At 41.2% G+C, this 144179-nt stretch overlaps 1 protein-coding gene and 2 long non-coding RNA genes across 41 annotated transcripts in view; 2 read left to right on the forward strand and 1 right to left on the reverse strand.

Annotated features, from left to right (window-relative positions):
* Positions 1-35636: 35636 nt before the first annotated feature.
* On the reverse strand, positions 35637-100456 carry LOC138744031 (uncharacterized). Its single transcript, XR_011345214.1, has 3 exons — positions 100362-100456; positions 98931-99033; positions 35637-36220 (listed from the first exon to the last, which is right to left on the reverse strand). It is a non-coding gene; the product is annotated as an uncharacterized lncRNA (long non-coding RNA).
* Positions 100457-100533: 77 nt separating this feature from the next.
* On the forward strand, positions 100534-101446 carry LOC138744032 (uncharacterized). Its single transcript, XR_011345215.1, has 2 exons — positions 100534-100714; positions 101211-101446. It is a non-coding gene; the product is annotated as an uncharacterized lncRNA (long non-coding RNA).
* Positions 101447-138433: 36987 nt separating this feature from the next.
* Positions 138434-144179, forward strand: part of LOC138745038 (transcription factor Maf-like) — a 374863-nt gene continuing 369117 nt past the window's right edge. For 26 of the 39 annotated variants that reach the window (XR_011345926.1, XR_011345943.1, XR_011345929.1 and 23 more), the window contains exon 1: positions 138434-139973. Coding sequence is in view for 1 of the 39 variants with exons in the window: in XM_069902099.1 (XP_069758200.1) it covers positions 139024-139973 (950 nt within the window). In the remaining 38 variants the exon portion in view is untranslated. The remainder of the gene's footprint in view (positions 139974-144179) is intronic. The other 13 variants (XR_011345933.1, XR_011345936.1, XR_011345924.1 and 10 more) reach the window with 2 other exon arrangements.

The raw sequence follows: 144179 nt of genomic DNA on the forward strand, positions 1-144179 counted from the left end.
CCCTTTTTCGTCTTTATATCCATTTTATGCATTAAAGGCTTAAGTTGCTAAGATTTGCGTTTGTAGCAGCATCAGTCCAGATCTTAATGGGCAAGCGCTTAAAATTCCAAATTATTCACTGGGACTCTATATTAGTTTCAACCCATCCCTATTTCATGACTACTTCAGACAGCAATCAGGAGCCAAGGACAACACTGTCTTATGAATGCGAGGCTCATGGCATTTAATCACTGGCTAAACTAATTGTTACAATGAATAACTTTTTCCGTGACTTTCTCTTACCTCGTCAAAGGTGCAGTTGGGAGCTCAATATGCCAGATCGCCTACTCATGGTGTTATTTCTTAGTGAAACTCCTCTTCAGTTGAGGTCAGCATAGATCAGCCATACAGAGGGACAGAGTGGCCCTATCCTGCTCCAATTTTCTTGTGTTCTTGTGAGGAGGAGTCATTGAAACAGAAATGCTGCCTGACGTACTGAACATTTCCAAATCCTGCTTTATTTTCAAGACTCACCAGGACGGCTGCATTGGCCTCGCAAAAATAATTAGAGGAATCTGAACAACACCTGCTGTTTGCTTTAACACGATGGAGGAGCTGCAGCTTCATTATATAAAGTCCATAATGATATTCTTACAGATGGTAAACGCAAGCTGAGCACACGCATATTCATCCAAGGTCAAGCATCAGTAAATCAAAACACCGGTGAACATTCAATAATTTACTCTATTCCTTCCCTTCAATAATGGATGAAGCCCTTTTTCTATCTTCATTCATTAGTGACAAAGGACCACCTGGAAATATTTACTCCAATACAGCTAAAAATCAATAGAAGGTCAAGGTTCAATTGCCAAAATGTTGGCAGGATGGCTCAATATGGAGAATGTTATGACTCATTTGCTTTGGTGCTGTCTGTGTCCTGCAATGCCATGGCACAGCGAACCACTTGTGGCTCTTTCTCCTCCTTGTATAAGCAATTTGCCACTGTTTTTCATTGTCCCCGTGCATACCTTAGTGTTACCAATCATTCGGACATGAGCTAAATATTAATAGTCTTGAAGGTTCAAGTTCATTATCATCTGCGCACACACACACACCCACCCACACACACACACCCACACACACACACATACACACCCACCCACCCACACACACCCACCCACACACACCCACCCACCCACCCACCCACACACACACACACACACACACACACACACACACACACACACATACACACCCACCCACCCACACACACACACACACACACACACACACCCACACACACACACACACACACACACACACACCCACCCACCCACACACACACACACACACACACACACACACACACCCACACACACACACACACACACACACACACACACATACACACCCACCCACCCACACACACACACACACACACACACACACCCACACACACACACACACACACACACACACCCACCCACCCACACACACACACACACACACACACACACCCACACACACCCACACACACACACACACACACCCACACACACACACACATACACACCCACCCACCCACACACACACACACACACACACACACACCCACACACACACACACACACACACACACACACACACACACCACCCACCCACACACACACACACACACACACACACACCCACACACACCCACACACACACACACACACACACACACACACACACATACACACCCACCCACCCACACACACACACACACACACACACACACCCACACACACACACACACACACACACACACACCCACCCACCCACACACACACACACACACACATACACACCCACCCACCCACACACACACACACACACACACACACACCCACACACACACACACACACACACACACACACCCACCCACCCACACACACACACACACACACACACACACACCCACACACACCCACACACACCCACACACACCCACACACACACACACACACACCCACACACACACACACACACACACACACATAATAATCACATACATACATAAATTAATACATAATTTAATATAGTTTATATACATATTTTGGAATGATTTACTTGGTCACAGGACACAGTTCATCAATCTCCCAATCTGCAGGAAGAAGCTATTTCCCAACCTGGCAGTCCTGGTTTAGATCATCCTGCAGCTCCTTCCTGATGGTAGTGGGTCAAAGATATTGTGTGCTGGATGGAAAGGGTCCTGAATAATCTTTGAGCCTTATTTAAGCATACCCCTGGTAAATGTCATTAATACAGGAAAGTGAGACCCCAATGATCTTCTCAGCCATTTTGATGATCCTCTGTATTGCAGGTAATATACCTTAAATGATGCCACCAGTTCTTGTATATCATGTCTTAAAAAGTCAGTGGGTTAAGAGCTTGGTGACTGGCATGAAGGAGGCAATGAAGATGAGGCAGTTTATTCACTATCCTATTGAATAGTCGGGCAGGCTCAAGTGCCCAGATGGCCTACTCATGCTGCTGCTTGTGTGCACTTGCGATTTCCTTTAATACATGCAATAGATCCTCTGATGTTTGAATTGGTAGAGGCCACACTGATTCAAATAGCACGGGAAAGTCTTAGACTCTATTCTTTCTGTGACAACTGATCCTTGGCAAAGCTGACAGGAGTTGCTGCTATTGGGTTAAAATAGCTTGAAGCAAGATGAAGGATAAAAAAATCCTTCCCACCCCACAGAGGGAATCTTGATAGAACTATGTATGTATTATCAGAATCTACAAGGCTGTTGTTCATTGTTAATTAGGTCATTCGTACCCACATATGGATTTTCCATTGGGATATCTTCTTGTGAGTTGTTGGATTTGCATGTCCGACATCACTTATACAGTCCCAATGATTCTCCCTGTGGCCAGCTCTAGATATTGTGGAGATTCTCAATAGTGTGAGTCAAACAAGAGTCATGGACTCACAGCATAGAAATAGCCCCTTCGGCCCAACTGGTCCATGCTCACCAAATTGATACCTCAGCCTGTCTCATTTGCTCAGGTTTACCCCATATCCTCTAAATAGTTCCTAAACAAGAACCTATCTAAAAAATGTTTTTAACATTGCAAGTTTACCCACAGCACCCTCTGTGAGAAAGGTGCCCTGCAGATCCCTTTAAATCTTTCACCTCTCCCTTTAGATCTATGACCTCTAGTTTTAGACTGCTCTGCCCTGAGGAAAGAAATATGATGACTATAACCTTATCTATGCCCTTCATGATTTTATATGCTTCCAACAGCAACCCCAACCCTCCACCTTCATACTCTGATGTTTCAGGGAGAAAGGTCGCAGCTCATCAAGCCCTCCAGACCTGGCAGTATCCTTGTGAAACTTTTCTGCACCCTTTCCAGGTCATTGACATCTTTCCTAAATGGTGTACTCAGAACTACACTCAATATTCTAAATGTGGTTTCACCAACCACTTGTACTGCTGTAACATCATGCCCCTTCTCCTTCACTCAATGTCAAATGCTTTATTCATTGTCCTGTTTATCTGTATGGTCACGTTCAGAGAAAGTTATGCCTGTAGGCCTGTCTCTCTCTGTTCCACAATACTCTCCTGAGCCATTTATTGAGTCCTGCACTGGTTAACTTAACAAAATATAATGGTTAACACAATGCTATTAGAGCACCAGTGACACAGGTTTGGATCCAGCGTTGTCTGTAAGGAGTGTATACATTCTCCTCGTGTCTACCTGGGTTTCCTCTGGGTGCTTTGGTTTCCTCCCACCTTCCAAAATCTTGCAGGGTTTGTCGATTAATCGGTGCATTTGGGGTGACGTGGCTCGTAGGTGAGAAGGACCTGTTACCGTGCTGATCTCTAAATTAAATTAGACACATCACCTCACACTTATCCAAGTTAACTTCCATCTGCCATTGCTTGGCCCATTTCCCCAGTTTATCAAGATCCTGTTGCAAACAGCATAAACAGAGGTGAAAACCTCCTTTGAAAATGAACAAACTGTGGCCTTCAATGGAAATGTGAACAGGGAGCGAGAAAGAAGGTGTGTAAGGTAAAAGAGCCCCGCCCCCACCCCCCCAACCCCTTCATGTTTGACTGCTCTTTGCAGTAAAGTCCCCTGGTCCATTGGAGACTTTTCTGGTCAATTGGAATAAACATTAATGCTTACTTCAAAATTAAAATGATGCTAGGAACCCAAAGTAAAGCAAGCATTGTTGTATCTGGAGAGTCACCGAACTGAAAATGTAACTCTCCTTTCAAATATCCTAGCTGACTTGCTGTGTATTTCAGGAATTTTCTCTTTCATTTGCATTGTTTATTTTGCACTTATTCATTGACAGGAAATGAACAAATGCCAGCATTTATTGTCCAACCCAGGCTGCCGCTCAATTAAGGGCACTGTTAAGAAAGTCAACCACATTGCTGAGTCAGGAATCGCAAATAGACCAGGCCATGTAAGTACACTAATGAACCAAAGAGGATTTTAATGCCAACAAGAAATATTATGGTCAATATTATATCCTGTTTCTCCTATCTTTATTTTAAATTCCAGATTATTAATTGAATTTACATGTGAACTTCACTCTTAGATTTTTTGTCATAAATCTGGTCCTCCCTCCCTACCCAATGGAAAAATGAATAGTATATAGATTGATATTCAATCAGGAGGGTGATTCAAGATTATTAATATTGAAGGGAGTCAGGTGAGGTTACCACTTTCTGTCCTGAATTCCCTTATGTTCCTTGGCTGCTTGATTTATATATATGCAGACATGAAGTAAATCACTCAAAATTGCAAGTTATCCTTTAATATACACTAAATGGTCATAATTGAGTAAAATGGGCAGTATTTGAGCATATGTCCTGCAGACGTATTATGCACAAATGCATCCTTCAGCTTGTCATCTCCCCAGTCTGGAAGTCACCATTATTTTTCAGCCATAGTTTCTGGCACTTATTGCACTGTGATTTGCTTCATTGGCTGGAAAAGCCCTATCTCAGACCACAGCGGATATTCCCATTGCTATTGGCATCCAGAGAGACACATATTTTTGCAATGCAATTTGAGCTATGTTGGTATGCTGGTAAGCTTCAACTTCAATCATAACTGCAGAAAGCTAGCACCTTCAAAGCACGGTGTGTGTCATTGTAATCTTACTACAAAGCACAGCAATGCATGGAGATGTCATGATGTTCTCTACAACATGAATTGCTTACATTCTCTGGAAGTGCAGCGACCTCAATTCCAGAGCGAGGCATTGAAGGTTGAAAATTTCCCATTTATTCTGTGGATTGTCCCTGCTATAGTGGGAGAATGGTTGAAGGGTTACAGTAAGAAAGGCAAAGAGGAAGGTTGTAGCAATGGCACACCTTTTCTTGGTCAGTCTGTGGTGAAACTGTTGGTTGGAATCACAGTTAAAACATCGTCATGCTAAAGATACAGAATAACACTGAAGGCTTCCTGATCATATCGGAGGTTTGGATCTTGTCCTCTGGCTGCCAAATCTGCCTGATCAGTATATAACAATTATTCTGGCATTGCAACTGAAAACGACCTCTTTTCATCTCCATTGAAGTCTTTTTATAAGTTCACTTTAAATCCATGGCATTTGATTACTAATCCACTGCAATGAGCATTCAGAAACATTCAAAAGTCTGGCAACAGCCATATGTAGCTATAATGGCTCCATGAATACACTGAGACACAATAAGTACACATCACAAAGAAGCAGCACTTTATTTCCAACAGAACACACTTACTGTTTACATCTTCTCTTACTACAGACTGGATTTTAATGCAATCTTGTAAAAAAGTCCTTTGATGGGCACCTCATCATGGGCTAATTTAAAACAATTCATCAAAGATTTTTGTTTTTGCCCAGATTATTAATGGTCTGGCACAAGTGATGACAGAGGAAGAAACCCTCACCATATTTAAACAAGACATGGAGACTTGAAGAGACATCATCTGCAGGTTTGCTGGAAGGTGGAATTGGCTGATGTGATAGTGTGGGATCCTATCACCACTGTATATATTTGTATATATTTGCATATAGTGATTGGCTGAGAGCCGTGGTCACACCTACTAGCAGGTCATAAAGGGCTGCACCTAACCAGATCCAGGTCAGTCTGGACTGGTTGAACTCGATGTACTACGCTCCAGTCTTTTGTTAATAAAAGCCTTGGTTTGAGTCAACAAGTCTTTGAGTCATTTGATGCGCTTCAGCTGAGAAACTCTTTTCTGACAGAGCAGACACTGTTATTCTCTAAAGTTCTGCTTGCTGCTTGCTGAGACAAAATGTAGGAAAGAGGTACAGGAGAAGGCCATATGACCCTCTAAGCTTGCTCAGCCATTCAGTGAGATCAACAACTGATCTGACCTTTTCCCAAGCTTCATTTTCCTGTGCCTGTTCCCCATAACCTTTGACTTCACTATTGACTAAAAATTTGTTCACTTCAGCCATGAGAATAGTCAATGGCTCAACCTCCATAGCTCTCTAGAGAAGTATTTCCTCCATGATTTAATAGAACATAAAACATTAACACACAGGACAGGTCCTTCGGCCCATGATAATGTGCCGACTGATAGAAACCTAATCAACGAAACCTTTCCCATCTTATACCCATAGCCTTCTGCTTTTCTCATATCCATATGCCTGTCTAAGGGTCTTTTAAATGCCTCTATTGTATCAGCCTCCATCACCATCCCTGGCAATACATTCTAAACACCACTACTCTCCATGTAAGAAGGTTGCCCTGATATCTCTCCTAAATTTTCTACCTCTCACCTTGTACAAATATCCTCTGGTGATTGTTACTCTGGTCCTGGGAAAAAAATCCTTGCTGCCTCTTATAACCTTGTCGTTTTCTCATCCTTCTTCAAAGAGAAAGAAATATCTGAGCTCCCTTCTCTTCTTCTTCTGGCTATCCATCCCATAGAATATTGATGGTTCCTTTCAGTCAGTTTGTGGGGTTTGATATGAGGATATCCCACTCCTTAGTGTGCGTGAATGGATTTAGGTGAGTAGGGGTTGAGCCGGTCCAGATCCACTCTCTTGACGTCCCCTCCCGGATCCAGTTGCATGGTAAGGTCCAAGACTGCTGGGGGCTTTATTAACCTTGCCTCATAAGTCACCTTCACTAATCCAGGCATTATCCTCATAAATTTCCTCTGCACCCTCTCCATAGCTTCCACATCCTCTAATGAAGTGACTAGATCTGAGCACAATATTCCAAGTGCAGTCTAACCAGTGTTTTATAGAGCTGCAACATTACATCACAACTCTTGAACTTAATCCCCTAACTAATGAAAGCCAGCATATGATAAGCCTTTTTAACTATCTTATCAACCTGCCCAACAACATTGAGAGAGCTAAAAATTGGGACCCGAAGGTTCTGTATTCACTGTTAAGAATCCTGCCATTAACCATGTACCAAAATGCATCACTTCACTCTGATCCAGACTGTACTCCTGTCACTTTTCCATCCAACTCTGCAATCCTGTCTATATTCTCTTGTAACCCACTATTCACAACACTTCCAACCTTCATGTCATCTGAAAACTTACTGACCCATTCATCCACTTTTTCATCCCAGGTCATTCATAAAAACCACAAGGACCAGGCCCCCAGAAAAGATTCCTTCACAATATTAGTCACTGACTTCCAGGCTGAATATGTTCCATCTACTACTACCCTCTGTTTTCTGCAGGTAAGCCAATTTTGAATCTGAATCTAATGCAATCTGAATTCTAATCGAAAGTGTGTCACTGTAATCCTGAGACAATTACTTCCCCCGGCAGGGAAACATCCATGAAATATCAATCCTGAAAAATCATTGAAAATGTCAATGTTTTCAATTAAATTGCATCTTGTTCCTGAGCAAAGGTCTAATTCCTTCCAGTATTTCTTCATAAAACAAAGCCCTCGTCCCAAGAATCAATACAGTGAACCTCCATCTCCAAAGCAAATACATGGTCTCAAAAATGCCTCAAAACTAAAATTGCATCAAAACTTTCTGACTTTTGCTTTCCAAATCTTAGACACAAAAAAAAACTTTACTGAAAGGGAAACAAAATATTCTCCATGTTTCAGAGCATGCTGCTCGGTGTGTCATGGGAGTGAGAGTCGCATTATCCTTGCAAAACATGACTAAAATTGAAAGCAATTGAAAGATTGAGAACACTGCTGGAAGAGTAGATTAGTGGAATCGAACAAGGACAACAGAACAGCTTTAAGCATCTTTGCAATATCTCTAAGAGGAGCTAGAATTCTGGGTAATCCAAGAACACCAGCCAACTGCTGACAGGTACGTCTTCATTTTCATTGTGATGTTTGGGTGAATTAATAAATAATATATTTGTGTGTGTCGTTCTACTTTAATGGTGCCAGTAATATCAAGGTCCTGTTGAGATAATGAGTTTTGCGCCATGTTAATGTGTTATCAGTGTAATTGGATATAAAGTAAAATTCCAGTGGTCCAGAATTCAAGCAATCAGCAACCTCAAGCAACAGGCACAAAAAAAATTGTGGAAAACAAATGGGCAAAATTGGCACAGCTCACCTCCATTCATGCAACACATAGTCTCAAGCAACCAGAAAACTCGTTTATCCAGCATCTCAATCCCGTTAGGTGCTGGATACAGGGAGTTTTTACTGTATATGGAAAGGGAGGGCAAAGACACAAAATTCAAGCACAATTTCACTCATGGTCATCCTACAGAAAAAGGAATCACCTTCAATGCAGCAAATCTCATGTTAAACCCTGAGTTATACGAACTTATTTCAACGTATGCAGTACAATTGAAACGGCCAACGCTAGTCATCAAAATAAAAGACAGGTAAAAATAGTGTTGATCGTTTCAATTGAATCCACCAGCATTGAAGCTGCAAGCAGTCCCACCCTATCAAACACAGGAGGGAAAATGTAAATCACTTACCTCCAAAGCTGGATTCCTGGAACCCAGTCGTAATAAGTTTCCCAACCATCACAATGTGAAAACTGCCTGTGAAAGATCAAGCCTTTGATTTCAATGGGAAATATAGAGCAAACCATTAAGAGGAAAAAGATTAGAACATAAAAACAGTACAACACAGAAAAAGACCCTTCCTCTCATGACATATATACAATGAACATCAAGATTTATTTATTGTCATTTAATAAAAAATGTAATATTGTGATATTGTGCGAAAGTAACAACTTGGGTCTCAACGTGGACAAGACAAAATGTAAAAAATATAATATTACAAGGAATTTGCTGTCGCTAGGTAGGTGGATTCTCCATCAGCAGGAACTGACATGATAAACTAAATCCCTGCTCTTGCACATGATCCATGTCTCCTCATCCACCCATGCAGAAGGCTCTTCGATGCCACGATTGGATCTATTTCTTGTTGTTGTTATTCTGTTTGTGTTTTATATATTTAATTATTACTAGATCTATTATATGTTTATTATAGCATTAAATTTTGACAGTTTAATTCATTTTAAATTCTTTGAATTTTTTATTGCTGTGTTAATAGATTTTAACTTTCTCTTTTGATATTGATTCTTTAAAAAAATTAAAAATTGAATGTCAGTCACCATTAGTTCTTCAGGAGCAAGAACCATTGCTCCTCACAATCCACAAAGTTGGGCTCAGAGGCATGAGTGGGCCAAGTCACATGAGAATTCCCTCTTGAGCCACTGAATATAGAAGCCTCAAGCCAGAGGATCGATCGAGTGTAGTGCTATCATGGGTTCCATGGACATCTCATTCATGCGATCGGGTTCCAGTGTCTGGAATATGGGTGTACCAAAACTGACTAAACCCAGGCAAACATCTAATGATCCACCTAAACCCGTTTGAGTAACATTCCTCTGTCCGTGACTTTGGTAGAGACATAAGATGATTTGGAATAAGTAATTTCATTGGTCGGCAGAGAATTGTCAAGCTAACCCAAAAAGAATTCACACTCAAGAATAATTTCTCATTATGCTTACTGCAGGCTTGCTGAGCGAAATTCCACCACGAGTTACCAGAAACTCATGCATTTGATATAATTCTAATGAAGCACCTCAAGCACAATGTGTTGAAACAGCTGATGGAAAGCACCAGCACCCAAGCCACAAAAAAATGAACATGAAACTAGGTCATCAAGGTTAACGATAGTAAGAAGGGAGGAACTGACAAATGTTGACATGCAAAAAAACAACTGGGATGCAAAATAGGTTTCCACATAAATAAGTGTTGGGCTTGGTTAGTGTCGGGCCACATTGCAAATTTCCCTTTATATTACTAAAATGGCAAACATCTGACTGGAGGGTAAGTTGCCCAACCTGTGAGAAGAAAAGTTCTTCACTAAACATCCATGACAATCATGTGATACAAGATGATTTGACAAAGGTGGAAATGAGAGAAAATGTTCAAAAGAAAATGTATTTATCTACAGATAAGGGTAGGAATTGACTTTCAGGTCTTCTTGATCCAAGCCCCATCCTGAGGGTGCTTCAGCCACCACCCACAACCCTCTTGCTGATCAGGGCACAATCCACATCAAGCAGCCATTTTCTCGTCCCCATTCCCCGAACCTGCCTTGGCCCATTGTGGAAAAACCGAAGGGACATTTCAGCGGTCTTGGGGCAGTAGAATTTCAAGCAAGTGTCTCAGTAGTGCAGAATGTATTATTCAACCACTATAATTCAATCAGCCATTAGAAACAAGAGAACATTTATTTACATTCGTGAAACACAAGCATTAATATTAGAAAGAAAGTGTGAGCTTGATTGGTGAAAAGCACTTCGATTGATCGATCGGATTGGCAATTAAGGAGATTAGTGGATCTCAAGAAGCAATGGGCCCTGCAGAAGTTGAAATATTAGAACACAAGAATTTTTTGTTAAATTGTCATCTTTGATTTTATTGCCAACTAATGAAGGAAACAGAAATGATATTGATTCATCATCACTTTGATTGTTCTATCAAAGTCTTATCAGTTCATAATTCAATATTATATTAATTATACCTGAATATTTACCCATTATCCATGACTCACATTGCTTTCTAAATAATATTATTTTTGTTCCTCGTGATTTAAATTTAATTTTGATACCATTCCTGTGGCAGCAAGCCCTAAAATATCCAGTTGGCAAACCCAAACCTCCAAAGATTAAAATAGTGTTGTTACTTAAAACGCCTCTGTCCACATTTGGTTTGAAACTGAAATGTTCCTTTTTTGTGGGTGAGAGCCAAAGACAACAAAACATGAAGAAACTAATAGACTGACCAGTATGAACTCAGCCCCATAATAGTCTTCAAAGCAAAAGAAAATTAAAGCTATAAAATCACTATCACCAACTGAATTACATGGAGTGACAATAATAGTGGCCTTAAAATTGCATTGTGTTTCCATTGATAAGATGAACAGGAGTTGCAGTCCGAACATGATTTTTTTTTAAGTTGTGCTACTCTTTTGGCAAAGAATCTCCTGTTTCATAAATGTATTTTTATCGGTGAAAATGACAAAGGCAGTAAGAAGAGCAAAGATACTAATGAAATCAAAAGAAGTTTAAGCAATAACAGGCCTCAATAGCCACCACCGGGAGCTCACAGGAGCACCGTTCTGGCACCTCCTTATTACCGTTTTTGGTGAACACTGCCCTGTGGCACTGATCACCACCATTACAAGATGCTTCAATCATCTGGTGATGGAATACTTAAAAGCACACCTCCCAGAAATGCTGGACCCATTTCAATTTGCCTATAGAAGAAACTGTTCCACTGATGATGCCATAGCCTTGCCCCTTCACTGTGCTCTGACCAACCTGGAGAACAATGCCTCATCAACTTCAGCTTGCCGTTTAATATGTTCATTCCCCAGAGGTGGTGGAGAAGCTGTCCTTGCTGGGACTCAACAACCACAATGGAGAGACTGGAATCTGGCTGGGCAGCAGAAGGATGAGCACTGCTCAGCCCACTGCTGTTCACGCTACTGACCCACGACTGCATTAACAGATCCAGCTCCAAGAGTCGTTTGAGTCATCAACGACACCAATGAGTCGCACTATAGAGAAGAGATGAAAACTCTTGTGATATGGTGCGAAAGTAACAACTTGGGTCTCAACGTGGACAAGACAAAAGAGATGATCGGGGATTTCAGAAAGATCAGGAATGAACATCCTCCCCTATACATCAAAAACCCTGTAGTGGAGAGAGTCGAGAGCATCAAGTAAATTGGTCTCCACTTAACTAGGAACCTATTGTGGACGCACAACACCTCATTTGTCAGGAAGGCAGAACAACTGCACGTCCGGAGAAGACTGAAGCAGGCAAGACTACCGGCCATCTGTCAACCTCCTACAGGAGCTCTATCAAGAGCGTCCTGGCCAGTTGCATCACAGTGTGGTACGGTTACTGCAGAGAAATGGATCAGAGGTCAATCCACAGGACCATGAGTGTGGCAGAGAGGATCACTGGTATCTACCTTCCATCCATCGACATGTCCTACCAGGATCATTGTCTGAGGAGGGCGTGCAAAATCATTGAGGACCCCTACCACACTGCACACACCATCTTTCAATTGCTCCTGTCAGGAAAGAAATACAATAATATCAGAGTCAGTACCACCAGGCTGAGATACAGCTTCTTCCCATGGACAGTGAGAATGTTGAACAACCAAAGGAACTGCTCACACTAACCATCCGAGACTCGCATATTCATGAAACAATATTTATTTATATACATGAATATTCGCACGTGCACATAATGTTACCTCACGAACGATAACTAAGAGCTGTAAGTGCCTGTTCCACCTTACATACAAATTCAGCTTGTGGACAGAACTCATTTGTAACTTTGGGACTGCCTGAACGTGAATATGTGTTGTCTACATGTTTGTTATGTCTGGTTGTGTGTCGGCATGTTTTGCCACCAAGGACTGGAGAACGCTATTTCATCATATAACCATATAACCACTTACAGCACAGAACAGACCAGTTCGGCCCTACTAGTCCATGCTGTAACAGATCCCCACCCTCCTAGTCCCACTGACCAGCACCGGTCCATACCCCTCCAGTCCTCTCCTATCGATGAAACTATTCAGTCTTTCCTTAAATGTAACCAATGATCCCGCCTCAACCACATCTGCCGGAAGCTCATTCCACATCCCTACCACCCTTTGCGTAAAGAAATTACCCCTCATGTTCCCCTTATAATTTTCCCCCTTCAATCTTAAACCATGTCCTCTAGTTTGAATCTCCCCCTTTCTTAATTGAAAAAGCCTATCCACATTTACTCTGTCTGTCCCTTTTAAAATCTTAACCACCTCGATCAATTCCCCCCTCAATCTTCTACGCTCCAGAGAAAAAAGCCCTAGTCTGCACAACCTTTCCCTGTAACTCAAACCTTGAAATCCTGTCAACATTCTCGTGAACCTTCTCTGCACTCTCTCTATTTTGTTTATATCTTTCCTATAATTTGGTGACCAAAACTGTACACAGTACTCCAAATTTGCCCTCACCAATGCCTTGTACAATTTCATCATAACCTCCCTGCTCTTGAATTCAATACTCCAATTTATGAAGGCCAACATTCCAAATGCATGTTGTACCTGTGCAATCAGATGACAATAAACTTGGCTTGACTTTCTGCATTAACAGCCAAAGAAGCCCTCTGTTGAAATGCACTCAAATATAACGTGGTAAAATGAACAGCCTAATTGCACTTAACAGGCTCCGTCAGTCAACCACGAGAGTGTGCCCAGATCCTTGTCTAATTCAGTGACAGATGGGTAAGTTTTGACTGGAGCATTGGGGAAACTTGCTGCTTTGCTTCAGAATGGGGAGCAGGTATTATCTGCTTGTCTGGGAGAAAAGAGATAGATCCTCATAATAAATTGCAACACAAAAGGTAGCATTTTCAAAACCACAACATTGCAATGAAGCGTCAGTGTGGATTTTAAACCGGTTCAGTGCATCATCCTGGAGTTGAGGATACTTCAGCGTGGTGTATGGACTGACCTGGCAATCAAGTTCACATTTATTGTTGTCTGACCGTACATATACTACCCAATGAAACAGCATTTTTCCGAATCTCTCTCTGATGAGCCCATGTTCACCTCTTAGGCAGAAATTAAATAAACAATCGGAAGATTAAACTTTCCTGCAAATTTATCTTAAGGGCAGCAAAATTCTGCCAAGCGAATGTGCCCTATATTTAAACAGCACAGTGTAATACATTGAAAAGAATACATTTGTTCTATAGAAGAATGTGAGAGTGGTTTAGAACACAGAAGTAATATTGAGGTGGAAGTTGTTCTGGGATTAAGTGCTCTGTGAGACGGTTGGACTGCCCATCCCCCTTTAAGATGTATTTTACTATCATTAGTTGCTATCTTGAATTGACAGTCGAGTAATTTGAACCCTGGTTCCCAAGGGCCTACTCCTTTACTTCCTGCTCTAGGAATAAGCTGTGTATTGATTAGATATCAGGCTGTAATTGGGCCCCAATCTCCTTGCTTGGAGATATATGATGGAACTGACAGGAAATGGAAGCTGGTCGCTACATGTAAACAGTGTAGCTAAAGCTGCTTTCCTTTAATATTGTTCTACTAAGAAGAAACCAATACTCCAGAAAAAGAAATTTCAAATTTGGAAGGAGAAAAGTGTATATCTGTGGACAGATAAAGATTGGGTGTTGTGGACACAAGAGCAGAAATATGATGCTTTGGTAGCTACATCGAGGAAAGAGCTACATGGCAGGATATCTATTTACAAAGCTGATTAATGCATTTAAAAATTCCTCCGTACTGTAAGAATCTTCTTCCAAACCACAGCTGATGCATATCTCATTTCTTCCGCCATTAACACCACCATCTAAATCGTCAAGAGAAAAAAAAATCCCAAGCAGCAAGTTCCTTTAATCTTCAATCCTTTATGTCACCCCTTAGCATACTTCGAATTTTTTATTGAGTCTTGCTCGATCTGATTTTCTGAGAATAAATATTCTGTAGGAAATGCACAATAAATTCTCACACCATCTTCTATTCCCCTCAGGTTAATGACATCCTGGGTTATAGATAATGCGAGTCAGTGCAGTCTGAAGAAGAAGACTTGCTGTGTAACATTCAACATTCAACAGCATCAAATGAGTCTTTCACACTGTGTGTGGATTCAGGATTTCTGTACAGAATAAAGGAATGTAAGAACAAGTGGAGTCCATTCAGTTTCCTGAGCCCGTTCTGTCATTCTTCAAGATCATGACAAATTTGTGACTTAGCTCCAACTCCTGATTCAGATTAATATATGAAGATATTTCCAAGGTGACAGTCTCCTTGTTCACATCTCTCCCAGCAGAGGAAGCACCTCAACATCTACCCTGTGAAGCCATCTTAGAACTCCTCTTTCCCTTAAAACTCTAAGAACCACAAAGGAAAACATTCTAAAGTTCTCTCTGCTCACTAATGTTCTGAATGGTCAGCATTGCTAAGAAGCCTATTCTTTTCCAAATGCAAGGATATTACTGGCCCACGTTCTTTTGTTCACTCACAACAAAATAGACAAGTTGGCCCAACGTGTCGATATATGCTCCCAGAGGAAATCCATCAATCACATTACCACACACCTCTCCCTCTCACCATTGCCGCCCCTCTAATTTTCAATCATCCACCTAGACCAGGGATAATTTACGGTGACCAATTCATATCTTTGAGATGTGGGAGGAAAACAAAGTACGTAGAAGAGGTCCACGCGGTCACCGGGTGAAATTCCATATAGACAGAGCCAGCGGTCAGGATTGAACACAGGTCGCACTGAAGCTGTGAAATGGTTGCACCACCTGCTGTGTGAGAGTGCCATTCTCCTACGGCCACTTACCTGTTCATTGGTCCAAGCTGTTGTGAGGCCTAAGACAACCTTTGACTCCAGCCTTTGACTCATCCCCAGGCTCAGCTATGATCCAGGAACCACATTTTAAATCACAGGCATGTCTAAAGCAACAAGCCAACAACCAATTCAGTTGTTAGGCCAACACTCTTGCAACTCCCTCTTGTTGCCAATAGAACACACAAGAATTTCTGATAGTAATTCCTGCAAGTGCAGGAACATACAAAGTCATCTGATGAGAAGAAGGGAACTTAGATGAGTGAATTAAGATTCTTGCTCATTTATTGTGGTACCCACCTTGGTGAGTATTCCCTTTTCCCTGTGGGATCAAGATATTCTAACCACTCTGCAGGCTCCAATGCCACACATTAGACCAGTTTGGCTTCTGATTCAGAAATGGGATCGTTTTTCCAGGATCACCCCTTCATTCAGTTCCAAACCAATCAGTCTGACCTGCCTCAGCAATAGCAGTCAGTCTCTGCAAAACATTAGGCCTCATTAATGGGCCCTGCGACTCAGCACCAAAACAATGACTCATAGCTAAGAAGTGATCATTTCTCCCAGATGATGTCTGAGCTGCACTTAAACTCAAGACAACCCTGCTCCTGGGCACAGGAGGTGAGGATTTTGGGGAGTTTATAGAAGGTGTTTGGTGAGGGAGTCTGTATGTATGATTCTTTCCTAATCTCATGACGTCTGCCATACATGGAGGAGCATTGCAGGAAACAAGGAAGACTAATGTCTGGCACAGTGGAAGCTCTTCTGATAAGTGTTAAAAATCATTGTGGTGCCAAACAGGGTCTTATAACATAGTGCATCGCGTCACAGCTAGGTTGTATGTGACAGGAGTTACATTAGGCCATTTAAATGCAGCAGTCTTTCAGGCATACCATATCTTCCCCAAGTGGTGTATTTATTCCACAAAGTAGCACGTGAAAATATGACATTCTCCACACATCAGCTGGCTGAGTCTCACAAAAGAATTTGAGTGTGTGTGTGTGTGTGTGTGTGTGTGGGTGTGTGTGGGTGTGTGTGTGTGTGTGTGTGTGTGTGTGTGTGTGTGTGTGTGGGTGTGTGTGTGTGGGTGTGTGTGTGTGTGAGTGTGTGTGTGAGTGTGTGTGTGTGTGTGAGTGCGTGTGTGCGTGTGCGTGCCTGTGTGTTTGCTTTTTTACATCTGTTTGTGTGCATGGTTTTATACATGTGTATATTCCAATATTAGTATGAGAGTTAGTGTGAGAGCAAGAGAGTGGAGTTCAAAGCATGGGAGCTTGGGAATGAGTCTTACTATTTGTCAAGGTGAACATTGCCGTGATTTAGGGGTAAAACGTATCCTTTCATTGCGTTTGCTCTTGTATTAGGGGATAAGCAAATGACACAGAGTGTTCACAATAATTCACCTCTGGGGTTCTGCTGACGTTCGTAAACCATTTGAGCTTTAGCCTCATATTTTATGACATAATCAGCACTGCACAGTTTTAAGGCTTGTAACTCACTGCAGCCATCTACTGTCTTGCATTTTCTGTAATTCACACTGATAATTTCACCAGGAGCTTCAAATTGTTGTTTCATTATGCATCATTCTCTGTTTATTAATATAACTTTACAAGTAGATTTTAATACCAGCTGTGCTTTTAAGAGACGAAAAGGATCCATGACCCCAGGTGCCAGAAATTTGACAGCTGGACATATGAAGAGATAAGAAGGTAAAGGCCCAAAGGGATTATCAAAGAGGTGGCTTTTAAGGAGTGTCTTAAAGGAGGAAAAGAACACGGAAATTCCAGTGCCTGTGCAATTAAAATCACAGCCATAAATAGTGGTTTAAATAAAGTCATACTTCTGTTTCTGTTGGCTTTGTGAAGAAGTGTGGGCTGAGCCTGGGTTTTGACAGTACCCACTGCTTAACTTTCCTGCCCTATTCCCTTTTCGCTGCTGGGACGAGGTCTTAAATGGAACCTAGGCTGACAGGAGGAAAGTGTCCTCAATCAGCTGGTTATTGGCTCTCTGGATTGGCCCATTTTCGTCATGACCACCAGAATCATGAGCGAAGCAATCCTCAATATGTGTGGGTTGTTTCCTGATAGCTGATGTGAGAAATGGGAAAATATGACATCCAATAACAAGGAATTAAAATAGGGACATTTTTGTTTGTATTGTCTCTAAAAGTACTCAGTCCCCAGGGAAGCTACTCAGTTATATTTCAATTATCACAAGGAAATTGAGCTTGAGCTCAAACTTGATCAGTTTATTTCTTAGACAGAATAGTGAGAAGACCAAAGAATCTTTCATTTAATTTCTTTTTCCATTTCTGCTTTTCTCTCTATTTTTCTTTTATCTTCACCCCTCACTCTCTTTCTTTGTCCCTTTTTCTTTCTCTGCTTCCCGTTCAGTGTCTCTCTCTACTATTCTTTCTCTCTCACTGTTCTTTCTCTCTCCATTTATTTAATTCTCTTTCTTTTTGTACCTCTTTCTGAGTTTTTCCCCTCCTCTCTTTCCTTATTTTCCTTTCACTTTTTCTTTCCCTTTGTATTTCATTCTTTTTTTCTTGCTTTCTTTCTATTTCTGACTCTCTTTCCCTTTCTTTCTATTTTCTTTCTCTTTTACCTGTTTACTTCATTCACTCTTTCCCTAATTTATTCTTTGTCTTTGTCTTCCCCCCTTTAAATATCCTCTTTTTCCCTCTCATTAATGTTGAAAAAGATCTGTGAAACATTTTACATAAATTTACCTTATTACTCACCTTGTGGTCATTAAGTTCCTGTCCACGTTAGTTAGTCCCAATGCTTTTACATGGAGCAACGTGGCCTGAGTCATCAGCTGGATGTCGAATTCATGAGGTGAGTTTTGCGGTAGGGGTCCTGCAGGATAAATTGCAGTGCAGGAATTGACTCAAAATTCCTTCACTTTCCTTTTCAGACTGCCCGTGTAACGGTAAATTTCGTTGTTTGTGCCATTACATGCTCACAGTCTAAAAACCATGATTGATTTTGAAACATAAATGTCAAACAGGACCTTTGAGTCTGTGCCAATCATCCTACTTTTTCTCACTTTAATTTTCTCTCTCTCTCAATTTCCTTTTCTCTTTCAGACTCACATTTTTTCAATCTTTTGTTTCTCTTTTGACGTTAATACGCAAGAGAAAGATCTGGGTGTATGCACTGATGGAAGTGTTATGCTGGTACACTCTACTTAGGACCCACACCATGTCGGTGGTGCTGGTGGCTCACAGTAAACTATTGGCTGTTGGTCCTATTAAAGGTATCAGGAGTACAGATTAAGTGGGCATGTTATATCTAAGATCGTGCTGAACTACCGGTGACGTACTCCACAATATGAACTATGTTAAAGTTTAGTTTTGAGATTATTTGTCACATTATCCTGGATGGATTGAAATGGGTTCTTCTGCAAGCAGTCTAACAGGTCAAGTTTAACCCACATGCAGCCATACACAATGCATGTGGGTGCTGGAGAAACTCAGCAGATTGCGCAGCACCTTCCGCCCTCATCTCCTCTACTCCCCCCACCTTTTTATTCAAGCACCTCCCTGCTTTTTTTACATACCTTCTCAGGCCCGAAATGTTGGTTACCCTTTACTTGTTGTAGATGTTGCGTGACCTGCTGAGTTTCTCCAGCACTTCTGTTCATTGCGCTACCATCATGGCATCTGCAGACTTTCCTTGCATACAGCCATATTAGGGAGAGACTGTGAAGGCTGAGGAAGGTTCACCTCCTACCCTCCATCCTCACTACATTCCACAGAGGATGTATCATGAGCATCCTGTGCAACTGCATCACCACCTGGTTTGGAAGCTGTGCCACCTCGGACCACAAGACTGTGTAGAGGATAGTGAAGTCAGCGGAAAAGATCATTGGGGCTCTCCTCCTACCACGAAGGACATCTACAATACTTGATGCAGGCAAAGGGTAATAAACATTGTGAAGGACTCCACACACCCCTCACGTAAACTGTTCTCCTTTCTGACATCTGGTAGGAGGTACCATAGCATTTGGGCAACGTTTTTTTTCCCCCTCAAGCCATCAGACTCATGAATTCCAAGAACATATGTGGATAGTGTACCAAGAACTTTTATTGTATACATCTTAATATTTTAACGTTTAACTTCTATCTTAATTATTTTTATGTAAATATGCTCCATGGTCCTGGAGAAATGCTATCTTGTCTTTACCATGTGAGCATCGTATGAACGATAAATAAAAGTGACTTAACTTGACTTGAGGAACAAAATTACACAGTAGAGTTACATTGAAAAATAGTATCAGTTAGTTCCAAGCAAGGGCAGTATGATAGCTCAGTTGCGGGGTTCATTCAGGAGCCTAATGGCTGTGAGGAAGAAACTACCTTTAAACCTATTGGTGTACGATTTAATGCATTCCAGCCTTCTTGCCAATGGAAGGAGGGAGAAGAGAGTGTTTTCAGTGTGAAATGGGTCTCTCAGTAAGGTGGCCGTATCTATGAGGCATCAGGAGATGTCGATGGAGTCCACGGAGGGGAGGAAAGTTTGAATATAGTAGTGTTCATTACTTTCTGCTGCTTCCTCCGAAGCAGGACAACATCGTTCAAAACTTCCTGAGGGAATGTCTGAATGAAATGCGGTGTCAAGTGGTGGGGTGTGAAGGAGGAAGTTAGCTCTCATAAATTCTGCTACTGTACACTGTGTAAGGTCACAAAGAGAAAATAAAAATCACAGGCATTTATTCTTCTGTTGAAATATGCGGGAAACTTAAAATCTGTAATACAAATAGAAAACATGACAGAGAATCAATACACTCTGAAAAATAAACCACTCAATCAATTCTTTTTATTTATACACAGTATCTTAGCTACATGATCTGTGTTAGAGGTCATGGGAAGATGGGAACTCGCTTTTTGGGACCACTTATGGTGTAAGACAAGAAGGGAATAAATATAAGGATCTGAGTGAAAAAAAGCAGGCATATCATTGTTAATCTGGTTTTTTTTTCAATTGTATATTTACACTTCATGGTCAGTAGCAGAGTCCTCTCTGTTTTGCAGAAGCTGGAATCCACGCTTCAGTATTGAAGCTGCATTAACACTGGATCAGCAACAGAAAAGAAATGAAACCACTTTTCCTATGTTCTAAAGAATGAGGGTAAAAGAAAAAAAAAACAACTACTGTATATCTAAGGGTAGCATAATTGACCAGAATGTTGAGCTGCTGACTTACAGTTCCTGTGTTCAATCCTGACCTCCGCTGTGAAGTTTACACCTTCTCCCTGTTTGCCGCCTAGGTTTCCTCCTGGATTTCTAGATTCCTCCCCCATCCCAAAAACTTGTTGGTTTCTGGGCTGTAAATTTCCCTAGTTATGGATTCATAAAGTTATACGCAGCAGGGGAACAGGCCCTTCAGCCCAACTCATCTACCTGTCCATATATCTTTTAAACATTGCAGAAACTGTCTTCAGTGATACACTTTTTATTGGCATGGTAGTGCAGGAAGATTATAAATGAACAGACTCTGAACAGCCAAGCATGAACAGAGTGGAGCAGGACAAATGGACTGTTTCATTGCAAACAAATAGATCAAATCATTCTTTCAAACTGGACACAGGGGCAAAGGTCAATTTGATATATGAATCAGGGCAATGAAGATTGCTTGTATTGAAATATATGGACTTTAGAACATTTCCACCATGTTCAACCCGTTCACTTCTAACTATACGTTTGGTCTGAGGATGCCATAGCCTATAGTATCAACCCCTCCCTAATATGCAATCGGTCAAATGTTTCATTAAAGTGCATATCCTCAAAACCTATTGTGAGTTCCCTACCAGTGATTTCATGAGAAAGTAGATCATGGAAATGCCATTACCAAGTCGCACGGTATCTGACCTTTCGCATAAATAATTACTCCTTCGTTGCTATACGTCAAAGGTCCAAAAAGAAAATGCCTCAGAGCACTGGGAGAGGCAGTTGAAAATAAAGGTACAAAATCTTTTTAACTAACTGCCGTTCACCAATGGTTACAAAGAGGGATTTTTGCTCTACTGAATGGGTGGCCCGGTTAACCTAGTGGTTAGCGTAACACTGTTACAGAGCTAGTGACTGGAATTCCAATCCAGTGCTAACTGTAAGGAGTTTTGTATGTTCTCCCCATGTCGGCATGAGTTTCCTGTGGGTGCTCTGCTTTCCTCCCACCGTTCAAAATGTATCAGGATTGTAGGTCATTTGGGTATAATCGAGTGTCATGGCTTGTAGGCCAATAGGGCCTGTAACTGTGCTGAATGACTAAATTTAAAATTTTCAAAAGTCATTTGTACCTCAGATATGATCTATCTGATTTCCCTTGTGCATTGCAAGTATAAAATGCATGTCTCTAGAGAGTGGGATATTTTTAGCCCATTTGAAAGGATTCAGGTCTCTGCCTTCCCTTCTCCCCTCAGACTGTTGAACTATTTGAACTAAGCCGTGGGAAAGTTTGTGATAATTTCCTTCTATTCTCAATGGTGTTTGATTTTCTTTGGCTCTGTTTTTCTACATGGTCTGGATCTGCAGAAAGACCTTAAAAATTAGCATGAAGATCTCCTTTATGTACAGCAGCATTTTTAAAATATCCTCATTCTTAAAATGCCACACTCTTGTCCAAGCCTCCGTGTTTTCTCAATCCTGCATTTGTTTGTTTTCTGAAAGATGTATTGTGGTGGCCTACACTTCATGAAAAAACTGTGCCCTGATTCAATTCCTCGACTGGAACATGCAGTGTTCTCGCTCCCCACCCATCCACCCCCACTTCCCTCACATTGTCTGCTCTTTACTGTAATACTGTTCTCTTGTGGTGATAAATTCTGGAAAATTTGAAAAAGATAGGTTAGTCATAGAAATGATTTATCGTTAGTGCTTTGCCAGCTGCAAAGTTCGAATCTAAGCATAAATATGTTTTATTTTATTTTCTCCTTTTAATGGTGCTCTGTGGGTCAATGTGGGGATATCTATGAACTTCTGTCAATCAGACACTTGTATCCGCAACCCATCCCATCAAGACACCAACTCATTTCTTTATCCTTGCATTGATTCCTTCGAAAGACATTAACTCCGCTGAAGTAATAGTGAATAAAAATACAATCAGAAGTATCACAGTTTGCATTTACAGACATGTCTCATTTTGTCTCTCTGGAGTTTCTTAAAGTTCTTTTGGAACAATGATGCAATGTGAAATGTACTGAAGTGGGCAATCGAGTTCAACAATTGAAGACAAAGGGTAGAAAAGGAAAGACTCAGCTGATTGGGCAATCTCAGTTCACAGCATTCTCAGGAGGGAGAGTGAGCAGCCTGATGTTATAGAGTTCAGGGAGTTAGGCGCTAGGTAGGACAGGTTTGTGATCTCATTATCCACATGCCAATGAGGTTAGAAATAGGAGGATAATGCAGCTTAAAGTGTGGCTAAAGGGCTGGACAGAGGGCTTCAGGTCTCTGCATCACTGGGTTCTTTTCCAGGGAAGGTGGGAATTGTTCTGACGGGATGGTTGGGCATCTGAACTGGAGGGGGACTAATATCCATGGGGGAAGGTCTGCTGGTGCTGCTCTGGAAGGGGGTGGAAGTTAAACTACATTTCCTGGAAGATGGGATCCAGAGATGGAGGAGGGAATAGATTACGTGAAAATTGCACGTATAGTGAGAAGTGAACGGGTTGAACATGGTGGAAATGTTCTAAAGTCCATATATTTCAATACAAGGAATATTGTACAAAAGGCAGACAAGCTTATAGCATGGATTGGCATATGGAATTATGACATTGTGGCCATTAATAAAAATCAGCAGACAATGTGAAAATCCTAAGGGTTTCTAAAGGTATATTAAGAGTAAAAAGATAGTAACGAACAAAAATTGGCTTCCTTGAAGATCAGAGTGGTCAGCTTTGTATGGAGTTAAAAGAGATAGGGAGATCTTAAATGGTGTTTTTGAATCAGTATTCATTCAGAAAACTGGCATAGAGTTGAGGGAAGTAAGGAAAACAAGCACGCAATCTAATATCTTTCCTGTAATTCCATGGACTCTCATCTTATTAAGCAGCCTCTTCTGCGGCACCATATCAAGGGCCTTTTGAACATCCAAATAAACAACATCCACAGCTTCTCCCTTGTCCATCGTATTTGAGATTTCCTCAAAAAATTCCAATAAGTTGGTCAGGCAGGATCTTCCCTTCATGAACCCATGGTGGCTTGGACCTATCATGTCATCATGTACCTCAAGGTATTTCATAACCTCATCCTTGAGGATCAACTCCAATAACTTTCCAGCTACTGACTTCAGACTAATAGGCCTATAATTTCCTTTTTTCTGCCTCCTTCCTTTCTTAAACAGTGGAACTACATTTGCAACCTTTCAATCCTCCAGAACCATGCCAGAGTCTATCGGTTTCAAGAAAATAATTTCCAATGCCTCCACAATCTTCAAAGCCACCTCCTTCACAATCTATGAGTCACCTCATCCGGTCCAGGAGACTTATCCATCTTTAGTCCATTCAGCTTACTAAGCACTATCTCTCTAGTAATCCTGACTGTCCTTAATTCTATTCCCTGAGACCTCTGACTCTCAATTATATTACTGTTGACTTCCTCAGTGAAGACTTATACAAAATATTCATTTAGTTCCTCTTCCATCTCTTTATAATTTCTCCAGCATCATTTTCAGTCGGTCCTATATCTATCCATGTCTCTCTTTTACTCTTCATATATTTAAAAAAAACACTTAGTATCCTTTTGTATGTTATTTGCCAACTTCCACTGAAATATTAACACCTGCTATCATCTTTTCCCTTTCAAATTTGAAACTGAACTCAATCATATTATGATCACTACTCCCTAAGGTTGGATATACAAGTATTCAGTTAGCCAAGGACTGATTAGGGATAGTCAACATGGCTTTGTATGTGGTAGGTCATGTTTAACCAATCGTTGAGAGTTTTTTGAGGAAGTTACCAGGAATGTTGATCAAGGAAAGGCAGTGGAAGTTGTCTAAATCTACTTTACTAAGGCTTTTAACAAGGTCCCACATGGGAGGTTAGTCAGGAAGATTAAGACGCTCATTATTCATGACGAGGTAGTAAACTAAATTTGACATTGGCTGGACAGGAGAAGCCAGAGAGTAGTGGTGGATGATTGCTTCTCAGACTGGAGGCCTGTGATTGTTGGTATGTCTCAGGATCAGTGCTGGGATCATTGTTGTTTGTCATGTATATCAATGATCTGGATGGTATTGTGGTAAATTGGATCAGCAAGTTTGCAGGACTTATTTTCAAGGACTTGAAGCATTCTGCAAAGAAAAGAAGGTTTTCAAAGCATGCAGAGGGATCTGGACCAGCTGGAATAATGGGCTGAAAAATGCAGATAGAATTCAATGCAGACAAGTGTGAGGTGTTGCATTTTAGAAGGACAAATCAAGAAAGGATGTACACAGTGATAGGTAAGGCACTGAGGAGTGCGGTAGAACGGAGGGATATGAGAATACAGTTTCATGGTTCCCTGAAAGTTTTGTCACAGTTAGATAGGGTTGTAAAGAGAGCTTTGGGCATATTAACTTTCATAAATCAAAGTACTGAGTATAGGAATTGGGATGTAATGTTAAAGTTGTATAACACATTTGGTGAGGTCAAATTTGGAATATTTTGTGCAGTTTAGGTCACCTAACTATAGGAAAGATATCAATAAGATAGAAAGGGTGCAGATAAGATTTACTAGGATGTTGCTGGGATTTCAGGAAATGAGTTACAGGGAAAGGTTCAACAGGTTAGATCTTTATTCCCCGATGGTAGAAGATTGAGGGGAGACTTGATTGGGGGGGGGGGGGGAATAGACAGAGTAAATGTAGATAGGCTTTTTCCACTGCAGGTAGCTGAGATATAAACCAAAGGACAAGGGTTAAGGGTGAAAGGGAAAAAGTTTAGGGGGAACATAAGGGAACTTCTTCATACAGAGAGTGGTGGGAATGTGGAATGAGCTGCCAGCTGAAGTGGTGAATGCAGACTCAATTTTAACATTTAAGAAATATTTGGACAGGTACATTGATGGGAGGGGTATGGAGGGCTATGAACTGGGTTCAGGTCAGTTGGACGAGGCAGAAAAATGGCTTAGCACAGATGAGAAGTGCCAAACAGCCAATTTCCGTGCTCTAATGTTCTATGGTTCTATGGAATATTGCAATGTTGATTTTGACATTGCAAAATCCCACAAGTGGCAAAAAAAATTGATATCAGCTGGTTTAACTCACACCAGATTAACAAAGAATTATGGTTGGTTCACCATGGGGAATTACACTATCCTGGCCTTTAAAACTCCACATCCTCTGTGGAGAATAGCACTCTAAGTGATGTGTAATTTCTTGTGGGGACTCCTGGCCCAGCTTGTGCTCAGATCCTGAGATTGGGCACAAGCCAACAACTTAATGTTGATGATGCAAACTCGGTCATGAGTTCAAGCTCCTCCATGGAAAGCTGTCTAATAATTCACAATTTATTATCAGGAAGGAAATTTACCATATTAGTGGTAGGATCTTGCTGAATCCAGTTGACATAATGCAATTGTGAGTAGCTTGGTGGATTACTGAAGAATAATACAGTACACTCTTGCAGATGGATTATGTTCCTTAAAACCTTCAATATCACAATTTTCTGCAATGCAAACCCTTGGCAAAATGACAAAATTTGCTGATTCTTTTATATTTTTGGCTTATTTCAGGGTTCTTTTCTCAGGCACATATCATAAATATGAATTTTGATTCTTTTTCTCAATTTTTTTTGGTTATGGTATGTGAATCCGTAAGAGTGAATTTCCATTGCCATAAAAATTAGATTAACTATATCTCTGTTATAAAACAGAATAAACATTGACCCTCATCCAAGGGCCACAGTGATTTTTGAAGATTTACCAAACCACATCTCAACACCAGGTAAACAGAGGATATGATCATTTAAAATCATATACATATATCATATTTAAGGCTGAAAAGGCTAAGATGAGGGGGAATAGATTTAAGGTGCTGGGGGACATAAAACTTAAGTTTTTCACACAGAGAAAGATGGGTGCATGGAATGAGCAGCCACCAGTGGTGGGGTCGGCAGATACAATAGAGACTATTAGATAGGTACATGGAACTTTGAAAAATGGAGGGAAATTCTAGGCAGTTGTTAGAGTAGAATATGGGTCAAAGATCTTCTGTGCTGTAGATTTCCATGTTCTATGTTCTTTGTTCGACATCTCCAGAACAATACTCAGAAACATTCTGTTCCCAATTCATTGTGGTGAAAAATGAAATTTGTTCATTAGAAGAAGGATAAGAATGGAACTAGGAAAAAAAGTGAGTTGTTGGGGGTGGGGGGTCCAATTCTGAAAAGGCAGGGGAAGCAAGAAGTAACAGGGTGAGCACTTGGCAAGCCAGTTGCTGCAGAGCTACGGATCATGGTCTGTTTAACCAAAGATCCAATTTAGCCCACATGGGCAGAATGGCCTCCGACGCAGAAAAAGCTGCAGGTCTATGATCCTGGCGGAATATCCCAATAGGATTTGCCAGCAGTCTAACACTTACCCTGGAAATTGTCTGCGAAAGAGTGCTTCAGTTTTGAGGAGAGTCGGGATAGTCTTAATTAGTTGTCCTTAGGGGCTAGGAGCTTGCTGAGATGAACTGAACAGAATAGATCAGATGGAAGACAGAGGTCCAAGATGAAAAGGCATCCATTTAGAGCAGTGGTTTTCAAACTTCCCCCCCCCCCCCCACCAAACTCACATTCCACCTTAAGCAATCCCTGTGCCATAAGTGCTCTCTGATTAGTAAAGGGATTGTTTAAGGTGGAATCTGAGTGGGATGGGAAGGTTAAGAAACCTCGCTCCGGACCCAATTGTTTCTGAAATATTTTGCTTGAGAAAAATTGTCCTTGGCCCATTTCCTTTGGAGTCATGAAACCGTGCGCAGAACGAGTTAATTAGGGACAATTAAAACAGTGGTTTTCAACTGCTGGCAAATCCTATTGGGATATTCAACTTTCCCTTCCCACTCACCTGCCACCTTAAGCAATCCCTTACCAATCACAGAGCACCTATGCCATAGGAATTGCTTAAGGTGGAATGTGAATTTAGGGGGGCAGTTTGAAAACCTCTGATTTAGAGTGAGTGGTCAGAGAAGATTTATGAACTTTTTTCACCTAACGCACAGTTAGAATTTGGACGACTATGCTTAGTTGGAGGCAGGATCTTTCATAACATTTAGGTTTTGAAATGATCACTGGAATAGCCTCAGCAGATAAACAAGCTTAACTTTTAGGGTACTTGATAGTTAACATAGACATGGTGGGTCAAAGTTCCTTCCTTCGCAATGCTCTTGAATTATATCTCAAAAGAGGTGATGTGTTGGTGAGGTTCTTCTTTGGCTTGGCTTCACGGACGAAGATTTATGGAGGGGGTAAAAAGTCCACGTCAGCTGCAGGCTCGTTTGTGGCTGACAAGTCCGATGCGGGACAGGCAGACACGATTGCAGCGGTTGCAGGGGAAAATTGGTGGGTTGGGGTTGGGTGTGTGAGGCTAATATAAGGGGTGAACGTTTCACATCAAGAGTGGTAGGCGTCTGGAAGGTAATGGTGGAAGCAGATACAAAAGTAACGTTTATGAGGCTTCTAAATGGACACACAAATATGCAGGGCAAAGAGGGGGGGGGTAAAGATCATACACATACAGCAGAGTTTTAGTTTAATTTGGGCATCACGATCAGTGGAGACCACGTGATCTGAAGGCCCTCCTCCTACTGCACTGCTCCATGTTTGAATTAAAGCTTTCCTCTGACCAAAACAAAACAGTTCTCTGAACTTTGACCTGAACACAACCAAAGTATCCACTGAAAGTTTTACCTAAAATGGTTACTGAGGTTACATAAACAGAGGGTGCATATTGCAGAACAATGTAAGAGATAATTTTGCAAGTGGAAAGCATCTTATCCGCAGATTGAGATACTAGCTCTGATAAACTGCAGATTCCATTGTTACCCATCATATGGTTGGTTGTTGCAATAGGCATATTTTGTTTTTGTTTGGCAATGGGATTTCATCGTAAGTTTCATTCACCACCATTACAACTTGTTCTATTGAATTTGAGTCCCTCACAGCGTATTCCTGTGTCCTGTAGCACAACTGTATTTCATAGTATTCATAAGTGGATTAAATGATCCCTCTGCAACTCAGTCTCATCTTACACTCCATTAAATATTATATTTGGGTAGCACAGTCGTGCTCCACAGCACCAGAGACCCAGGTCCAATCCTGACCTGGGGTGCAGTGCACGTGCATGGAATTTGCACCTACCCGTGGTGCTTGCACATTTTCACTATGACTGCACAAATTTCCTCCAGGTGATCTGGATTCCTTCCTGGTCCTAAATATTTGTGGCTTGGTAAGGTTAATTACCCATTGTAAATTGTCCCATGTGCGAGTCAGATTTATTGTCAGGCTACATACATGACATCACATACAACCCTGAGATTCTTTTTCCTGTGGGCAAGGCAGAAATACCACTTACCAGTAGTTTAAGAAAACTGATTCAATGTACACATGTAAACAAATAAACAAAATGTAAACAAACTGACTGAAATACAGAGAGAGAAAAACAAATCAATAAATAGTCCTTAAATAAGTTCCTGATTTGAGTTTGTTGTTGAGGACTCGATGGTGGAGGGGCAGCAGCTGTTCCTGAAACTCAAGATATGGGTCTTCTAGCACCTATAACTCCTTCCTCATGATAGCAGCAAGAACAGAACGTGTGCTGGATGGTGTGTGGATCCTTGATGATTGCTGACGACAGAGTTCCCTGTGGATATTCTCAACGTGGGGAGGGTCTTACCTGTGACATCCTCGGCTGTGCCCACTACCTTCTGCAGGGCTCTACACTCAGGGATATTGGTGTCCCCATACCAGCCATGGTGCATGCCCCATATAGCTGTCAAAGTTTGCTGGAGTTCCCGATGTCATACAAAACCTCCGCAAATTGCAGAAGAAGTAGAGACTCTGACATGCATTCTTCACAATGGATCCAGGAAACAACCTCCAAGATAGTGACACCCAAGAACTTAAATTGCTCACCCTCTCCACCCCTGATCCCCCAACGATCACTGGATCGTACACCTTTGGTTTCCCTTCCAGAAGTCAACAATCAGCATCTTGGTTTTGGTGACATAGACTGCGAGGTTGTTGTTGGTGCACCTTTCAGCCAAGTGTTCAATCTCCCTCCTGTATATTGATTCATCACCAATTTTTATGCAACGTGGTATCATCAGCGAATTTGTAGATGGTATTCTTGATATACGTGGATGAAAAGTAGATGAAAAGTAAGCAGAGCAGTGGATTAGGAACACAGCCCCGTGGTGCTCCAGTAGTGGAGATTGTGGAGATACTTTTACCAATTCTCACTGATTGTGCTCTGGAGATGAGGAAATCATCTGGTGGGTGTTGAGTTTCACATCTTAGAGTATACTGAGCAGTTTTGAGGGGATGATGGTGTTAAATGCTGAACTGTAGTCAATAAAGAGCATCCTGATGAATGTATATTTGCTGTCCAGGTGTTCCAGGGCTTTGTGTAGAAACAGTGAGATGGCATCCACTGTCGACCTGTGGCTATGATATGTGAATGATAATGGATCCATGTCGCTGCTTAGACAGGAGCTGATATGCTTCAACACCATCCTTTCAAAACAATGTTTCAATGTTGATGTGAGTGCCACTAGTCGATAGTCATTTAGGTAGGTTACCACAAATTTCCTGGGCACTGGTGTGATTGATGCCTGTTTGAAACAGTTGGGAACCATGCCCTGCTGGAGTGAGATATCTGTGAATACATTGGCTTGCTGGTCAGCACAGATTTTTAATACTAGGCCGGGTACTCCATCTGGACAAGATACTTTACTCAGATTCATTCTCCTGAAGACAGCCCGCATGTCATCCTTAGATACAGACGGGAGAGGATCACCGGAGGACATGGAAGTGCACAGTTGTGGTTCTTTCCCATTTTTATGGTCAAATTGGGTGGAGAAGGAAGTCCAGAATCCAAGTCCAGAATTGAATGAAAGTTTGAGAAGGAGGCAGGTAAATTGTCTTGGTGAATGGCAATGGAGACTCAAAGGCCTACTTATATTCTTAACTTCATGGCCATTTCACAGGTGGGAAGGACTCACCTTATATAGTAAAACCCCTATTTGTGGAATTAAAGCAACCGGCAAAAATTCAAGGAAAATAAACAAATAAAATTAATAAGAATAAATAAAAATGTCAATAAAATTTGAAAATTGTAAAAGTAAATGTTCATTGAAGTAATACATAAACCTTTGGTAAAGGTGGGAGGAGATATTCAGCCAGCGGAGGGCCTTGGTCGTGCTTTGTTTGAATAAAGCTGTGTGAAACACTAGTGGCATCACTCAGGATGAAGAGCTGGTTGATGCCGCTCACCATTGACTGTCTTAAAGTGTTTCCTTATCCCTGCTTAATAAGTCTTTGTCTTTATTCATCGTTGTGCCTCTCCCTCAACATTGAGGATGATGGCCTTCATTCCATTGACCCACAAAGTGAAGACTCCTGTGCATGTGCTTGTTTAACGTGTACTTGATGTTGCACTCCAAGAACCCCATGATACTTCACAAATCAATCAACCAATTCCAAAGAGATGAAAACCACAACAATTGGAGCTGACGGATTTGTGGCAGCCTTCATCCGCCTTCACAACCGTTGAGTTCAGACTAACTTCTTCTGCCAGTTCCACCTTTGAGGACTTGGTTGGATTGTTCTTTGTCAGGGACCTCACCCTGAGGTGCCTATGGAAGGCAGAGAGGGAACATTTTCCCCTCTCCTCCCCTTTCTGCCATCCATCAGAACCGCTCCCTCCTTGATTCCCTCATGCACTCATACCTCCCAACAAATCACACCCACCCCCCCCCCCACAACCCCTGGCTCCTTCTCCTTTAGCCACAGGAGGTGCCACACTTGTGCCCACTCCTCCTCCCTCACCACAGACCCAAACAGGCCTTTCAAGTGAAGCAACGCTTCAATTGTTTATCTTCAGGATTGATTTACTGCATCCAGTACTGCCTTTGTGGCCTTTTCTATATCGAGAGACTGGGCACAGACTGGCAGATCGCTTCGCTGAGCACCTTCACTCCGTCTGCACCAGTGACAGAGCCTCCCAGTAGCCAACCATTTCAGTGGCCTTATGTACTATCCCACCAAAACCACCCGCAGATTGGAGGAATAACACCTGATTTTCTGTCTGGGCACTCGCCGGCCAGATGGCATTAACATCAACTTTTCTGGTTTCTGCTAACCTGTTCTCCTCTTCCCTCTCCTTCCCAGTTCTCCCTCCCTTCCCCCTCCCTTCACCCAGTCATCCTCTTGATCATTGCTGTCCCCTCCCTCCCTTCTCCACCTATCACCTCCTGCCTTTGCAACCACTCCTCCCCCCTACTTTTTTGTTCGGACGCCTGCCGACATTTTTTCAATACTTTGATGAAGGGCTCAAGCCCAAAAAGTCAGTTATGTATTTTTATCTTTGTTAAATAAAAGACACTGTTTGACCAGCTGAGTTTCTCCAGCATTTTGTGTTTTTACTGCAACCACAGTGATTTTTGTGTTTTATCAGTAAGCAATTAAGATGGACAATAAATCCCTGTCTTGCGAATGGCATCATGAATGAATCAATGAATAACAAAAAAATTCCTTGGTGAAGGTTAAGAAAATGGAATGCATTGCCACATTGAGGGGGGTGAACAAAAGTTGTAGAATCAGTTGAGGGAAAATGAGGTATGTGGTTGAGGGAGAAAAGGACATGCTAAAATGATTGATTTAATGAGTGGGGGGGGGAGGAGTGAGTAGCTGGAAAGCATTAAAGCTGGTGTAGTTCATTAGGGACTTTCCACGTGGTAAAATTCTATGTGTTGATCAGTGAATGGCCATCCCCACTCGTATCACTGCCTGAGGGCAATTAGGAAATGGGCAATAAACATAGATCTAGTAATTGATGCCAAGATCTAAAAAAATGATTGGTTTGGATCACGCAAAATGAAAAAGAGGTCTGACTACATTGTTTGATGTGTTATCATTAAAAATTGAACATTGAAAATTAATAGTTTAAATATTAAATTTGCACATCATAGAATATGGTGCAAAATAATGCTCTTTTTTTGCAGTCAAAAGTGGATTATTTCCTCACCCCACATTCCTCATCTAGCTTCATTAAAGGAATACCTAGTCTCTGGAATGGCCTGTGTTGAGGAATTTAAATCTGTGTATTTCCTTCATTATAACAAAAATACTTTTTATGTCCCTTTGAAAACTTCATAATGTTGGTTGTGGGCCAAAGAGTCATATTGCACAGAACCAGAGCGTTTGGGCCATAACATCCACGTTGACATTTTTAACATCTACCGTTCTCATGAAGTCGACATCTTTCTCTGAATGTCACTTAATCATAGAAATTGCATCTGATTCCACCATCTCCTCTGGCAGCATGTTCCAAACATCAAGCATGCTATGTGCACAAATTCTTTCCCCTTCAGAACTCTTTCCTCTCACCTTAGACCTATTCTTTAGAGTCAATTAAGTAATTTTGAAATATGGGCATTCTTGTAGTGTACTAAATATAGCAATTAGTGCAAAACAAGCTCCCACAACCAACAATGTGATAAGGACCACCATCTACTTTTAGTCATTTCCTTTGTGTTTCTGATTGTGTAAGCAAATACAGAGAGGTAGAGCTATAAATGAACACCCTTTATTGTAGGGAGTAAATTGCAGCAATGTTTGGACACAATAAAGCATTGTGAATCATGCCATGAGGTGCAAACACATTCTTAAAAGCAAACAATGAGCTGCTGGAGAAACTCAGCAGTCTCGCAACATCTGTGATAGATACAGTCAGTCAATTATGCTTTTTACACAGAATTCCCACGATATTGCTGTCAGGAAGACACGGCATTAAAGCCGGCTTTGACCTGAACAATTCCAGGTCAGTGTGTCTTTTTACACAGTGAGCCAGGATTCCGGGACATATAACTCAACAGCATTGGCATCTAATGTGATGTATAACATACACATCGGACATATCTTTCTAGGCAAGGTAGATCTTGATATGCCAATCCTACTAGCTCTGAACATGTATGCCACTCTTTGAATGAAAGCACATATCCTGCGCATCGTACACAACTTTATGATGCCTAGATGGATGGATTCGTTTGAGCAAAGTGTTTGTGCGATCAGAAACAGATGGAGGAGGAATTGAAGAGAAACAGAAAGATGTTTGAGGCAGAAAGGCACGTGGACTTACATGCCATACATGGATCTTGTGAGTCAATTCGCGCTATCTCAGATAGAATGATGTGGAGGAGATCATTTTGTTGAAGATGAATGGCAGAGTCATTTTCGTATGTCTCGGAACCCTTTTGACTTTGTCTTGGAACTCATTGAGGCACACCTGAGATACAAGGCAACAAAATGGCAACAGCCTCTGGAACCTCAGATTAGACTAGCCATTGCTTTGTGGTGGTATGCTACCCCATGTGAGTATCAATCCATCATTTGTATATTTGGAGCAGGTGTCGCCACTGTGTGTGTGTGTGTTGGTGCACCAGGTTACTGGAGCATTGAAGAGGGTCCTTTTTAAATGTTTTGTTGACCTGCCAAGTGGTGCACGTCTTCAGGATGGATTGGCAGAATGGGGGTATCCAATGTGTGCTGGTGCCATCGATGGCACACACATTCCTATCAGAGCCCTTCATGAGGATGTATCAGCCTACTAAAATTTGAACGGGTGGCACTCCATTATCTTCAAGCTGTTGTAGACCACGATTGGTAACAATCCAGCTCTGTGTTACAATTATTTGTCTTCATCAATTAATATGTTTCATATGTCGATCTAAACACAGATATTTTGTTGTTCCAGCTTCTCAGATGGGTATGTGGGTTGGCCTCGTTGCACGCATGATCCTCGAGTTTTAGCCAACTCGTCCGTCTACAAAAATGCCAAAGATCAAGACAGGTACCTCTTCCCACGCTTATATACCCCACTAAACAGTAATGTATGTGTGGATCAATCAATCAATTGTGTTTATTTGTCACATGTAAACATATAGGACACAATATGTGTGTAAACTGAAGTAATGGCTGATTGACTCTCCTTCAAATGAAACTTATGACCTGCAAAAGGATTCAGGTTCTATCCTGTTATTGTAAAATAGCCACTAGAAAACATTAGGGAACTGATTGTGATCTGAGGTTGTGTAAAGTACTTATACATCTACCTTGCTCTCCCCACAGAAATCCAAAACTGTTAATGGAGTGGAAATCCCCATGCATCTAATTGGAGACCCAGCTTACCCCCTCAGGAAATGGCTGATGAAGAGGTTTACTAACCACCACATACTCGATCAACGGCAGCAAGGCTTTAAACACTGTTTGAGCTCAGCAAGGATGGTGGTAGAAAATGCTTTTGGATGTCGCTGGGCAAGCAACTTGATATTTGCCCCACTTTTGCATCAGACGTTATTGTTGCCTGATGTGTTCTACACAATCTATGTGAACTCAACAAGGAACACTTCTTGCCAGAGTGGAACACTGAGTTACTCGATGTCCCTGAGGAGCCTGATTGAGTTGCGTATCAGGGTGCACAAACACAGTCACCAGGCGATCTGAGGCGATTATGTCCCTTCTGTGAGCAATTAACAACTTTTAGTTAATGTGCATTGCACTTGTCAGAGAATTGTAGTGAACAGGAAACATGTAAGCAATAATAAAATGGTTTAATTTAATGGCATATAATGACTTACAACTGTGCAAATCAACAAAACACTAATAACCATGTGCAAAAGTATTGACTGTAACATGACTCCAGCAGCTGGAGGAAAGAGGAGGAAGAAGGTGGTTGCAATGACTTGTATGCTTCATCTGATGTTGCATGCAGTTATTCTGCTGTGGTGGCGGAGAATAATACTGGCTATGGGGTGCAGAAAGCACAGTGCTCTCGTGCAGGAGTTTGTTGCCATTCAGTGGGGGGAGGATGCTGTCGTGCAGAAGCTGCCATGAGTCCAATCATTTCCCGCACAACTGAGGCCTGGTTCTGCATCTTATGCTGAAAGACCTTAAACATGTTGCCCCACCCATTCATTTCTCCTGACCACTCACGTCTATAGCGCCCCCCCCCCCCAGCCCATGCTCTGTGCCTCTCTCCTCGGCTGCTCCTCATAGGCCATCTGCGCCTCCTGCCAAAGATGCTCCCTCTCCACATCCATTGCCAGTAACATGTCTTTCCTCTCCTTTGTAACCACCTGGGCTTTGGTTGGTCTCTGCTTTCTCTGCAGCGGCAGGCATCCTAAAGAACAATAGAGAACGTGGCATCAGCGAGACCACTCTTTATGGGCTAACACACTCACAAAAACACATGACAAAAAAAATGTTAATCACGATAAAAAGGTAAGTTTGTACCTGGTCGATCGTGAGATACCGATTCTTTATTGCTGGCCTCTGTGACAATGTCACTAGGGACTCAGGCATCAGAACCTGCTGCTGAAGGAGGGAAACTCAGCTGGAACAGTTTCAGGGGAAGATGGATGATCAGAAGAACAAATGTGTTTTCAGAATGACTTGTGCCTCAAGGAATTGCACAGATCAATATATGGCCAGCCCAAATGCTCTCTACCACTCCTGCCATTGCGGTCATTCACCTAATGGTATTTTTTATGCAGGCTTTTCAATGAGCAAAGTGCCTGCGGTCACTAAGTTTTTGTCCAATATCAGGCCATCCTTTACCGTTCCTGTAATGTGTCGCCTAATTTCATCCTCAGCTCGGAGGGTAAGGAGCTTGCAGGTCTCTTTATTCCCCCCTCCCCAATCCGCAGACATCGTGACTGTTAGATACTGACTCCTGCCTGTTGGTTTAAAATTTTTAAATTTCCCACTGAAGTTGCCACGTATTACGTGTCATCGCAACACCATATTTCTTGCCAGCGTTTGTCCCAGAATGCCAAATTGCTCTTTTACACAGACTGCATTCTGGCTCTGTTACTACCTCCACTGCTGGAAAAAAGCCAGGACTGGAATGACACCCTCCCCCCCATTCCGTGTTGGTCCTTTTTACACAGCAGGGGTAGCGTTAAAAAGGATCAAATATCCCAGAATGCTGTGTAAAAAGCACTCTAGTTTCGATCAGGACCCTTCATGTAGATTAAAGTTGGAAGAGATTATTTGGGTGGGGAATGGAGGGAAGAAGCTGGGGAGGGGCTGAGAGGTGAGAGGACATTGGTCAGAAGGTGGGAGAGATGGAAAGATAGGGAGAGGGGGTGACCACGCAAGGGGGGTTGAAATTAGGGAGAAATTAGGCAGAGAAGAGATGAAAACAGTGGAACTAGTCAGAGTTGAGGATTACATAAATTTTAAAAATTGAAGTTTGTGCCCTTGGGTTTAAGGCTGTTCAGAAAAAAATATATAATGTTTTTCCTCTAGTCTATGTTTATCCTCACCCTGGCGATGTATGAGGCCAAAGACTGACATATCCATGGGATCAGTGAAAGGAATTGAAATATTTGGCTATAAGGAGTTTAGGTCCACAGACAGTATTGAGATCTTACAACTACATTGCACTTTTGTAACAACAATTGGTCAAGGCTCTGGGCATTCTTTCCATTCCTGTCTTCAAAGTGAATACATAGGATCTTTTAGCTCCATTTATTGTGGCTTGAAAGCTCACCTGAAAGGTGATTTGATCCTTAGCTGTGGCAATTATATCATTAAAATAAGTTAAATGTCTTCCAAAGTAACATTTGGTCCAAGAGGCTACTTGGATTAATTTTGATCATTAAAATTCTGTGCATTTTCTTTTGGCCTTTGTGGAAGGGAGAGGGAAGGGGTAGTTGTGGAGGGGACTAGTGTTTGCACATGACAATCAGCCATCATCTATCCCTCCTGGCTGCTAAATCTGAAAGCTTCAGGCATTCCCAATTTACACATGAACTTCTCATCGGAAGAACAGTAAAACAGATGTCAAAATCAGCAAAGATTCAAGGAGACATTCAAAACAAGTTTGAAGCCTGTGAATATATTGTCCATTTCCTGCTTTTCTTGGAGAAAGAGAGAACAGGGTGGTGCCATTTCTAACGAGCTGGTGTGCAGACACTTCTACCAACAATTTATTTTACCTTCATGACCCTGGAGGACAGTCGGTTGTGTTTCGGACACAAGTTATCTGGATAACCTCTTATTGTGAAGAAAGGGACAACTTACCTATCCATGAAGGCACAAGAGAGTGTGAATCAATTGAAACCACTGCCTAATGAAGCAGTAGAGGCTGCCTCATTGAATATATTTAAGCGACAGATGTATAGATTTTAGAATAAAGAAATTAAGGTTTTTGCAGAATGGACAAGTGGAGCCAAGTCCACGGCCAGATCAACCATTACCTCCTTGAATGGCAGAGCAGGCTCCATTGGACAAATGGCCTCCCCCACTCCAAGTTTTTATGTTGTTACGTTCTTTATATCTGCAGATGTTGGATTCAGGCACAAAAAATATAAACCTCAAAAGGAATTCAAAGGATCAATTGGCATTGGTGGAGGGCATGAGACAGTCAAAGTTTCAGGTTGAGTGCTTTCATTTAAACTGTGAAAATTTCTATTCAGAATGTTTGTTCAGTTCGCTTGATAGGTTGCCACAAACTGCTACATATTAGCAATGTGCTCACAATTCACATTGGCCTTTTCCTGCGTTGGATGATTTCTGAGCATTTGGAGTCTGGAGTCTGATTTTTGAGATTTACAACCTGCGTATTGGATGCTGTATCTGATTTGTCTCCTGATTGTGATCCGTTGAGCCAAATTTGCCTGAGCGACTACCCTCCACTACACATCAATAACTGTGTAGTGGAGACCACCACATTCCTTGGAGTTAAGAACATAAGAAGCAGGAGCAGGAGTTGACCATCTGGCCCATCAAGCCTGCTCTGCCGTTAATTCATGGCTGATCTGATGATGGGCTCATCTCCACCTACAGTTCCTGTCTTTCCCCCATATTCCTTAATTCCCCTTTTTATAAAAATCTATCTAACCCTGTCTTAAATATATTAGCTGAGGTAGGCTTCATGGCTTCTATGGGCAGCAAATTCCATAGATCGAGCACCTTCTGGGACAAGCAGTTCCTGCTCATCTCCATCCTAAATCTACTGCCCTGGATCTTGAGGCCATGTCCCCTAGTTCTAGTTTCCACCCCCCCCCCTCCAATTGGAGCAACTTATCTACCACTATTTTATTTATGCCTTTCATAATTTTAAATCTTTATATGTTTCTATAAGATCCTCTCTCATTCTTCTCATTTCAAGCCTCCTCTTGACTGCCGCCAAAACCTCCATGCTTCCTCAAGTCAGGGGACTAGAACAGCATGTAGTACTCCAGTACTCCCATCAGGAAAGAGATACAGGAGTATCAGAGCCAGCTGTGAAACAGCTTCTTCCTATGGAGAATAAGAATGCTGAACAACCAGATGTGGCCTCACCAGTACCACACACAGTTGCAGCATGATCTCCCTGCTCCTCAATTCAATCCCTCTTACAATGAAGGCCAGCATTTCATTTGCCTTCTTGACAGCCTGCTACACCAGCAAACCAACCTTTGGTGATTCATGCAGAAGCACTCCCAAGTCCTTCTACACAGCAGCATGCTCCAATCACTTGCCATTTAAATACCTTCCATTTTTCATTCCAAAGTGGATAACTTCACATTTACCAACATTGACTCCATCTGCCACACTCTTGCCCACTCATTTAACCTATCTATATCTCTTTGCAAACTCTCCATATCCCCTGTACTTTTTTTTCCCATTTAATTTAGTGTCATCAAACTTAGATACACAACACAGTCCACTCTCCAGATCTTGAATGTATATCGTGAACAGTTGCAGGCCCAGCACCAACTTTGCTCACCACTGATTGCCAAACAAATAAAGCACCCCAACTCTTTGCTTCACTTAACTGGTAACCTATCATAGACACACGGCATCTCCTCACTTGTCAGGAAGAAGCATCAGTGATTTCTTGAGAAGACTGAAACGGGCTACCATTATCTCAACCTTCTACATAAGCTCCATTGAGAGCGTCCTGGCCAGCTGCATCACAATGTGGCATGGTTACTGCAGAGAAATGAATTGGAGGTCAATCCATAGGACCATAAGAGTAGCAAGGAGGATCACTGGAGTCACCCTCCACCCCCTCCCACCCCCCCCCCTCCCCACATTCGACGTGATCTCCAAGGATCATTGTCTGAAGAGGGCATGCAAAATCATTGAGGTCCCCGACAAATGCGCACACAGCATCTTTCAGCTGCTCCCATTAGGAAATAGATACAGGAGGATCAGAGCCAGCACCACCAGGCTGTGAAACAGCTTCTTCCCACGGTCAGTGAGAATGCTGAATGACCAAAGGAACTGCTTGCACTAACAATCCGAGACTCACATACTTATGAAACTACATATATTAAATCATTTGTACATATTTGTCCTGCACAAGCATTGCCTGTCTCTATTTGTGTGTTGTCAGTTGTGTTTTGCACTAAGCATTGGAGAACGCTGTGTACTTGTGCAATCAGATAACAATAAACTTGACTTGACCAAATGCTTCATTCATCTTGGCCCAGATGCTGCCTCCTTCTCATTTGGTGCCATGCCCTGTTTCTTGGGCACTGCTTTGCATTTCTTGGCTTCATGAATGTGGTGTAATGCTCCATTGTTGGATGGAGAGCCTTCTCTTGTGGGAGCTGTGCCCAGTACATTAGGAATGTTTCATTTGGTGCCAGGCATTGAATGTTGGATGTGCCCAGTATTTTGGGTGGTATGCTCATTTTATTGGCTACTTTTGTTTGGTTTCTATGCACTTTTTTTGAGATGCTGTGCCCTTTTCTGTTGAAAGCAATTCATTTTTAATTCTGCAGAGATAAGAGATGCCAGATGCTGGAATCTGGAGCTAAAATCAACCTGCTGAAAGCATCTATGAAAGGAAATGGATGGGATATGTACTGAAGGAGTTGAGGGGAGATAGCCAGTGTGAAGGGGTGAGGGGGAAAGATGAGACAGGAGCAAGCAGGTGGATCCGAGTGAGGAGGGGAGGTCGTCAAGCCATGGGTGGGAGGGGAGAGAGGAGTAGGATGGGGGTAGTGGCAGAGGCTTGTTCATTAAGTACTGGACCCTGTATGCTCAATTAGTCGGGTACTATGCTTGGGGTACATTGGATTTGTTCACTCAGTTGCTGTGCATTTTTTTTTCAGATGCTGTGCTCTGTATGGTGAAAGCAGTGCCTTGTTAATTATGCGTCGTGCCCCTTTTGTCAGGTGTTTCTCCCTGTTTGATTAGTGCAGGCCTCTGATCCATGCTGTTCTCTGTTCACATCACCACCATTCACAGTAGCTCAGGTGTAACTCGGCGACTGAAATCTGAGATGTGAAAATTTCGCATGTTTGTGAAATGTAAGACAGACGGAATCTGTAAAACATTCACAGTTCTGCTAAAAACAATAAACCCAACAAATCACGTCAGTGTGCCAATTTTTCAACTGCTGTCAACTTTTCAAGGTATTGTGTTGTTCTGAATTGCAGTAACTATTGAAATGAAACAGTAGCGTAGAGTGTACTTACACTGCCAAGGTGTCTGAATAATTCAAATTCCACTTCGAGTAATTCAAAGTATGTGTGGCAGTGTAGATGGAATAAGGCTGTTTCCATTTGTAAAAGAGTTGAAAATAAGGTTCCACAAAAGTGTGATTAACTGTATAAAATTTAGAACAAAGAGAAAGTTGAATGTCTACAAAGGAAAGAATTTTGAGCCCATGGAAATGATTTCCAGGGTTAGGGGTTGAAACATTAATTATCCTAGTGGATAAAGTGGATAAAGAGAGGAGAGGCGGTGGGAAGACAAAAATGTGGGCAAATCTGAATGGAGCTATTGACTCAAAACAAGGGTGAATGCCAATTCAGAACAGTTGGTTGAATCATCTAATTCTGTGTTGTGGCTAATTCGTGGCTCCAGAACGTAGCCCGTTTAATTTGCTACACTCAACAAGGTATTACGTTGAGTGATAAGAATGTCAGCAGTAAAACTGAGTATGGTGCATTATCCTAATTGCAGGTTTGTCACTAAAAGGCACTCATTTAGTTCCTCAGTCTTAAGGTAATGGGGAAACACAGACCGAGGAAAATAAAATCCTACCTGGAGGAGCTGGAGGATTAGATTTTGTTTGCTCAACCTTTTAAATCAGTTGGGGTAAAACAGATGCAGTGATTAAAGTGAAAAAACAATGCTGGAGAAACTCAGCAGGTCAAATAGTATCCAAATGCTGTTCAACCTGCTGACTTTCTCCAGTATTGTGTTCCTACTTAGATGCCCATTTATACAGGTTAGAGTTACACTGATTCGTGTTAGCGTGTTTTACATTCTATGAATTAGGTTTCAACCTCCAAGGCACTCTTTACGTGGAACATTATTGATTTGCTTCGCGCTCAGTTGACGTTTCATGCCTTCTTCAGGAATGTTAAAAATAGCTGGATGCTTGAATAAAAAGGTGGGGTGATAGGGTGGGGAAGGGGTTAACAGAAATTGGACCATGATATTAATGCCATCTAGTTGGAAACTACAGGGACAAATATAATGTATTGATTCTCCAATTTACAGGTGGCCTCAACTTGGCAGTACGAGGCCATGGGCGGACATTTCAGTGTGGTACAGTAATAAGGTCTGGAATTGAAGTGGTTTCCCCCTGATACATCCTTGCTGTTGCAATGGACAGAGAAAAGTTTCTGATCAAAATGAGCTCCAAGACCCTGTCCAGTCTCACTGATATAGAAGAGGCCATAATAAAGGGAGCACCAAATGCAGTTAGTGACCTCGACAGATTCACAAGTGAGGTGTTACTTCACTTAGAAGGACCGTTTGGAACTTTGAATGGCTGTGAGGGAGGAGGTATAAATCCAAGGATAAAATTTTTTTTGTGATCCCAGAGGGACCTGGGAGGCAATTGGTGCATAGGGATGAATGGACAAAAGAGTTGTGAAGGAAGTGATCATGACGGAAAGAGGGGAGGGGAAGATGTAGCTGGTGGTGAGATCCCAATGTAGGTGGAAAAATTTATAGAAAATGCAGAAATATGTTAGCTGCAGAGGCTGGTGGAAGGGAACCTGAGGATGAGGGAACTTTGTCCTTGTTACATCTCAGGAGGGGAAAGAAAAAGGCCTGGGAAGATATGAAGGAAATGAAGGAGATGCAGGTGAGGGCTGAGTTACTGGCAGCAGAGGGAAAGCCATGTTTACTGAAGAAATAAGACAGTGCAGATGCCCTGAAATGGAGACCCTCTTCCAGAGAGCAGATGTGAGCAGAGAGGGAGGAATTGAAAAAAAACAAAACTTGAATCTTCTCAGGAGACTGGAAGGGAATAGATGTAGGCAAGATGGGAGTTAGTTAGTTTTCAAAGATGTCTGTAAGTAGCACGCCACCCAAAACAGAGACAGGTCAAGAAAGGGGAGAGAGTTACCAGAAATGGACCAAGTGAATCTGAGGGCAGGGTGAAAGTTGACAGCAAGATTGTTAAAGTTGACAAGTTCATCATGGGTGCAGGGAAGCAGCATCAAAGTTAGAAACTTCTTATACAAGACTCCAATCCATAAATTCTTTGTTAACTTTTAATGCCTTCAAGTTGTGCAATTTCAATAAACAGTGCTTTTCAGGAACATTTCCCTTGTCTAACTTGGGAGTCAATCATATTTATTGGGTTGATGCATCTGCTAATGAGGTATACCTGACCATAAATGTGACATTCTTTCTCCATCAGTACCATTCCTCTGGGCAATCCACTCGTCAATCAAATCACGCAAGCAGATCGGTGATCCATCTATCCATCACTGTGGTAACTTTCATCCATTAGAACATAACCTACTTCGGTCACTTACCTCATCTACTCCACCTGACCATCTCAAAGAATGTCCTGAAGAATCATTCATAATTTTATCATTGCTGGTCAGTGTGCCATTCAACTGAATCAGAGCTAATCTTCATTGCAGATACTGAGGCTGAGTGCTATATACAAACATGCTGGAGAAGCTAAGCAGGTCAAATAAACGTTTTGGAGACTGGGCCCTTTGTCAGGTATAAGCAAAAACAGGTAATCCCCTGAATATAAAGGATGGGGGCAGGGGGAGGAGGAGAGGAGGGAGGAAAGGTCAGGGGGAAAAGCACAGGCCAAAAGGTAAGAGTTCAGAGGTGGATACAGGTGGAAGGGTAGAAGAGAAAAATAAAACAGATGGGGAGAAGGCAGCTCTCTGACAGGAGAGGGAAATTGTGGGGAGCTGGAGGAAAAGAGACAGAGGGATTAGGGAAGAGAGAGACTTGAGATGAGGTTTCATGGAAAGTAAAGATGTTGATGTTAATATTGTCTGGTTGGAGAATGCCCAAATGGAATATTTGGTGTTGTTCCTTTAGTGTGAGAGTGATCTAGTTTTGGCATTACATGAGGCCATGGACAGACATGTCAGTGTGGGAAAGGGGTGTGGAATTAAATGTTTGGCCACTAGTAGGTCCTTGCTGTTGCAGCAGGCAGAGCAAAAGTGCTCAATGAAATGATCTCCCAGTCTGTATCCAACCTCACCGATGTAGAGGAGATCACAACCAGTGCACTAGATGAGCCCTGCAGCTTTTGGGAAAGAAATTCACCAACACCTCTTCTTGCAGCAAAGTTTCTTCTGCTATCTCTCTTTGTTCTTGATTGTCCCACCAGAGGAGTTTTGTTACCTCCATCCAGAATACCAAATCCATCAACCATATCAAACACCTGGTGTAAAATTCACCTCATTTACATGACATCAGCACCTACTGTACCTCAGTTCTCCAACACATTCCCAAATGTACGTAAAATTCCTTTTAGTTGAAAAAATACAGGAGATGAAGTGTGAAGGGTTTCGTTTCTTGGATTAAAGTGAGTTCATTTGTTTTCCACTTGTGTCACATGGAGAAAGAATAATTCACCAAACATCTTCAAATAATCTCTCCACATGAAAAGAACAGATTGCTTCTGACCATCAGTTGTTCACCATATTATCTTCACATCCTAGTTCTCAAGTAATCTGTTTTCATACTTGATATGTCTTTGATATCTTTATATCTCAGTCTATCTTCACAACTTCCTGTGGCAGGAACATTGCAAAGTCAATCCACTGGTTAACATGACACGTTTACAAGATGATTATCATCTGGATTCAAGCCTGTTCATACCAAGAAAACTAAATAGTTTCCATGCACTATTGGTCACTTGCAAAGCTTTGTCAGACAAAGTGACAATGAGATCAGATTAGGTCCATATTCATTTATGGGATGTGATGTTCACTGGGAAGGCCAGAACTTACTGCCCATTCCTAATAACATTGGGCAAGATTTTGAACAGTTGCAGTGTGTGAGGGTGCTTCCCTGACGTAGCAACCTCCAGCAATGAGACCCAGCAATAATTCCATCTGTGAGTATAGCATCATGTGTAACACAAGTGTACTAGGATATCTGTATATCAGATAATACAGTGATGGAGATTGTGATTGAAAGTCTGGTTGTGTGGTGCCAGAACATCAGCAAGACCAAGGAGCTTCCTAAAGCCTTGGGGAAAGCCAGGTCAAGGGACCATACACATGTTTTTATTGACAGGATGGCCTTGGTCAGGGTTAATTCCTTTAAGTTCCTGAGAGCCCAAAAATTAAATGACCTCTCCTGGAGCCAGCACATGAGAAACCAATGCTTCTACTTTCTCAGAAGTCTGAGGAGCTTCGGCATGTCATCAAGTACTTTATCAAACTTCCACAGGGTGTACTGTGGAAAGTACACTGACTTGTTGCATCACAATCTGGTTTGGAAATTTATGTGCCCAGGAACAATGAAGGCTGCAGAATGTGGTAAACCCAGCTAAGTCCATCACGGGCACTGATATCCCACCCATTAAAGACATTTGCAAGACACTGCCTCAAGAAGGCAGCCAACGTCATAAAGAACCCCCATATCCCTAGTCACAACCTTTTCATACAGCTAGCTTAGGCAGAAGGTACAGAAGAATGAGGTCCAGCACCTCCAGGAGAACAATTTGTAGCCAATGGCTACAAACAGGTTTTTGAATCTCCCTGTACTACTCAAACCATAAACTATACTGGGACTACCAAAAGATCTTTCTACACGATTGAAATTATTTTTTTTGCATTAATTTCAACTGTGAATATTTAATCTATCCTTTTATATTCATAATTTCATTTTCTGTTGTAGTTCATTATGGTAACTTAATGTATGCAATTGTAGTTAATGTATTCATGTACCTGTTTGGCTGAAGCAGGAAAGAATTTTGAGGTATCTGTACATTGTACAGACAATAAACTGTCATTGCTCGCTCATTATTTACCTGAACCCTCAAACCAATTTATAGTGGCTAATTAACCAACCAATTCCCCCATCTTCAGGATGTGTGAGGAAATGGATGCCATCATATGGAGAACAGGTAGGTTTTGTTTTTCACAGAAGTACCTGTTTGGCTGCAGCAAGTAAGAATTTCAGTGCATCTGTACATTGTACTTATATGTCAATAAACTCATTATCGTTATAACAAGAGTGTGAAAACTCCGAGCAGACAGAACCTGATTCAACCCCAGGCTCCGGCACTGCAGAGCCACCCTGAAAGGCCTCTATTCCATTCTCCCAGCTGTTATAAGCATTTGATCCAATATCCTTCTGAACCATTCCTATCCATATATCTGTCCAAATGTCTTTTGAACATTATAATGGCATCTGTTTACAATTTCCACAACCTTTGACATGATGCTGCCATGAGATGTATCCTTCCATCCCCCTCCTCATTTAGCATTCCAAAGTGTCTGTTCATCCAAGAGTCCTTCATTTACCACTCCATCTCTGCCTCCAATGCTACAACAGCTTTTTTTTATGGTAAGTGGAACAAAACAGTATTCAATGTTCCATGTGTGGACTCAGCAGGAACAACATCTCCCTATTCTTAAATTCTAGCTCCTTTTCAATAAATGCCATCGTGACATTTGCTTCTTGTTGAACCTGCCTGCTAACTTTTTTGTGATGTATGCATAACCCCCAGACTCTTCTGAACTTTACTTGTTTGCAATCTATCTTCTTTCATAAAATAATCTGCATTTTGATATCTCCTTCTAAAGTGCACAGACGCTCACCTCCACATATTAAAAAAGCATTTGCCAAATTTGCACTCAATCTATTATTATCCTGTTGCAGAATCACATTATCCTCATCACAACATGCCCTTCCAAATATTTCATATAATCCGTCCTTGAGGTTTCAAAGTTTGCCAGTGATACTCAATTTTTCTCTCTCCACAGCTACTTTCCAACTTGAAAAGTGTTTCAATCGATTTGTTTTAATTTCTGATTGCCAGCATTTTGTAAAGAAATGTATCTTTAACCACCTATGGTAGGTGTTCACTTCCATTCTGAGACGGGGCAAGTGTAACCCAAGGCAGATATAATTAATACCAGGGTCCAAAATAAGCTTCTCCTCCTTAACATCTCAATTTGGGGCCAGTAGGAGGAACTTATCAACCTTGTGGAGAGCCTAGTGTTGGGAAATTACAGGACAAGGAGTAATTGTGGAGAAACTGGCACAGTAGTGTATCTGGTGGAGCCAGTGTCTCAATCAGTGATTCAGGTTCATTCCGGACCTCTGATATGGTTTGCATGGAATTTACACTCTTCCTATAATTACTTGAGTTTTCTCCAGATGCACCTGTTTCCAAAATCATGTGAGTTACTAGGCTAATTGCTGCTTTAACTCACCTCTATTGTATAAGTGTGTGGTTAAAATCTGCATGAAATTGAGAAGTGGAAAAACATTTAAGAATAAGATTCCTGGACTACATCCTGGTGCGAGAAAGTGACAAACAAGATGTGCTCCACACCAGGGTCATGCCTAGCGCGGAATGCCACACTGACCACCGGCTGGTTCGCTGCAAGCTCAACCTTCACTTCAAGCCAAAGCCCAGGAACAATAAAGCCCCCAGAAAGAGGTTCAATGTTGGAAAACTGCAGTCAGACGAAGCGAGAGGAAATTTCCAGGCAAACCTCAAAGCAAAGCTCGACGTTGCAACCCGCCTCACGGACCCGTCCCCTGAAACCCTCTGGGATCAGTTGAAGACTACCATACTGCAATCCACTGAAGAGGTACTGGGCTTCTCCTCCAGGAAAAACAAGGACTGGTTTGACGAAAACAGCCAGGAAATCCAGGAGCTGCTGGCAAAGAAGCGAGCTGCCCACCAGGCTCACCTTACAAAGCCGTCCTGTCCAGAGAAGAAACAAGCCTTCCGTCGCGCATGCAGCCATCTTCAGCGCAAACTCCGGGAGATCCAAAATGAGTGGTGGACTAGCCTCGCCAAACGAACACAGCTCAGCGCGGACATTGGCGACTTCAGGGGTTTCTACGAGGCTCTAAAGGCTGTGTACGGCCCCTCACCCCAAGTCCAAAGCCCGCTGCGCAGCTCAGACGGCAAAGTCCTCCTCAGCGACAAGATCTCCATCCTCAACCGATGGTCAGAACACTTCCAATCTCTTTTCAGTACCAACCGCTCAGTCCAAGATTCCGCCCTGCTCCAGCTCCCTCAACAGCCCCTAAGGCTAGAGCTGGATGAGGTTCCCACCCTGGATGAGACATATAAGGCAATCGAACAACTGAAAAGTGGCAAAGCAGCAGGTATGGATGGAATCCCCCCAGAAGTCTGGAAGGCTGGCGGCAAAACTCTGCATGCCAAACTGCATGAGTTTTTCAAGCTTTGTTGGGACCAAGGTAAACTGCCTCAGGATCTTCGTGATGCCACCATCATCACCCTGTGCAAAAACAAAGGCGAGAAATCAGGCTGCTCAAACTACAGGGGAATCACGTTGCTCTCCATTGCAGGCAAAATCTTCGCTAGGATTCTACTAAATAGAATAATACCTAGTGTCGCTGAGAATATTCTCCCAGAATCACAGTGCGGCTTTCGCGCAAACAGAGGAACCACTGACATGGTCTTTGCCCTCAGACAGCTCCAAGAAAAGTGCAGAGAACAAAACAAAGGACTCTACATCACCTTTGTTGACCTCACCAAAGCCTTCGACACCGTGAGCAGGAAAGGGCTTTGGCAAATACTAGAGCGCATCGGATGTCCCCCAAAGTTCCTCAACATGATTATCCAACTGCACGAAAACCAACAAGGTCGGGTCAGATACAGCAATGAGCTCTCTGAACCCTTCTCCATTAACAATGGCGTGAAGCAAGGCTGTGTTCTCGCACCAACCCTCTTTTCAATCTTCTTCAGCATGATGCTGAACCAAGCCATGAAAGACCCCAACAATGAAGACGCTGTTTACATCCGGTACCGCACGGATGGCAGTCTCTTCAATCTGAGGCGCCTGCAAGCTCACACCAAGACACAAGAGAAACTTGTCCGTGAACTACTCTTTGCAGATGATGCCGCTTTAGTTGCCCATTCAGAGCCAGCTCTTCAGCGCTTGACGTCCTGCTTTGCGGAAACTGCCAAAATGTTTGGCCTGGAAGTCAGCCTGAAGAAAACTGAGGTCCTCCATCAGCCAGCTCCCCACCATGACTACCATCCCCCCCACATCTCCATCGGGCACACAAAACTCAAAACGGTCAACCAGTTTACCTATCTCGGCTGCACCATTTCATCAGATGCAAGGATCGACAATGAGATAGACAACAGACTCGCCAAGGCAAATAGCGCCTTTGGAAGACTACACAAAAGAGTCTGGAAAAACAACCAACTGAAAAACCTCACAAAGATAAGCGTATACAGAGCCGTTGTCATACCCACACTCCTGTTCGGCTCCGAATCATGGGTCCTCTACCGGCACCACCTACGGCTCCTAGAACGCTTCCACCAGCGTTGTCTCCGCTCCATCCTCAACATCCATTGGAGCGCTCACACCCCTAACGTTGAGGTACTCGAGATGGCAGAGGTCGACAGCATCGAGTCCACGCTGCTGAAGATCCAGCTGCGCTGGATGGGTCACGTCTCCAGAATGGAGGACCATCGCCTTCCCAAGATCGTATTATATGGCGAGCTCTCCACTGGCCACCGTGACAGAGGTGCACCAAAGAAAAGGTACAAGGACTGCCTAAAGAAATCTCTTGGTGCCTGCCACATTGACCACCGCCAGTGGGCTGATAACGCCTCAAACCGTGCATCTTGGCGCCTCACAGTTTGGCGGGCAGCAGCCTCCTTTGAAGAAGACCGCAGAGCCCACCTCACTGACAAAAGGCAAAGGAGGAAAAACCCAACACCCAACCCCAACCAACCAATTTTCCCTTGCAACCGCTGCAATCGTGTCTGCCTGTCCCGCATCGGACTGGTCAGCCACAAACGAGCCTGCAGCTGACGTGGACTTTTTACCCCCTCCATAAATCTTCGTCCGCGAAGCCAAGCCAAAGTGTAAGTGCTGCTTTAACTCACCTCTATTGTATAAGTGTGTGGTTAAAATCTGCATGAAATTGAGAAGTGGAAAAACATTTAAGAATAAGATTAAGATCACACTAATATAATGGAGTGAAAACTCCATGATCTGAAGCAATTGTTTCTGTATTGAGAATCCCTATGTCTCTAAATCAGGGATGTGGTCCCTACAAATCAGAAAGAAAGATAAAGGGAGATTTCATTGAAGTTTCTCAATGAGAACTAATAGGATTGATTGAGGAAAATTAGAACCAATTATTTCTGGAGGGGTGAAGAAAAACAGAAAGTTCTAGAAATGTATAATGTCCTCCCACAACAAGAAATGATAATGAGTCAATTGTTAATTTTAAATTTCTTTAATTGATTATTGATCATGGTAATGAGGGATGTCGTTAAAAACTGGTATCTGCAATTAGTCATGGCTGCATTGAATGGGAAAGCTTGCTTGAGGGCAGAAAGTCTTTGTTTGACCCTTTGTAAGAAGTTCATGTGTAAATATGGTTTGGATGTTTCTGAAATATGTAGAGTTTTTCTTTCTAACCTAACTAAGTAAAGTCTTGCAACCTCTTACAAATACAAGTGGAGCTTCCAAACTATTAAGATCAGGAGGAACCCAGGTTTGTTTCTTTTTCTTTCATTCAATTGTGTTTTGGATAATGATTCAATGCAAAAAAAGAATTTTCAGTTGCTTGCTGGTGTGATGTCAGTACAATAGCTTAAGATGTCACTGTGAACTGTCTCAGCAAGAACAAAGTTCTATGCAAATAGTTAATTTGATGGTTGTTTTTCATCCACTTTGGGTGAATGCATCATTCCATTTAAGCCAGACTTGATCTGTTGTGGATTTCTAGAGTTAACTGTTGGCCACAGAATAGGCATGGAGTGAGTTTAATGGATTAAATGTGTTGTTGTGTTCTTCTGCTGTCTCAGTTTCTCCTTCAAGGTGAAACACCTAGCTCATTAGTATGTTCAATCTGAGTGACTATCCTTTGGAAAAGAATTGAGAGGGACCTGTTCCCCCACACCCCATGAAGATTAGTGCATTGCTGGGGTTATAGGCCTCAGTTAAATAGACAATGCATGAATGATTCATTGTTTAGCACAAAAATAAATTGTTCCAGCTCCATGGTTTTAACTGACCATTGTTCAGTTTCACATGTGCTTTCCTATCTCAACTTGCCATTGTCTATCCCTCAACTCGTCCTCTTTCTTGGAAAGAAAGACTTGTATTTCTTTAGCACCTTTCGTGTTCTTTGGAGGAACTGAAAGAGGAGTTCATAGCCAATAATTTTTATCTTGCATGGAGTCACTGTCTTAGCATTTTTAATTTAGAAATACAGAACAGTAACAAGCCCTGCCGGACATGCCTGCGCCACCCAAATACACTCGTGTGACCAATAAATGTTCTAACCTGCACATCTTTGGAATATGGGAGGAAACTGGGGCACCCCATGGGGTCACAGGGAGAATGTACAAACTCAGTACAGACAACAGCGGATTCATACCCAGGCCACTGGCGCTAGAATACCAATGTGCTAACTGTGACACCCAATACATGATGGTTACTTTTGGAAACCAGATAGCTACTTTGCGCATATGAATAGCAACACTATGAAAATATCTTGTTTTATGTTTTATACGAGCTGAGTTAATTGAGGGATAAACATTGGTCCATGTCAAGAACCCTTAGTGCCCTTGGCACCTCCTTGCATCCAGGTTCTGAAACCTGGTACCCCTCCAGCCAGTTCAAGCTTGTCTGCAGCCTAGAGCGAGGCTCCTGACAGCAGTCTCCAACAGCCCACAGTTTCTGCTGTTTCCTTGCCTTGAGCTTCCAGCAGCCCGCCACATGCACTCGTCCATCAGCTGCAGAGCCCCCTTACTAGTCCGCCACCTTAGTCACCGTTCCTGCGAGTCATCTTCTCCACTTCTCCCTCTCAGACGGTGTGTACTTCCTGTCCTCTGGTGCCCTGCTTCCTCAGAGTCTGAAGCCCCTCATGGCTGCTGCCGATTACTAGGCACCGCCATCTTTGGCGTAGAACCATGGTTGTGGGAATTCAACTTGAACCACCAGTAGGCAGATCAAAGGGCGTGTGGAGCTAACGGCAGTCAACTGGGTGGCTGGACCCCTTGCTCCCCAGAGGTCCACACCAGTGCTGCTGCTACAGCCACTCTGGCAGCTCTGCCATCTTGTCACCATTATGGTACCATTCTGTAAAAATAAGCATACTGTTTACACTTGCAAATATTGACCAGGGCATGGCTGGAGCAAAGACCTTGAACATTTTTTGGAGCTGGAAAGCCTTGTGTACTCTAATCCCAAAATAGATGTTATTACTATTTTACTAAGGAAAACCAAGATTGCAACACAAACAGTATTCTGGTGCATGATGTGCAGAAGCTTGTTTGTTGATAGACCCTGGAGGGGAGATGGACTCAACTATCAGAACTGAAATGTGTTTCTTACTTGTTGAAGTGTGGCCTGTTCGTGAGGCTGAATGTCTATTTTCTTCTCATCCCTCTTTCTGTGGGTAAAGCAAATTTTGTATATGGTGACAATGTTACTGCAAAAATAATCATCCAGGGACAGGAGTTCAAATTCCACCAGGAACTGCAGAATTAAATAAATAAACAAACTTGAACTAAAAGGAGACAGATGAGAGACTGAGATTCAGGAGGAGATCAACAGATCAAGCAACACGAGTGGGAGAAAAAAGAATTGTTGACTTCTTTTAGGTGTTTATCATAAGTATTAACTGCTGAACCCTTCATCAACCCTGGGAGTGCAGAGGAGAGATGTGATGTGTAGAAGGTGAGTGGGGTGAGACAGGGTGCAAAAAGATTGGTGAACGAGGAAGAGCTGAAAGATGACACAGAGGTAGTTCATTGGCAGATGTTGAAGGGGAAAAAGGTGTGAGGGGACTCGGAGGATCAGGATGAGCTGGACAGGGCAGAGTGGAGTGATACATGGAGACAAAGGCTGTCGGTGATTAAATCTGACAAGTAATAATAGAGAACTGTTAGAAAGGACTATACAGGGTAAATGTGAAATGAACTGGTGTTGGTAAAAAGCAAACATGGATATGCCTCATTTGAGGACAACTTCCTCATTAATACCCTCAGGAAATAACCTTGTAGTTTTGCCTATACGTGACTTCAGACCCACTCTGAGCTATTCTTTGAAATGTTCAATTCATGACATGGGTAGTTTGAACTTGTTTTCCCCCAACCCCCTGCTGGGACCCCAATCATAAACTTTAGTTCCAAGATCAGTGATTAAACACTAAATAAAATTAAATCATTATGTAATCTCCTGTTTACATTAACCAGTTTAGTGCTTATCAGAGGGAAATACATACCATTTCCTTGAAAGGAAGATGAAGTTATTCGTAAAATGGATATGATTATACAATAAGAATAATGTAACATAACATCACAGCCATGATCCACTTTAATAAAGAGGTGGGAGTTACACTATGCAAATCTCTGGGGTTATCAAAGATCCCATCCTACGGCTTCAGAATTCCCCACCCATCAGGACTTCAGGAAGTCTGAGCTAAATATTTGGACATGGGGTAAAGTCTCTTTTTTTTTATTTGAATCTTGCACCTCCTAAGTTATTTATGATGCCTTCCCAATAAACCGAGGCATAACAGTAACTAAAATCCAAACTGGACATGCCGAAGGAAAAAACACAGACAACAGATGGTGGATAACTGGAGCAACATGCAAAATTCTGGAAGAACTCGGTGAGTCAGGCAGCATCCATGGAAGGCAAAGGATGGTCAACATTTTGGGCCAAAGGCCCTTCATCGGGACTAGAAAGATGTTAAAAGTGCATGTGATGGAGAGGCAGAGTTCAAGGTCCATGTGGATGGTCCTTCGTCTGTAAACTACTTTTAAGCAAAGACTGAGTCAGGGAGTTGAGAGAGAAGGATCAAAGTGGATATTTCTGATTGGGTGAAAGACAAGAGGGATAAACAAGCTTGAGGGACTACAGTATTGGGTTTTTTAACAAAAAAGTGAGAAAAAGAATGCTAGAGAATAGCTATGAATGACAACAAAAGGATGATTGGCAACAGCAATGTCTAATAAATTGGGAACTGTAGTTGTGGTAGTGTCTCAGAAGAATCTGTGCCAACCAATTCTGCCATGAAGAATAACTTGGGAGGGCTTGTGCATAAATCACAAAAGGTTAGTCTGCAGGTGCAGCGGGCTATCAAGGCGGCAAATGGAATGTTGGCCTTCATTGCGAGAGGGATTGAATTTGACAGCAGGCAGGTTATGCTGCAACTGTACAAGCTTCTGGTGAGGCCTCGTCTGGAGTATTGCATTCAGTTCTTGCGTCCTTACTTGAGGAAGGGTGTACTGACTTTGGAGGCAGTTCAGAAGAGGTTCACCAGGTTGATTCCAGAGATGAGGGGGTTAGCCTATGAGGAGAGAGTGAGTCATCTTGGACTGTATTCGCTGGAATTTAGAAGAGATAAAAGACATAGATCAAATAGAGGTATGTAAGTTGTTTCCATTAGTGGGACCTAGAACAAGGGGACATAGACTTAAGATTCAGGGAATATTGAAGATGAGGAGGAACTGCTTTTGCCCAGAGGGTGGTGAATCTATGCCCATTGAACCAGAGGAAGCTCCCTCTGTAAACCTGTTTAAAACAAGGTTAGATAAATATTTATCTAGTAGGGGAGTTGAGACAAAAGGCAGGTAGGTGGAGATGACCCTATCATCAGATCAGCCATGTTCTCATTGAATGATGGAGCAAGCTCGACAGGCCGGATGCCCTGCTCTTGTTTCTTGAGCTTTTAACCCAAAGGCATCCTTTAAATGTTGAGGTCACAGGAAAGTTGGGAATATTTAGTCCCAAGTGAGCTCTCATCCCATCTTGTCCTCACCATGCTCCCACCATAAGGAGCAGGTGTGGTATCTGCTTCCATGACACCATCCCAGAAATGCTGGAGGAAGTTAGCAGGTGTCGTAGAATCCCTAGGAGGTAACCATATATAACTGACATTTCGGACCTGAACCCTTCCTCAAGGTATCCCAATCCCAGAAAGGTCAAGGCTCCAAGGTCCAATCAAAAGCTTGCAGCTACTGCAGCAATTTCTTTATGGAAATGACAGCAGGTGCCCTTCATATGATGTAAATCTGCTAGTTCACCATGAATAGGTGTTGGCAATACAGCTACTTCCTGACTTGCGATGAATGTGACATTTTCACATGTAAAGAAAAATATAAAATTTACACAATTTATGTTGTATTTGACAAACTATAAACAGGGATACAGGGCATGAAAGAGCCAAAATGTGGATACTTATCTTGTTAGTCAGCATCCTAGGGTCCATAGGTTTTCATATTGGAGTTCGGTTGGTGCATGAGTGAGAGTTAAGGGCACAAATTCAATATCGTCAGGGCACTTGACTCTCTCCCGTGCCAACCAAACTTCAATATGCAAACCCACTGCACATGCACCAACCAAAGACTCGCTCACGTGCACAGGAATCAAGATGTCCGCGCCCAGCCTACAGTCCATGGGGGCGCCGACTAACAAGGTAAGCATGGACCAGAATGTGGAAAGATTCAGGAAGCTTTAAGTTGTTGTCGTTAAATCTACCGTGAAAAACAATTTGATTTAAAAGTTTGCTTTAAGACTTCAGTATCTACACGCGCAAGTAAATTCTGACTTGCGTCCATTTCGAGATACGATCGATCCTTCGGTCCCAATTACAGCTGTAAGTCAGGGAGTACCTGTATATTCAAACTTCACTAAATGTTGTATCAATTTGGCATCTGATTCAACTTGAACTTCAATGTTCTTTTATTGTCATGTAAACAAAATAAACAAAATTTGTTTCCCTTTGTCCTGTAAAGGTGGTGTCACTAGTCCAGCACCACTGACAAGGCAGAAACAAGAGTGCCTTCAGAAATATTAAGTGTCTGTGTTGCTGCTCTTTTCAACAAATCAATGTGAGTAGCCCAATGCCTCCCATCTTTTCCACAGCTCAAGGCATTCAATTTGCCCTCTTTGGCACTCAGACAAAATCTGGTCCTGATTACCAGAAGCTGATTGAAAACATGCAAGGCCTAGCGTGAGGCCTTCTCCCAGCATGATCCATGCTAGTCAGTTGTTGTATAGTCAGGATAATGTGAATGATTTTGTAATTCTTATTTAAAGAGCCTCCCAAGTACCCCAACTTCTCCCAGGCCTCCTCATCTTTTGGTGGGGGGGGGGGGGGGCGCGGGGCAGGGGTTGTTCTCCAACTCTGGTGCTCTGCATTGATCTGCTGCTCACCTGTAGCCCACAAACATGAGGCCTGAGCTGCCAAATATGGGCACCCCCATCTTGGATGGTGGACTCCCATGGTTCTTCGATGTTTTTTTTAAAAAAAAATTAAAAAATAACATCGCCAGCCCCATTCTGCAGGCAATTTAAATCCACACAGGTCTGTCAATTAGGCAGCAGTAGGACCCTCTGGAGGAGCACTGGAAAACCATAAGTTAGTAGATGCATGGTTTTTTCCCCATGTTCCCATCAGCACCATTATTGTTGACTTCATCTTCCATGATGATAAAGCCAAAAGTCACTTTCAAAGATGTCTCATCCTTGTTTCCCAGTTGAAACATAGAACATTACATCACAGAACAGGCCCTTCAGCCCAAGATTTTGTGCCAGCCTTTGTAAACCCAATGGAGGGAAGTTTGCACTTTGTTCTAAATTGCATTCACCATCTTTGGTAGCTTCTTCTGATCTTGAATAGTGCAATTACTATGTCATGCTGTGATGCATTCAGCTTTCGATGGTGCACCTGTAGACCTTCAAGAGGGAGAAGGGGAACAGGTCAAATTTCCTTAGACTTCTAAGGAAGTAGAGACCATGTTCTGATTGAAGGTCATTGGCGAAGGAAGGAGGAGGGATGAGAAAAATGTTCACACAGCAATGCAATAATCACTTGAAATTAACGGATTGTCAGAAGGCAGATAAAATAGCATCCCTCAAAATGCAGTCGGTGTCTATTCAAAAGGGACTGCAGGACAGAAAAAGGTTTGTGCTGTGACTATCAATAGTGAGAGTTTCTTCAAGCACTGCCACAGTGGTCAATATAATAATGGCACTACGTATAGCCTCTGATGGGAATTATGCATGATTTTGTAGATCAAACCAGCACATTTTTCCATCATGAGAAGGATTTGGAGGTTTAGAAGAAAGTTCAGAAGAGGTTCATCTAGATGTTGAGATTGGAGAGTCTTAACCACTAGAAGAACTTGGACAAATGTGGGTGGTCTCTCTAGATCATGAGAGGCTGAGTTTCTAAAGTGCTGAGAGGCATTGACGGTGTCAGTCTTTTTCCTAGTAGAAATGTCAATCACTAGAGGTAGATGTTTAAAGGAAATTTTCAAGGCAGGTTTTTTTTCCCCCACAGGTACCTGGAATGCAGGGGAAGTGGTAGAACATTTAAGAAGTTTTTGGAACCAGCAATGGACAGGGGGATATATACCATGCGCAGGCAGATGAGATTGGTTAAATTGATGCAGACATGGTGGGCTGAATGGTCTGTTACTGTGCTATATGTTTGCTGTTGCATGTCCAAGCTCCAAGACACTTTGTGATTTGTATGTGGGGCCAGTAGTACAATATGCAGCCCTTGTTTTAGTGAACCGAAAGAATGAGATGCAACATCTAGGCATAAATGCCAATTTATATAATCATTTACACTGCAATAATCAAATTAAGTTTATTTAATGCACAAAATAGTTTATCTTCCTGTCTTGTGTGTGAATAAGGGAAGAACAATTTAGTTTAATATCAGTATTTCTGTAATGTATCACCACACTTCAGATTGCATAGGTTGAATTACAAAAGAGATTTAACTGATTAGATAAAATACCTCAATTCACTAAGTGACTTTTGATCACTTTCGTAATACCTGTACTATAAAGTAGGTTTGAATGGCGAAGTCCATTGTCTGTTTCCATAGAACAATATAATCGGTGTGACACACAAGGATGGCTTTTTGCACTCATGCCAGCTCCTTGAAGGACAATTAAATTATTTCCATTTGCCTCTCCCTTTACTCATGGCCTCAAAAGCCATTTTCCCTTAAGGGACCATGTAATTCCCTTTACAAAATCCTGATTGACCCTGTTTTACTCTTTATTACTCTTCAGTTATTTGCAGATCACAGTCATTTACTGCATCAAGGAGACTTTTTACAAAATATTTTTCTTTTGACTTGGAGGAGGCCACTCAGCCCATTAAATTTATGCTGGCTTTCTGAAAAATCCTATCAGTCCATTCCCTTACATTCACATGACACCACACCCCCATGCATCTTTTACCCATTGCCTTGAATCTGCGGCTCCTGGTTCTCAAACCATCTACAAATGAGGAGAACTTCCTTCTGATTACCCTGTGAAAACACAGAAATGCTAGAGGAACTCAGCAGGTCCTGCAGCATCCATAGATTGCTTGTTTATTTTTTCACTACATTCACAGCATCTGCAGACTTTTGTGTTGCACTTTTGCTTACACCACCCAACTACCTCTTCATGTCCTTTCCTCCATAAAGGACAACCCAGGCTCCTCCAAGGGAAGTCTTTCTTCCACTGAAATCTTTCACTGTAACATTCTAGAAATTCTCTGCTGTCCCTTCCTTGCACAAAAATACACATTATATTGACCTCAACTTGCAAGAATACTAGAACTCAATTACTCATTGCAGTATTTTTTAAACATCCACTTGACAAAGATATGCCTAGAAGCTTGCTTTCACACTCCTTTTGTACATTCAACATTTGCCACATATATCACTGACACCCAAGTGAATCTCAAAAATTTACATGAAGAAGGAAAATGTGTATTTAAGAAATGACTGTTTTGAATTCAAGCTAATGCAATAAATAGCACCAGTGTTCTCCTCCTCGAGACCATCGTGCAGACCTCACAACCGCTTATTATTGTTCCACTGATCAGCAAGACATGGAACCAGCAATGGACAGGGGGATATGTACCATGCACAGGCAGTTGAGATTGGTTAAGACACTTTGTGATTTGTATGTGTGGCCAGTAGTACAATATGCAGCACTTGTTTCAGTGAACCAAAAGAGTGAGATGCAACATCTAGTGCTTGGAAGACTCGCCCCACAGCACAATGGCAGAAAATGCTGGTGAGGAAAATACAGGGAAGACTAAGTCATGAGGATGTGCCAATGTGCCTTTGTGCCTGCAGACGTATCATCCAGTTGAAAGCCAGGGTATGTGGTCCTGAACCACAGGTGAGATCTAGCTCACTGCATACAATTCAAAAGAGACCATAATTTGTGAAGATGTCTGGCAGATATCAATGTGGCATGCAGACTCTTCCCTTGCTCTCTCATTTCTTTATTGCAAAGTGAAAATGTGTGCATTGAACACAAACTCCAAAATACTGTCAAATGTAGAGGAATTGTGTGCATAATTATGTGTTGCCAACTCTGGGAAAACATCCACAGAAGTGCCCAGGCTATTTTCCAATTAGCATAATTTTACCCAAATATGATCCATGCTGGGTAAAATGACTTGTCCATTCATAAAATATCTGCATGTGGGTCCAACATTGGCCATGGGACTTTAAGTATAAATGTCATCAAAAGTTAGTATCCAATTATCAGTAAGCAAGAAAGATGTAGATTCAAGATCCACATCAAGGACTTGGTTGTGTTATTTAGACGTGGAAGTATAAGGGAGCCATTCTGCCATTAGTCCTGTAGAAGCCCTTCAGCCCATGTTGATCTCTACTTCAGTGAGAGCCTGGCAACCACAAGCTATGTGTAGTACCCAGAGAATGCACCATTGCCTATCAATCAGGATGCCAACGGGAATCTCTTCTCTCTCCTCATTATTACAGCAATTAGTAAATTTCTAACCACTGAAGAAAATATTTTTTTAAGTCTTTTGGGACAACTGCAGCACTAAATTAGAAACATTCTTGGCCACTGCAAGAAAATATTGTACACGTATAAATATTTTTGAAAAACAGGCATCCTGTAATGTAACTATTGTGGCCACTAGAAAATAGACATTTGGCAAAGTCAAACTGAAATTTGTCTGTTTCTGATGCAAACCACAAGTGGTTTAGGAAAACTGTAAAAAAAAAACTGTTCTTAAACATACAAAATCCATCTTCTGAGCTAACAACTCCTGTGTTTCTTTAACTTTTTTTTAATCAGATTCTTCCAATTCCCTTTTTAAGTCGTCCACTTCCATTTCTATGGCTATTTCTCGTTCTTCCACCTTGTCTACTCTTTTCCCTATTTCTGTCATTACCATCTCTAATCTACTCACTTTTTCTTCTGTACCTTTTATTTTTATTTCATTAAATTCTCGTGTTGGCCATTCTTTTACTGCTTCCATATATTTAAAAAAAAATTCCTATCTATGTACAGTCCATTCCCTTTATCTTTTTCTCTGTGCAGAGCTTGATGTTCTCCCTCCTCTTCCCCTGAGTCCACTCCAGGACCTGTGTCCTCTACCTCTCTTCCTTGTATCTGTGTCCCTTCTGACTTTCTTGTTGGGCTGTTTGTCTCAGTTTTCTGGGTATTTTTTTTTAAAATTCACCAGTACTACACCACCTGATCAACATTTGGAAGAAGATTCACGTAGAAAGGAATAAAACAAATTATCAACTACCAAAATTAATATTGACGCAAAATCAACTAATCCCTTTCACAATAGATAACCTTTCCTTTAGAGAATGGGAGAGAAAAGGGATCAAAAGAATAGAAAATTGTTTTTTTGGGAAATAAATTATTATCTTTTGAACAAATGAAGGACAAATATGGTATAACTCACGGTACAATGTTTGCATATCACCAACTGAAAACCTACTTGAAGGACAAATTGGGAAGCAGGCTGAGGTTACCAGAAGGAAGCAGCTTTGAATATGTGATTACAGACACAATGATAATTAAAAGATTTATAACAAACATGTACATCAAACTTCAAGAGAAAGAGAATGAGGAAACAAGCTGTAAACCCAAACAAAAATGGGAACAAGATCTAAACATAAAGATAAAGAATGAAACATGGGAAAAGCTATGCTCCGCAACTATGAGAAATACAATAAACACGAGGTTACACATGATACAATATAATTGGTTACACAGGCTATACACCATGCCCCAAAAGTTAAATAAATGGGACCCAACAGTATCAGATAGATGTTTTTGCTGTAAGAAGGAAACTGGAACAACAGTACATGTAATTTGGGCTTGTGAGAAAGTGGAAAAGTTTTGGGAAGATCTAAACCAGGTATTAAATAAAATCACAAAAAGCAACATACCAAAAAATCCAGAGATCTTTCTTCTAAGTAATACAAGAAGTAAAGAACTTGGACTCGATTTGGATGGAGCACAAAAAATATTTATTATGATATCCTTAGCTGTAGCAAAAAAAATGTATTATGTCAACCTGGAAATTAAAAGATAGCCTGAGAATACAGCAATGGTACATAGAAATGAATAAATGTATTCCATTGGAAAAAATAACATATAATTTAAGAAATAGCATCACAGTATTCAAACAAATTTGGGAACCGTACATGGAACACAATAGAGAAGTCCTAGCGTGAACCTCCACCACCTCAAATGACAGAAGGAGAAGAAGACGAAATGAACTGACCCAGTGTGTAAAAGTTGAAGACCCAAATTTCTTGTTTGTTTTCTTTGTGTGATGACATTGTTTAATGGGTTTAATGTATCATATGTTGAGTGAGTGGGGAGGGGGGGGGGGTGGTGAAGGAAGGAAGGAGGGAGGGAAGGGAGGGGGTGGGGGAAAGGGGAGAAAATGACACTGTGTATATCCAAGAGGGAAATGTCTGTGTGTATTTTGGTCAGTATGGTTCATAGTGTGAAAAATAACAAATTAAATTAAAAAAAAAATAACATACAAAATAACAGCATGTCAGCTTGTTTAATTACAATGGTTAAAAATGATTTGGAAGCCATTGAAGGTATTGGCCACTTTGGATTTTAAACATAAAGAGCAATTAACCCTAGTTTATTGGTGGCTGAACATTTTTATTGGGGCATGGTTGATCTTGAAATCCTACTTTTTAATTGTTGGATCAATAGTAAGAATGGCTGCTTGGAGGTGAGTTTCTGTAAAAGCATTCACTGACCAAGATTTGGCTCTTGAATGAAACGTGCAAGTCTGCAGACACTGTGGTTGTAGTGAAAACAAAAATGTTGGAGGAACTCAGCAAGTCTCGCAGCGTCCATAGGAGGTAAAGATCAAAGAGTTTTGGATCTGAGCCGTTCGTCAAGGTATTGCTCTTGTCTTTTGCCATATTCTGGAGGGTGGAAAATCAGTTACTGCTGTGAATGGGTAGCTTTATTTTGGTAGGCAGGGGCTTGATTGGGTTGAGTGATCTTTCATTATCAAATGTTTTGAAATTTTCCATGGTTTGTACAAACTAACCATATCAGATGTGTATGAAACATTGAAATTTTGGAATAAAGAAGGTGGTATACTGTAGATTCTTGGGCCTCTATCATTCAAAAGGATAAATTCTTGCTTTCTCCCTATTTTTGATTCCAGTGATGTGATATGTGTGATTGCAGAAATGTGGTATTGAATGTGTGCTCAAGAGAAACACAACTTGTGGAGTTTCAGACAGCACGGAAAAGGCTCTCCAGACTGTCATTAGGGCAACAATGCCTATCCATGCTAATCCAATTTCCCTCTAGCCTTTTCCATCTATGAAACTGTCCATGTATCTTTTCAACTTTGCAAAATAACACACCTCTAAATTCAAGATCTGTTCCTTTCGCACCACTACCAGATGACTGAATGAAATAATGTTACCCTTACTCCATTCAAACTTCTTTCTCGCTCTAATCCTTTGTTCGATACTATGGATTACTGGGTAGCACATAAAACTATCTTTTTCAATCCATCTCGGTACATGTGGCAATAAACAAAACCTTGAAAGTTGAAATAAACAATAGTATTGTTATGAATTGCATGGTGATTGTTCAATAAATATTTGTTGCATGGCTTTTGGAAGGGGTTAGGAACATCACTGACTTGAGAGAACAAATGGTTTCCTTCTCTGATGTGGTATGTTGTGATTAGATGGTTTGAAAGGTGAAATTTTGAGAGTACAGAGCTTGTATGTTCCTGTTTGGATCAAAGGCAAGGTTAGAAGGCATAGTGAACCTTGGTTTTGAGGGATATTTGAGATTTGGTTCAGAAGAGAGGTGTATAACTGGTATAGGCAATATGGAGGGAATGAGGTACTCGAGGAGCATTTATATTTTTTAAAAAAAGCAAGAAAGAAATTGTGAAGGAAAATCCTAAGGGTTTCTAAAGGTATATTGAGTGAAAAGATAGTAAGGGACGAAATTGGTCCCCTTCAAGATCAGATTGGTCAGCTTTTCATGGAGCCAAAGGGATAGGAGAGGTTTTAAATGGTTTGTTTTCATCTGTATTCTCTCAGGAAAAGGGTACAGAGTTGTGGGATGTAAAGAAAACAAGCCGTGAGGTCATGGAAACTATACAGATTAGAGGAGGAAGTGCATGCTTCTTAAACCAAATAAGAGTGAATAAATCCCCAGGGCCTGACAAGAAAATACATTGGACTTTGGGTGGGGTGCTGGTGTAGAAATTTTAAGGACTCTGACAGAAATATTTAAAATGTCCTTAGCCACAGGTACGGTGCCAAAGGATTGGAGGGTAGCTCACATTGTTTAAAAAGGCTCCAAAAGTAACCTTGGAAATTGTAGGCCAGTGGGTCTGATGTCAATAGTAGGTAAATTACTGGGAGGTGTTCTAAGAGATTAGATAAACAAATATTTGGATAGCCAGGGATAATCAACATGGCTTTGTGCATGGTAGGTCATGTTTATCTAATCTTGTAGATCTTTGAATAATTTACCAGGAAACTTGATGGAAAGACTGTGGATGCTGTCTACATGGACTTTGACAAGATCCTGCATGGGAGGTTAGTCAGGAAGGTTCATACCCTAGATATTCATGGTGAAGTAGTAAAATGGATTTGACAATGGCTGGATGGGAGAAGCGAGAGGGTAGTGCTGAATGATTGATTCTCAGACTGGCAGCCTGTGACTAGTGGTGTGCCTCGGGGATCACTGCTAGGATTATCGTTCTTTATGTCATCTATATCGATGTGGCGAATTGGATTAGCATATTTAAAGATGACACTGAGATTGGGAGATGTTGTGAAGAGCAAAGAAAGTTTTCATAGCTTGCAGAGGGATCTAGACCAGCTGGAAAAATGGGCTGAAAAATGGCAGATTGAATTTAATGCAGACAATTGTGAGATGTTGGATTTTGGAAGGACAAACCAAAAGACCTACATGGTAAATGGTCGGGCACTGAAGAGTGCAGAAGAACAGGGGGATCTGGGAATACAGATACATAATCCTCTTAAAGGGGTGTCACATGTGGATAGGGTTGTATAAGGAGCTTTTGGCAAATTGGCCTTCAGAAATCAAAGTATTGAATACAGGAATTGGGATGTAATGACAGAAAAGATGTCAATAAAATAGAGTACAGAAAAGATTTACTAGGATATTGCCTAGGTTTCAGGAACTGGGTTATAAGGGAGGGTTAAACAGGTTAGGACTTTATTCCCTGGAGCATTAAAGAATGAGGGGAGATTTGATAGAGGTATTTAAAATTGAGGAAGATAGAATAAATGTAAATGGGCTTTTTCCATTGACAGTAGGTGAAATGCAAACAAGAGAACATGGGTGAAAGGGGAAAAGTTTAAGGGGAATATGAGGGGGAACTTCTTTACACAGTGGTAGGGGTACGGAATGAGCTGCAAGGTGAAATGGTGAATGTAGGCTCAATTTTAATATTTAAGAACAATTTGGGCCGGTACATGGGTGGAAGAGGTATGAAGGGCTATGAAGAGGGTGCAGATCAGTGAGACTAGGCAAAAGAAATGGTTCAGCATAGACAAGAAGGCCCAAAGAGGTCTGTTTCTGTGCTGTAATGTTCTATGGAGTGGTGGAAGAGCCTGGTACAACCAGGGCACTCCAAGGATTCTTAAAGACCAGGATATAAGACAAATAGATGGTTATGGGTGTGAGGTAGGGAAGAGTTAGATTGAATGTGGAGTAAATTTCCATAGGTCAGCACAACATCATGGGCTGAAGGGCCTCTACTCAATTGTAATGTTTCTTCTTTGGCTTGGCTTCACGGACGAAGATTTATGGAGGGGATAAATGTTTAATGTACTATGAAACCACAATTGTTCTATTTCCTTAGTAACATTTGAGTAGGAAGTAATATTGGAGGACGTGTGCTATTCACTTATTATCTTCACTGATGTACATTTTGAGAGATGAGATATCAGGAAGGAGGGGCTCTATTTCCTGGCTTTGTGACATTTAGCACTTCCCTCTACTTGAGGCATGGTCTATCTGCCTGCAATTCGTGATGACTGTTTTCTCAAATCATAACTAGATGAGTTGATTGCCTTTGTGATGAAATGGCAACAAAACTGAGCTGACAAGCATTTCCAGTAGAACAGTCATTCGTGCAAGTGGAAACCAGTGTACTCGGGGGCTTCACACTGTGGTCCCACCACGTTACTTCTGAGATGAGCTGCTGCATAGTCTTTGTACTGACATAAAATTGGAAGGGAACTCAACATTGTTTATTTACTGATTCAACCTTCACCTCCAATTTGCAAACCTCAAGATTCATTGATGAAAAGAAATTCTGTAGAATGGATAATAAAGGTGGACTGGTCAATTAGTTAATTTCTGCATGTGGGAGAAAGACTACTGCAATTGTTATCAATTGTATGAAACTCGGTGGTGGTGGAAGGTGAGATGGGATAGAAACATAGAAGATAGGAACAGGAGTAGGTTATTCGGCCCTTCGAGCCTGCTCCACCATTCAGTGAGATCATGGCTGATCTTAAAGTTCAGTACCCTGTCCCCACTTTCTCTCCCCCTAATTCCCTTGTATTGAAGAAATATATCTAATTCCCTCTTAAATATATTCAATGAACCTGCCTCTACTGCTCTCTGTGGCAATGAATTCCACAAATTCACCACCCTCTGGGTCAAGAAATTCCTCCTCATCTCGGTTCTAAATGGTTTGCCTATTATCCTCGAACCATGGCCCCGGGTTTTGGACTCCCCCACCATTGGAAACATCCCTTCCATGTGGTGGGAATAGGCCAGGATTTCTCCTTTATTTTATTTCAATGCTTCTAATGGGGATGGAACTAGACTGAGTCTTTCCAAAGATCACTCTAATAGTCAGTTGATCGTTGACCATATCTCTGCCACCAAGGAGAATAAGCCATCAGAAAATCACCCATCTGCAAGTCCTCTAATATGCATGGCATTCTTATTTGGAAGTGTATCATTGTTCTTTAATTATACCAGGTCTACTGGTGCTTCCAGCCAACCACGTTGAGGAAATATCTACAGAAGTAGTACTGGCAAGTTGAATGCCCAACATCTCAATAGCAATTAGGGGTAGATTGTAAATGCTGCCCTTGCCATTTATGATTTTTTTTTTAAAAAGTGAGCATAGAGTGAAAAGAGAAATGTACTCAAAGCTCCTTCTGGGAGCCAAGTATCCTGTCACTTCTCAAGCACAAAGACAATTAAATTAATTGAGACGGGATAAAGGCAAGTAGGTGACTATTGTCTCGTAACTATTTAATTTTGATACAGCACAATGTAAGAAAAACATGACTAGAGAATGTGGTTGGATTTAAAGATAAATTAAGGAGAAAATGTGTAGAAAATATCAATTTCTTTCCAATAGATCACTGGTCAATAAAGCAGGCATCCCTCGAACCCTAAGAAAGATACTTTTGTAATGATTGTATGAAAAATGCATCCAATCTTCTGTAGGTTAAATGCTTGCAAATTAAAAACAATATCCAAGAACAGAAAATCAAAATAGAAGCAAAAGTGCTGGAAATATTAACAGGTCAGGTAACATCTATGAAGGTCTGATGAACACTCAATGGTCTGAAACATTAGCACTGTTTCTCTACCTTTAGGTTCGACCTCGCCTGCTGCTTATTTACAACTCTTTCTGTTTTTACTTCATTGGCTCTGTTTTCCCAGTGCTATCTCTGGCATAAAGGCTTTTGTAAACCTATTAATTTTGATTGTTTAAATGTTCCAAAGACTTCTGACTGTTAGTTTTGGGCAATCATTGCAACATCCATGTTTGTTTGGGCTCCCTCCCCTTTAATTTCAGACACACTTGTAACTGCTCATTGTGTAAGCTGACATACAATTTAGTTTATTAAATGGATGAAAAATTGGTATTGGGTTTCATCTTGTCTCTCCGACCTAATCAAAGCAGCAATTGCTGTATGAACTATCCCATATCAACTTCTGAGCTGATGAAAGATGAGAGTCGCTAATAACAATGAAAGTTTTAACCTTGGTGCCAAGTTAAAATTCTCCAGTTATGTTTGACCAGAGAAAGTTCACTGGATCCGGATCCCCAAACATTTGTGCACATCATGCTTGATAACCCTCACCAAAAGTTAGCATCTTAATAAATCTCAGACATCTTGCCTTATTGAATTTGTTTTCAGGCCTTGAGGAATAGAATTGATTTTTTTTAAGATCAACCCTGTCCATCTCCCCACCATTGAGAACATCTATCAGAAACTATGCCTGGGCAGGGCAAAAAGCATTATCAATGATGCATCTCACCCTAATTATGGACTGTTTGCTCTCTTTCCATCCAATAGGTGTGACCGGAGACTCTGCTCCCAAGCCAGCAGGCTCAGGGCTGTGACCCTGCTGAACCTTGCATCACAGGGCTGAGCAGTATTGCCCCCATATTGTACTGTCAGTACTTTTATACTTGTTTATTTGCTGGAGCGCTGGCTTTTATTCAATGTGGCTTGTAAATAGCACTATTCTTTGCATTTCTGTCAGTGGTTCTCAAACTTTTTCTTTCCACTCACATCCCACTTTAAGTAATCCCTATGCCATCAGTGCTGTGATTAGTAAGGGATTGCTTAATGTGGGATACAAGTGGAAAGGGAAGGTTCAGAATCACTGCTCTAGACCCAAATGACACTGAAATATTTTGCTTGAGAAAATTTGTCATTGGCCCATTTCCTTTTGGAGTTATGAAACCGTGCACATAATGAGTCAAAGGTTAGATGCTCAATTGTATTTTATTGGCTTTGTATCTGTACTTGGCACAATGACAATAAAGTTGAATCTAATCACTAGGTCATTGCTATTACTCCAAACTCAGACTGGCCATTACCCTGCACTAACACTACACTCTGCATTTTTGTTTTAATTGTTGCATTGCCTGCTGGGTTAATATGGGTTGTCTAGCATGGAGAGCATAAAATAGTTTTCCACTGTGTATACACGACAATAAACAATTTAATTTCATGTTTCTGCTGCTGTCCTGACTAAAACAGGGAATATAAAATGAAAATAAAATCCTGCTACTCTTCTATCACACTCATTAAAACAAAAAAACAGACTGGAAGCACACAGAATTACAAATGCACTTCTCATTCTATGAGAAGCAAAAGCCTAGGAAGAGGTGTCAACCACTTAGGAACATAACAATTAGGATGGGAAGTACACCATGTAAGCCCTAGTTACTGCTCCTCCTTTCAATGATCTTGACCTCAATCCCATTTTTTTTTTGCTGATTCCTCTAACTTCTATGGGCTATAATCCTGCTGTCTCACTCTGGAATATATTCAACGATTTGGCATCCAGAGTTAGCTAGAACAGGGATTTCTGAAGTTCCACAACACTCTGAAAGAAGAGATTCCAACTATTTTATGTTTTACGACTAGTACTAGATCCTTTCACCAGGAGAAGCATTGTCATTGTTTCTGATATATTTCCAATTTTTTTGTTCTAAGCCCTTGCTATCTTGGGGCAGGGTCCAGATAATCATAGACCTCAGAGTTGCAGATGGATCCAAAATAAAAGGATTATAAGGCCATTTGAGGCCTGCCTTGTATTACTCCTGAAAGGTGTGGCTTGTGAGCGGTATTTGAGATATTAACATTCCTTGAGGTCTGAAGCCACAAATGGGTCAAAATTGAGGAAGGATGCATGAACCAGCAATCCAGTTCAAATGTTACTGATACTAAATTTAATTCCAGATAGTCAGTAGAATTTGAAGTATACCTCATATTATCAAGACAATTGTCCAAGCCTTTGCTAGCTAGTCCAATAACCTAACCACTATGCTCAAGTTAAGAATAATTGCATTACCAAAATGAATGGTTGAAATTTAAACCATCACCAGAAGAAGTTATTAAGAGGAAACCTGATAAATGATGACAGACCATGGAATGAAAGGATACATTGTTGGGGTTATTGGATTCAAGAATGTGGAGGTTTGTGTGCAATCTAAACTCTGGGGTGAACTAGTTATATTGAATAACCTGTTTCCATGTTAAATTAATCTCACTGACTATCTACCAGAGGAGTGAAGGGAGCCTGTCATCCTATTAGTCTTGGCTAAGATTTGGTCTGACATCATGGAAGCAGCAGAGCACAGTGTTTATCATCTCCATGGGAAAACCATGGTTCTTTACTGTGGAATCTACTGAAGTTTAAAGAGAAAAATTCTGTTTTTTGTAAGAAACCTTTTCCAAGTCTTTGAGGTTTCTTAGTGTGAAAGCTGGATAAATCCATGCTTTCTCACTGGAATATTTTTGCAATTGCTGTTTGCATGACCTATCTGTGGGTTGCGAGTTCAAAATTCAGCCATGAATGCAAATGGAAGACATTTGTACTCACTGTATGACATTCAAACTTGCACAGCCAGGCTAGTGTGTCATTGCCCAAGTATCAGCTCAGCCTTTACAGTGTGTGGCATGGATGGAGGACAATAAGCTCATCATATCTGGGCTACTCTCTCAAAGAGCTATTGTTACAAGCGCAGAGGACTCCAAAAACCAGCAGTAACAGAAATTCACTAAGAAAATGGTTACCTAAACAAAAATGTTTTTAATTTTCTTCACATAATAATGAGATCAATATTTAACTTGTTACTATTAACTTTACATTCATGTGCGCTTCAAATTAGGTTATGCTTCAGGCAAGTTCTTTGTTTCACTATTCAGTTGTTCACTTTACACTTCTCCAAGTTCAATGGTATCAGGAAATTTTTATACTGCTTTTATGATCTTCACCAGGCTCTGGTGCTTTAACTTGTTACTGTTCAGGAAGATCTTTGTGGTTTCAGAGAGAGTTGTTGGACACAGACAAACTGATCTCCTTCAATCAGCCACTTCAGTGTCTTGCCAAAGAAACTTATTCCCTCATGGGTTTTTCAAAAAGTTATCTATCCTTCCATGTTACCACAGTTATTTTTTCCCTCTTTAAGGAGAAATACAATAACCAGCTGAAGTCTCTGTAAATGACTACAGATTTATAATAGGCTGAACTCAAAAGACTGTCTTGAAATAGGGTCTTGCAGCAAACTTGCAGTCTTCAACACCAACTGCTGCAGTAAAATGATTGTGTGTGTCTCTCTCTCTCTTTCCCCAAAGAATGGTGCATCTTTTTCTCACTGTTTGCAAAACCACATGACCTCTCTTAGAACAGCAGACTTCAACCAAAAATTTGGATCGCTGGCACCAATTTAGCAATAAAAGATTAATCAATTTCTGACCCTGGACATCTGTTTAAACATGCTATTCCTTTAAAGACCATAGTTCATTTCAATTTTACAGCATTAGTCCAATTAACACCTACTTGTGAAATCTTCACAAGCACTCTTCATGGTTTCTGGACCACTCTTCATGGTCTACACTTGGGCATAGCTCTTGCATTTCAAATCCGATGTCTTTTGTGAAATGTTAATGTCTCTTGTGGAATGTAAACTACTACCTAAATCCTGACAATCTAACCTTGCCCCTCAAGATGTACCTTGTTCCATGATTTTATTAACTTGTTCCGCAACATTATTCCATCAGTTCTCTGGTTCTTTCCTCATTGATCTATTTCTATATAGAAAGATAATTCCCCACTGAAAGTTACAATTGAATGTCCCATAATAATCCTGCATTCAATTTGATGAGTAAAAATAAATTCCCCTTCATATAAAAAAAAATTGTTAATTAAATCATATCAGTCATAGAAGTGTGCCTTTCCTTGTGGATAAGGCGTAGCTTTTATAGAATATGAAGTTCTGTGTCAAGCTGGTGAAAATTACTTCAAAAAGTTGTAAAAACTGTGCAGAAATTTCTAATTCCACTTGAGATGCTCATTCTGTGCAAGACCCTGAATTGAGTTTTAATATCACCTTGGCTTTCACAGTCACAATCTCAATGCGGAAGTCAGAAATGTTATTTCCATGCTTTATTCCATTGGTTTGGGTCTGGACTGAAACAGCATGACAATGCTTCATTGAGTGAGATGCCTCCTTGTCAATGAGATGATGAATGGCTCCATTTGTCAGGGTGTCAAAATTAAAGGGTCAAGGACTGCAGATAATCTTGAACAAATCCACTGCAGAATTCAAGAGCACATTATTGCCCCAAGCAATGATTAAAAAGTGGGGGTGTTTATGGGGAGAATGCTGGGATGATTTTATCCATGCCAATGGGTGGAAAGATATTTTATCTATGCCAATTGGGATCAAAAATTCTGCAAAAACAGAATTGGAGTTTGAGTCTTTTATTGACCTTTCATGTACTGTAACTGTACATTGTAATTATATTCTGAGAATGTAAAGTTATGAACTAAGATTACATAATCACACAAGACATATATTGTTACCATACCCTTTTTAGTTTATTTTGATGTTTCAGACATAAACATTGATACCTTCTTGAATGGATGATTATCATTTTCAGGTTGTTTTAGAAATTTGACCAGGCACTTCAGATGGAAACATTGAGCTAATGCTCAAATTTTCCCATCAGAAATGCACTGGATGATGCTATGTAAGTCCAGTCACCTTTGTTTATCGTTCATACCATGCTCACACAGTAAAGACAAGATGGTGTTTCTCCAGGACCATGGAGCATATTTACATAAATAACACCTTGAAATGTTAAAATATTTAGATCTATACAGTAAATGTCCATGGTACCCTATCCACATATGTTCTGGGAATTCAGGAGCCTGATGGCTTGGGGGGGGGGGGGGGAGGGTGGAAACTGGTCCTTAATCTGGACATAAGGGCCCAGGTTCTACCAGATGGCAGATGGAGAACATTTTTATGTTTATTTCCTTTTTCCTGCATCGTGTTGTAGATGTCCCTTCATGGAAGGAAGAGAGACCCCAATGATCTTTTACGTTGACTTCCTCATCCTCTGCAGCGTCTTGCGATCCAAAGTGGTACAGCTTTCAAACCAGGCGGTGATGCAGTTTCACAGGATGCTCTCAATGCATCTTCTGTGGAATGTAGTGAAGATGGAGCATGGGAGATGTACTTTCCTCTGCTTTCACAGAATATAGAGGAGTTTAGGGACCAGGTGAAATTCTCCACCAAGTGCACTCCAAGGAACTTGATACTCTTGATGACCTCAATGGTCGAGCCATCAATGGTCAGTGGAGCATAGTCCCCCAGGCTGTCTTGGAGCCAACAACCATCTTTCATTTTATTAATGTGCAGATACAGGTTGTTGGCTCTGCACCAGTCTGTTAATGACTTCCCCGCATCTCTGTGTGCGGACTCCTCTTCCTTACTAATAAGGCCCACCACAGTTGTGTCATCAACGAACTTGATGATGTGGTTCGAGCTGTGCTTACATGATAAAGGAATTGGGGGATATGGGGAGAAGGCAGGTAGGTGGAGTTAGGTCATAAATTAGATCAGCCATGATCTTATTGAATGGCGGACCAGGCTCGATAGGCCATTTTTGGCCTACTCCTGTTCCTACTTCCTATGTTCCTATGGAGCCACACAGTTGTGGGTCAACAGAGTGAACAGCAGAGGACAATGTTTATTTAGAACTTTGTCAAGTGGAAATAGATCTCCATTCTAATCTTACTTTTTCAATGTATAGACTTGATTTTTCATGTGGGTTATGGTCAATACTAAACTGAAACCACAAAAGCCGCAGCAGGTGTGGATAAAAAAATATAAGTTGAAGGATCATGAAGAAGACTCACCAGCGGCTATTCCTTGTGTGGATTTTGAGGAGATTCAATATGTCACTGAAGACTTTTTTATTTAAAAAAAAAACTTGCTTGCTGGTTGCATCACTGTCTGGTATGGAGGTGCCAATGCTCAGGACATGAAAAACTCGTGTGTTCTTAACAGCCTGCAACATCACAGGCACCATCCTTAACTCGATCGAGGACCTCTACAAGAGGTGGTGTCTTTTAAAAAGCAGCCTCTATCCTCAAGGACTCCCACAACCCAGGCCCTGCCCTCTTCACTCTGGTACCATCAGGGAAAAGGTACAGGAGCCTAAAGACGAGCACTCAGTGGCACAAGGACAGCTTCTTCCCCACTGTCATCGGATTCCTGAATGATCAATGAACCAAAGACACTGCCTTACTTTTTGTGCACTTTTTATTTATTGTTGTAAGGTGATTATAATATTAATATTGGTTTGTGGCAGCATCACAGTACAAGCCAATGTCGTGACTTGTTCATGACAATAAATTCTGATTCTTAAAAGCTCAGTAGTGGAATTGATTTACTTGTTGGGCGGAGTCCAGATGGTAAAATTGTTAAGGATCTTAAGTCGTATAGACAATACCATCCTAGTATGGCAGATTTTCTTCCATGAATGATATTAGTCAATAAGTTGGGGGGGGGGGTTTATTATGTGGTTTCATGATTGCCATTAGTGTGACCACTGTTTAATTAATTTAAATTGGCATTTGGGATCTGAAAGCATGTTTCTGGATCATTACCAAGCTTATAATCTTTGGTAATACCATGCTTTGTTTTTGTATATTTCAATTTTTGCCCATGTAATTATTAAACAATTAATATAAAACCAAGAATTTAAGAGAATTTTAATCATTACATGATGGTTATAACCTTTCCCTCCCATACCCTCCCTCCCTAAACCCCCCCCCCCACCCCCAAATAAATGTGTACATATAAAAAGGATATATAGAAATATGGAATAAAGAAAAGGAAAATGAAAAATAGCTTCACGGATTGCTCAGAGGATAGCTTCCCAACAGACGACTCCAGCAAGGTTCATATGATTAATTCAGAGAAGATTAACACAGGTCTCAAGAGGTTTGAAGAACACAACTATATATTTATACCTAAAATTTGCATATGGGCACCAAATTTGAGAAATATTCCATATTTATTTCTCCAATTGTGTAATTTTCTCCAAGGGGATGATGATTCCATATTGTCATATTATGAAGATTCTTTTCACTGAAGATGCCAATCAATATATTGGTGAAAGAGCTCAAAAGAATCATAGTGAAAACATGAAAATGCTAGAGGAACTCAGCAGGTCTTGCTGACTCCATATGAGGAGTTACAATGAAAGAAAGGAGCTGATTGTTGACTTCAGGAACGGAAAACCAGAGGGAGGATCAGAAGTGGTCACTGAGCAAATTTAAGTTCTTGGGAATCACTATCTCAGAGGATCTTTCCTGGATCCAACACACTAATGGCATCGTGAAGAAAGCACTTCAGTGCCTCTACTTCCTCAGGATTTGTTGAGGTTTGGCATGTCATCAAAAACCCTGGCAAATTTCTCCAGATGTGTAGTGGAAAGTGCATTGACCAGCTGCATCACAGTCTGGTCCGGGGACATCAAATCCCCAGAGTGAAAAGCAAGCAAAAGGTATCAGATACAACCAAGAATGTAAGAGTAAAACGCTCCCCAACATCAAGAATTTCCACTGGGAACACCGCCATCAGAGAGCAGGAGCAATCATAAAGTATCCACACCACCCAACACATACTGTTTTTGATGCTACCATCAGAAAAGGGTACGATAGGACTCGCACCTTCAGAATCAGCTGCTACGCCTCTACCATCAGGATCCCCAACCACAAACTCAATCGGGGACTTATTTACAGATTCTTTTGAACTATATTTTTCTCTGTATTTCACAATCATTTTTATGTTTCTTATTTGTTTGCATGTGTACATTGAGTCAGTTTTATTGAACTACCAATAAGTGGTCATTCTTCCTCGCCCACAGGAAAAAGAATCTCAGGGTTGTATATGATATCATGTATGTACTCTGACAATAAACCTGAAGTCAAAATTCAGAAACCTATTTTTCCTTTCCTGGAGTCAACAATCAGCTCCTCGGTTTTGGTGACGTTGAGTGCGAGGTTGTTGTTAGTGCACCATTCGGCCAAGTTTTCAATCCCCCCCTCCTGTATGCTAGCTCATCGCCCCCTTATACAACTCGCTACCATGGTGTCCCCAGCAAATTTGTAGATTGTGTTGTCCTACACGGACATGAGTGTAAAGTGAGCATTTCACCTCATTACAGGCTTCCCCTTCGCCTCATCTCTCCAGTTTGAGCATAATTCATCAGTCTCTTTCAGAATCATTCTCCCTCCAATGGGATCCAAGCCTTGCTTTTCATAACTTGAGCGAATTTAGCCCAGCCTTGCTTCACCTCCCCTACTTTTCTCATGAATGAGTGCAGAGAATTTACACTGCAGAACCTCCAGAACAGGTATATCATTCCAATGGACATGAGACTTAACCACATGTTATTCTTGGCTTAACTTTCATTTTACAAATCTTGTGCAGATGTACAGCAAGGTGATATTTTGTATTAAAGATTACTTCAAAATATATTCCTTTAGTGGAGCAAGATATTTCCATGTTAATAATTCTTTTATTGAAAGATTTGATTACATGAAATTGAATACTCTTGCGCCAAACATGTAGTCTACATACAGCTTTGCGAATCTTTGATTTCAAGTTGGGATTTCAGGCTGCACCTCACACAAATTAGATTGGTAGTCCTTAAACTCTATTCCCTTTTAAGAAGAATGTCTGTTTCCATCTCTATTAATAACCAGCCTTTGTACTCTGACCCCCATTCTGAAACTTTTAAGTTTCCTCTCAAGTCTTACAATTCCCAATGAGACTCTGAAATAATATCTATCACAATTAACTTAACAGCATTTTATTACAAGTCAGTTAGTTGCTGGAAATGGTTGCAAGGCAATTGTGCAAAAACATTGTAAACCTAAGGAAAAAAAAACCTTGGCTCCAACTTTGAAAAATGTCTGATGCTTTTTAGATTCAGCTGATGAATATAGAAACCTTTATTTACTTCCTAGTTGCAGTTATTATGTTTCTGGCCTCTGAGAGTTCTCAATGGATGTGCACGGAATTGTGATCATGTTTTATTGTATGGACGTGATCGTTAATTTCACTACCCAAAAGATCAATAATTCACATGAATGGAAATTGAAAATGATAATCACTTAATGCTTAGCAGCCATGCAGAGCAAGCCATTTAACACTCTTTGTTGTAATTGGACCAGAGCTGGCCAAAATGCTCCATTCATTTCAATGGTTAAGCAAATCATACTGAGAATAAATAAACATCTTTAAACATGTCTAGATTGTAAATGTCCAAATACATTAGTGTAATGCTGAATGGTTGTAGAACTTCATTTATTTTGGTTAGTGGATGACGGTCAACAAAAAACATTAACTTATCATTCATGGTTTCACTGAGTGCATTAAGAATATTTGCATTGTATACAACTGAAGTCTAGCACCGTGTGGATAAAGACACCATCTCCCTTGTGCCCATGGACAATAGTGAACCAGTAATGTCAACCAATGCTTTCAATTTTTAAATTCTTGCCTTTTGTCTTTCAAGCTCTTTCTGATCACATTCCCCTCTATCTATACAACCTCCTTTAGTGTAACACCCACTGAGAATTCCCTGACTCTATTTCTGGCATACTATGCTTCACTGAGTCCTTTTTATAATTCTACCTTTGGCAGCTACGACTTCAGATACCTAGCCCCTAAAATACACTCTTCTGTGGAAGGAGAAACCAGGAGACTGTGAAAATACTGAGGAAGTATCATTATTGCAAAATGTTAACTCGTTTTTAACGATACAGCAGTGTAGAAGCCCCTTCCAACCCACAAAGGGCATGTTGCCCAATTATACCCAATTAACCCTCCTCATTTTCCACAGATGCTGAGCTCTAGTAACATATCCATTTTAATTTCCGATTCCAGCATCAGTGAGAAAACCATCTCTTTCTGTTGGCTTTTCCACACTACTCCGATTGCGCATTAACCAATAGTTTTTATGGTAAACCATGAAAGAAATTCAGAATGTTCATAATTAACATGATTTGGGTCCTTTAGCATCTGTATTACATTGGGTGTATGTCTAATACAAAACATGGAAAAGGAGTTTATTTCTTGTTGAGGCCTGTGTGTTGCTGGCTGGTAACTTGCAGCTCAATGTCTTTCTACAGTTCTGAGCTTCCTCTCAACTAATGATTCAATATGAACTACAATCACTAAGATCTATCAACCATTCTTGGTTCCTCTGGAGAACAGAATGGTGAGCTGCCCCTTGCACCTACTGTAGTATGAGAGGTGAAGCAACACCCACACTTGCATATAAAAGTTGCATCATCTGGAGCATGTGACAGTATCTGAAGAGAAAAGGTGATCACATAATGTCTGATTGTGCAGAGATGTCATTATTCCTGTATTTTCAGACAGAAATGGAATGGGAAGAAGAATATGGGGTGAAGTGAATGATATTTTAAATTAGATTGGCGGTACATCACAGTAACAGACCTTTCTAGACCATGAGCCCGCACTACTCAAAAACACCCATGGGACCAATTAACCCAGTACATCTTTGGAACGTGGGAAGAAACTGGAGCACCTGGAGGAAACCCATGTGGTCACAGAGAAGGAACAAACTCCATGGAGACGGTGCTGGATTTGAACCCAGGTCAGTGGCTCTCTAATAGCATTGTGCTATTTTTAGATTGCATACAATGCAAAAATGATGGAGGGAGTTATCATGGAAGGTGCTGGATAGGTTGCTAACCAAGCAGCTTGCTTTGTTCTGGTTGACCTTCACGAGTGTTAAATTCATCAAAACATAGAGAGATGCAACAGAGAAAGAGGATCTTCAGTCCACTGCCAACCACTGTATCATACTAATTGAGGATTAAAAAGGTGAATAATTAATACGCAATCTCATTCACTGCCCCCAGATTCCAGCACTTGCTTCCACATGAAGGATAACTTACAATGGCCAATAAACCACCTATCATCCTGAAGGGATTTGGGTAGAAAGCAGAGCACTCCGGGTTGGGGGTTGGGGGGAGGCGGGGGGGGAAATCTCAATCAAATAGGAACTCCATGCAAACTGCACAGGCTCAGAATTGAACCCAAGTTACTGGCACTGTAAGACAATAGCCCTGTTAGTCTTACAAATACACTGTCCTTAAAGAGAAATGGAGAACGTGGGCTCAGTTCAACTACATCTCACAAAAAAAGCCAGTGCTCTGTCCTTTCGGATAATTCTCATAGTTGGAATGAACAAACTTGTATTGAACAGATAACATAGAACAGTATAGCATGGGAACAGATCATTTGGCCCACGTGTCTGAGCTGATCATGATGTCCAAATCAAAACTCCACCTCCTATGAAAAGATATCCTTCCATTCCCTTCATTTTTATGTACAGTATCTATCAAGAAACCTCTTAAATGCTACAGCTTGATCTGCTTTCACTATTACATGTGGCAGCCCATTGCAGGTACCCACCACTCTCTAAAAATTAAGCCCAGACAACTCCCATAAACTTCCTCCCCTTCACCTTAAACACTCCTTAAATTGAATTATTTATTGTCATATGCATTAAGATACCAATTTTTTTTAAAGACTTTGCATGCTATCCAGGCAAATAAACCTATACTGGAGTCCAGCAGGTGGTTCAACAATAAAGCAAAAGTGTAGGGTGCAGTGTGACAGTAAGACGGAGTGTAGGATTTCCTGATACAAATGCAAAAGGTAAGATATTGAGAAAGGGACAGTTAAAAGAGTGAAACACAAGGTCCGTTTAAGAATGTGATAACAGAAGGAAGGAAACTGTCCTTGAATAGAACTATAGAACCCAGGGTTGGTGTAATGGGGGGCATTTGCAGACCATGGCCCTCCATATTAGTTATTGTGCCCCCACCTGCCCAGTCCAACACCGACGCTCCAGTCGGTCGCTGATGAAAATTTAGTGCCTCCAAAGTGGTCACCATAATGCCCCTCGATTAGCATCTGATACTGACTCAGATAGAACCATAGAATGTTACAGCACCGAAATCAACCCTTTCGCCCCATCTGGTCAGTGCCAAATCTAAATATCTGTCCTTTTATCCATCCTCTGCCCAGTGGAAGAGGGGAGGAAGGTAAAGGTTCCATTTGTGTCACATAAAGCTACATTATTTTTTAAAATATAAATGCATGAAATTCTAACTTTTGTCCACCATAACACGGTCAGAGTCACTATTTTGTCCAGCGTCCCTCACAGAAACCTACAGCACCTGGTGTCCGTAGGCAGTCTCCCCTCCAAGTACTGAAAAGTCCTGAGCTATCTTAGCTTCTGAGATCAAACAATCTTGTGTATTCAGGCTACTAGGCTAAGAGTGTGAACAGGGAGGGGTGGGTCCTTCAATATATTAGTCACTTTCTATAGACGGTGGAAGGTCTGATCTTGCCCTATCCAAATCAATAGAGCACATTTCATCCCATGCATCTTTTAATTATGGTGGAGAAGCTTCTTAAAGAATCAAATACATTTTGAATATTTTGGTAGGCTTCAAACCCACACAAATGTTTTCTTGTCTGAGATTTGGGTCAGAGGAAAGAGGAAACCTTCCTTTTATGTATTGTGGGTTCCTCTGAACTGGTCTCCAGAGCAGAGAATCATCAATTTTCACTCACTAAGACGTGGAGCTTCAAGTAAATGCTGTCTTATTTGTGGCAGTTTGTCGCCAATTGAAATGCAAGAATTTTTTTTTAATTTAAATGTTAATTTTTTAAAAATTTGGACAACTACACCCAATTGACCTACATCCCAGGTATGTTTTGAAGGGTGGGAGGAAACTGGAGCACCCAGGGGAAATCCATGCAGACACAGGAAAACTTACAAACTCCTTACAGACAACGCAGGATTTGAACCCTGGTCGCAGGCACTGTGACGGTATTGCGCTAACCGCTACACTAACTGTGGACAATGATGTTCCCCCCAAAAAAATCATATACTGCCTTCATCAAGGAAGTTGAAAATTGGCACCTTAAGATAGCAGATTTAAGCTACATACCATCCATCCTTCACAAATTCTTTCCCTCCACTGTCTCTGCAACATCTTTCAACAATACAAGCCCTCAAAATTCCTGTTTCTCCAATTCCAATCCCTCGTACATTCATGATTCCTCTAATCTTAGCTATGACTTCACCTGCCCATGTACAGGATCTAGGTTGTTTTCTCTCTGATTCTTTGTGCTTCTTCATTCTTTGCACCAGAAAATCTCCTCCAATGACCACTTGTCCTCGTACCTGCCATTTAATGCAGTGCCAAATTCATTTGATAGATTTCCTGTGAAGTGCCTTGGGACATAATTCTGGGCTGAGAGCAGTGAATGAATGCCAGTTGTTGTTGAGATGTAAAAGGATGCAAAGGACTCCCTCCTCCCAGGAGATGTGGAGTGAACTGATGCTGCTCCTTTGCTCACTGCCATCAGCTAGCAACTTTAACAGAGATGCTCGGGGGATGGTTTCCATGTATATCCTTTGGGTCGAGCATGAGTTGGTGACGCAGGAGGAGAAACTAAAGTCAAAGAAAATAGATGTGGAGACCAAAATAGCAGCACTTTAAAATAACTAGTGCAAATCAGCATTATTTCCATGGGACAAAGCAATTTTGAAAGAGCAAGGGGGGTGGTAAATATAATCTCAACAGGACAAAAAAGAATGCAAATATGTAATTCTGCTTTGAAAGAAAGTAATTTATTCGGAATGCATGTGTATGCTGCGTAGGAAAATCTATCTGCGTAAGAAATTCAAGGGGGGTGAAAAGGTTTGATAAATGCAGACTGCCATAAGTTTAGAGCACATCCAGCTTTATTTATAGCCCAGTGGAAGCAGTTGCAGAATAATATATTTTCCTCCCAAAGATGTTTTACCTTCCTTTCTAAATGTTCCTGCTGCTCATGGAAAACATTTTGGAAGCAATGCAGTCCTGAAGACGAGAAATATTTGACTGCAGGAATTCATAAGATTGAAGAGCATTAGTGGGATGAAACAATTGTTGGCTTTTCAGGCGGTAACCCTTAATCAAGAATTCTTTTAGTTTGGTAGCTGTAAGCCCCCTTGTTTATACCATTCTGTTAATTTATCTAGCGCTATCCTCAGTTTCCCTCCTTTCCATAAGAATTTCCTTATTATTTTCTTTAGCTCATTGAAGAATTTCTCTGTTAAGGGAATTGGTAACGATTGAAATAGGTATTGTATCCTTGGGAAGATTCATTTTAATGCAATTTACCCTTCCTATCAGTGTTAGTGGTAAATTTTTCCAATGTTCTAAGTCATCTTGTAATTTCTTCATTAATGACTGATAATTTAATTTGTATTGATGGCCTAGATTATTATCTAGTCTAATACCTAGGTATTGGATTGCTTGTGTTTGCCATTTAAATGGAGATTCTTTCTTAAACTTTGTGAAATCCTCATTATTCATTGGCATCACTTCACTTTTATTTGCGTTGATCTTGTTCCCTGATACTTCTCCATATTTCTTATGTAATTCTTTTAGTCATAATTCTGGTTCTGTTAAGTATACTATGATGTCATCTGCAAATAGATTGATTTTTATATTCCTTCTCTTATTTTTATCCCTTTTATTTTATTTTCTGTTCTTATCAGTTCTGCCAAGGGTTCTATAGCTAAAGTGAACAGTGAGGGAGATAGTGCACATCCCTGCCTACTTGACCTGCTTAATTTAAATTGGTTCGATTATATATCCATTTACTATCACCTTCGCCAATGGTCCCTTATATAATGCTTTAATCTAATTAATATATTTCTCTGGTAGGTTGAACCTCTGTAGTACTTTGAATAAATAATTCCATTCTACCTTGTCAAAGGCTTTCTCTGCATCTAAAGCAAAACCCACTCTTGGTGTCTTATTTCCTTGTACTGCATGGATTAAGTTAATGAACACAGATATTGTCCGTTGTTCATCTATTCTTAATAAATCCAGTTTGATCTAGTTTTACTATTTTTGGTACACAGTCGGCCAATCTGTTTGCTAATAGTTTTGCTATTATCTTATAATCTGGGTTAACTAGAGATATTGATCTATCCGATGCTGGTGTTAGTGGATCTTTCCCCATCTTTGGTATTACTGTAAATATTGCTGTTTTACATGAATCTGGCATGTTTTGTGTTTCTTCAATCTGGTTCATTACTTCCAGGTTCATTACTTCCAGGAGAGGAGGAATTAATAAATCTTTTAAATGTTTTATAGAATTCTATTGGGAGATTGTCCTCTCTAGGTATTTTATTATCGGTAGCTTTTTTAATATATCCTGTATTTCCTCTATTTCAAATGGTTTTATCAGTTTGTTTTGCTCCTATTCTTGCAATTTCAGTATTTCAATTATAGAACAGCATAATTAAGATATCTATCAGATTTTTATCAAACAAGGGAAAAACCAGATTGGACCAAGTTAGAGCCAGATAAAATAGGGGAGAAGCTACCAGAACATATACTTTATAAGTGGGATGAAAAGCTGGTGCAACATGGAAGTTCACCAGTACTGCACCATCTGCTCAACATTTGGAAGAAGATTCACATAGAATTTTTGGGAAATAATTTATTATCTTTTGAACAAATTAAGTAAAAATATGGTATAACTCATGGTACAATGTTTTCATACCACCAGCTGAAAACCTACTTAAAGGACAAATTGAGAAGCAGGCTGAGGTTACCAGAAGGAAGCAGCTTTGAATATGTGATTACAGACACAGTGATAATTAAAAGATTTATAACAAACATGTACATCAAGCTGCAAGAGAAAGAGAACAATGAAATAAGCTGTAAACCCTAACAAAAGAGGGAAAAAGATCTAAACATAAAGATGAAAAAATGAAAAATGGGAAAAGCTATGCTCCAGAACTGAGAAATACATAAACATGAGGATACGCATGATACGATATAATTGGTTACAATGTGAGAAAGTGGAAAAATTTGGGGAAGATCTAAATCAGGTATTAAATAAAATCACAAAAAGCAACATACCAAAAAATCCAGAGATCTTCTAGGTAATATAAGAAGTAAAGAACTAGGCCTCAAATTGGATGAAGCACAAAAAAGATGTATTATGATAGCCTTAGCTGTAGCAAAAAAATGTATAATGTCAACTTGGAAATCAGAAGAGAGCCTATGGTACATAGAAATGAATAAATGTATTCCATTGGAAAGAATAACATTAAAAAATAGTCACAGTACTCGAACAAATTTGGGAACTGTACATGGAATACAACAGAGAGGGCCTACCGTGGACCTCCACCCCCTAAAATGATAGAATGAGAAGAAGACAAAATGAACTGACCCAGTAGATGATACAATTTTCTTGTTTATTTTTATTGTGTGATGACATTGTTTAATGGGTTTATTGTATTGTATATGTTGAATGTTTAGTGGGTAGGGAGGGGATTGGAAAGGAGGGAAGGAGGGGGAAAAGGGGAGAAAATTACATTGTTTATATTCAAGAGGGAAAATGTTTGTGTGTATTTTGGTTTATATGGTTCATAGTGTGAAAAATGAAAAATTTTTTTTAAAAAAAAAATCAAGAATTCTTTTCTTCCCCAACACCCCCCCCCCCCCCCACCCCCGCTCCATGTCATTAGGCTCCACATCATAACAAAGGGACACCATGCACATTCCAAGGAAACATAACTGGAAGTTCGATTGAAAGTCAGTATCTGCTGCTGTGAGACATCAACTTCTTGAACTGCTCCATTGTTCCACCCCGTTCCCCCAAATGTTCTCATTATTTATTTTTTATTGTAATGCCTGTTATGGGAACTGGTTTATTGCCAGCTCGTAAACAAATCTTCAAAATCAATCCTACCAATTTTTTTTAAACTCACTTACTGATTGCAGAATATTTTTCTTTCAAATCCCTTCTAAATCATCAATTTCACCAAAAGCTTCACTTCAACCCATCAACTATCCAAGCTGGGTTTCCACTTCGAAGCTGAGAATTGTATGGGCCAATTAGTCAGGGATCAGGACAAAATCAATGGCCATAAGCACATCTGTTTCTGTCAACTTCATGCACTAGTGCTTTTCCTTAGATTGCACATTTACTAGGGTGCCACAAGCTGTAATATCCTCCAGGCTTTCCTTTCGCATGCCAACCCGTACGAGAGTTTTTAAAACCAAAAATGGACTTTATTCACAATAAATTATTGACAAAAGGAAAACTATTCAGTCTTTTCCTACCCTTAGTTCTGTATCCATACATTTTCATAACTGTACACCAATATATTCATATTTACACCATTGCCACCACAGTAGCAACTTATCATGACCACCCCCCACCCCCCCACCCCTCCCTGTTGTCTGAAGGGCTTCCTCTCAGTCTCAGCCTCTTAGTGCTTGGTAATGGAAGGACTTTAGACTATAGTCCATAAACAACAATGAGGCCTCAGGTTGAAGATCCCATGGCCTTGCCCCTGATCTGTTCTGATGGCCTTTTGACAGCTCATTTATGTCAAAGGAGTTTGTGAATCAAGAGGATTAATTTAAAATGGCTGCAATCATTGCAAATATTTTATAATTGTTTATATTTACAAAGTAAATTTATGTCAGAAACCTTTAAATAATAAAACAAACAAAAATTTGAAGATTCATAAAAATAAAGAGCAAAAAGCTGAAGAACTGCAAGAGGTTCTGATAACACTTCAGCAAGGATAGCAGTGAATGAATAATGGCCACATTATTCCTTAGGCATAGTGTTTAGAAGAATGAGAGGTGCTCTTAAGATAGGGTAGATAGTGAAATATTGTCACTAGTGGGAGACTTTTGGATGAGGGGATTTGTATTCCAAATTGAAGTACTATAATTGAAAATGAAGTATCCTAGAAAATTATTTTTGCAGAAGGTAGCACATCTCTGGAATTCTTTTCCCCTGAGTGTTGTGGTGGATATGTATTTGGAAGTCTTTAAGGTGAAGGTGGAGAATATTTTTGAAAAAATGAGGAATTGAGGGTGATGGGGACTGGCACGGGCGAGAGGTTAAGGCCAGTGTAGATCAATCGTGCCCATAGTGGCCAGCAGGACATGCTTGAGGAGTGGGGGAGGTCAGGTATCCTGCTCCTGCTTACATTTTCTTGTGTTCTATGTGATTTGGTGCCCTGTGAGAACTAAGGGCTTCGATATTGGAGTGTAGTCTTGGGAGAAGATGCTGGTGAGGTCATGTACTGCTTAAATATAGATGCACAATGAAAATTAATTCCGGATGCGTCTGACTTCCCTCCTCCAAGTCCATGGTGTGATCTCCCACCAGTTGTGCTTTTGTTTTTAAAGTGGTGAGGCTAGTTGAATGTCCACCAGGATCTTGACTAGTTGCTGTTGACTAGTAGCATTCTCATTTCCTATATTAATGCATAAAAGCAGAAATAATGCTGCTTGAAGAGCTCATGGTCACTGATAAACTTTATCAGGCATTAAAGTGCTGCAGTCCTTTAGCCACAGGTGGTTTCAATCAGTATTTTTTGGATCCATTGCCACAGTCGGCCAACTACCTATCTTTCTCAATATTAATAGTCGCACTAATTCCATTTGCAATTAGGTTTGCATTAACTGCACATGTCGCTCCATGGGGTAACCAGCTCCACATTCCGATTGTTCTCCAAGGAAAGTTTTGTTTAATCTGAATTCCTGGTTGGAAATGTTGATGATAGGGTAAGCCCACAACAAATCCAACTTGAAATTCTGGAGAAGATTTCTTGCCCGATGAATGGTAAAAATGCAAATATTTAAGAAGGAAATCAGGAAGGCAAAAAGATGATGAGAGGTTGCTTTGGCAGATAATGTGAAGGTAAATCTGAAGGGATTCTACAAGTATATCAAGAGTAAAAGGATAGTGATGGACAAAATTGGTCCCCTAGAAGATCAGAGTGGTCATCTATGTGTGGAGCCTAATGACATGGGGGAGATCTTGAACAGTTTTTTTGCATCAGCATTTACAAGTAAGGAAGGGAAACAAACAGTAGTGGCATGGAGCATATAGAAATTAAAGATGAGGAAGAGCTTGCTGTCTTACATCGAATAAAGGTAGATAAATCCCCAAGGCCTGATATGATATTCCCTCAGACCTTGAAGGAGACTAGTATGGAAATTGCAGGGGCATTGCCAGATATAGTTAGCCACAAGTGAGGTGCTAGAGGATTGGAGGGTGGCTCATATTGTTCCATTGTTTAAAAAAAAGTTCCAAAAAAATCAAGAAAATAGGCCATTGAGCCTGACGTTAATAGTGGGTAAATTATTGGAGGGTGTTCTGAGATGTAGGATATACAAGTATTTGGACAGCCAAGGGCTGATTAAGGATAGTCAGCATGGATTTGAACATGGTAGGTTGTGTTTACCGAATCTTGTAGAGTTTTTCGAGGAGGTTACCAAAAAAGGAAAGGCTGTGGATGTTGTCTACATGGACATTGACAAGGTCCCACATGGGAGGTTAAGTTCAGAAGGTAAAGGCACAAGGTTTCCATAGAGATGTTGGAAAATGGATTCTAAATTGGCTGGACGGGAAAAGCCAGAGAGTAATGGTGGACGATTGCTTGTCAGACTGGAGGCCTGTGATTAGTGCTGTGCCTCCAGGATCAGTGCTACGACCATTGTTGTTTATTGTCTTTATGAATTATCTGGATAATAATGTGGGAAATTTGATCAGCAAGTTTGCTGATGACACTAAGATTCAAAGCTTTTTGTGGACAGCGAGGAAGGTTTTCAAAGCTTGCAGAGGGATCTGGACCAACTGGAAAAATGGGCTGAAAATGGCAGATGGAATTTAATGCAGACAAGTGTGAGGTGTTCTATTTTTTTCAAGGGAAAACCAAGATTGGACATGCAGAGTAAATGATCGGGCACTGAGGAGTCCGGTGGAAAAAAGGGATCTGGGAATACAGATATATAATTCCCTGAAAGTGGTGTCATGGGTAGATAGGGTTTTAGAGAATGCTTTTGGCATCTTGGCCTTCATAAATCAAAGTATTGAGTATAGGAGTTGGGATGTTATTGGTGAGGCCAAATATGGAATATTGTGTGCAGTTCTGGTCACCAAATTACAGAAAAGATATCAGTAAGATTGAAAGAATGCAAAGAAGATTAACTAGGCTGTTGCTGGGTCTTCAGGAGGTGAGTTACAAGGCAAGATTAAACAGGTTATGACTTTATTCCTTAGAGCATAGAATAATGAGGAGAGATTGATAGGTTTACAAAATTATGTGGGGAATAGACAGTAAATGCAAATAGGCTCTTTCCACAGATTGGGAGAGATAAATAGAGGGCATGGCTTTAGGGTGAAAGGTGATATGTTTATGGGGAAAGTCTCTTCAGAGAGAGGTGGGACTTTGGAATGAGATGCCTTCTGACATGGTAAATGTGGGCTTGCTCTTAAATTTTAAGAATAAATTGGATGGATACATGGATGGGAGAGGTCTAGAGGGTTATGGAATGGGTGCATGTCAGTGGGACTAGAGGAATATGTTTTGGCACAGATTAGAAGGGCCAAATGGCTTGTTTTCTATGGTTCCATGGTCAGGAACACATTTGTGGACAATATAATGATTGTCATGAAGGAGAAATTGAATAAAGGTTCAAGGACTTGAAGCATGCATGCCGATAGCACCTCACTTCTGTTTAACTGGCTCATTGTAGTTGATGTACCCATTGGCCTCTCCTCTGTTTTGTGTAAAATAATTCTGCAGCAATCAAAAAATTCCATCTCCATCATAAATAGATTCAGTGAGGCCGCCGCCTCCGGGGCGCCGCCTCCGGGGCGCCGCCTCCTCGAGGAAAAGACTTTCAAAAGATGCAGCATCCTCTGTGAGCAGTTCTATCTCCATCTCAAATGGGTGACCCTTTTAGCTCCTATTTCCTGGATGAGGGGAATGTAAGATCACCTCTCATTCTTCTCGCTCCTGACAACCCATAAGCCCAGGCTTTGTAGCTTCCTCATACAATCATTGTTTTTCTTCCCAGAATCCACCTTAGTAAATGTTTGCTCAACACCTTGCAATGCTCATTAAAGAAGTGACCATAACAATTCTTAAAATACTAGGTTTACTCTCACCAGTAGTAACAAGACTTCTGTGATTTTTTTTTTTTTGTTCTTCCTCTTTTGAAGAGATAGAGTTCAAGGAGAGAGCCAGTGCAAAATAGGCAATAGACATATTTGTTTTCCTCCCAGTTATATTGTTTCTTTTGACTTCAAGTCTTTGAGCAGTGAACTCGATACCAACCAAGCCAAGTAGAAATCTACCCCTGACATGTTGAAAATGTCATAAGGGATACGCAGCAATCAAACAACTTTAATGTTTGCATTAGACTTGGTTCGCTGGGGAATGATTGAGTGATTCCAGTTTCAGTGAGGGATAGAAAAGTTGCTCAACATTTCCCATCTTGGGCAATTGCAATGATTTTCTTGTGATGCATTAAACCAGTAAAATAAATGAACGCATTTTAAATCAAAGAACCTCCCTCGCATTATACCTCCACTAAGCAAACATTCGGAGATCCATTCACTGAGAACAATATCTCTAAGGTTATAATAATATGGAAAATAGCTTTTAAGTGCCTGTTCCACAGTCCATTTCCTTCATTCTAGGTTCTGCAAATACAAATCTACTAATTGTTCATATTAGCCGGAAAGTCTCGCCAGCAATAACAGTCTGGGATAAGCACCCATAAACTGTCACATTATTGTAAATATAAAGTGGCATTTTTCCAATAAATTACTTTCTGTATTACAGTGCAATCCAGTCCCATTGTATTTAGTCTGAACCACTGTAGAAGTATTTTTTAAAAAGAAAATTAGTCCGTTTTCCACAAATAGTCTGAGACCAGCACTAATGGCATTTATGGTCAAAGATCCTCAACAATGATTTGTCTGAACAATGGCAGATGGTCTTTTTTTTTTCTCTCAGCAGGAGAGCCATTCCATTCTTCATCACCACACATAGCTGCAACATTAACTCCAGATGAGGGCAACTCAAAGCAGAGTCTTCCATGGGAGATTGACAAATTAGGTCGTGCAATAGGCTACTTGGCCCAGGGCATGTGGGTACATACCCTCTCCTGAATTATGAGGTCAGGGGAAACAGATGATTTTGGATAACACTGCGGTGTGGGATAAGTTGAGAGGGACAAGATTTGAGAGTCTGTCTATTCACTCACATGGTAGTTTGTGTCTGGAATGAGCTACCAAGGGAAGCTATTAAAGTGGGTACAATTTTGACATGCAAAAGATATTTGAAGAGTTCTCTGAATAGGAAGGGCTTAGAAGCATATCAATTAAATGCAGGCAAATGGGCATGGATGAGTTGGGCTGAAGGGCTTGTTCCATGCTGGATGACTCTATAACCCTGAACACAATATAGTGAATTGTGAGCAGCAAATAGGAACATGAGATGAAAACTTGAGATTCAGAATTATTTTAATATCTGACATGACCTGCCCATCGTCCTCCTGAGTCTCATCCTGGCCCATAGCTTTGCCCACTCTTTCTAGTTTTGCTGAGCCTCGTGCATTGACCCCCCCCCCCCAATATGCAATAATGTATCTGTTTATTAATTATTTGGAGCAAAACTCTGATATTCCAGCATGTTCAGGGTTGGTGATCCAGATTACCTAATTTTCTATACTGTTAGGTACATTAATACCCTAAACGATTTTAACAAATTTTTGTTATACTGTATTATGATAAATATTTTAGTGAAACCAACAAGTTTAAAATCCTTGCAATTCAAAGTGGTAGACAAAGCCCCACATGTCTCATCTCAAACCATCTCATTTTTACTCAGATTCCAGTCCTCTTTGTGATTAATGGAAAACTGGCAATGCTTCTCTAATTCATATGTTCTGGAGTTTGGAAAAATTTTGGAGAAGTTTTTCAAAATTAGAACCAAATCCTTTTATTGCTCTGTTTGGAACTCTTGAAGACAATGTTTTACTAACTCCAATTACATGTATCGCATTTATGTTCATTGCTGGCCTGATATGCTATTTTGATTAAGTGGAAAGATAATATCCCACCTATTCATGCACAATGGCTAAAATATAATGTTCTGTTCAAATTTTGAATAAAATTAGCTACGCAATTAATGATTCAAACATTAGATTCCAAATGTTATGGTCCCCATACATCGACTATTACCATAATCTCGAGGTTCATTGTTAATACAGAACTTTAGCACTGTGTTGTCACAGTTCAGAGTGAGCTACTTTGTTTCATTAACATTAACTTTTAATCTTGTTTAGGGTCAAGGGTTAGGAAAATGTAAAATTTTTATTTATTATGTCCATTTTTTATTATTATGGGTGTGCTTTGGGATTTCATATGTATGATTATTTTTGCAGTGCTTGTTTTTGTATTTTTTTTTCTTTTAGCACATCCCATAATTGTATTGAACAAACTTATTACTGAAAATCAATAAAGATTTTTTTTTAAAGTAAATTGTAAGTAATTTGAATAGGAACCAGATTCCCTGGGAGTTGGCAGGAGGCTGAGGAACCAGAGCCCTGGTAAGTTGAAAGGAAGAGCAGGAACCTGGGCCTCAGTGGGTAGAAGGGAGTGAAGGAACTAGGTCCCAGAGAATGGAAGGGAATCACAGGAATCGGGCTCCCAATGAATAGAAGGGAGCAGAGAAACTGGGTCCCAGAGAGCAGAAGGGAGCACATAAACTAGGACCTCAGTGGATTGAAGGGAGCACAAAGAAACTGGGTCGCAGTCAAGGAAGGGAGCACAGGAACTGGAGCCTCAGTGAATAAAAAGGAGTGCAGGATCCAGGACCAATGAGCAAAGGGAATGCAAGAACAGAGTGGGTGGAAAAGGAACATAGGAACCACAGGCCAGTGAGTGAAAGGAAATTGGGGGGGGGGGTAGCAAAAAAGAAGTAATTTCTCATTTTTCCTTTTGTAAAAATGAACCATATTCCACCCTATATTCTGACACTTTATATTTTGGCTGGTTTAAAAAAAAAAAAGATTTGGTACTTTTTAAGAATAGATTGTAAAGTGGGTTTTGACATTTTTCTACAGTGTTATAAGGTGCATTAATTTTTGGCCAGCAGAAGGAAACCCTCTGAATGGAAGCATAGTATCACATGTACATAGTGGCATGGAAATGCCAAGGAAAGGGTTAGCTTTTCATTGAAAAAGCAGTTTGAGGTACCAATTGGATCCCAGTTAATCTACAGTCTTTAAAATAAATGGAAGGTTGCAATCAACAGTGCCACAACGTGAAGATTCATTGCAATCAAAAATGTGTTATATATGCATTAAATGGCTGCTACTTGTAATGCATCCATAATACTATTGGGTTTGATGTGTGTCTTTATCATGTTTATGTCAAGCAGTGTCGATTTGAGCTAGAACTAGAAAAAAAAGTTGTAAAATTCCTACAGAGAATAAGTGGAATGTGTTACAGAAATGTCAGTTCCTTGACCCCAGCACCTCCAGATTTTCTTGTTTAACTCAATTATTATGTAATCAGTATGCTTAGTATTAAAATGTTGCCTGGTATAATTCATTGTCCCACTGTGCTCATATTCAATTTTTGTACTTTCTGTCAAACGCTGCTCTTCAGAATCTGAATTTGTTGACAATTGAGCTAAATTGGCGATGCAGATTTCAGACACTGCATCTGTAATAATGCAATACATTTTAAATGTGTATGGTCATCATAGGAAGACGGCCAGAGCCTACAGCTAGTTGGTCTGATCATCATGTTCACCTTTTCACCTTCCTTTTCTGATATTCATAAATAGTTCTTTCATCCATGAATTTCACTTCTCCTCACTCCATTATCTTCTGTTTCCAGAGGTGCGTTAAGTATGGATTTCAGTGACCGCATTGATGTGGTCATGATGTCCAAGTAATGTTGTTGGGTTACTTCAAGCGGAGCTGTTGTGAGTGGCATTCCCGCACACTGGTGCCCTGATCCCTGGCTGTGGGATTTCTCATACTTTTAGGCTCCCTGGAAAACGCAAGGAGCTGGAATCAAATTATAGACAACCTGATTGTTTGTAGTTGCAATCCCTTACTTGAGGTTGTGCCAAATATGTTCCATTTGGAATCTTTCCAGCTGACATTAAATTTTAGCCCTTTTGTCAGAGTTTGATTTCAACTCCAATCCCAAAAGTAGAAAATAGTTTTATAATCCATTATGTACAATGAAGATTTTCCAAAACTTGCCTATCAAACCAAATCACAATCTGCTCCAATTATTTTCAGTGGTACTTGTTCATCTCTTATTGTTGTATTAGCTTCAATGTGTATATAGAATGTTGGGTCTTGTTCACGGCCGAGCAATAAATCTCCTTAATGTCTTGTGCCTTGACTGACTACTGTTGACATAGATAAGAGTGAGTACTTTGGGAAATGGGGCAAGTCTCCCTACCTTTATCAATAATGTCCTCTATTAAAAGATTTTTGATGCTTTAATTGATTGATATGCTTTTCCTCCTCTCAATTGCCTTGAAATTGTGTGACTAATGATGCTTTGTGATGTTCTTCTCGGATTCTCAGCTTCATGAACTGTGTGACCCTCCCCCCACCACCCCAAGTGATGCCATACTATTGGCCCTGATAATCTGATAAGAACTTCTGTAGAAGGTGGTTGTACTCTTTGTTTTTTGTACAACTTCTTAAACAAACTTTGACAATGTACTCCATTGAAAAGCCAGTACATCATGTCATAAAGTAGTTGGATATGAGTTCAACATTGCAACATCCATCTTCTTTCATAGAAATACAGGCCAGAATGTAGTCAGAGAATGATTAAAATGTAAAACATGCTATCAAAGGAAACAGTTGAGCAGAGTAGAATGGATGTTTTAAAGTGACATCAAGAAAAGAAAGGTGGATTCATGACGACTAACAAAGTGCAATAGGGGAAGGTGCAAAATATTGAGCAAAATGGCTTTGCTTCATTTTTTTTTTTACAAATAGACCATGGCAATAGGCCCTTCTGACCCATGAGCCCACTCCACCTGATTGCATCCATAAGACGAATAACTGACTAACCCTGTGTGTCTTTGGAACATGACAGGAAACCCACACGGTCACAGGGAGAATGTACAAACTCCTGATAAACAGCAGCACATTTGATCCTGGGTCACAGGTGCTGTAATGGTGTTGCATTAAAACCACTATGCTAAACTTTTGAAAATGTTTGTTAACGTACAAGAAGTGACATGACTTAGTTAATGATGGGAGATGGAATGTGAAGAACAGATCTTGCCTCAGGAGAAGAAAGGAAAGGTCAGAACAACATGAAGGATCAGCATATGAAACACTGTCTTTTCCTTCATAGCTGTCCAGCTGAATAATTCCAGCATCCACATATTCTGCATTTGTACTCCAAAAACTTCAATTTGTAAAGGCTTTTTAAACATAAATTTTGGATACGGACCTATACAGGCAAATGAGATCAGCTTGAGTAGACATCTTGGTCAACCTGGACAAGTTGAGTCAAAGGGCCGGTTTCTATTCTGTATTAACCTTTATCCCAATTCCAGAAAATAATGAGTTTAATCAGCAATTATCAATGGCCTACATGAGTGGATACTAAAGGGACTGAATGGTGGTAAAGGAATGGCAAGATGGGTGGTATGGTTAGTGTGCCGGTTAGCGCAATGCTATTATCGTGCCATCTATCTTGGTTTGAATGCAGCACTGTCTGTTAGGAGGTTGGCATTCTCCCCATGACCTGTGTGGATTTCTTGTAAATAATATCTCTCAAAAGAAAATATTTTTAAGTTTGAACCATTGGAACCAAGAATTTATCAGTATTTAATGATTGTATTTTTGCCACTTACTCCTGCCTGTTGTTTGACAAAATAGCTCTTTATCAATTAATATCCCATGGAGTTTGTGAAGAAAGATGTGGCATATTCCACTTACACGCTATCAGCAGGGATGTCCCTTCCTATAAAACATGCAAAAAATGGAGCTATGCAGCTGAAAATGGGCTTCACCCAGATTGTATTCAATTCTAGACCTTTTCACATCTAGTGAGAAATTTGAACCCTTGACTTCCTAACAAAACTTTCATTACTATTGAAAACATCATAGTGGACTAAAAACTCCTTTAAATGAGGTGAACAATGGCTTAACAATTCAATATTCACCTCCAACATCATCGTCCACTTCACTGTTCTTCATTACTCACAGCATTACCAACTTTCACTAGCCCTCTTTCCATTAAAACTTAAAGTCCTACGCTCAATCTGTGTTCTTTCCTTGTCTGAACCACAGGATGTTGAAGCTTCACTCCTGAATTTGCACACTGTTCATTCTAAATACTGGTAATTTAGATCTTCTCTGATCACGCCTAAGTGGTTGAGTGAAATATGGATTATTGACCGTGAAGGATATGAGACAACTGCAAGGATGATTAATTTATGGGTCTGCTTTGGCTCCTTTCAATTTTCCTTGAAAGAATGTAATTAACAAAAGTGTTACAGCTCTTTGCTTCTCAGCTTTATCCACAGAGTGACCCCATCCATGCAACACTACAATATACATTAAAATACCTGTTATCTGGAATTCAAGCAACCAGCAGCCTCAAGCAACTGGCAAAAATCATGGAAAATAAATAGGTAAAATAATTGGTGCTCCTAGCGGTCAGTTTGGCAATCTAAGGAACACTGAGTCACCAAATATACCAATCCCAATCGGTGCCAGATACCAGGGGTTTTTATTAGTTTCTGTTCTAATGATCTGATATTCCGTCCTTCGAGGGGGTCAAGGTCTATTTATAAAAATTTGATCAAGTTGCACATAACGGGGCATTCCTGCACAGCATGCCATAAAGTATTTGGATAGGAATCGTCTTTAGCCACCTAATGCTTAGAGAGAATCCTGCCCATAGCTCGAACTCTGAGGAGCAACGTCTGACCTCCATATATTCTAAGCTTTACCAAATAGTCTTCACATGTGGTTGGATGACATGGAGCATGTAATTCATGTTCATGGTCATTCGTGGCTTCCCAGCCTCAAATTATTCACCATCACAGATTGCCAATCATGTCCTCCGCCAAACCTCATAATTTGTTGCCTACTGCTGCAATGGGGGACATCACCATATTCAACACACTGTCCATTGGCCCACAGATAGTCATAAAGCACAAAAATTCAAAGTTTGCAATCCATATCGAGATTAATTTCCTGCCAGCTGTATCGGACTAGACCACTGGAGGCCCATTTGTGCAACAACTGTTTCCCCTAGGAGCAATGTTCCTCAAAAGATTTTCCAGATCCTCACAATGTTCCCCCCACTCATCTTTCCCAATCCCTCCATCATCATTTACCAGTATCAAAAGCAACAACACTCTCTAGCAGCCGGAAGAGTGCTATTTGAATTATGTATTTTTAAAAACAAATGAAGCAAAGAAGTGACAGCTGCAAAAACTTCCAATAGATCAAAACTATAATGAGGTCTGAGACTGCCACAGCACAGTGCTATGCCAGGGAAACCTAACAGTGCTACTCTGGAAGCCATATTATAGAACATTTTGATTGTTATATAACTTCTCAAATCAGTGTTAGCCTGCCAAGCAGCACTGGTTCAGTGCCAATTTATGTAGGAAAGGAATTCCTGGACTCAAATCTTTCTACCCTGTTAAAAATGGTTCATTTGAGGCTCATAATTTACTTATTCTCAGACTAAAAAAATAAGATGAAGAAAATGATAAAATGGGAGCTCCCTCATTTTTTCAGCCAGCTGTTGATCACCTTGTTAATCCTCGGACACATCGGTTCCTGCTGCCATCTTTTCCAATTGACATCAGTCCCTTTTGATAATTCTGCAAGCATGTCTCGCCACCTACTACCCACACACACACACAATTTCACAGGACTTCCACATCAGACATGTATGATGTATGGAGCATAGTCGTCCTCTAATTGAACTCTCTGCTCGGTTTTCCATGTGGTGGCCAGTTTTCTAACACTCTTCCTCCAATTAAGTGGACTTTTCATTTAGAGATCTAAATACTGTACATTATATCTGTAGGTTCTCTATCAATGCTTCCTGACACACGCATAAACGAGTCAAACAAATTTGTAAGTCATGATTTACCTTTTAACCATATATAACCATATAACCGTTTACAGCACGGAAACAGGCCATGTCGGCCCTTCAAGTCCGTACCGGTTCACTTGAACAACTCCACTAGCTCCTCCGCAACTCCTAAAGTGAGGCAGTGTCTGGCATTTTTCAAACCTTGATGAAACTTTTGCTATTGATGAAGCATCAATAATTCTAAAACCATGTTAGCTTGGTTTGATTACTTCCAATATTTTCTTTTCGATTATTGATTCTTTTTATTTCCTTTTTGATTATTAACTCTTTCTACTTGCCAATAATAGATGTTAAACTAGCAAGCCTCTAGTTCCCAGTCCTTTGCCTTCCCCCTTTTTAAACAAGGGAATTTCATTGGTTGCTTTCTAATCTTTTGATACCCTCCTGGATTATGGAAAGTTTTGATAACTTTCGCTGCAGGCACTTCTTTCAAAAACCTCTGGTGCAGGTATTGGTCCCAAGACACCTGACTACCTTTAGCCTGACAGGTTTCACTAATACTTTGCCCCTTGTGGTGGGAATTTTCACAAGTTTCTACCTGTTGTTTGAAATTAGTCCTTCTGTTATCATGGGGCTATTTATAGCATCCTCCACAGTGAAGACCGATAAGAAAAATTGATTTAACATACTTGCCATTTCTTTGTTTCTTATTATTAATTTACCAGCCTCATTCTCCAGAGATCCCACTCCAACCTTAGCTGCCCTCTTCCTATTTATATATCCATAGAAAGCAGTGTTTGTTTAGGTATTACACAGAGGTTTTCTCTCAAAATCAATTTTCTCTCTTTTTATGAGTTTTTTTTTCTCCTTTTTAGTCCTTTGGTCAGAAGAAATATACAGAGGACCCTTTGTATTTGCAGCGAGGAACACTGTCTGTTCTCCTAACTGCGGTCTCCCCTGTGACAACCACATTTCTCTTTTCACCCCTGACTTGAATGGCTGCTCATGCCCTGGTGTTTTGGAGAGTTTAAATATCCTTCCTACATTCCCCAGTCTTGACCCCACAGGGAGCAAAAATTTCATAACTGTTTGGCAGCACAGTTAGCGTAGCAGTTAGTTCTGGCTTCGAATCCATTGCTGTCTGTAAGGAATTTGTATGTTCTCCATGTGTCTGCATGGATTTTCCCCAGGTCCTCCAGTTTCCTCTCACCCTTCAAAACATCGGTTGATTGGTCTATTTGGGTGACACGGGCTCATGAGCCTGAAGGGCACGTTACCGTGCTTTCAAAACCCTCTGTGCTTTAAAGTGTTTTATGTCTAAAGTACTTTAAATATAAGGTTGGAGACTCACCTGGAACTGCCCTTTGGATCCCTCTACCTGCAGAGACTCTGCTCTGTCCCTGTTTCCCATTAATTTAGATATAATTAATCTATGGGACATGACTGGAGTACCATGTCCAGGTAAATCTGCACCTCCCTGATGTGTAGAAGCACTTCGAACTTAGATTCCAGCTCATTGACCGTGAGCTGAAGTTCCTCGTGCAGCCATCGCTGGCTGCAGACCTGGCCACTGCTTACCAAAAAGAGCTCCGCCAGTTTCCATCTACAAAAGACCACCCACCTGTCCCTCTTATCTAATTTATGAGTTGCATCCATGGATTGACTTAGTTTGTATGAGATTTCAGCACTTTGAATGTGCAGAACTTGCTCATACCGACATGTCCTGATTTGAAACACATGGCCAATTAAAATAGGCACAGAGAAAATCAAGGAAACATCCAAATCAATCACCTCTCTTATCTGTACCTCTGACAATGTAGTCCCCAATGACCACTGCATTCCTCCTTACCTTTTGTACCACCGTGCCAGGCTCAGTGCCAGCGACCTGGTCACTGCAGCCAGCTTCTGTCAGGTCATCTCCTTTAACAGCATCCAACACCATATACCTGTTGCTGAGAGGGGTAGTCACAGGTGTGCTCTCCATTTTCCAGACATTTTTCTTCCCTCCCCTGACTGTTACCCACTTACCTGACACCTCTAGTCTCGGGGTAACTATCTACCTGAAACTTGAATCTATTAACTCCTCACTCTCCCTTACCAGTTGCAGGTCCTCAAGCTACAGCTCCAGATCCCCAACTCGGTCCTTAAGGAACTGCATCTCGGTGCACCTGATGCAGATGTGGCTATTTGGGAGGGTGGAACTCACCCATGGTTCCCACATCTGACACCCAGTACAAAGCACTAACCCCATAGGCATAACTAAGTTAAAATAAATCCGCTTACCTTTCTCCTCACCTGCTTTTGCCTAAGCCTGTTGAGCCAAAGCTTGGAAGTCCCATTCCTTCGCCGCGTCGTTCGCTCGCCGGGTCGCTCGCCGGGCCGATACCTGGAATGGCAGGAATAACTTATGAGGAAAGATTGCGCAATTTGGGATTATACTCGCTGGAGTTTAGAAGATTGAGAGGGGATCTCATAGAGACATATAAAATTCTGGCAGAACTGGACAGAATGGATGCGGAAGGGATGTTTCCAATGGTGGGGGAGTCCAGAACCTGGGGCCATGGTTCGAGGATTATAGGCAAACCATTTTGGACCGAGATGAGGAGGAATTTCTTTACCCAGAGGGTGGTGAATCTGTGGAATTCATTGCCACAGAGGGCAGTAGAGGCAGGTTCATTGAATATATTTAAGAGGGAATTAGATATATTTCCTCAGTATAAGGGAATTAGGGGTTATGGAGAGAAGGTGGGGACGGGGTACTGAACTTTAAGATAAGCCATGATCTCATTGAATGGTGGAGCAGGCTTGAAGGGCCGAATGACCTACTCCTGCTCCTATCTTCCATGATTCTATGTCCTAATACTTTAAACAGATGCCCTTGCAACAGGGAAAAGAATGAGTAATGCTTCTTCTTTCCACTGATATTTTCTAAATAGATTTGTGTTTTGAGTATTTTAATTAATTTTCAAGTTTATTTATCATCTGGTTTTACAAGTATGACTCAATAAAACAGCATACCAAGTGTATCTAAGAATCTATACTCCTAGTGGCTTTAAGGCTGAATTGGTTCCTCAACAAAAGATCAGTAGAGATTTGTAGGGCCAAATGATTTCATACAGTTTTGTGATTCGATTAAAAGAAGTTCATTGTCGCTGCTCCATCTCCATATGATCCCATATTCATTACTAGAAAATTAAGGCAATGAAGCAACTACGATGATTCCCACAGGAAGATGATCCATTGAACTCACTCAATGGGCAACCACTGGAAGCTCTACTTTAGTGCTCATGGACCCATTGCAGTGAAAGAGACCTCACTCTGTCGGACGAGTCAGCAACTTCAGGTGCAAAGTGAGAAGAAATTATTCTGATTTTGAGCATTTTTAGATGAGATTTTGTTGCAGATATTGAGTGCGAGAAATGTGAATGAATGGAAATGCAGGGCAAAGAATGGCACTGAAGAAGGATATGGACCAAATTCAGACAAATGTGACTAGCTTAGAATGCAAATGTGGTCAGCATGGAAGGCCAGTTCCATGTTCTGTATTGCCATTACTCTATGGCAGAATTTGGTGATATATTGGCCAAAAATGCAAATCAAGTTATATTTGTAATTAATTTTGAATTTTTTTTTAAATTGGAATTTGTCAACCACCAATCACTTCATGATCCAAGCCACAAGTCTAGACTATACAACAATCTGTTCAAGTCTCACTCTACTAGTTCTGTCAGCTTCCATCTGTGATCCATTGCTGTGACTTGTTATTTTCACACACATCTCAGAAGAAAAATCACCACATGGTCTGTGCTCAGCATTCTCAGTGAATCTTCCATTGTTTTAGTATCAATGAGCCTTTGTTGTGTTTTACTGATGTCATTTTAGATCTTTGATGCTGCAAAACAACTGAGCTGATATTGAAATTACAAGAGCGTGATGAATATTGTCAGATTAGATAACCCTGGGTTTGCTGTGTTCATTTCTTAAATTTAGGCAGTCACTTTGAGAATAACGAAATCATGTTTCAAACAATTTCAACTTGAAAGTTTTAGTAAAAATGTTAAAAACCGGTAACTATCTATTTCACAGACACTTAATACAAAATGACCTCACCTTGTCTATACTGTAAAACCACAATAAAGGGCAATGTTGGGATTTATTGTATAAGTGTGTGGGGGGGGGGGGGGGGGTGAGACATGTCATAAATATTATTAGAAGGATTAGAAATCCTGCCTTCCCTCTGTACATCATGCACCCACTTGAACCAATCCCACAATCGGCAAGGTTAGCATAGCAGTTGTTCCAACACTGTTTCAGCACCAGAAACCTGGGTTCGAATCCCACACTGTCTGTTAGGAGTTTGTACATTCTTCCCATGTCTGCTTGGGTTTCCTCTGGGTGCTCCAGTTTCCTCCCACCTTCCAAAAACGAACTGGGTTTGTAGGTGAATTGGATGTAAGTGGACGGCACGAGCTCGTGGGCCGGAAGGCCTGTTGCCGTGCTGTATGTCTAAAAATTACATTTAAAAGAAATTAAATTTAAATAATCTTCTTTTATTCTCTGCAGATCCTCATCAACCTGCCTCGATTCTACCCTTCACAGACTCGGCAGGGTTAATTTACATTGGCCAGTTTGCTTACCGATTATGGGATATGGGAGGCAACTGGAGTGTACAGAGAAAACCCACATGGTTACATGGCAAGCATGAAAACACAACACAATGTTGAGCTTTACCACGTTATCCGCAGTAATAGACAGAAGCAAAAGAAACAGGAATAAATGCTAACACTTGTTGAAATACACTTGGAATTTTTATTCCTCTCTCTTGTTTTATCTTTAGATGTCAAATCATGTCTTTTATTGATAAAATATGGAAAACCTATTTCCTTTTAGTCAAGCATTTCCATTTGTTTTATTTCATTCTTTCCATCCTATGGATCCCTCCAGCACAAAAAAAATGTATTAACCTTCTATAAATGCTTTCTGAGCTGAGAAATTTATGAAGGTATTTCACTCTGTCAGCCCTGTTGGAATGAGGGTAGAATGAGGGTAAATGAGTGCTTAATGACCTGCATTGACTCCATGGGCCAAAGAGTTTGTGTCTATGTTGTAAGACTAATGAACATTACTGACACAAGCTTTTGAAACCAAATTTGTTCAGGTTTTGAATCTAAATCCTTCAGCTGTTCTGGTGGGACTGGAACTTGTGACTCTGGATTAATTACTCAGACTTTTGTATTCTAGTCCAATTAATAAATCACTGTGTTTTGTTAACCACCATAGCAACTTTAATGTATCAGGATGTTCCAAGGTACTTCACAGGAACTTTGATACGAAACAATGTCAGTAACGTCTAAAATGATGAATAATAAGAAGAAGATACTCTCATGAGGGATGAAGAAAAATGTGGGTTGTTTCTTTGAGGTAATGAGTTTCATGAAACTTATTTAAAGAGGGATATACTTGCATTGCAAGCAGTTGTGAAAGAGTTCGCACAGATGTACCTGAGGAGATCAGATCAAAGTTAGTGAACAGGTTGGACCTATTTTCACTTAGAGGTCTGAAAGATGATTTTATTGAAAATATATGTTATGAGAAATTAACAAGGTAGATGCTTCATTCCCCTCATTGCGAGATCTTGGAGTCATTTTTCAGAATAAAGGCAAGTCATGAATGTATGATGGAAATAACAAGCATTTCCTTTCCCCAGGGGACCATGAAGCTTTGCATTTCTTGTCTTGAGTCTTGTCTTGTCTAAGTCATTTAATATTTTTTATGGTTGAGATAGATCATTTTTGGATTAAAAGAGAAAAGGATTATGGGGGGGGGGGGGGGGTGAAATAGAGTTCCACCCAAGTTTGGATTTAGAATGGTGGAGCAGAATCTCAGGGCTGATTGGTTTACTCTTGCCCCAAACTTGAGCAGCAGAATAGCACAGCTAGTAAAACTATTGCCTTATAGCACCAGAGATCCAGGTTCAAGCCTGAACTTGGACTCTGTCTTTGTGGAGTTTCCATGTTCTTCCTGTGACCTCATGGGTTTCCTCTGGGTGCTCCGGTTTCCTCTCATACTTCAAAGATGAGCAGGTTGATGGCTTAATTGGTCACTGTAAATTGCCTCTTGTGTGTTGATGAGACCTTAAGTGTGGGATTGATTGTGACATTAGCATGCAAGAATGGTTGACCATTAAGGAGGACTCATTGGACTGAAAAACCAGTTTCCGTGGTGTATGACTCTAGGGCCCTGGCTTCTTGTTCTTATGAATAGTGTTCATCACACCTGACTCGGCATCGTGCCCGAGGCGGGCATTAGTTCAAGAGGATAAAACAAAAGGGCTCCAGATGCTTCACCCAGAGGGAAAATGGGAGCCCACTCATATACCCTTATTGAGTGTGATTGGTTAGTCTCTTATGACAGACAAGTGGGCACTGACAGAGAGAAAAAAGGGACAAAATCCAAAGGCAATGTTGTTCAGGTCCTGAAGTGTACTTATTTTTATTTCACAATTATAATAAAATGGGTACTAATTTGTTAAGTACAGATAATTTATTGAGGGAACGTTTCACGAACAACATATCACTTTAGTTCCTATCCTTGCTTGCGTATTGGCTGAACAAAAACAGCATTTGGCACCGAGGGCTTTGGAACTGAGCCTAACCTCCTCAAGCAATAACTGATTGGACCATTTCAGCTTGTTGCTGGGGCAGTGATCCTATCCTGTCATCCAATCATCAGGCCGCACCCTTCTCACTGATGTGCTCCAAAAAAAAGCCCCGGATTGTTTCAGGCTTTCGTATCCAACTCTGTTTGTTGTTTTTTTTAAATATAACCATTGAGCTTGTGCAAGCAAAACCAAACCAGTCAATGCCAAGAACACAAAAGCCAGCTACTGCAGAGCATTAGGTTTTGCCACTGCCTGCCCTCGAGCAAATGCCGCTTCTATTGATTTTCATCCATATAAACTTATTGTTCACTGTTTACATTTTTAGACCCTGGGGAGATGTGGAGGCCAATGCATTAATGTTCTGTGATATCTTAATTAAAATCTACATTCTGTTGCACACAAAGTCCAAAATCATTTTAGGCAACTAATAAAGGATAAGTTGAGAATAATGGCTCCACAGTAAATATTTATGATCATCATTCAGGTTTGAAATTTGGTTACATAATATGTCATTATGCGCAGAAGCAAGAGTTTATAAATCTGTGGTTCATTTATATTTTGTCCTTTTTTGAAGGCACGTGGGAGTGGGAAAATGCTTCAACGGGTTAGTGTGTTAAATCTTAGCGGCAGCCTGTATCTCTGGAATATCTCCTTCCACAGTTAATAAAACTTGATGCGATTTCACTCCTCATGTTTACAAGCTGTGGAAGACTTTAAGAATTAAATCTTCAGCAGGAAAGCTCTGCACAAGTAATATTTCTCTCTATTCCTCTGCCTCCATCACATCTGTTCCCAGGGTGAGGTCTTTTATTCCAGAATATCATCCTTCAAAATTCCGTGCTTTCCCCTCTACTGCCAGCATCTCAGCCCTTACTTGCATTCCACTACTTTCCACACATCTGCCCTGGCCCCCTCCACTCTGAGATGCAGCAAAGACACGATTCTCCTTGTCCTCACCTACAATCCCACCAGCCTCTGCATCCAACATCCAACTGGGCTCCTGTTGTGGCCTCCTCAACATCAGAGAGACTGGACGAATGCTGGGAGATCGTTTTGTTGAGCACTTTCATTCTGTCTGCTGCAGTAAAAGTAGCCCACTCCCAGTAGCCAACTATTTTAATTCCACATGCCATTCCCACACTAACACATCTATCCTTGGCTTCATGTGCTGCCAAACTGAGACTACTGATAAATTAGAGTAAATATTCTGTCCGGGCACTTTCCAACCAGACGGCATTAATGTCGACCTCTAGTTTCTTTTAAACCCCCCCCCCAGGGTCTCTTTTTCCCTATCCCTCTGCCTCTTTTCCTTTCTATTTAGAGAGCTATACCCTCTCTCTATCATGACTTTTTTCTCTTCAACCTTCCCACCCATATCCACTTACCTGTTAGCCTGTGTTCCTCCCTCTGCCCCTTTCTCCCTCCTCTCCTCTCCTTCCTACACTTTTTTATTCAGGTCGTTGCCCAATTTATTTGCTCATACCTTGATGAAGGGCTCACAGCCAAAACATTGGTTACTCTTTTCTTTCTATAGATACTGCGTGACCTGCTGTTTCTCCAGCACTTTTGTGTATTGCACTACAATTAAAGTGTCTGCAGCCTTTCCTGTTCAACTAATATTGCTCAAAGTCTTGCTGCAATTTTAGTTTAGTTTGCATATTTTTCACCACAACACCACAGAACTCATTCTCATGCTTCTAGGTTCCAATGCCACCTCACTTTGTGACTGCATGGTTAAGAAACTCTGTCAACTGTGGCTCAGTGCATCAAAATGTTGTGGGTTCAATGCTTGCTTGGATGAGGTCTTGGGTGAGCACTTAAGTATAATACCGATAAAAGTACAGTCTTGCACTAGAGCTGCGATCTTTTAGATAAGGTGCTGAACCAAGGTCCTGTTGCTTCCCTGAGGCAAACATGCAAGGTTTCACTATTCTAAACAAGGGAAAATATTTATCCAATAACATTACTGAATTTTGAAACTTTCAATCCTCAAATTAGTTGCTTTGTTTCCTACCTTTGAACAATTATTATTCTTCAAAACTTCTGATGATTTCTCATGGGCCTTTTACTCGTAACCAGAACCAAATAGTCACCTTGCATTTATGGCCCTGACATAACTGCCTTTTTCTAGCTGGGAGGGATGATAACCACCTTATTCAGTCTCATTCTATTTATTTATTTATTTATAAATTTAGACATGCAGCACGATAACAGGCCATTTCGGCCCACGAGTCTGTGCCATCAAATTTACACCCAATCAACCTACACCCCTGTACATTTTGAAAGTTGGGAGGAAACCAGAGCTCCTGGGGAAAACCCACAGGAAAATGTACAAACTCCTTACAGACAGCGCGGGATTCGAGCCCTGCTCCCAATCACTGGTGCTGTAAAGGCTAACACCTAAGCCAACTGTGTTGTGCAGTTATAAATCCGTCCCAGCTCTGAATTACAGCCTTACGAGTGCAGCAGCTCGCGAATGCTCTTAGCCAATCCCTTTGAATTGAGAATGACTTGCATTCACTCTGATCCTCTTGTTTCTGAGACAACTGATGAGACCAGTGTGGGAGCTGCACATTCACCCATGAAGGCCCGACAGGATGAGTGGATGGGTAGATAGTGAAATTGAATGCCCCTTCCACTATTTCCGCTGGTCTTCTGTGCTCCTGATGCACGCATTGAAGATTCTCCTTGCAATAAGAGATATAAACATCTTGTCCTTTCATAACATCCCCAATGCTCCTTTTCCCCTTTGACTTTCTTTGGACGAGGGATTCCGAGTGCAGGGGATAAAAGTAAGAAGCTTGGAGGTGGAAGAAGCAAAGGGCTGAGGAAGATGATAGGAGGAAGGAAGGGAAAGGGATGGGGATCTGGAGGGAGGAAGGTGTGGGTGATTTGGGTAGAGCAGGATGGGGCCAGATAGATAGATAGGGGAAAACAAGGATCTACATTCACCAGCCTGTTCTCCTGCCCCTCCCCCTCCACCTTCCAATCCGTTCAGATTTCTTCCCACTCACTAGACCTGTTGAAGAGTCTGAGCCTGAAATGTTGACAATCCCCCTCCCTCTATGAATGTTGCCTGACTAACTGAGTTTGCTCAGCCCTCATTGTGTTGTTGCAGTTTTCAAAGCATCTCCAGTCTCAGTTATTACTTTAAGGAGGACATTCTTGAAATCATTTATAACTAGAAAATGCAGGAAATACTCAGCAGGGTCCAGTCACATTTCAGGGTGAAGACCCTTCATCAGGACATGGAAAGAGACAAAAGAAGTTTGTTAAGCTACATGAAGGAGAGAGTGTCTCTGAAAGGGTAAACCGGTGTGACCCTGGGAATAAGATAGAAGTAAGGTTATCTGGTCGGGGAGTGAAGGGGAGCAGTTGAGAGTGAGAACACAGACAAAATAACCTAGACAGTAAATGTAGGATCTGATAAATTCAGAGCAGGAAGATGTCCTTGACCTACACTCCCATGGAAAACTAATAAAAGGGGGAAATGAACAAATAAATGAAGCCAATATTACAAATAAGCCTGGCAATTGTTCCATGTGCCAGAGTTTGGAAAAACCAGTAAAATGTGCAAGTCTGCAGACACAATGATTGAAGTAAAAACACGATGCTAGAAAAACTCAGCAAGTCAAAGACTGTACGTTATGACCTACCTGATCTTCCCTAACCCCTCCCTTGGCTCCTCCCTGGATTTCCCAATAAAGGCTGGTGTGCCCGGACTTGCCCCCTCTTGCTCCTGTACCTGGAACCTGGCTAAGTCGTGTATCAGTAATGCTCAGGTTTTTTGGTAATTAAAGCTATTTAATCACTTCATCCTGTCGACGTGATTATTATGTGCACCAATGTTTAAGGCTTGAACACTTCATCAAGGTATGAGAAAAATGTAGCCAGGCGTCAACATAAAATTCTCAGGGAAGGGTGAGGAGCCCAGGCCTCAAGGAGGGAGGACACAACTGTAAAACCGGGGGAATGGCTCTGTAAATGGAGAGAGAAGAGGGTGGAGTGCTAAAATGAGACAAAGGGAAAGAGAACGGGGAGTGATCCAGCAGAAACCAGAGAAGTCGATGTTAATGCCGTCCGGTTGGAGAGTGCCCAGATGGAATATTAAGTGTTGTCCCTCCTAGTCATGGGTGGCCTTGGTTTGCAGTTTGCAATAATTATATGTTTTTTTCTTCCCCAGGTTGTTTAATCCAGCAACCTGAATACACAAAAAAATGCTGGAGAAACTCAGCAGGTCAGCCAGCATCAAGAGGAAGTAAAAGGTGGTCAGCGTTTTGTGCCGAAACCCTACATCAGATATAGCAAGAAATGGGCAGAGGTCTAAATAAAGGGATGGGGAGAGCCAGAGGATGGGGAATAAATATGGGATAAAAGTAAGAAGCTTGGAGGTAGGAGAGGCAAAGGGCTGAGGAAGATGATAGGAGGAAGGAAGGGAAAGGGATGGGGATCTGGAGGGAGGAAGGTGTGGGTGATTTGGGTGGAGCAGGATGGGGCCAGATAGATAGATAGGGGAAAACAAGGATCTACATTCACCAGCCTGTTCTCCTGCCCCTCCCCCTCCACCTTCCAATCCGTTCAGATTTCTTCCCACTCACTAGACCTGTTGAAGAGTCTGAGCCTGAAATGTTGACAATCCCCCTCCCTCTATGAATGTTGCCTGACTAACTGAGTTTGCTCAGCCCTCATTGTGTTGTTGCAGTTTTCAAAGCATCTCCAGTCTCTGTTGTTTATCTGAAGTTGAGACCAAGATCTAACCAGGAGATACATATGCAAATCTCTGAATTTCCATTGAGATATGTTTTTTTTTCATCGAGAATTAAATAAAGATGATGTAACTACTTTGTGTTAATTTTCAAACCAATCGGCATCACTTATAGCTTCCTAGGAAAGGAAATGTGCCATCTTTTTATTTTCGAGTCTAGTTCTACATCATGGTAAGTTACTTACTCCTCAGGGATCATCAGGTCATAGAGCTACATAGACCAGCTTGCTCACGCCAACCAAAATATCCCACCCACACAAGTCCAACCTGACTGTCTTTGGCCCATATCCATCCTTCGGACACAGACTTGTAATTAATATGATTTTTTGCACTATTATCCATAATATTTATCTCTGCACTCATCCAAATGTTTTTTTCTTAAACCTTGCAATAGTGCCTGCCTCAACCACCTCTTCTGGCAACCTGTCCCATGCACCCACCATGTAAACAAGCTACCCCTCGGGATTGTGTTAAATCCCTTCCCCCTCACCTTCAACCTGTGTACTCTGGTTACCACTTTCTTGACTCTGGCCAAAAATCTCTCTGAGTTTACCCAATTTGTTATTTTTATTCCTCTAATTCAAGACTTTTGTAGATTATCCAATAATTCTACCATCTACGACAATGCCTTCAGTAATGATTACCCAAAGTTGGGGAACTCCCCTGCACTTTGTTTCCTCTTTTTAAGAGAATATTTAAGAATTTCCACTTCAGCCAATTCTTTGTACATTTGCCCTCCTCGGTATTTTTGTTGCAGTTGTTTGATCCTTCTGGTGTATAGTGTCTTGGAGTGTTTTCACATCAATAGTCCCATATAAATGGAAATTGTGGTTGTATGCAACAAGGCTATGTTTGATTTAGATGCCCTGCAGATCATGCAAACCAAATTCAGGCTGGGCATTAAGATGTAGCACTTACAAGGGGTAAACAAACAAACAAATAAATAAATTGATTGATCAATAGATAAATAAATACATAAATAACCAGAATAATAAATAGATGCATAAATAATTAGATGAAAAAATAAATAGATAGATAAGTAGATAAATAAATACATAAATAAACATAGATAAATCGATTGATAGGCAGAGACATAGATAGATAAATTGATTAATAAATATTGGCTATGAAAGGTGAGTCTGCATTGGAAATACCTCAAAACTGGTGGTTTATTTAAACTTTTCACTTCATCACAAAATTGATAGATATTCAGTGCAGTTTTGAGCTGAATGCCGAAAGTGCTATGTGAATAATTCAAGTAACTTCTGCTTCAGGGACAATGTGTTGTTATTAGATTAAAACAAGAAAATCTGTAGATGCTGGGGTCCAGTCCAATATACAAAAGTACTGGAGAAGTCCAGCAAATCCTGCAGCATCCAAAGTGAGTTAAAGGCAGTCAACGTTTCAGATTTGAGCCTTTTGGACCTGAAACACTGATTGCCTTTTAGTTCCCACAGATGCTGCGTAATCTGTTGAGTTTCTCCCATACTTTTGCATGTTAATAAATACGGCCAATGCACATCATCAACCGGCCAGATCTGCAGCCATTTGTAAATACAATAAATGATTCAATGTTACGTGCATTGCTCCTTTCACATCTCTTCTTTCAATCCATGAACATTCATTCACTCATTTTGTGTGGGCATCACATCCCAGTTTGTGGTGGTGTGTAACCTTCCTGAACCTTAATGCGTGAAAGGGGATAAAGGACTTTGAACCTGCAGTGATGGAGATGTTGTGTGGTCCATTTGATTTTATGCTGATGCTAAGGTTTCAGACCATAGTTAAGCTTCAATCATGTAGATGTAGGTTTAGAATCAAATAAAAACCAGACCTGGATTTAAAGAACTTTATGAATTATAATAATCCAATCATTTTAGAGTCACCATTGCTAATCAACTCAATATTTATTAACTTCACTAAAGTTAATTTGATTTAGCAACATGGTGCAATTTGAGTTCACCTCTCTGATTAGCAACTTACTCTTCCGAATTACCAGCCGAGTAACGCAAACACTGCCCTGCCAAGAGATTGCAAATTAAACTTAAAAATCCCACAATGTCAGCTAGGGAATTTAATTTCAGTAAATTAACTAAATATGGAACTGAAATCTGATAAGTTTACTATTCTTCTTTTCTTTTCCACCTGTTCCATCCATCTGGAGCCTTCTATTTCTCTTTCACTTTCCCACTCGCAAGGTGAGATCAGAGTTGGCATGTAAAGGATCATGAAGTAAATCCCCTTCATTACCAAAGTTTTATATGATATGTAATTTCAGCCGTCGACAGGTCCCCTCCCCAGAAGTGTCCAGTTCAAATCAAATCCAAGATCAGAAACCATCTCGAACCAATGTTAAACAAAATACTATTTAAGTGTTCCCATCCTGATTACTTGAAATATCTTTCTCTGAAGTTGGGTAGAACAGAACTGAATAGGCGATTTCTGTGTCATTGAAGCTTGACTGTACGACAGCAAATGGCTGATGGATATTATGGATATAATTTCTAAGCAATTCATTTATCTGGGGAAATTGCCTTAATTTTATGCAGAGATATTGTTATAGCTTCTGTTTTTTCTATTCTTTAAAGAGAACTTTTGGTGAGTAAATTCTAGCTGGTGCAAGTTACCTGTCCCACCCTCTTCAATTCACTGCTGCAGGAAATACATTCTGTTTCACGGAATAACATATTACTGGCTGCACACGCCTTTGACCCGCAAATTATTTTGAGATTGTTAAATTGAGGTATGTCTCCATTTTCATCGCAAAGTACATGACCTAATTTTCAGGATCTGGTCATTGCTAGTATAGTCATCATTTATTGTCCATTACCCTCGTGCTGGAAGGACACACACAGGCAGTGAGCTGTTGCCGACTTGTAGGTGAGGATCCTACAAAGGCTGCGGGCTGCTGGAGACAGGCTTAAGAAAACCAGGTGTTGGAACTGGAATTTGAGAGGATGCTGAGGGTAAGTAGAGCTCCTGAAGGGCCCTGGGTGCTGAAGCCTTCCTCATCATGTCAGAGGTTCGGACCTAGGCTGAGGATGCCAATGGTTTGAAATGAGCTGGTGTCTTGTGTGGTTTTAGAGGCTGCAGGAGTGCTGGAAATGAATCCACAGACACTCAGTAACTCTGGGGGATGTCTCTTCAGTTGCTCTTTCTCTAACAGTAAGGGACACTGGGCAAATGGTCAAGGCTATTTTGTGTAACATTACATTTCTGTTTTATTACATGAAAATAATTAATTTGTGAATTAATCTGAAGCTGCAATGATCGCCTAGCCAGAGATTTAGACAGTATTGTCCTTGCATATCACAAAGGTTTCTTCTGGGAAATGGGTCAAAAGGCAAGCAAATGAGATAAGCTTAGATTGGCATGTTGATCAGCATAGCTGAATTTCTGAGCTGCAGAACACTAAATCTACTAACATTAGGATATTAAAAGACAGGAAATTAAGATTTTTGATTTTGTGTGATTGTTGAAGAAATTACAGTTTGTACCATGTCATATCAATGGAGAATTGGTCCTGTGTTACTCCCAAGGGTCATGATGAGCTACTGCCAACTGCACCTCGGTGCAGCCAAAGTAGTTTGTTAGTCTTATTTCCTTGGCCTCATCTGATGGCCAATTTTGTTAAAACGCGTGGCTATCTCTTGAGTGCCAGTGTGCTAATATTTGAAGGATTCTAGTGTTGGTGGAATTCATAGTGTTTGCAATAATCTCTGGTTTTCAAGGGAATCAAGGAATATGAGATTGGTACTAGGAAGTGGTTCTTAAGGTGAGAAGTCTTACTGATTAGTGGAGAGAAGGAGCTAAAGGCTCGCACATGTTTGGAGGAACTGATGGAGGATAGGATACAGCTGAAATAGTTGTTATAGCCTGAAAAATAGAACATGGAAAATAGAAAATTACAGCACAGTATAGCCCCTTCAGCCTATGATGTCGGCTACTCAACAAATTAATCTTTCCCTACATCTCACTCATAACCCTCTATTTAAATTGCATCCATCTACCTGTCTACGAGTCTAATGTAGCAACCTCCACCAGCACTCCTGACAATGTACTCCAGGCACACACTATAGTAAAAAATTGATGTCTCCACTTCCCTTCCCTCACATTCTACAGATATCCTCTGGTGTTTGCTATTCTTTCCCCCGCAAAAAGGTGCTAACTGTCCATTCTATCTATGCCTCTCGTAATCTTGTAAACCTTAATTAAGTCGCCTTTCATCCTTTGTTCCAAAGAGAAAAGCCCAAACTCTGTTAGCTTTGCTTCATAAGGAAAGGAATAAAAGTCATTGCCTTCTGGCTGATATAGTTATAATCACATCTTATGTGTGATAGGATTGAAAGGGTTAACCTTCAGGACATTAATGAAAGATTCCAAAACTCAGTGTCTTCACAATTTTCTCAGCAACAGCGTATTGATCTCAGGCTAGTCATCATCGCTTCCAGCTTTTAATTTCTTTGTTCTGCTTTCTAGAAGAAAAAGCAACATGTTTTAAAATCAAATTATTTTCACAGTTCACTAAATATCAATGCATTAGATTCTGCTGCAACGGAGGAGAATATTTTAAAATGTGATAGATACATTTTCAAGTTCTTTAAGCAAAAAGCATGCTTCATTCATGCTATAAAATTATCATCCTGCATTTTTCTTTCATGGATAACCCATTAATTTTAAATCAGACACTGCCTTCTTCAGAATTTAATAAGATGAATGCAAAGTGTTCATCTCATGATCACATTTGGACATGCTCAGTTGGTAGTACTCTTGCCTCTAGTTAGAAAGTTGAAGGTGAACATTGCACTGCAGAGACATGAACAGCTTTTGACCTCACAAATCTTTCATCTGTTGGTTGTTCACTCATTCTAGGCTTAAGGTTGTGGTGGGCAAACAGATAAAGATTGAATGCCATGATTAATCAATAACTCCATTGTTTATATTCAGGTGACTGTCAGGATAGGAGACTTTGGTCCTTTCACATCTACAAAGTCCTCTGTTTGAAACATGCCACCCTCGATAAGTTATGATGCAAATATCTAAGAAGGTTGTAACTACTTGGTGGTCCAATTTCCTAGACTGACAATCGTTATAGGTTGAAAGAGTGCTGTTTCCTCCTGTGATGACAGATTTGCTCCAGAGTTGGCTGGGAGGGAGAGGGGTGTGGCTGGTGTTGAATGGTTAACTCCAGTCTCTCTATCCTATAAATTTGTTTGGCAGGTTGAATTTGGTTTTTCTCAGAAGTTTTCTTCTTGGTGGGATCATTGAAAACACTCCGGTTCAGAACACCACACAATTTAGGACAATTAACACATTTAAAAGATAGTTAGACACGTGCATGGATGGGGAAGGGGGACATGAGCCAAACACAGGCAATTAGGATGTTCAGAGAGGAAAGTTGACCAGTGTGGATGAGTTGGCTGAAGGGCTTGTTTCCCTGCTGGATGACACTATTTTAAAACAATCATATCAAGTTGACAATGGTGTATATTGTCTTCTCCTCAGGCTCTGAAACCTGCTAACAATATCAGCACTAATTTTAAGAATTGGACAATTCAATTCCTCAATGATTCGGCGGCAGGATCACCTTATCAGGTCAATATCTAAACTCGTTATTGTCTTCATGAGAACACATGCTCCATGAGTAATTAGGAGAAGGTATAATATACAAAACAGATTAAAAAGTTGCATTCAACCACAGAATGATGCAAGCTGATTGCTAGTATACGTGGTAAAGCCAAATCACTGTCGTTTTCAATTCCTGTTTTGTTCCAGTCACAGTTGAGTGGGCAGAGCTCTTTGCTCTGAGTCAGAGAGTTCTGGGTGTAAGTTGCACTTCAAAAACTTCAATGCTAAAGTCCAGTTTATTCTCCAGGGTAATGCAGTGCATGTGCTGTGCTGTCAAAGATGATGTCTTGCAGATGGGATGATGACCCAGATCTCCAACCACCTGCTTGACTACCCCACCACTTTCCCCAGGCAGCATGTTTTTTGCACTTGCCCGGCTGTGTAAAAAAAATTGTCTTGCTCATCTCCTTTAAACTCTCCCCCTCTTTTCTAAAAGTTATGCCCTCTTTTATTTGATATTTCCACCCTGAGAAAAAGACTGGTTACTTTCCCTATCTATGCCTCTTGCAATTTTATAAACTTCTATCAGGCCACCTCCCAGCCTCCAAATCTCCAAAGAAAAATTCCAACTTGATCCAACCTCTTCCTGTAACTAATACACTCCAATTTAGGCACCATCCTGATGAAACTCTTCTACACACTGTCCAAAGCCTCCACAGAACTGCACACAATGTTCCAAATGTGATCTAACTATAGGTTTTATTCAGCTGCAAATGACCTCTTAACTTTTATACACAATGCTCTGAAGGCCTTTTTATCACTGCATGTGTACATCTTCTTTAGTTCCCTACCTGCTGAGAGAAAAACAATTACTTTTTCAGTCCAATGGAACTTCATCAGTACTAGAAGGATGTTGGAACTAAAATACTAACTCTGATTCTCTTTCCACAGTTGTCTGACCTGCAGAGATTTTCCACCAATTTTTTTATTTCAGATTTCCAGCATCAGCGGGTTTTTTTTTCTTTTCAACTTCAAAATTAAGCCTCATGCAAAGACAAAGGAACAATCATCCTGGATAACACTATAACAAAGACCCAAAAAGCATTGCACTGCTTGGATCAGAGGCTGAACCAGGCTCTATCCATTTTCTTAGAAAAATGTGTGAGAAACCTCCTGCCATTACTAGTTTAAACCCTCCAAAGTAACACCAGCAAGCCTCCTTGCAAGGATATTGTTGTCCCTCCAGTTTAAATGTAAACCATTCCTCTTGTACAGCACCTTCCTGCCCTGGAAGGGCTTTCAACAGGTGAGTGGTGGCCCTACTTGGACCTGGGTGAAATTCTTGGGAAAGCAGGACCTCAAGGGCCTTTCACGCCATGGTCCAAATTCCTTTAATTTTCCCTCCCCGGCAATTTGGGGTGGGGGGGAGGAGTCCTGCCCCCAGCAATAACATAGTGAGTGATGCATTACACTCTCACTATATATAATATATATATATATATATATATATATATGTGTATGTGTGTGTGTGTGTGTGTGTGTGTGTGGAAAAGCCAAGTGATGCAAGTTAAACAAGGATGAATCATAAACCATGCATTGCAGGATTCTGGAGAATGTCATAGAGTAGAGAGATTTCAGGTTACAAGTACAAAGTTCCCTGGAAGTGGCATCACAGCAAGCCAAGACAGGGTGAAGAAGGTGGCATGTGACATTCTTAACTGCATTCATCAGGGCATTGAGTACAAGAGTTGGAATGTCAGTGAGATCACACTGAGAGCATTGTGTGCAGTTCTGGTCACTATACTATTGAACGGAGTGCAGAAGAGAGTGCTGGAAAGATGCACAAGGCTATTGCTTGGACTGGACTATTTCAGCTATCATTTTGAATCGGCTAGGGCTTTTCTCCCTTGAGTGAAGGAGACTGAGGGGTGACTTTGTAGAGGCATAAAATTCTGATGGGCAGAGATAAGGTGGATGGTCACTGTCTTTTTTTCCCATGGAGGAGAGTCTGAAACTCAAGGTTAAGGTGAGAGGTTTGAAGGGGGCTTGACGACAAGTATTTTGCAAGGACGTGGTGGGTATTTTGAGGAAGCGGTGGAGGTGAGAACAATGACAACATTTGAAAGGCATTTGCTCTTTTCCAGTATGGATAGGAAAAGTTTAGAGGAATATGGGCAAATGCAAGCCAATAGATTGCCATGGATGAGTCCCAAGGGATCGTTTCTATGATTTCTAATCATCTGATTCTTAGTAATTGTGGAACTAATCCCTGAGATTTCTCCAGAGTTTTAGGCAGTCAAATATAGTACAAATGGGATACACCAATGTCTCATCGACATCATTCACATGTAACTAATTCTCTCTCTTGGAGCGAACTACAATGAGGAAACCCTACCTCGTTAACTGTTGGAGAAAAAAGAATAGAAGATTAAATGCACAAGAGACACCTTGATCTTCAAATCTCAACTCTGAAGGTCTTCATACTTGTCCTGAGTCAAGCCCCTTCATCACAGTGTCCTGATATGCTTCCATGCTTTGTACACACTATGAATGGATCAGGTCAAACATCAGTGAAGGAACTGAAAGCAGCAGCTCTCTGATATTGGTTCTGCTCTTGGCTATGATGAGGTGTTTGGCTTTCTTCATTTAAATGGATTTATTTTAGTATAGAATTTCTTCATACTAATTGCCAGCAGTGGAATTACTATAATAGTAATTTGACCACAAACAATTTCATCTTGGCCTGGCAGGTATTTTATCATTCTGCATCACCTCATAGCAAGATACATTTCTGGTGGGTGAGAGCCTGCACTAAGCTCCAATAGTCTCATTACTTATTACCTCTATAATGTACTCTAGGGCACACATTCTTGTCAATAATACAGATGTTTCAATTTGTTTTAAGTATTTATGCTCAGTGTTTGAATGCTAATAAGGCAATGAAAATCCAGCCATTGTACCTTGTTATAATTATTACATCTGCTTTACCATTTCAGTATTTTTATTAAGGTTGATTTCAATTTGTTTGTTTAGCCAGGTCACATAGAGCAGCAGAGTGCTGCAGTTCATGACAGGATCAAATACACACAAAATTACAATAACCTCATAGCTGGTTGATTTGAACGAGATGCAAGTGTTCCTGCATTATTAACATGAGGCAGAAGGAAAAGACTGTTCAGCCCATCCATTCTAAAGAGAGTCTTGGTGAACCATCAATGCATCCAAATTCAATTTCGAGATTATTGTCACATACACCAAAGCTGGAATGCAGGTAAGACAGTATAAAATGAAGAGACTCTCTAATCACTTCCAAGGGAAGTCCATTGTTATTGTCTCAACATCACCATCCATTTTCACCATTTACCAAGGGAACAAAAGATAAAGAAGTGGGGCCACGTAGCTCAGTCATTCGTGTTTGAGGTCATGGTTGATCTTTTACCTCATTTCCAATACAAGTGCAGATTTCTTGGTTCTCTTAATACCTAAAAATGATTGATCTCTGTCTTGATTATACTCAGAATCTCCACAGTCGTCTTGGAGAGAGAAATCCAGAAAGATGCTGCTCTCGGAGTAAAGGAATTTCTTCTCATCTCTGACCTGAATGGCCAGCCCTTTATTTTGAGACTGAAGCTCTTGACTCCAGGCACTACATCAAGGTAAGCATCAACTCCATAACCCACATCAATACAGTACATTATACTTGGTCCCCAGCTAAATGGAATGGATGGGGTCACAGCAGCAATATCCTTGCGTATCACTGCTGTGATCACCAACCTAAAAGTGACCCATGATCCTCTACTTTCTCTCTGTTAAGCTCAATCCACACCAGTATGTAACATTCCACTTGTACCTATTATTTAAGACGCATTTTGTCAAAAGCTTTCGGCAAGTCTAAATTCAACGTATCTTTACTTTGACCTTCTCTATTCGTACGTATTGCCAAAAAATCTAACATGATTTCTCTTTCATAAATCTTTGTTAACTCTACCCCATCCTGCTCATACTTTCTAAGTTTGCTGATACCACTGCCTTCATACTGTCTGTATTCATTGGAATTTAGGAGAATTGGGGTGGGGGGTGGGGGGGGGGGGGGGGTGGTCCTCATTGAAACATTGAAAATGTTGAAAGACATGGATAGTATCAATGTAATATGGTTGTTTCTCATGGTAGGAGGAACTACAACAAGAGGTCACAAATTCAGGATTGGAGGTTGACCACTTAGAATAGAGATGCAGGGAATTTCAACAGCCAGACGTTGGGAAATCTGTGGAATTTGTTGTCACAGTTTTGGAGGCCACGTCATTAGGTATAATTAAGACAGAGATTGATAGGTTCCAGATTCTCCACGGCATTAAAAAAAAGTGGGGCAGGCTCGATGTTCCTATATCTTATGCCCTTATGGTTTCATAGCAATTTCCCTACAGTTGATTTCAGGCTAACTGATTGGTAGTTTACATGTTTCCTCTCACCCTACTTTATTTGAAAACCTGTCATCAGTATCCAATTCTGTCTTTCCCAATTTGAATCAATATAGCCTTAACCTTATGTTAATAGCTGCATTTTTTTTCAATACCGTATCTGCATTTTGAATAAAACTGCCTCTGTGGTTTAAAGTTTAGTCTGTCCAGAACTGCGCAGAACTGGATATTGATGTCATGGTTCATCGAAACATTCAGCAAACATAATTCTGGATTTTCCTGGAACAACATTGTTGGAATACTGATTTCTGTTTAAGGTTAGCATAATGGTTATTGCAATGCTGTTACAGCACCAGTGGCTGGGGTTCAAACCCCGCACTGCCTACAAGGAGTTTGTACTTTCTCCAACGTCTGCTTGGGTTTCCTCTGGGTGCTCTGGTTTCCTCCCACCATTCAAATGGTGTGAATCGATTTCGTATGATTGGGCAGCATGGGGTTGGGGTCTACAAGGGCTTGCTGTATGTCTAAAAATATAATTTTGTCCTCTCCTCCAAGAATTTTACTTCTTGGCATGGTGTCACTGGAGAACTGACAATTGCACTGAAAGTCAAATGTGGGCAATGATGCCAGTTCCAGTTAAGAGTGACATGAATGGAAAAATAACAAGGACAAGGCCACAGATCTTCCTCCGGAAGGGAAAGGTAAAATTGAACAGGTTCCTTCAGCTTCACCTCCCTTGAATGCATTGACTTCAGTGCGACAGCTGAAATGATTTTATCTTTCGCCTCACTTCACACCCTTGAGTGAACAACAAGCTTTCCTGGGGTGTGGGGGAGCTCTCTCTGTTTGTGATATCAAAGCCTTTAAAGTTTAGATGCAGAATCTGCCATGACTGACAGCATGAAATTAATGTCCTACAGTGAATGTTCTCAGAAAGTAACCTCTTAGGTTTACTTTGCAGTATTAAAGTATCTCTGTTTTCTGAAGCAATCTCAGCTCTTTAAATTAGTCTTGCTATTTTTAAATTTGGCAGTTTCTTAACTGAGTACTAAAGATATTTCAAAATTTATGATTGTGTACAGGACCGCATTTTAGATAGCTCATAATTTGTAAGACATTCCAGATTAGATTCTCCATCACCATTAACATGCTGACATGAACTCACGGTCACCAAAACAAAGGAGCTGATTGTGGATGTTAGGAAGGAAAAACTCGAGGTGTATGGTCCAGTGATCATTGTGGGATCAGAGGTGGAGAAGGAGCAAATTTAAATTCCTGGGAGTCACTTTCCAGGGCGCAATATATTAATATCGTCATGAAGAAAGCACATCAGCGCCTCTACTTCCTCAGGAGTTTGCAGAGTTTTGATACGACATTGGAAAACCTTTGCAAACTTCTACAGATTATGTGGTGGAAAGTGTGCAGACTGGCTGCATCGTAGCCTGGTATGGGGGCACCAATACTTCTGAGCAGAAAGCCCTACAAAACTGAGTAGACACAGCCCGGTAACATTACAGGCAAAAATGTCCCCACCATTAAGGAATTCTACAAGCGGACGCTGATGTTGGAGAGCAACAGCGATCATCAAGGATCCACGCCACTGGTACGTGTCTGTTCTTGCTGCTGCCATCAGGAAATAGTTATAGGTGCCGCAAGATTCATACCACTATGTTCAGGAACACTTGCTACCCTTTTACCATCAGACTCGTAAACAATAGACTCAATCAGAGATTAATTTAAAGACTCTTGCTTTGCACATTATTAATAACTGGATACTTTTATCTGTATTTCAGTCAGTTTGTTTAGATTTCTTTCTATGTTTACATTTTTCTCTTGGCGTACGTATCTCTTTTCTTATGCATAGTTCATAGTTACCACTTAATAGAAATCACTAAGTCTAGCCTGCAGGAATCTCAGGGTTATATGTGATGTCAAGCATGTATTCTGACAATAAATTTCAACATTGGACATCTCAAAAGTAAACCAAAAGAATGAAATAGAAATAATGCCCATACCCTATGTAGATCAATCAGGCTCTAATGCTCTCTGCAGACAAACACTGTGCTCTTCCCTAGTACCAAACCTCACACCTGATACATCAGTTCACAGGTGAACTCCACGATAGGAGTAGGTATTCTAAAATACGTGCTGCTTTAGCATCTGCTAATTGAACATGTTTTCCCAGGGTAAAGGCATGCAGTTAAGGTGAAAGAGGAGAATTTAAAGAAGATTTGAGAGGCATTTTTTTTTACACACTGACTGTGGTTGGTGCCTGGAATGGGCTGGCAGAAACGGATAAAATAGTAGCATCTAAAAGCCTTCAATTATGTGCAAGAAGCAGAATCTAAGTTTGATTTGGACATTAATTTTTAGACATTCAGCACAGTAACAGGCCCTTTCTGCCCTCAAACCAGTACCACCCAATTGACCTACAACCCAGTACATTTTGAAGGGTGGGAGGAAACAGAGTACCTGGAGGAGACCCATGTAAACACGGGGAGAATGTACATACTCCTTACAGAAAGTGCTGGATTCAAACCCCTCTCGCTGGCACTGCAACAGCATTGATCTAACTGCACGCTAACCGCGTAGCCCTACATAATGTGTAGCACAGACATAGAGGCTGAAGGGCCTTATTTCTGAGCTGCATTGTTCTCACAAGATCACAAGAAAAAGAAACAGAAGTAGGCCACTCAGCCCATCGAATCTGCAGCACAAATTCACCCTGAGCTGAACTGCTCTCTCATCTCGTTCCAAGTTTTGGCTTTTCCCCCATGAATCCCTGACTAATTAGATACCTATTAATCTGCCCTTAAACTCCCCCAACAATCCGGTCTCCACAGCTGCATGTGGCAGCAAATTCCACAAATCCACGACCTTCTGGCCAAAGTATTTCTCCTCATCTTTGTTTTAAAGGGGTACCTTCTAATTCTGAGACCGTGCCCTCTTGTCCTGGATTCACCCACCAAGGGAAACATTTTATGCTCTATGTTCTATTCTTCTATGCATTGTGAGAAGGTAGTTGCTCTGCCAGGAGAGTGCAGAAAAATCTTGGCTGTCCCATCTCTATTATGAAAAATTCAGTCACTTGCCATGAAGTAGGCTTCAGGCAAGGAAATAATTTTGGTCACACTCATTCCAATTTCAAAGGCAGGAAGTTTGGTGTGGACAACACAAAATGTGGTTTACACATCAATATCCAACAACAATATTGATGAAGACACAATAATTGAACATCAGAATTTCTGCCTACATTCTAAATAAGCTGTTCTGGACTCCATTTCATCAAGGTAGAACATTGTTTCTTTTTCAGTACTTTTATTGAATTTTATATAATAGGACAGACTTAAAGGAATGATGCCCAAAAGTAATACAAATGATAATAGAGCAGACAAGCACAGTGAGTCAGAGAAAAAAATATATATTTTATTTATGCAACAGTATTAGTCATAGGTAATTTGAAAAAAGGAAAAATAACAATATACCAGATATTTTGACGTATAAGTCGACTGGCAGATAGGTCGACGACCCTCCCTTTCTTTGGCTCATTTTAATGGTTTTATGTTATATCCAGCATAAAAGTCGACCCCCATTTTTTTGGGCTGTCTGGGCCTTGCAGGGAGCAATCAAAAAAAATTTTAAACACCCAAATCGCCAGGAAAAATGCTGGAAGTTAATGAAAAGAAAACCTCATCTCCCAGGCAGCAACGGCGACAGCCCACGGAGCTGGGGTGATGGCATTGTGCTCCCGGCGGGAGCAGGAACCTCGGCCTACCAGACAGGAGTGGCGATGGCGACCTCAGGGTCCCAGGTAGGAGCGCTTATCGCGGCACCTAGTGGTGGAGAGGTGTCGGTGAGTGGCAGGGCAGGTGATGGGGAGGTGCTTCCAGCATCAACTTGCATGCCGAATCGACGTCAATCTGGTTTTTTGTTGGTGAATTTAAAGTCTCCAAAGTATATCTGGTATATAAGTCAAACCCCCCCACCCATGTTTATGAGATTTTTTTTTTAGGGTTTATGGCTCGATTTATATGCCAAAATATACGATAATTGACTAATCTAAATCCTAAACCATTCCTAAATTGCATGGCAATATAGAAAAAAAACTACCAGAACAGTATAAGGAAGAAATGCATAATCACATGAATCACAAAGAACCTGATTAAGATTCCAAATAAAGGTTGTGAAAATAATTCAAAACAGGTTGGGAAAGTTTAAATTCGAGCCACTTATGGAAATCTTATTTTCTCTTATCTTGAAGGTATAAAAGATTTGGGAAATATCAAGGTGCACTAAGCATAATGTATTTCTAGCAAGGAATCCACTTCTCCAATCCAAATACCATAAACTCAACATGTGGACATACAGGTTGTGGCATTCACTGCTTTTGTCCTTAATGACTCAAGTTGCACGTTTGCGAGGTGCTTTTGAAAATGTCTCCTGTATAAAGCGTAATTTGTGGATGGTACAGATTATAGATGGGAATGAAATTTTAGGTGAAGCTGTTTTATTCTGATGTAGCTGAGCTTGTTGACCGATAAACACCCTTCAGCCATCTCACCCTTTCACTCATACAAACTAATATCATTTGGCTATTGCTCTGTGCCTGTCTGTCTAAATGTCTCTAAAACATAATGACTTTAATCTTTCACACCGAGTTACAGATATCAATTCTGTTCTATTTTTTAGAAAAACTCTCCTCTGTATCCCCGTCAAAACTCCTTTCTCTTGTCTTAAACCTATGCTATCATCTTTCTATGGGGGGAAAAAATTGATTTTTTTAATAACTATTCCTTCTCTTCAACAAGGAGTTGGATATGACCCTTGTGGCCAAAGAGATCAAGGGATCTGGAGAGAAAGCAGGAATAGGGTATTGAGGTTATCCAATCATCCATGATCATATTGAATGGTGGATCATGCTCGAAGTGGCTGCACCTATTTTATATGATCCTCTGAATGATATATATTTTCCTGCTGTTCACACACAGAAACAAATAAAAAATAAATAAGGCTCTCTGATTTTGCTCTCTCTCTCTTGCTTCACCCTTCTATCTCTCTTCCTCCAGATCTCACCCCTTTCCCTTCCTTCTCTAATCGGGGAGTATCCTTCCTACCCCTCTGCCCTGTCCCCCTACCACTTCTCAGCTTCTACCTTCTCACCTGTATCCACCTCTAGCCTATTAGCCTGTGCTCCTCTCCGTTCCCCACCTCTCACCCCAGCCCACCTTTTTATTTGGTCATCTCCCTGATTTACGGCATTGCTAAGGAAGGCCTCAGGCCTGAAATGACAACTGCCTTTTACTTCCCATGGATGTTGCGTGACCAGCTGAGTTTCTCCAGCATTTCTGTACACTGCCCTAGATCCCATCTTTTTTACCTCCTCCAAAACAGTTTGTCTCTTGCTCCAGATTCCATATCTTCAGTGTCCAACAGAACTAACTGCTTTGATCTGGAAGTTACAGTGTAAAAATACATAATAAATCTTTAAAGAAAACTATTATGAGGAGCACACTTCAGAAGATTTAACCATTAGATTTTTTGGTACTCCACTCCATTATGGCACATGCAGCCAATTTCACCACAACCTACTTAAGTCTCAGCTTTGATATCCATCCCCATTGATGGGTAGTGGTGGCATTTGAGCCTCTAAGCAGGCATGGTGGAGATGATGCCAGTCCTTTCTGGCCTTCTCAGTTGCAACTGACCATTTCCTGCTGCCTATTGACTTCTGACCCTAAGAAACCACAGCAAAAATCTCTTATTCCCTCCTGAACCATTGCTCTGGTAAATGTCCAGTGGAGAATCACGGGGACATTACTGAGGAGTTTCTCAGCATGAGGGGAGATTGGATGAGTCGGGTTCTTAGAATAAAGCCCGATTTTTTTGATGAAAATTCTTTAAGGTCGGCATGAGAGAGGTGTGCAAAATTATGTGGGACATGGACAAGGTAAACAGTAATAAAGACTTTACTACAACAGAGTTGTCAACAGACTCACACCAGGCTGCAGACCACTGGAGACTGGCTTGAGACTGGCTGAAGGGGTAAAAGGTATCGGAACTGGGATGCGAGAGGGTGACTCGGGGTGGGGGGGGGGGGGGGTCCTCTTTTGCTTCTCTCTCTCTGAGAGGTGCCCAGCAATTTCTGCTGATGGTGAATGATATGACAGACTAAAAGAAATTTTGTGCAATATTACTACTGAGGCACAGATGGCATAATAAAACCTTTACAATGGCAGCGATCAGGACTGGGGTTTGAATCGCACGCTGCCTTTAAGGAGTTGGTACATTCTCCCGGTTTTCCCCAGGGGCTCCGGTTTCCTCCCACTAATGGAAATGTAGTGGGGGATGTAGGTTAATTGGGTGTAATTGGGAGGCATGGACTCATGGGGGTGAATGGCTGAATGGCCTGTTATCATGTAGGTCCAAATCTAAATCTGTTTTATGACTTGACATTAAAGTAATCTTGAATCCTGGACTGGAGGGCATAGATTTAATACAAGGAGTAAGAGATTTAGAGGGCTATAAAGAAGATTATTTTAAGCATGTGGGAGTTGGAGAGGGTGATGGAAGCAGAGAATCTCACATTTAAGAAGAATCAAGTTGAACTATAGACCAAGTGGTGGCGAAATGGGATCAGGCTCCATAGGTTATCAAGCACAGGATGGGCCAAAGGCCTGTTTCTGTGGTTATGAATGTACAAGTCTGTCTGTCTTCATCTGAGGTATTCTCTCTTCCCTGAGATTGAGTATTTTGCCAAGGACATTCTTGGATCTTTTCCAAGGTCTCAGTGCGATTTGTACCAGCCACCTGCTGACAAATTCTGCTTGAGCCCATGAATCTGAAGTCAGATTTCCCAGGGTAACGAGATCTTTCCTCAACTTGGATGTACTTGACATTCACACATCAACATATTTATCAGTAGAGAAATAATAAAATTCTGCGCTGTTACTCACCCTAACTCTCTCCATCAATAATGTCAGGAACAGCCACCGTACGCAAGTTAGAGGTGGAATAAATCTCCATCAGTGAGATTACAAACACTAAAAAAATCTTCATTTATTTAAGAAGGTATGATTACACAAAATCTACCTACTTTAGCACAAAACTTAAAGGCTCTTCCAGGGTATTGACCAATTGCAAGGAGTCACTTTAAAATAAAGAGTAATTGAACAAAATAATTGAACTTAAATTTAAGTGTACAGTGAAACCTCAATTTTACACACCCTGATTTAATGCAAATTCAGATTTAATGAGTTGTTCGACCCTTTTTGTTTTAACTCTTTTGGGAACTGAAAAGTTTTTTGGTGAGTTAGGTCAAAATGGAACAAACTGCTAGAAATAGAAAATCTTTTTCTGTGAAAGATAAGCTTCACACACTTGACACAATCAGGACTAAAAGTCCAACTCAAGGTGCACGAGACCTTGGGATAAAGGAATCAACGCTTTGTGACTGGAAATCTCAAGAAGAAAAGTTGCGCGCGTCACTTGGCAAAGATGAAGAAGTAGAATTGAGACTAAAAGCCCAATGGAGAAACCTCACAATTCAAAGCTAACAATAGATGGCTAGACTGATTTAAACACCATCACGGGATTTCTCAAGTGTTAGTATCGGGAGAAATCCGTTCGGTCGACAGTGCTGCCACCAGCTACGTTCAAGCAAGGAACATCTGATCACTTTTTTAAGAAATCAACTGTAAATGATGATTGCTAACATTCTTAATGTTTTTATTTGTTTTGTTTACTAAAGATTAATTTGTTTTAATTTCTATGGTAACATCAATGATTTATTCATAGAATTCTTTAATTCAAAGGTGATTTACTTGCCAGAAGGTAAATGTGCAAAAAAAAAAATTCAAATAGGGCAAAAATAGGGGTGTTTTAAGATGTTAGGCCAACAATGGGTCAGTTTGAACATTAATTTTCTTGAACCCTGATTTAGTGCGACCCTGCTTTTTTTGCAAAGACATTTTATGGACCCCAACGATCATGTTATAATGGGGCCACAGTGTATTTGTTACAAAATACCTAATACAGTGAGAAGGGTTCCACTGCATGCAGGCTAACGGGTATCTCTAACATTCAGAAATGCTGGAGGAACTCGGCCGGTCTCGTGGCATCCAGAGGAGGTAAAGATATATTACTGACATTGCGGACCTGAGCAAGGAAGGGCTGAGTTCCTCCAGTATTTCTATGTGTTTTTAATTTCATGTTTCACTTCTATCTCTAACATTCATACAGCCATGGAAAGAGAGAATAAGATTGCAATGAAAAAAAAAGATCAATTAAGACCAGGCAAGGGCAATATGATAGCACTGTTGTAGAGTTCATTCTCGAGCCTGTTGGGTGTGGGAAGAAACTGTCTTTAAGCCTATTTGTGTATGTTTTACCCATCTATTCAAGTACAGCCTTAGTAAACGTAGGGGCCATGAACTCACAGATAAAAGAAACAGGCCTTTGGGCATTGAATGGGTGCCAACCATCAACCATTAATTTACAGAAATCCTATACTAGTCCATTTTATTCCTTCCACCTGTTCATCAGCTTCCCCCGAATTCTACCACTCACCATTAACAGTAGCCAATTAATTTACAGTCCATACATCTTTGGGATAGTGAAGGAAACAATGGCTACTGCCCTGTGGCACTGAACTTCACTGTCATGAACTGTGTCAAGCGTCTGGTGATGGAACACATCAAAGCACACCTCCCTGAGATGCTTGACCCATTGACCCATGCTTCACTCCATCCTGGCCCACTAGGCTGCTGTTTATTGACTTCAGCTCAGCGTTAAATACAATCATTCCCCAGTGGCTGGTAGAAAAGTTGTCCTCGCTGGGACTCAATATCCCTCTCTGTAACTGGATCCTGGACTTCCTAACAGAAAGACCACAAACTGTCCGGGTCAGTAGCAGAATGTCGAGCATCAATACGCAGAGCACTGCAATACCTCAGGGCTGTGTGCTCAGCCCACTCCTGTTCACGCAACTGACCAACAACTGCATTGCTGGATTCAGCTCCAACAGTGTCATCAAGTTTGCAGGATGAGTCAACGGTCGTTTGTTTAATCAGCATCAAGGATGATTTGCACGAAAGAGGTGGAAAATCTCATAAAATGGTGCGAGATTGTGGACAAAATGAAGGAGAACTTCAGAAGCACCAGGAATGACCACCCTCTGCTACACATCAATAACTCTGTAGTTCAGAGAGTGGAGAGCTCCGAGTTCCTTGGAGTTCATGAATTAGTGATATATCATGGACACTCATCATCTCCTCATTTGTCAGGAAGGCACGACAGTGACTGCACTTCCTGAGAAGACTAAAGTGGGCAAGGCTACCAGCCACTATTATGTTAAACTTCTATAGGAGCGCTATCAAGAGTGTCCTGGCTGGCTGCATCACAGTGCGGTTCAGTTGCTGTAGAAAAACAGATTGGAGGTCAATCCACAGGGCTATTGGTGGCAGAGAGGATCACAGGAGTCATCCTCCCCCCATTGATGTCATTTCCCAGGATCATTATATTATCTGAAGAGGGTGCTCAAAATCATTGAGGACTCCTTCCACCCCACACATAGCATCATTCAGCTGCTCCCATCAGAAAAAAGATCCAGGAGTATCAGAGCCACCACCACCAGGCTGAGGAACGGCTTCTTCCCATGGGCAATGAGAACACTGAATGACCTGAGGGACTGCTCACACTAACCATCTGAGGCTCTTATTTATACAAAGTAATATTTAGTTATTTATTTCTATATATGAATATGTTTTATTTGTCTGTAAATGTGCCAGGTCTGGATGTGTGTCTGCATGAATTGCACCAAGGACCAGAGAGCACTGTTTTGTCAGGTTGTACTTATACAATCAGATGATAATAAATGTGACAACTTGAAAGAAGATAAGCTAGAAAAATGCAGGTGGTCACAGGGACAATGTATAAACTTCACTCAGCACCAGAGGTCAGAATCAAACTCAGGTTGCTGGATCCCATGAAGCCACAACTCCACCAGCTGCACCAATCCACCACCCAAACTACAACCAACACTTGTCATTTCGAGTAAAATCACCAACGAACCACAATATTGTGCATTTATATCCTGCGTTTCTTGTAGTACCAGCATCCAAGGATGTTTCACAGGAATGTTATCAAACAAGATCTGACAAGGAACAAGGAGAGGGTGCACCAGGATGATTAGAAAATGTCTTACAAGGCAAGGTTAGCAGAGCTAAGGGTTTTTTTCTTTGAAGTGAAGAAGAATAAGAGGCGACTTAACAGAGGTCTAAAAGATTCTGAGAGTTAAGGTAGACAGCCAATGTCTTTCTGCAGGGCTGGAGTGGCAAACTCTGTACAAAGTGAAGGGAGAGAGGTTTAAAGAGACATCAGAGGTAAGTTTTTAACACAGAGAGCTGTGCATGTCTGAAATGCATTGCCAGGGGTGGTGGTGGAGTGAAACATTAGGGGATTTAAGTGACTCTTAGGTACATGGATGAAAGAAAAATAGAGGTAGGAAGGATTTAGTTTATTTTGGTAGGCATATATAGGTCAGCACAACATCAAGGGCTGAAGAGCCTATACAGTGCTGTAGTGTTCTAAGATAAAGAAATGACCAATAGCTTTCGGAATAATGCAGCTCTGAAGGAGCAAGGTGGTGATTCTCAGCATAAATGCTGAAGCAGTAGTCATAAAGAAGAGACTTCAACTGCTTAATTGATCTTAGTTGTGGAACCACAGTGAAGGTAGTATTTTGCTTTCCAATTACCAGATTGAATTTAATATATAAAGCTGAAAGGACCATGTTAGCGAGATCCACTGTGTTGAACATAATATAAAGTTAATTCTGGGCCATTGCATTTGTCAACCAAGGCACTTTCTATGTCTTTCATTCCTCTATGATTCAGTGGAGACCTCAGGGTTAGTGATAGCTGGATTCACTTTTGACTCATTTAATGTTCATTACAACCTAGCATTGAAGCTTCACACTTGGGTGTTCCGTACATGTGTAAATGCTTGACTTCAAACATTCAGAATTGACTCCCATTAGCAAACTCGGTTACTCTGACATTTAATGACAGCCATACACAGCACGGTGCCTATTAATCACAGGCTCATAGAAATCAGTGAGCTGGCGCTGACAACCTACTACTTCATACTAATCTCAGGTAGTTTTAAGTGATTTCTCATCAATCTCAGGGTGTTTGTTGTACTGTTAGAGGATGGCATAAACTAACCTTTAATAATTCTGGACAGAATTCAAGTATTTTTTTCCAAGTAAATCTAACCCCATGGAATTATTGTTTTTTTTTCCTCTCTCTCACTCCGAGAGGGAACCTTTCTATTTCTCTCTCATCCTTATGTCCTCTGATTTTAGAATCAACTACTTTGGGGGAAAGGCTATGATTATTTGCCATCATTATATCCCTCATGATTGGGATCTATAGGGATCCCCCTCAGCATCCCACCCTCCAGGGAGAAAAGTCCCAGCCTATCCAGCTTATAATTTAAGCCTGCCAGTCCCAGGACCATTTTTTTGAAACTTTTCTGCACCCTTATCTTTCCTATAGTTAGGTGATCAGAACTGCCCAGTCTCAACAACATTCTGTAATGTAATGTGGCATCCCTGTGTGATGCAAGTCTATCTACCGTGGCTTTTCCAGTGTCTTCCCTAGCTTCCCATAATATCCTTAGATACACTTGATCAGGCCCCATGTGGTTTAAGATCTCCAGCACTTCATATTCTGTAACATGGACTCTCTCTTCAAGATATAGCTGTTTACTTCCAGACATTTTCTCACCAGTAAGTACAGATGAGAAATTCTCATTAAGCATCTCACCCTTCTCCAAGTAGGAATAGGAGCTCTCCATGGGACTAATTCAAGCAATGACTTAATTAGATAAACTCTTAAAATCAGAGTACTGAAGCAGTTCTTTGATCTATCTAGTCTGTGCCAACGTATTATTCTGCCTTGTCCCATTGACCTGCACCAAAACCATCCATGTACCTATCAAAACTTTTCTACTCTAATGTTTTCCTAACTCTGAAGATGATCTGGACCGTTCTGCTCCTGTCCATATTTAGTGGAACTCGTGGCATGAGGATATAGTTCCGCCCAGGGGTGTAACAGTGCGGATATTGGCTGCACTCGAACCATGATGGATGAGTACCTTCTACACAGTTGAAGCATAGAGATTTTTCTGCAACTTTCACAGCATCTTTCATTGTCCATTGGTCAAAACAAGCTGGACCGGCACATCTAGATGTCCTATACAAGTCGGGAAACCCCAGTCATCTAAAATAAGTAATTGGAATTAGTCCGGCGAATTGGGGGGTGCGGGGGGGGGGGGGGGGGGGGGTGGGGTCCATCCCACGTACCAGCCTGATTCAATTTCCTGAGGCGTTCTCTATTCGTTGTGTACACTCAGAACAATCGCTGATTGATCGACTGGTCAATTAATCGATTATGAATAAATGAAACTGATGTGAAATTGACGAGCAAATGCTTGCGATTAAAGGGCACGGCTAATGGACATCAGCCCCGTGGTAGGTCTTTGGACAAATCAATCAGAAATGAATTTTAATCTTCTGTGGGCAATTATTCCAGAGACCAGATTTATAAATACGGTGGCGTAGATAAATTACTGAAGTTTAAGTGAAGTGTGTAACTTGAGTTGAGGGAAGCGAATGGATCATGTAAACAGGCCGGGAAACAATTAAATGGAAAGGATTGCAAGAACGATAGCGAATGCAGGGCGACGTTATGTTGATTAGGGACGGGCTACCTCTGCCAATTCACTGCCTGTCGGTAGGTGCCGAATATCCCGTAGTTCAAGGGTGTGAAAATCAATAGCAAAAATTGCAGATGTTGCAAATCTGAGGGGAGGGGGTGAAAAATACTGGAAACATTCCGCAGCATCCGTGAGAAGAAAGCAGAATTAATGTTTCATTCCTAGGATGTTCACTGTATCTCTTTCCAAAGAGGCTGCCTGACTTGTTGCGTGTTCATCGCATTTTATTTCAAATTTCCAGGATCTGCGGTTCTTCCCCCCCCCCCCCCCCCCCCCCCCATAAACAGAGGTAAAATTGAGTTCCTGATTGAAATCCCTTTTGCCGCCCACCTGTAACTCCCGAAGCAAAATATTGCCTGAACAAACTTTGCAATGGAGGATCGGCGAATTATGTCGTCCCCATGCAAATGTGTTTTTGTAAACTTATTTTGGCATGTTTCAAGTTTTTATTTGAGACAAAAGCTTTGAGGGGCAGGCACTTATTTTAAAAGAGGGGGCAACCCTGCATTTGGTGGTGGTGTTTGTTCCTGTGAGAAACAAAACATTATTGGTTGTTTGCAAATTGTAGCCCACCTAACGAGCATGGATGTTTGAAAGAATCAATCTCACTCCGTTTATACTCGTCATTGAAATAAAATATTTCTTTTCTGTCGAATACTACACGTCCATCGTTCAACTGAACAGGCGAGGACTGCTGCTCTAGTGATCGGCAAAGTTCACCCATCTAAACCTGGCAGAAAGGGTCGCCTTGCCGTGGTAGTACGCGTTCTAACCTCTTGAATGCAACAGGGAGGGTGGGATTAAGACGTTCTCAGGGAGATGGGGAATCACAAGCTGTTTCTGCACCTTGGACCAGGCTCACTGATGAGAAGGTTGCCGCAAAATGTTAAAGAAGTGGATAGCACCACAGACCCCGAAGATTCAGTAGGTGCTGAGAATGACACCACCCAAAGATTCCTCTGTGACGCCTGCGATATCTCATCCCGCCCCAAGCCACACTTCCCTACGGTACTAAGGGTTTGCTGCACTCTCGGGTGAGTCCGGTCTCGGTTGAGACTCCCCCGGGCTGGTTGTAAAGTGAAATCCATAGCCGTCAGGACAAAGTTTCGAAGTAGGACTTGGAGTGCCTGGGAAATAACACTGAGGAGCTAAGAGCAAGATGAAGGGTCGACTGTTCTTTACCCTTCAGCAGATTTGCTTTTACTCTCACCGTCTGGGGTCAATGTTTGACGTCTCTTCAACAGAGCTGGTCAAATATCACATTATCATTATTACTGCTACATGCCAAATGGCTCGCATGTTTTCCATATTACAACAATAATTACACTTCAAAAAAGTGGCATGTGTTACAGATTGAGTTTGGAAGTATTGAAATGCTATTTTCATTAAAGTTAACGGTGATAAATCATTCACTAATGTCTTGCCAGAGTTCAAAAACTGGGCTGGTTCTTTGCCTTTTGGCTACAAAAAAGATCGTTGCTTTAGCTATAAGCATGCAAAGTGTTTTCGGCGTGCGAGCAAGATTTTGGCTAAGACCAGGGTCATCGCCCTTCAAACCAGAACCGTTGCACCTGCGCTGCGATGTCTTGCATCTATCAGGAATGACGAGTGCGAAGAAGTTGCTCGCTTGTGTCCTAGTGCGTGTCGATTTGCTGCAAGTCGTTGCAAGTTATCTCAGGCGGTAACTCATTTTCCATTTGCTTGGGATAACGAGGGATTAATATCCATGCATTCTACATGCGCTCCAGCCAGTTGTGATTCAAACTTCCATCACCTCCTTTCACCTTTCAACGATCAGATCCACAAGTAAAACACGAAAGCCTGCCCTCTCCTTCCCCCTACCTCCACCCTACCATTTTGTCCGGGCGCCTGCCGACTTTTTTTCCATACCTTCCAGGGCTCAAGCCCGAAACGTTGGTTATGTATCTTTTTTTTTTGCTGTATAAAATACACTTTATGTTTTTACTCAGCTTATTGAGTCATTCCTGAAACCAATTACAAATTATTTTCTCCTTTTAATTGATATTTGCAATGTCATTTGTATTCACTTAATAAAGGAGGGGTTTATTTAAATATATCGTATCGCTCGTGTACAAAGAGAAAATCATTCAGCTCCTCACGCTTGCTGTTCTGTGTTGCAGGACCAAAGCTCGTCGATGTGTCAGGTCCTTTTTTCTTGCATTTGCTCCATCGCATTCTTGATCTTCGAAGCACGACTGGTCCAGGAGAGAGGGAGGTGGACAGGGGTGGGGGGGGGGGGGGGAAACAGGGGTGGGGGGGGGGAGGAAAATCTCGTGTGTCTACTTATTGGCATGGCCAACTTTATAAGATTCTATTCCTTTATCCCGAAAGATAAAACGGTTCCTCGAGATATATCCTCTGGAATGATTCCGTCTCTTTAGCATTTCATTCATTAAGCCCATTTCTTTGCAATCAACTTTACACGTTTTAACCGTTTAAGTCCTGGTATTATTCCCATCGCATACATACTTTTTGGAGAATCTTCTGACTTAAGATGCAGAAGGAATACAATTTGACCGGTGAAAACAAATACCATGCAGAGGAACGGAGATCACCCCAACTGCGGTTCTGTACCTTGCTGAAGTCACCGTTTCCGTGCATTGCGCGTTCTACGTGTAAATTGGCGGTCACCCTGCAACATGAAAGCTGTACATTCATTTACGTTGCATGCCAATCACACCGTGGGGACTACTGGTCGAGAGCAGGCTGTCTATTGCCTGGACCTTGAAGAACTGTAGGAGTTTGTGGAATCCTTGCATTAAAAAGGTCCCAGATGAAACAGTTCTGCGCAATCCATCCACTGCCATTCATTGACCCAGTTTACCCCCGTTTATTTTCCTCGTGGTTTTCAGTAGACGCTTCCTCTTGAAATTTGGTGTTGAACTTTCTATTTTCAAGTGGTACACCGAGTTCATTAACTCCCCAGTTTTAAAAAATCTGATCTCCACTCGCGTTCTTTAGCCAAAGAGTGTCCATAGAAGTCATTCGCAAATAATGAATATATCCTTGGAGAACCATGAGAAGCGACAGTCAGATAAACGATTTGCATTAAATTGCTAGTCAGTTGCCTTAAATTTACGGTATAACTTGCCATTGTTATACTCCTCGAGCAAAATGTGGGGTCCTAAACATTTTGTAGGCACTGATAAATGGAAATAATGTCTTTTTCTATTAAATCATATTCCTCGTGTGTTTACGTGATTATTGGAGTCTTTTTGCGTTTGAATGGGTTTAATGTGCTGGGTTCGTCCTCTCACCTGATGTTTGATGGCTCTCGTGAAGAGCCGGTCCAAATGAATGGTGCAGATTTCAATTGAAAGATTCCTTGTTGATTCTCCATGTATTCAAGGACTTCGATTATGAGTGTAGATACTCTTTTTTTTTCACTGTGTCCCCTACCAGTGGCGCTATTAAACGTATTTGCAAGATATGTGTACAGAAACCCTGCCCTTCATTTCTGGAAATTATTATCGACATGTTGCATAAGAAGGTGAAACCATCAGATTCGTTGAAGTTTCCCCCTGGCTGCTATTATAAAGCTTTCTCACTGTTCATCAATGGAGCAGGTATGCCTTGCTAACCGGACAGAATAATTTCATGCCATGTTCGGATTGGATGATGCTCTTTTGCACGCTGTTGCACAAATTAGGATCCTTGCCTTTTCGTCTTATCAACCTCAGATCTCGCTATCCGTGCCCACTATACGCGCCCCCAACGCACAACATTTGATTTTTTTTTGCTTTGAATCGGCCTAATTTGACATCTATTCGCCCACGATTTGCCACGCCAATTCACTGCCACTTATCTCCCACGTTGCAAAAGTGACCACAGTGTTATTTGATCGATTAGTTAAAACATCTACCGGAAACCAGAAAATATCTTTCGGTTCTTTCCTACTTTCCTCCTGCGGTTTACAGAGATCCTCGACCCACACATTAAATCTTTGTCTCTCCCCACCTGCTGAGTTGACCTTCTGGAGAATTTCAGCGTTGGTTTGGTCTGTTTTGCTGTCCACAAGCAAGTTACATAATTGGTGTGCAAACAGTGGAGTGAAATCCACACCTTTGTAAGGTGTGCACGGAATAATGAATAGAGGCAGGCGTGGAGTACCAAAACACGGAATATCTCCTCCTATACAATCCTCAATGAATTATAAAAGTTCCATGTGAAATTTGACAAGCCTGTGATTTAAGAATATATTTATTCAACATTGAGTCCCCTTCAGGTAAATCATTGCTATTCAAGCAGTCAGCCCTGGGTTGCATACATGCAACAGAGGCACCAGAGTTGAGCTGTGGGTGGTGCGTGGGGAGAAGAGAGTTTGGACTAAAGGTCTTAACTGTGATTGAGTTTTAACATTTGTATCCGTCCATCACTGGCACACAATCTATTCGATGATAAATCTGGTTTGAAATGTCCTTTTAAACCCCTCGTTAAAACATGGAGAATTTAAAAGTACTACATTAGGCGCGTGTCCTCGCCACGTTGCCAGTCTACAAACTTTGAATAATAGTTCACAGGTCGAGACAGACCAAGTACAAGCGACTTTCGCTCACTCATTTGATAGGGGTTTCGGGCTGCAAAGGATTCAATATCTGTGTCATGGGCAAGATCTACACAAGATGGGATTTCCCTCGAGCGTAGAAGAGTGAGGGGTGATTTGATTGAGGTGTTTAAAATTATGAGAGGAACAGATAGAGTCAATGTGGACAGGCTTTCCATTGAGAGTGGGGAGATTCAAACAAGAAGACATGGATAGAGATTGAAGGGGGGAAAGTTTAGGGGAAACATAAGCTTCCGGTCGAAGTGGTGGATGCAGGTTCGATTTTAATATTGAAGGAAAAGTTGGATAGGAGGAGAAAAGTGTGGAGGGTTCTGGGCCGGGTGCGGGTCAATGGGACTAGGTGGGAGAAGATGTTCAGCATGGACTAAAAGGGCTGAACTGGCTTGTTTCTGCTGTAATTGTTATATGGTTTTATATATTAAACCGACAATGTTCTGAATCCTATTACCTTCGAATATTAACGGCACGTGAAACGGCAGAAACTGCATTCAAATTAGTTTCTTTAGTTTTTAAAGAAGAAATTTTGAAATCAAAGGCATTTAAGTGTGGTATCGACAGTCCTTCATTTAAATAAAGATTAATGCATTTCATCTTTGCTGCAATTCCGATTATGCAGCTGTATTTCATAAACATTCATGGGTGGAAACTGTAGCTAGTCGGTAAATACCGTTTTCAAACGTTTAGACTCCAGCTGCCCGAGAGAATGGCTTGCCAGATTTAACTTACTGATGTCAGGGGCACGGTTCTTCGAGTCACGTGTCAGAGAAATAAGTTGACTGATGGGCCCTAAATAGTCCTCACCCCGGGCCAAGCAGTTTATCAATCAAAAAGAACTACCACTTGGTGCTGATTTCAAGATTACACTCAAACAAAAGCAAAGTTATCATTGTAACCTCAACATATATTGAGCACTGAAGTCGCATTTTGTAGATGACTTGCTGTTGAACTAGTTACCGTGGACGCCATCCATGCACGTTGGCATGTAGATATCGCCTGCTTCCACGACAAGTGCACGACCGTCAATAAGCTTTGCAGCTGCGGCCCCGACACAGCGGCTGAGGGGTGGGTAAATATTAGCCTTGCATGAATTGCTTCGGGATTTATATTCCGATCATGGACTTGGACGCTCGTCCGACAATGCAGCATTCTTTCAGGCAACAATCTTTGAACTGGTGTTTCAAGGCAAAACTCGGGGACGTACAAAGAAGGGTGTGAGTGAAAATGACTTTCCCCAAACCTGGACACACCTCAGGTGAAATGCTCAATACAGGGAACCATTGCGTTGAACAAGAATTCGCCTGGCTCCAATGTTCTTGAAAATAAAACTAAGGCAACCTTTAAGTTGTCTCGCCACTTCCTGGCTTTGGTCGCGACGTGAGCCGGCGAAAGCCCACGCGTTTCACAGTTGTAACCGACCTCTCCCTCACCGCCAAGCAGTTCGTTTCTGAAACCTCGCCTCGTCAGAACACGAATGTGAAGCTGACTTGTTACACGTCCAGGCAAAAGTTGAAAACACGAGATGCTTGTGCAAGTTATCAAGGGGGCTTTTACCCTGTTGATTAACACGCGAAGAGAAAACTTCGTCAACCCAAGCGGCTAGTTCGGTCTCCCGAAATCCACGACACCACATCTTCATGACAAAATCGAAGCTTGTCAATGTCTGTGCTGCCCTCTGAACGACGTCGCTTCCTGTGAACTGAGCACAAGGGAGTTTATCTGAAGGGTATCAGTGATTTAATTTGGGTTCACTAAGACCAAGAGGCATTTAACATTGAAACAATTCTCCCTGCACAGTTGAGTAGCAGCCTTCCCCCTCCTCACCCCGAATTTAAATCTCGCTGATCGAGTTTCAATCGGAGCTTTGTTCTATGAGCGAGATTTCCCCAATCGTGTATATTGCAAGACGCAAGTTCTCGGCATTAATTTGTGTTTTCCAATGGATTTTTGCAGTATGCTGATTTATGCTGTGAAAGAGAGAGTTTCTGGAATATTTGGGGAGGGCTTGCTTTCTGGACATTGCTGTAATCCACCCTGAACGGTGGAACAATTAAAGCTCGGAATAGACCACAATTGCTGGTTTTCTCCACTAGGGGTGGCTCTGCTGTTCCAAACCTCGCACAGACCTGGGACTATTTCCCCGACTTTAACCATCAGAGGGAAACCTTTTGTGAAATTAGTTCACTTCTTCCGAAAGCTGGTCGCATGCAATTCAACACAGGCATCGATTTTCACTTAAAGCGGTTACTTGTACATCCTCGCCTTGTCTTTTACATTTTTAACGTTCTAAACGCACAGTAGAATCTCTATGAAGCCCATGGACATTGAACATCTTCACCTCTTCATTGCATCGGAACTCCTGCAGGCAATATGCGATTATTTCAACGTCTGATTATTTTTTTTCAACTGGCATGTGCAGTCAGTTAGAGGAAAAGGAAATCCGCCCCCCCCCCTCCGATCTCCCCCACCCCACCCGCCTTGCACCCTGCAAGTGTTCGGTTGCCAGTCGAGCCCGTTCACTCGGTTGAAGTTCAGAGGCCAAGAGAGAGAGAGTCTCTGCTGAACAAGATATCCTTGCAACCAGCAACGGTCTAAAATGTATCACCATTACTGCACCTGCTAAGGATTGGACTTACATTGCGAACCACTTCAGATCAAGGATTTCCCAAAGACTGTAATACGAATTTATAGATCAGCCTTTGTATAGGACTGTGTGTCTCGTCCTATTCACACGCAGACCCTCACACATAGTTTGCTATTCTACGCTAATATTACTCTGGGTGATTCTGAATGACTCCCTCCCCTCTCTCTCTCTCTCTCTCTCCCTCTCTCTCTCTCTCTGTTCCCCAGCTGACAATCAGCTGATTCGAGCGTGTGATTGACAGTTTGAAAAGTTTGCCGGGTTCCACTCTTATGCTAAGCAGACAAAGCTGATGCGCCATCCCATTGGCTGCGAGTCTCAGTCAATTCCCCATTTGAAAGCTGACGTCGGGTTCAGTATAAAAGAGGCGAAGCTTTTAAACAGAGAGCTGACGGTTCCCGTCCTCCAGCTAAAATTTCAACACGCGTCGGGCTTGGTTCTTCCTAAGCCAGCAAACTATTGCAATCGCTTGTTATCGGCTTCCCCCCCCCCCCCCTCTCTCTCTCTCTGTGCATCTTTTATCTCTTTATCTGTCAGTCTCTCGCTCCCCCTTTTCGCTTCCCAGCCATTGCAAACCTCCAGCAGCCAAGATGAAGCAGTGAGAGAGAGAGAGAGGGAGGGAGAGACCAACACTCAGACCTGCTCGCTCTCCAGATTCCATGAAGCTAAGATTTAAGAGAAAGAGCGAAAAATCGTATTCTACCGATGCATCTTCAGTCTAACAGGATCGGAGACGGAGCAAGCATAAAAAAATATACTTAACCCCCCCCCCCACCCAAAAAACTGAAGTGTGCAGGACTTCCAAATCCTAGTTTTAAAAAAATCAAGCAACCGAGAAGAAAATAACAAAGAAATCAAACTGGCTCTCTCTCCTTCAGCTCAGAGCAGTCTGATCGCGGCGATCGCAGGCGTTTGCCCCGGCGTTTGGAGATCTGGTCGACCTCATACCATCTGCAGTAAAAGGATGGCATCCGAATTGGCAATGAGCACTGCCGACCTACCCAACAGTCCCCTTGCGATGGAATATGTTAATGACTTCGATCTGATGAAATTCGAAGTCAAAAAGGAGCCGCTGGAGTCCGAAGGCAATCCGGGCAGTCACTGCAACCGCATCGGGGGCTCGTTGTCTTCTACACCAATGAGTACCCCGTGTAGTTCGGTGCCCCCGTCTCCCAGCTTCAGTGCTCCAAGCCCCGGGGAGCAGAAGGCGGCGCACCTGGAAGACTTTTACTGGATGACTAACTATCAACAGCTCAATCCAGACGCTCTTAGCTTCACGCCGGAGGATGCGGTGGAGGCCCTGATTAACAGCGCTCATCAACAGATGCAAGGAGGCTTCGACGGCTACCGGGGCCAACAACAACAGCAGTATGGAGCAGCGGGGGCCGGCGCCGGAGCTGGAGCGGGCATGGCCGGCGAGCAGATGGGTCCGCCCGGAACCGTGGTGGGTCACCACCACCACCACCACCACCACCACCAGGGGCACCAGCACCCAGGGGGAGGTGTGGGCACCGGGAGCACCGGCCCCGCCACCGGCGGCATTCACCAGCACCCGCACCTGCGGAACAGCGACCGCTTCTCCGACGACCAGCTGGTCACCATGTCGGTGAGGGAGCTGAACCGGCAGCTCCGAGGTGTTAGCAAGGAAGAGGTGATCCGGCTGAAACAGAAACGCCGGACCCTGAAGAACCGGGGCTACGCGCAGTCTTGCCGTTTCAAGCGGGTGCAGCAACGACACATGTTGGAGAGCGAGAAGACACAACTGCAGCAGCAGGTCGAACACTTAAAACAGGAGATCACCAGACTGGTGCGGGAGAGGGACACCTACAAGGAGAAGTACGAGAAACTTGTGTCCAGCGGCTTCAGAGAAACGGGATCGTCCAGCGATAACCCTTCCTCCCCGGAGTTCTTCATGTGAGTTTGTGGGTTTGCTGTGCCCCTCACCCCCGAACAACTTTAAAAAAAAACTTTTTCCAAAAGTTTTTTTAACACCAAAAAACCTGCCGTTTCTTCCCCTCACCCTGTCATCTCATGCATTATACGCTTGCTCTATTCTTTTTCTTTGTTTTTTTTTGTAATGAAAGGACCATATTAATATTAAGCCTGCATGCTGGACATGTATGGATTGAATTAGCTAGTTGAAAACGGATTTTTAAGAATGAATTATGGCATGGCCACAAATTATATCGGTGACTTTTTTTTGCTCTTTTTTGATATGGAAGCAAAAACGAAACAAAATTGCACCGTTGATTCTCATCAACCCCTCCTTCCATGAGAAAAAGAAAGAAAGTTTGCAGTTGACTTTAGTTCTGGCCTTTGAAAACATCAGACTTTCTCATATGTATTGTGCACGGAACTGTTTCTGCATAAAAAAAAAGTATTGACAGACTGGATCTCTGTATTACAAAGTCTGGGACTATTGCTGTGGAAAACAATTATTGCCGTAATGTTTGGGACAGTAAATATATATATATATATAAAGTGGTGTGTTGATGCGGAGCACGATATAAGTTTATTAAACGTGGGTTAAACCCTTTCCATGCGTTTTGGGTTAACTGTGTAATTCGCTATGAAATGTGGGTGGTGGTGGTTGTGTGTGTTTCTTAACATTCAATTTAATTACTTGTCTGTATCTATATGTGTGTGTGTGGTGTATGTTTCATAACATGTAATTAAATGACATGCAATGAAACATATACATCTGTGTGTCTGTTAAGGTCATTTCGGCTGTGATGCGAAATTAAGGAACGGTGTGCAAATTGTAGGTCGATGTAGTTGATGGGTGTTTCCCCTCAATCGATGAAATCCAGTAATCTAAGGGAAGGCGATTTTGTTTAACAATTTGATTGTTTTGATCGGCAGTGGAGGGGAAACACCTCAACGTGAATATGCAGAATGACACTTCCATGGTCTTCGGGTCAAATAAATATATATTTTTTTATTGAAATGAAGAAGATTGAGCATTTTGTAGCATGAACTTTGTACCCCGGAAATCGGAAGGTGAGCGTTGAATGGTCCTTCTTGCTTATCGATCAGATTGCATTTCAGACCAAAGTCTTGTTAAAGGGGAGGAGCTCATCTGCAATCTCGTGTGTTTATAGGAGGTGATCGTGGTTGAAATTTTCATGGCGCTCTCTATTGACTTCTCCTTGAGCATGAAGAATTGCAGTAAAATAGATAAAACAGCAAATAAAAATGGAAATGACGTTCGGGGGAGGGGGTGAAGAATGAAGTCGAACACTGAGAACCAGGAATAAATATAACATGTTCTTACTCCCTTAAAACTACAAAATATTGAAGTTTCCCGGATTTACACCAATAGTTGCTATGTGTAGACGCTGGATTTTATATAGTCAGCAGAAAGGATCCGGGTTTGAATGTTTTCTGTTTAATTTCAGTGAGGTTTAGGATTGTTATATTTTACCACTCGTGTTTTTTTTTGAAAAATTACTCTATGTTTGTGTGGGTTTGCCTGTTCAAATTTAAACAAACGTCGAATACAATAGATTTTTCTTTCAAATCTGGAAAGAATTTAGTTTATTTCTTTACTTTCATGTTGTAGAAATTTCTCAAAAGTATCTCGAGTTCTTGAATACACACGCATGTGAGTTCAATTCTCGGGCGCTGCATTTCGCTTCTCCGACTTTTATTTTTTCCTTTGACTTCACAATTACAATTGTTTGAGATCTGGAAATTTGAAAGCTTTTGAATTCATGTGCCTGATGGGTTGGGAGATAGCCTCGAACTCTGGAAGTGTTATCACTCAGCATGTTAGAGACCTTGTTCTTAAATTGTTATGCACCGTCTCATTTTACAACCTTCTTCAACAACCACATTGAGAGGTTTTCTGTGACCCACCGCGTCCATTTTTGTCCAAGTAAAAATCTAAATTTGACTTTTAAGGGATGAACGCTTTGTTAAAGCATACGTTTCTAGAGATAAGTTTAGACCATTCAAAACAATGGCGAGCTGAACTGAAATATTTTGAAATACATAATTATTATCTTGCTTTTATTTTTTGTTTTCACTTTTTGGAGAATATGAAACACTCATGAAGAATTAGTGTGGGACTTTAAAATTTTACTTTATTGCGGGAGAAATCATCAAACATAGAAAAGACGGTATAAACCTGCTGTGAACATCTTAGATGTTTAAGGCGCTAAATCGATGTAGTTATCTGATATTCTTCCTTTGCCACATATTAGAGTAGCAAATGTACTTTTATTCTGTTAGAAAAATTGGAATATAAATATTTTTCTCCATTTGAAAGCACTGTCCAATATGTGTTAATATCCTTCCCAGAAAAGGTACAGTTAACAAATGTAGGCAGGTGCTATCAGTCTACGCACATAGAAAAAGAGATGAGTTATTCCCTCTATTTTTGAATCTATAATACTTTGCAAAATGACCGCCTCACTATTTAGTATACAATAGGAATATGTCAAACCGTCTTTTCAGTAGATCTCAAACGCCAAAATATGCCGCTGGAAAGGCCCCAGACGATTATTTAACAAGCAGATTCGGTGCTTGGGATATCGAATTTTGCAGTCCTATATTTGTCAAGGTAAACTTGTAGAAATGTCAGATTAGGGGTGGAAATTTCAGTCAAAGTTGAGAGCGAAGAAAATGTTTAAAATGCAGCGCATTTCAAATTGAAGTAGGGTTAAGTGCAGGTGGATTGAATACATATGGTGTCTCCCTTCCCATAACAGGCCGCTATCGATCGTTTTGGTCAGAGGTTACAAACACAACAACCTCAGGTTAAAGTATGATTAAGGTTAATATCGTGTGTGTGTGTGGGGGGGGGGGGGGGGTGGTTCTAGACCTTCCTGGCTTTGAATTGCTGGCATTCTGTCGAGCAATTTATGCGGGGGCCGGGCGAGATAGGAGGGAGATTAATGTTTAAATTAGAAGAGGTAACCTGGTGAATTGCACATTTTGTTGTTCGCTTTTGAATATTCATTTTTGAATCATCAACAATATTTTGCAGTCGAATGATCTCCACGGTCGAAAATAAAAAGTACATTGAAACCAAAACTAGTTAGTCAACGCGTCAGCTCAGCTGAACATCCCTTTTATTTGACAAATGTAAATCGGCTGGTTTAGATCAGGTCAGTGCCATAAGCTAAACCAATTACAGCGTAGGGCCTCAAAAATATATTAATGTAGGTTAAAGGTGTTTTTAAAATTATATTTTCCAGGCTGTTCTATATTATAATCTATGATCAAGCCACCCAAATGATAAATATGTAGTCAGTAAATGAATTCATTTGAAAATCATTTGTATTGTAATGTTTTAACAAGGGGCCTCCATATGTATATATATATATATATATATATATATATATATATATATGAAGCTCATCAAGTCTAAATCCGGCACTGGGTCCAGTTATCGCGGGGTAAAGGGCCGAGTAAGGTCACATTTTAAATCATAAACACCTGAAGGTTTAATACTAGAAAATACTAGACACTGGGTATTGTCTATCCAACGTTCACGATTGGAAGTGATATTTTAAGTGAGCGAATGAAGAATTTTTAACATGCCCTGTACTGCAGATCTCAACCATATATAGAGACAGCAGACAGAACAATGTTTTATTTCCAGGCGTTTAGATACAGGAGGGATAGGGCTAAGATTGGCTTTTGGTCTATGCTTTTGGGATTGGAGAGTTTCTACATTATCCCCCTGATACCCTAGCACTAACGTTGGTCGATAATTTACACCTACAGGTCTACCTCGCTTTACCAACAATCCAAATACGAAAATTCGCTTTTCTAATGAAACGTGTGTCGACTCATAGTTCGACAATTTGTGATTTCCTCAATTCTCCCATCAGACCCTTCATTTTTCTATTGCTAGACATCAGTGACATACTTCTTCAAAGTAGCGAGCATAGACAGGAAGTCCACTGAGCTGATGCAAATGATTTTATTTTCTTCCCATTTCGCTTTAAACCCTTCAGCTCCTGTGCTTGTCAAACCTGAGGGAAATCGTGCAGTAGAAAATAAAATCGACGCAGCGTCTTGCAGAGATTCATCAGCCTCACGTTATGCGGGTTGTTGGTATTTTGAGAGGGCAAATCTGGAGAGCATTGTCTTAAGTTATTCGTTCAAGTA

Source organism: Narcine bancroftii, chromosome 10, assembly GCF_036971445.1.
Source record: "Narcine bancroftii isolate sNarBan1 chromosome 10, sNarBan1.hap1, whole genome shotgun sequence".
Lineage (NCBI taxonomy): Eukaryota > Metazoa > Chordata > Chondrichthyes > Torpediniformes > Narcinidae > Narcine > Narcine bancroftii.